This window comes from Plecotus auritus (genome assembly GCF_963455305.1).
Source record: "Plecotus auritus genome assembly, chromosome: 1".
NCBI classification, from domain to species: Eukaryota; Metazoa; Chordata; class Mammalia; order Chiroptera; family Vespertilionidae; genus Plecotus; species Plecotus auritus.
The window spans coordinates 24,881,106-25,025,284 of record NC_137770.1 but is presented as its reverse complement, the minus strand read 5'-3'; the positions used below and the strand labels follow the sequence as shown (position 1 = coordinate 25,025,284).

The 144,179-nt window shown below is 43.2% G+C and overlaps 1 protein-coding gene and 1 pseudogene across 3 annotated transcripts; both read left to right on the top strand.

The window, feature by feature from the left end:
- Nucleotides 1-42,343: 42,343 nt before the first annotated feature.
- GPATCH2L (G-patch domain containing 2 like) lies at nucleotides 42,344-101,226 on the top strand. 2 transcript variants are annotated; one of them, XM_080657568.1, is made up of 13 exons: nucleotides 42,344-42,430; nucleotides 44,607-45,278; nucleotides 58,967-59,031; nucleotides 65,640-65,816; nucleotides 67,853-67,929; nucleotides 71,662-71,729; nucleotides 73,194-73,233; nucleotides 75,869-75,954; nucleotides 87,674-87,768; nucleotides 96,161-96,213; nucleotides 96,606-96,646; nucleotides 100,056-100,133; nucleotides 101,104-101,226. In XM_080657568.1, the coding sequence occupies exons 2-13, from the start codon at nucleotides 44,617-44,619 to the stop codon at nucleotides 101,108-101,110; spliced, it is 1,449 nt and encodes a 482-aa protein (XP_080513694.1). In that variant the 5' UTR covers nucleotides 42,344-42,430; nucleotides 44,607-44,616; the 3' UTR covers nucleotides 101,111-101,226. The 2 variants fall into 2 exon arrangements, with proteins under 2 accessions (XP_080513694.1, XP_080513695.1); XM_080657569.1 differs by lacking the exon at nucleotides 100,056-100,133.
- Nucleotides 93,670-94,135, top strand: LOC308253502 (large ribosomal subunit protein eL21-like; annotated as a pseudogene). Its single transcript has one exon. The product of its transcript is annotated as a large ribosomal subunit protein eL21-like (transcript).
- Nucleotides 101,227-144,179: the final 42,953 nt, after the last annotated feature.

The window sequence follows — 144,179 nt, the reverse complement described above, 5'->3', positions numbered from 1 at the left end:
CCAGTTTCTCCCTGAATAAGTCTGGGTTCCCAGAGTCTCGCCTGGAACTGGAGTTCAGTGCAGTCGGGAGCTTCCGTCTCCCTCCCGCTTGAGAAAGCCAGCCGCGCACTCAGCAGTCAGTCCTCTCTGCGCACGCGTGCCTCCAGACCTCTGCCTTCCGCAGCTCCCCTGAGTCTCAGTGTGCTTTTCTCTTTTCCTGACAGTCCAGATTCTCCCCGAATGAGTCTGGGTTCCCAGAGTCTCGCCCGGAACTGGAGTTCAGCGTAGTCAGGAGCTTCCGTCTCCCTTCCGCTTAAGCAAGCCAGCCACACACTCAGCCGCCAGTCCTCTCTTCTCGTGCGTTTCTCCATACCCTCGGTCTTTTGCAGCTCCTCTGATTCTCAATATGCTTTCCTCTTTCCTTCTAGTTGTAGAATTTCCACTCAGCCAGCCTTCCTGTGGTTCTGGATGGTGTCTGTTTTGTCTTTCAGTTGTAGTTTTGAAATTGTTGTGCAAGGCAGCAGTTTAGGTGTTTACCTATGCCGCCATCTTGGTTTCTCCTCCAACAAGAGCAGTTTTAGCCAAAATTCAACATTTTTAAGCATAAAAATATCTATGATGTTTAACACCTTCAGCAAATTTGACATATGAAGTTTTGAAGCTTGCTGTCAATAAATCGCATATATATCAACATATGTGTAACTTCATCTATTGAAAAAAAAATCTGCATTATTAACCGGTACACCTTGTAGAGTCATATAACTTGAGAGATGGAAGAGATCTTAAAAAACATCTAGCTGCAAAATCTTGACTCCCTCTCACTCCATCCACCCATTTTCCAGATGAGCAGAAGGAGGCCCATGGTATCTAAACAGGCAATTCCATGGCTCTCCTGGGGTCCCAGTGCCCTGCTCTCAGGAAGCGGGCTCACGCAGCCTGCACCAGGGCCGGAGAGAAGGCCTCTGGGCCCCACATCTTTGCTCCATTGTTGTCTGTGCCTGAGGCTTTTATGGGCTCCTGTGGCACTAGGTTAGCTGTGTCTTCAGGCTGCAGGGCTCGGAGCCTACAGGAGACACGAACCCCTGGGGCCCAGAGGTGACGGTCACCGGCCGATGGGGAGGGGCACACTTGGTGAAACTTGGGATGTACCATGCGGCATTAGTGTTATGGTTCACGCAGGTTCAAGTCCTGGTTCTATAACTGGTGCCTTTGGCGAGTTACTTCAACCTGTTGTGCCTGTTTCCTCGCTTTGAAAACAATTGCATTTACCCCATGGGATTGATTACGTGAGGATTAAATGAATCAATACATATAAAGTGCTTGGAGTGGCCTGTGGCACATGGTGTGTGTTGTGTGAATAATGATGATGATGGTGATGATGATGGTGGTGGTGGTGGTGATGATGGTGATTATCAGTCCTGTTGTAGCCAGCTCATTGTTCTAGCCCAGTGGTCGGCAAACTCATTAGTCAACAGCCAAATATCAACAGCACAACGATTGAAATTTCTTTAGAGAGCCAAATTTTTTAAACTTAAACTTCTTCTAACGCCACTTCTTCAAAATAGACTCGCCCAGGCCGTGGTATTTTGTGGAAGAGCCACACTCAAGGGGCCAAAGAGCTGCATGTGGCTCGCAAGCCGCAGTTTGCCGACCACGGTTCTAGCCTTACTGGGTGGAAGCAGAGATTTCTACTGGGGCCTCTCCCCATAGGGGCCTCTTTCCCTGTGGTCTTCACAGGACCATCAGCTGCAAAGCCAAACAGGCCCCAGCTTGAAGGCTATAGCTTGAGATTTCCTGCTGAATTTCCTGCGGAGTCTGTGTCTGGGCTTGGAGGTTGGGAGAAACAGAGATTCAATGCCACAGACAGGGCTGTCTGTCTAGGGATCTGGGTTCTATGAAACATATGGGCAAGCTGGCCATTATGAGTGGTTTGTCAACATGCTTGAATCCTATGGTTGTAACGTGGGGACAAACAAGCAAGCTGCAAAAGAAGAGAAACGATGTGGTGGCCATTTACATAGGAATTTAAAACATGCGAGACAACCGTGCATTGTAAGTCCAAGGAAATGTGCAGGGACGGTAAACACTGAATTCAGGACAGCAGTTCCCCTGGGGGAGGAGGTGCACGCGGAGAGAGGTGCCTGGGGACCTTCCCTTGAATTTGGGAAACAACGCGTGCAATTTCTTAAGCTGAAGGGTGACTGTATAAGAGTTTTACATGCATATTATTCTTGATACCTTTTCCGGTCTTAAGTATTTTACTTAGATAATGTAGGCAAGGCTAATTGAATTGTGTAAAACCCAATAAAATTGTGGAGGCCTTAAAATTTTACCATGGAGCCCCTGGATGGGTCAGCAGGGATGAGTGCATTCCCATGGACAGTGTGCCCTTGCTGTGAGCGGGCATGCACCTGGCACTCTGCTCCCTGCATCCGGCCCACTAGTGGGTGCCCTTGCCCACACACATCTCCTGCCCCCTCTGCCTGTGCCTAGCAGGCCTTCCCCATCTGCTGGCTGTGGTGTTCCTTGCCCAGCCATGTGTCCTCTCTGGGCTGTGGAGCTGGCGGTGGCTCTGGCCCACGTCCCCGGTGAGGCAGAGGGGCTTTGGAACATGTGTTTCTGGGAGGCAGACACCAGCTGGCTGGGGAGACATTTACATATTCATCTGAGCCCCCAGAGCCCATCCAGGATGGTGAGGAGGAGGCTGTGGCAGGGCAGAGGGAGAGGGAAGGCTCTGGTCAGCTAGGGGTCAGGCGGAACAGATTTCAGACTGAAGAGACAGATGGTTAAAGCAGAAAAAGGGGGAGCAAATCCCGACTCCTCCATGAAGGAAGCCATTCAAGAGCCCTGCAGTATCTTATCTCTTCACAGGGCTTTGTGGTTTTCAAACATTCTCTTGTATCTCATTGGATTCCTCACTGTAGTCCTGCAAAGTATATATTAACACCATCCCCATTTTACAGATGAGGAAACTGAGGCTCGGCCAAGTTAGACCCCTTGTTTAAGATTACAGGGCTAGTGCATGGGCGAATATTTGGATTCATGGCCTACTTCTCTTTTCACTGCACCTCAAAGCCAACAAAACTTGCCGTCTCTACTTGCTCTTCTCACATTCTCCTCTCAGCGTGCCCCAGTGAGGTTTCTGAGCCTCTATGCTACTGAAACTGTTCTTTTCTAGGTCACCAGGGACTCCCCACTGCCTTGATGTCAACTCCAATGTCACTTCTCTGTGGTCACCTTACTTGGCCTCTCCAAGCATTCATTCGACACAGGTGACCACTGACCTCTCCCTCCTTCCTGAGTCAGCCTCCCCTTGGTTGCTATGACAACACAGACTTTGGTTTCCCTCCCACCTCCTCGGCTGCTCCTTCTCTGCTGTCTGCAGGCTCTGCTCCATCTCTGAGTGCTGGATGCCTAGGGCTTAGACCTCAGCCCTCTTTCCTTTCTCTTCTCCCTATGCATCCACCTGAGCCACCTGTTCAGTCCTGGCACTTCAAATAGCATCTGTTCTCAGGCTCCCAAACCCACTGCCCTTGCCTCAGGCTGCCTTGCACAATGGTCAGAGCACAGGCTGCCTAAATTTGGATCTCAACGCAGCCAAATCTTTTTAAGACATTGGGCAACCTTTTTATGTCTCATTCTTGCCACCTGTGAAATGGAAATGATAAAGCCCTTACTCTATAGCAGGGGTGGGGAATGTCCCACCCTCGGGCTGTATAAGGCCCTAGAAATCATTTGATCTGGCCCTGCCAAGGCATTAGGGGTGAGTTAATTAAATGTCTCACCAGATATAGCAGGCTAATTTTTAAGTTGATAATTTTGTATGGCCCCCGAATGATGTTGTAAGTATCCAAATGGCCGTTGGCAGAAAAAAGGTTTCCACTCCTAGACTGTTGAACCTCAGAGGGAAGGCAGGGGAGGATGGGTGGGAAGAGTTCAACCAATGAACTTGTATGTATATATGCATGACCCGTGGACACAGACAATGAGGTGGTGAGGGCCTGAGGGTTGGGGGAAGGAGGACGGGAGTGGGCTGGAAGAGGTTAATGGGGGGAAAAAGAGAACCTATGTAATACTTTCAACAATAAAGATTAAAAAAAAAAAAAGGGTTCCCACCCACCCCTGATCTATAGGGTAGTGTGGACTTAAATAAATTGTAAAGGGCTTAGAACATTGGCTGGCACGTAATAAGTGCTTGATATACAGGGATGTGCAAAATAAGTTTACTGTGCCATTGTGACATTCTTTTGAGTTAGTAGCTAGGTTTATAGTTGTTCATATGGAAAAGACATGCAGGTTATGATTATTACAATAGCTCTTTTTATTAAGCGACTATTAGATAATTTAGACTTTTTTGTTGTTAAACTTTGGACAGTAGGGTCTGTGTGCACAGGGTCAGCTGAATCAACAAACATAAGAAATCATACTATTTCAGCTTTTTCTAAAGTGATTAATTCCGATCTTTTTTCCTAGTTGTAGGAACACGTAGTATATAATTGTGTTATGTTCATGGATTTTCCAAGTTTTTCTTTATTATAACGACTCTATTTCACATATAATTTTTCAGCGTCTGACAAGTGATGTGGGTTGGAGAGGCCGTTGATGGGAGCAGAGCAGGATGAGAGGATGCAGACAAGGCGCCTGGTGAGGAATGGTCGAAGCAGCCGGGCCTGTCTGTCCCGCAGAGGAGTTTGCAGTAGGTGTGTTCAAAAGTGTCCTAAGAAAGTCCCATGGATTTAACTTGTGTGACTTTAGGAAGAAAGTTACAATCGATGGTTCAAAGTTCAGTGGAGGCGCATGACAGCGTTGTATAAAGAGGAGCTTTCTGTGACCAATGGGTACTCCAGATTGGAAGGGAAAGTGCTGACAGAGCAGAGTCACCCCCAATGGAGGCATTCCCCCCTACCTCCCCCAACACACACAGCTGGTGTTGTAGAGAAGACTGACCTCATGAGTCAGGTCCCTGGACCCTGGAGGGTCTTTCTAACCATCAAGTTCTTCCATTGGGCAGATGGCAATATAAATGAACAGGATACCCAAATCTAGGGGTGCATTGGATGTCTGCCTATTCCTCTTCCCCAGATCCCGAGGTGAGGGTCTGCAAGCTCCTCTACAAGAACAAAAAGAGAAGGCCTGGTAGGGCTAGCTCCTGCACACGCATGGATCCTGCACACACAGACCCTGCACACACACACAGTCTCTGCACATGCATGGACCCTTTTCACACATGGATCCTGCACACACACACAGACCATGTACATTCATGGACCCTGTGCACATGGATCCTACACACAGAGAGACTACACACGCATGAACCCTGTACACACAGACCTTACACACACAAGGACCCTGTGCACACATATCCTACACACATATAGGCTGCACACGCATGGACCCTGTGCACACAGACCCTGCACACACACACAGACTCTGCACATGCATGAACCCTGTGCACACAGATCCTGCACACACACAGAGACCCTGTATATACATAGACCCTGTGCACATGTATCCTACACACACAGAGACTGCACACACATGAACCCTGTGCACACAGACCCTGCACACACACACAGACTTTGCACATGCATGGACTCTGCACACAGATCCTGCATGCGCACACACAGATCCTGTACATGCATGGACCCTGTGTGCATGGATCCTACACAGACTGCACACATATGAGCCCTGTGCACACAGATCCTGTGCACACAGATCCTGCACACGCAGATTCTACACACACAAGGACCCTGTGCACACAAATCCTACACACATTATAGACTGCACACGCATGGACCCTGTGCACACAGACCCTGCACACACACAGAATCTGCATGTACATGGACCCTCTGTACACAGACTCTGTACATGCATGGACCCTGTGCACACAGGTTTCCTGCTCACATGTCCTGAGCTGGCCCTGCCTCCTATACCATGAATCCCAAACAGAACCCTGAAGGCCAACCATGTCCCAGGAGCTCACCAGTTTCCTGAGAAGTGCTGGTTTGCTGATGAGGCCCAGGCACAGGAAGTGTGAGGCATGGTGGGAAGTGGTGGACTTTGGATCTGACCAATCTTGACTTAAATCTAGGCTCTGGCCCTTTCCATCCCTGAATGTGCCTCCACATCTTCATTTCTAAAATGGAGAGACCAATACCTACCTCAGAGTCTTATGTGAAACACATGGAAATGTTGGAAAGCCCCGAAGGGGAAACTGAGGCTGGGAGGGTGTCAGTAGATGAGAGGCTGAGCCTGGACTCTGATCAGGGCTTCTGGTCCTAGCTAACACCCTTGTGGTGCTCCAGGCTGTTTCCCACACTCGGAGATCAGCCTGTGCTCCAGATTCAGGTCCACCGGTTGCCTTGAGGCTCCTCATGTCCCATGCGGCCTTGCCCACCTTCGCCTGCTTTGGGTTTCGGAAGCAGGGGCCTGGTGGCAGCCAGCTGGGCAGCCGCACTCTCTGCAGGGCATCCATCACTAGGGGTCACTCTTCCTCTGTGAGTGTAGTCTGGAGGCAGAAATACCCTGAGGCTGCTGAGTGGGTGCTGGCTCCCCAGATGTTCCTTACCCCCAAGGGCATTGTCAGGCCTACCTTGCCAGGAGTGAGGGTCCACCCCTTCCCAACACCTCTGGGGCCTAAGAGGGGGTGAACTGTTCCCCTCTTACGAACGGGTATACCCCCCATCTCCAGAGTTTGAGCTTGCCCAGCCAGGGCAACCTGGCTGGCCCGGGGTTCTGCTTCCATTCAGCAGCTCAGGGTTCACTTCTGATTCCCCCTGAGCCAGCTGCAGTGGGGACCAGTCTGGAGGAGGACTTGTATGGCAGGAGGCCCTAATTTCCACCTGCTAGTTCCTGAGCCTTGCTCATCAGAACTTGTGTTGGAGCATACTTTTCTCTCACGGTGACCTCACTCAGCAGTCTCTCTTATCAAACCACACTGGTTACTCCCTCCTGTGCCTGCCAAGCCCTTTCCTGCCACAGGGCCTTTCCATGTCCCTCAGCCTGAGTGCACTGCCTTAGATCTTCACATGCACGTTAGTCTGAGCTCACATGCCACCTCCTCAGAGAGATATTTTCTGATCTTCTCATTTAAATTAGCCACCTCCCAGCTTTAACTGGTTGCCCTTTCGCTTATCCTTCTGGTTATCTCCTTCTTGGCATCACCACATCTTTAACTGCCTCCTTGGTTTACTTGGTTATTGCCCCCCTGCCCCATCGAAGGCTTTGTGAGCCCAGGGACTCTGTCTGTCTTGCCCTCTCTTGTGTCCCCCACTCCTAGAATAGTGCCTGGCACATAGCAGGTGCTCAAATATTTGTTGGAGGAGTGAACTGAAAAGTCCTAGAAAGTAGACTGTTTTACTGTTCTGTTTTCTAGGTAAGGAAGTTAATGAATCCTGGCACGTGTTCTGTCTGCCGGGCTTAGGAAGGTGGGTGAAGTGCTGGTGGAGAGACTGCAGGTGGGTGGGGGCTGATGGAGTCTCCCTGTAGAATGAGAAGAAAGAAATGTGGTTGTCTCTGGGACTGCCGAGAGCATCACAGGGTTGGAGAGTGGGGTTGGACCTATGTAGACCTAATGTAAGACTTCCAAGGGGCACAGGGACCCATCTCATTGGGGAAGGGGGTACTCAACCCAAACCAAGAAATAGAGAATTTGTGGAACCAACCTGTTCTGGCCCTGCCTTGGCCTGAGCCTGACTAGAAGGGCCCTGGACAAAGAGATTGAACACCTGGGCACTAAACTCAGTCCTTCCCTTTGACTAACTGTAGCCTTGAGCTACTCAGTTGCTCTGAAAGGTGAACAAAATAATATAGTATAGTATCATATCATCCCATCTAATAAAAGAGTAATATGCAAATTGATCATACCTCTGCCACACCCAACAGCCAATCAGGAGCGAATATTCAAATTAACCCAACCAAGATGGCTGCGGCCACAGAGAGAGCAGGAGGCTTGGGTTTCCCCGGCAATGGAGGAAGCCAAGCTTTCCGCCTGCCCTGACCTGCCTTGGCCTCCGCTTAAGGCTACAAAGTTTCAATTATAGAAGATAAATAAATCCCAACAAAAATGGCGGCAGGCACAGAGCTGGAGAGAGCAGGAGGCTTGAGTTGCCCCTGGCAATGGAGGAAGCCAAGTTTCTGCAGCCCTGGCCTGCCTTGGCCTCCCCTTAAGGCTACAAAGTTTCAATTATAGAAGATAAATAAATCCTAGATACCAGGGCCTTCCAGGGCCTCCACTTGGGTTGCCGGGGGGCATGGACAGCCTGCAAACCACCACAGGCCCCTCGCCCAGGCTGCCCCATGCCCCAAGGGAACCCCACCCTGATCCGGGACACCCTTCATGGCAAACCAGCTGGCCCCCACCCATGCACCAGGCCTCTATCCTATCTAATCCTATATAATAAAAGAATAATATGCAAATTGACTGTCATTCCAACACACAAGATGGCTGCCCCCATGTTGTCAAAGATGATTGCCCCCATGTGAACACAAGATGGCTACCACAAGATGGCCAGCAGGGGAGTGCAGTTGGGAGGGACCAGGTCTGCAAGGGAGGGCAGTTGTGGGTGACCAGGCAAGCAGGGGAGGGCAGTTGGGAGGGACCAGGCCTGCAAGGGAGGGCAGTTTGGGGCGATCAAGCCTGCAGGGGAGGGCAGTTAGGGGTGACCAGGCCGGCAGAGGAGGGAAGTTGGGGGCAACTGGGCCTGTAGGGGAAGGAAGTTGGGGGGGACCCAGGCCTGCAGAGGAGAGCAGTTGGGGGGGGACCAGGCCTGCATGGAGGGCAGTTAGGGGTGACCAGGCCAGCAGGGGAGGGCAGTTAGTGGCAATTGAGCCGGCAGGAGAGCAGTTTGGCGTTGATCAGGCTGGCAGGGGAGTGGTTAGGGGGTGATCAGGCTGGCAGGCAGAAGTGGTTAGGGGCAATCAGGAAGGCAGGCAGGTGAGCAGTTGGGAGCCAGCAGTCCTGGATTGTGAGAGGGATGTCTGACTGCCCATTTAGGCCCAATCCTACCGGGATCGGGCCTAAACGGGCAGTCGGACATCCCTCAAGGGATCCCAGATTGGAGAGGGTGCAGGCTGGGCTGAGGGACACACCCCGCCGTGCACGATTTCATGCACCGGGCCTCTAGTGTTATATAATACTAGAGGCCTGGTGCACAAAATTTGTACACTGGGGAGGGGTTCCTCAGCCCAGCCTGCCCCCTCTCACAGTCTGGGAGCCTTCAGGGGATGTCCTACTGACAGCTTAGGCCCGCTCCCCACGGGCTGCTGAGTGGGTGCTGGCCTCCTTCTGTGGGAGGCAACCAGCTGATCGGGGAAGGCGCCACCCCCATCACCCTGCTGCTGCTGCCACTGCCAGCCACCGCAGCCACCAAGGTGTTTTCATCAACGTGGACTCCAGTCCCTTCACCATGAAAAAATGACAACTTTCTTTAGGCATTTTCAAGATGTGTCTTTCATATGATAAGACATTTCTTTTTTTTCTTTTTTTATCCTCACCTGAGGATATGTTTCCATTGATTTTTAGAGAGCGTGGAAGAGAGGGAAAGACAGAGAGAAATATCAATGTGAGAGGAACACTTCAATTAGTTGCCTCCTGCATGAGCCCTGACCTGGGCCCCAGCCAGGGATGCAGGCATGTACCTGCAACCTAGGTACATGCCCTTGATCAGAATCAAACCCAGACCCTGCGGTCCGCATGCCAAGGCTCTATCCACTGAACCAAACCAGCTAGGGCAGGATATGACATTTCTTAGCCCCTCCTGTGTGTTGTGTCTCCACTCCGGGGCTGGGGGCGGGCTCCCCTGTGTGTTGTGTCTCCACTCTGGACCCATCTGCATGTGCAGCCTCCTCCTGAGCTGGTTGTGACTGTTATGGCGTCCCGGCTAATTTGCATATTACCTCTTTACACACACACACACACACACACACACACACACACACACACACTGAGTGGCCAGATTTTTATGATCTCTGAATGCATAATAATTGGGCCACTCAGTGTATATCCTATACAATAAAAGGCTAATATGCAAATTGTCCCCTCGACCAGGAGTTCGACCAGCAGGCAGGCCGGCCAACCGCCCATGTCCCTTCCCCCTGGCCAGGCTGGCCGGACCCCACCCATGCACGAATTCATGCACTGGGCCTTATAATATATATATATACATATACACACACACACACACACACACACACACACACTGAATGGCCAGATTATTAGGTGTTCAGAGATCTTAATAATCTGGTCACGCAGTGTAGGTGGTATATGATATGATATAATATTATAATACATATTTATAATAATTCTGCTGCAGCAACCCACTCCTCTCTCTTTCCTGGCACGTGGGAGGGTTATCTTTCCCCAACCCCTTCAAGTTAGGAGGGTTGTATGATTAGTTCTGGCCACTGGGTTGTGGACAGAAGTACTGTGTGTTGCTTTGAAGCTGGAGCATTTATTTGCTGATGTGAGACCCCAGCCCAGCTCCTCCCTGGGAATGGCGATCACAGAAATATGGTGGAGATGGAGTTCTCCCAGCCTGGGTCTCCGACTAACCTCAGTGAACAGAGCCTCCTGCCAACTCGCATTGGGCATACATAGCTTAAACAAGAAATGAATTGTTGTTTTACGACACGGGGTTGGAGGGCTGTTTGTTACGCAGAGGAACCTAGCCTAACCTAACTGATACAGTTTCTCAACTTTGGGGTTCAGTGACCTATAGGGAGCAGCCTTGTTTAACTGCACATTCTCAGGCCCCATCCCAGATACACTGAGTCAGCATGCCCAGGGGCGAGGCCCCACAATCTACCATTTGAATCGCAGTCAGCGTGGATCCCCAGGCTTGGGAGTGTGGGGAGGCCTCTGGAACTGATGCAGGCCTGCCCTGTGGCGAGGCCAGGTTCTCCAGGTGCAGGGCTCAGTGCTGAGAGGTCCCTGCCCTCAGCTCAGGGTGGTAGTGCTCCACCCTCTTCTCGCACCTGGCAGTGCAGGGTCCCCTGGGCCAGGCGCTGGGGGAAGGGCTCACAGAATGGTCTCCGAGTGAGAGCGATAGAAACCTTGCGTGATGGATTGAAGGAGACGAGACCATTCCCAGCTGATGGCTGACGTGCAGCCGCAGTGACAGGTGGCAATGTTTGTGCTCTGAACCTGCAATCTCAGCTAATAGGAAAGATTGAGGGGTCTGGAATGAGAAGCATCGTGGGCTACAGCCCCAGGGGCAGGGATGCTGCTGGTGGAGAGTGGCATGGCTCGTGGCTTCCCTAGGGAGTGGGGGGCACCTTGTTGCCCCAGCTCTTGGGCAGGTGGGAGGATGTCTCTGGCTCATGGGAGCTGGGCTAACCGGGAGGCCCTCGGCTGCCCCTTTGGTGGCCTGTGACTGTCTGAGGGCCAGGCTGGAGCTCCAAGAGGGGGCAGGCAACTCCCACAAGGAGCTGCCCTGCACAAGCACAAGGGGCTGCAATGCCCAAGTGCGGGAATCCCCAGCTGGGGTGGGGGTGGCGTAAGGCTGAGGGCCCAGAGTAGCCCTTGAGTAACTCCCTCCCCGACGACGGGAGTTTCAAGTGTCCTGCTGGGCAGCCTGAGGGAGGAAATGGTTACAAAATAAGCTCAGCCCGGCCAGCATGGCTCAGTGGTTGAGCATCGACCTATGGACCAGGAAGTCACGGTTCAATTCCCGGTCAGGGCACATGCCCAGGTTGTGGGCTCGATCCCCAGTGTGGCGGCGTGCAGGAGGCAGCCAATCCATGATTCTCTCTCATCATTGAGGTTTCTATTTCTCTCTCCTTCCCCCTTCCTTGCTGAAATCAATAAAAATATATTTAAAAATCAAAAGCTCAGAATTCGAGATTCAGTTCCTAAACCTCCCCTCTGCATTTGATGCCATACTACCCTGGGCTCGAATTCCGAAGCTACCATTTCCTACCCACAACCTTGGACAACGAACAACCCATTTCCTGAGAATGCTGTATTAGGACTGAGCGATACAAGCTGCGAAGCGCCCGCCAATCACCCAGGGAGTTTGTTAAAATGCAGGTTCTGACTGAGCAGGTCTGGCCTGAGAGCCTTCATTTCTAATACGCTCCCGGCGATGCTGGTGGATCACAGTTTTAGTAACAGGATGTGGAAGACCAGAGCGGGTGCCTGGTTCACAGCGGGCACTGACACACGACACCTTCGTTATTGGTGCCATCATGGCCAACTCAGAATCGGTGAGGCTGTCCCTTTCCCTACCCCAGCCCACGTCCTCCTTCCAGCATCCTGTTCCTTTCAAGGTTTCCTTTGAAGCCACCTGGACATAAATATTGGAGGGGCCCGAAGTGGGGTTCATCGCAAATCTCGTCTCACGGGCTGTCCTTAGGCCCTGGCTCCACTGTGGGTGCCCAGTGGCCAACCTGTCCATTAGACATCTCTACAAGCAGCCTTTGCTACACCCTCCCTCCCCAACTCCACTCAGCCCAGCCCCCCCTCCCTCCCTCCAGTCATCACAGCTGCCCAAAGGGATGCAGAGACCATTATATCCCTATCCCACTTCTCAAAAGAAGACCGTTGCTGACCTCTTTCCTTATGGGAGGGGTCCCTAGAGGTCTGGGGCAAGCTCCTGCAGCAGCAATGGAAGCAGCTTGGCTCCGTGGTTAAAAGCTTGGAATGTGGGCAACGTGTGGAGTCATTCAGAGCCTTAGTTTCCTCATCTGTCGAATGGGGCTAATACTACTGTCATAGTGTTTTTGGGAGCATGAAATGAGAAAATGAATACAGAACCCTTTCCACCGAATGCACATCATTTTATGATCATTAGTGTCTCCATAATTCTGGACCTGCCCTCTCATCACCTACCCCCAAAAGCTGGCCCTGGAACCATCTGAGCTGTGATGGGAACTATGGGTTTGAACCAGCTCTGCTCTCACTTGGACTGAGGTGGTTCCCATGGTTTGGAGCCAGGCTAAATGTAGAGGAAACACAAAATCAGAGGAAGCCAGCTGTTTACAACTGTGACTCAGGTGAAGAGGGCAAGCCACCTCTGAGTCACTGCGGGGAGGGGTGAAGCAGGGGGAAAGAGGGAGGGGAGTGGAGGGAGGGGTGCTAACTTTGGAGAGGCAGATGCAGTGCTGCACTCAACTGAAGGCTGACCTTCAGGGGGAATCTGGGAAGGGTTGAGGTGTGTGGAGGCTGCAGGGATGCTAGAGACAGATGCTGAGGCCTTGACACCTAGGTCCCCTACTGCCCTCTCTGAGGACACTTCCCACAGGCCTAACTGTTCCAAACCCCTTCATTCCATTTGCACTTGTGGTAAAATGCACATAACATCGTAACCATTTTAACTATTTTTAAGGGTACAGTTTAGCAGTGTTAAGTATATTCATATTGTTGGGCAACCAACCTCCAGAAGCCTTTTCATCTCCCCAAACAGGAACTCTGTAAATTTGGTTATTCTAGGTCCTTCATATGAGTAGGAAGTGCAGGACTTACCCTCTTGTGACTGGCTTGTTTTACTAGCATAATGTCCTCAAGGTTCATCCATGTTGTGCATCTCTGGTTTTTAAATCCAGTGTAGTTACTAGTTGTTCTTGGAAGTGCAGCCCCATGGCCGAGTGAGGCATGGGGCCAGCCCCCTGCTGCAGACCCCCTTCCCCTGTAGGAGGCAGTGTAAGAGCATCCGGCCACTCAGCACCTTGTTCATAAGGAATAACTTCCAGAGCACCAGGCTGCTGAGCTCAGCTGGATGCAGGGCAGGCTCATGCGGTCGAGCTCACACATCCGCTACCTCCAAGGACAATGTTGTGTACTGATGGGAAAAGGGCTCTGGGGCCAGGCGGCCCGGGTGTGAACCCTGTACTGTTACTTACTATCTGCTTGTTCCTTTACAGAGTGAAGACCACAATAGGGTTGATGTGGGGATTAGATGAGATGGCCCAGACCTGGCAGAGGAAGTGCTCAGCGAGGGCTTGAAATGACTGACTTGATTAGCATTTCGTGGCTTGAAAACCTCATCTCCACAGCTTCCGGTATTGTCCAGCTTGGACTGAGATGAGCAAAGTGTGCCTTCAGCGTCTCAAGAGTGTTGGGTGGTTTTCAATTTTTGTATATTTGCAAGCAGTAGAACCCTTCTGGCAAATTCGTTGGTGAAGCCCCAGTATTGGAATGGAAAAGGAAAGTTGCTCTGACTGGGGGGTTGGAAATCCAGTCCTCCCCACACCACAGGCACAGGCACAGGCACATCCACCTACACTTACACATGCATACACACACACAGACACACAGAGACACATGCATATACACACACACCAGACACACAGAGATACACACACACACACATAGAGACATACATATTCACACATGGATACACAGAGACACAGACACACACAGAGACACGTGCACACACACATATGCATGCACATACACACATCAAACACACGCACAGAGACATGTGCATATACACAGACACATGCACACATTCACACACAGACACACGCACTTTCTCTCAGCACCCCCACTGCGTCCTCCTGGGCTTCAAGGATAGAGTTGGAAACCATGCCTTGGGGAAGGGCCCTCCTCCTGGACAGTCCCCGAGGGGTCTCCAGGTCCCCATGGACAAGGAAACACTGTGACTCTGTGGAAGTCATAGGCAGGCTGGGCTGCCAGGGCCCTCAGTCAGTGCCACCAGGGAGAAAGGTTGTACAGTCCCCCAGTGTCCCTCGTCTCACCTTCTCATGGGTCCTCACAGACACCTGTCCCTCACTTCTCAAGAGGAAACTTAACTGAAAAAGCAGTCTTTGATGGTGGGTCTCACGGTCACGTGCATGAGCTAAAGACAGTATTTTGTTTCTGGCCCTGTGACCGAGCCAGCAGAGAGAGGGGTGTGACAGAGGTGAGTGCATGAGTGCATGTCTGTGCACATGTGCATGTATCTGTATGTGGGTATGTGTGCTCCTGTGTGCATGTATGCACCTGTGCATGAATCTCAGAAAGGTCCTCATGCTTTAGCATATTCCCCTGCAAAACTGCTTATTATGTCACGATTTACTCCCTCATCCATTCATACATTCCTTCAACAAACTAAATCATGATTCTTAAAATGATGGATTTAATTTGTTAAATGCCATGGTGCCAGGAGAGCATATGCCCATGATTCTGTGATGTCCTGCGCCCTGGGGTCTCCATAGGGTCCTATGTCTCCGTGACCTCAAACCCTGCCAAGCAGGTCGTTCCTGGCTCCCCTGCAGCTCTGTGTCTGTGCCCTGCCCCTACTTGTGTGCATAACCCACTTTCTCCCTGGACCTATGGCGCTGGGCCATCGCTGAGGGCGTGGCGGTTTCTCTTGCTGCTTTTTGCCACATCAGGCACACATGGGTCCCCGTCAGGGTCTGTGTGTCATCTCCAGGTGTGCCTGCATAGCCTTGGATAGGTGGGTAGACATCCCTTTGGATGTGGAAAGGTGTATTCCTGGGTGTGAGGTCTGGGGGGACACTGGAATCTCCGTGGGGGCATCTCCAACTGGTTGGATGTATTTCTGAGCTTGGCCTGGGCCTGGACCCATTCCCAGCCTGCCCAGAAGCCCCCACTGCGTGGTCCTGCCAGTAATTACAGCGATAAACTGCTTCAGTTGAGGGCTGCTGTCCCGGCTGGCTGCCAGCCGCGCGGCCCCAGGCTGCACCGTGGGAGTCCATTCATTTTAATAAGAGGTACACCCTGTGTTATTAAGAAGAGTGTTTATTACTGTCGCCATGCACTGACAGCAGCTTCCATCATCGTTAAACGGCAGATGGGGGGAGGGTAGGGGGCTGTGCACTGGCCCAGCTGGTGAGGCTGGGGAGGGAGGGTCTCTCTCTCCTCTCTCTTGCTGTTGGACTGCGTGACACCCCCTTTCCGAGCAAGAATGGAGCCCTTCGGCTGACCCCACCTGGGGTGGGGGTCAGGGATGGTGGAGGGATGATGGAGGGAACTCTGTTTAGCATCCAGATGCTGCCACAGAGAGGAAAGGGACCCCGGGTTTGGGTTTGTCCCTAGAGCTAGGCAAGGTGACCCATTGGTCCACCTGCCCGACTCCTGGTTTCACCTGGATGCCCCACCCAGGACTTGGCTTGATTGCTCTTGAGGATCCTGTAGTTTAAGCTCCATCTACAGTGACCCACACCACCCGCTGGCCCCTGGTCCCTCATCATCAGCAGCGGTGGTCTTCACAGCCCTCTGTTCTCCCAGCCCACTGAGGATGCTCATGAAGCAGGGCCATTGAGTGTGCTCACTGCTCTGCCCCCAGCACAGAGAGCAGGCCCTGCATTCGACAGATAAGTATTTAATCACGGAGTGAGTGAAGCCTCACAAACTCCTTACCCTGCCTGTTGTCTTTCAGGACTTTTGAATGTGGACAAGTGTTGGATGCAATAACGAGAAGTGAGTAGAGAAGAAGAAAGAACAGAGGTTCCCAAACTTTTTATGGCACTGTTAGCATCTCAGTAATTTTTTCATGATACCCCTTGGTTGTTTATTCAGGAGTTGGGCCCAAACAACTTAAGTATTTATAGTTTCACATTAGCCATTTGAAAAAATAATACACATAAATTTACATTTAAAATATTTTATTTTATTGTTAACCCCAATTATACACCAATGAATGTGTGTGCTTGTTGGGCACTACATAGCTTCTCACACTTTGTAGCAATTTTTAAAAAATATGTTTTTATTGATTTCAGAGAGAGGAAGGGAGAGGGAAAGAGAGGTAGAAACATCAATGATGAACGAGGATCATCAATTGGTTGCCATCTGCATGCCCCCTAATGGGGACTGAGCCCACAGCCCGGGCATGTGCCCTGACTGGGAATGGAACCATGACCTCCTGGTTCATGGGTCAATGCTCAACCACTGAGGGCGTGGCAGTTTCTTACACTTTGGAATCAGGTTGTACCCCACTGCCCTCATTCCTGGTTCCACATTGATTTTTTTTTTTTTTTTATCACAGCAACTACGGAAAACCCAGCTTCTTAAGGGTATGACACCATTGCAAAGAATGTAATGTGATCTCATGTTGAAACGGTGAGCTCCCTCCAGCTAGTCGTTCACGTGGTGTCTGACAGATGTGGGATGCTGTTTACCTGGACAATTTTAAACTTCCCACACGTGTGCTTCAGTGTCCAGGGTACCTTAGCCCAGAGTTTGGAAACCGTGATGATAGAAGATCTGGTTCAAGCCCAGTTTGTTAGTTGGCTTTTTCATATATTTATTTATTTAACAAACACTTCCATGGCGCTACTCTGTGCCAGACCCTGTTCTAAGGACTTTACAAGTATTATTTAATCATCATAAATAATTGCTGCGAGGATATGATACCCCATTGTTTGGTCAAGCACCATTGTAGGTGTTGCTGTTAAGGTATTATTTAGATATGATTATCATTTAATTCAGTAGACTTTGAATAAAGCAGATTGCCCTCTATACTGTGGGTGGGCCTCATCCAATCAGTCGAAGGCCTGAAGTCTGAGGTTTCCCAAAGACGAAATTCTCAAAACCTTAATCTAGAAATCCCACCCAAGTTTCCACCTTTCTTCTCTGCAAAATTGAGACTGGAGACTGCAGCAGCAATTCTTACCTGGATTTCTAGACTGTTGGCCTGCCCTACAGATTTCGGACCTGCTAGCTCCCTCAATTACATGAGCCAATTCATTAAAATCAGTTGCTCTAAATATCTCTTCCTCTCTCTATATTTGTATTTTTTCCTCTGGAGAAGCTCAGTTCTTGACTAAAACATATTGTTACTCTCATTTATGGATAAAGATACTGTTCAGCTACTAATATCTTCTCATTGGGCCTCTGTTTTATCATAGCCAAATGAAGGAGTTGAGCAAGGTGAATTCAAGGTTACTTCCAGTGCTAACATCTGGGCTGTGAGATGATGGACAAGTAGGACTACAATCTTGCCAAGGATGCTGTGGTCATCCTTGTTCATTGACCACCCCACAGCCAATCCTAACCACTTCTCCCTGTCACCACTTATTTTATAGTATAGACTAGAGGCCCGGTGCATGAAATTTGTGTATGGGGGGGGGGTGTGTCCCTCAGCCCAGCCTGCACCCTCTCCAATCTGGGACCCCTTGAGGGATGTCCAACTGCCCGTTTAGGTCTGATCCAGGTAGGATGGGGCCTAAACGGGCAGTCGGACATCCCTCTCACAATCCAGGACTGCTGGCTCCCAACTGCTTGCCTGCCTGCCTTCCTGATTGCGCCTAACCGCTTCTGCCTGCCAGCCAGATCACCCCCCTAACCAGTCCCCTGCCAGCCTCATTGTTGCCTAACTGCTCCCCTGCCAGCCTTTTTGCCCCTAACTGCCCTCCCCTGCAGGCCTGGTCGCCCCCAACTTCCCTTCTCTGCTGGCCTGGTCACTCCTAACTGCCCTCCCTTGCAGGATTGATCACCCCCAACTGCCCTCCCTTGCAGGCCTAGTTCCTCCCAACTGCCCTCCCCTGCTGGCCTGATTGCCCACAACTGCCCTCCCTTGCAGACCTGGTCCCTCCCAACTGCCCTCCCCTGCTGGCATCTTGTGGTGGCTATATTGTGTCCACATGGGGGCAGCCATCTTGTGTGTTGGAATGATGATCAATTTGCATATTATTCTTTTATTAGATAGGGTAGAGGCCTGGTGCACGGGTGGGGGCCAGCTGGTTTGCCCTGAAGGGTGTCCTGGATCAGGGTGGGGGTTCCCTTGGGGCATGGGACAGCCTGGGTGAGGGGCCTGTGGTGGTTTGCAGGCTGTCCATGCCCCCTGGCAACCCAAGCGGAGGCCCTGGTATCTGGGATTTACTTATCTTCTATAATTGAAACTTTGTAGCCTTGAGCGGAGCCAAGCCTCCTGCTCACTCCGTAGCCGCAGCCATTTTTGTTGGTATTTATTTATCTTCTATAATTGAAACTTTGTAGCCTTAAGCAGAGGCCAAGGCAGGCCAGGGCTGCGGAAACTTGGCTTCCTCTATCACGGGGGGTGGGCAACTCAAACCTCCTGCTCTCTCCAGCTCCATGGCTGCCGCCATTTTTGTTGGGATTTATGTATCTTCTATAATTGAAACTTTGTAGCCTTAAGCAGAAGCCAAGGCAGGCCAGGGCAGGCAGAAAGCTTGGCTTCCTCCATTGCCGGGGAAACCCAAGCCTCCTGCTCTCTCCGTGGCTACAGCCATCTTGGTTGGGTTAATTTGCATAGTCGCTCCTGATTGGCTGGTGGGCGTGGTGTGTGGGTGTAGCAGAGGCACGGTCAATTTGCATATTACTCTTTTATTAGATAGAATGCTCTCATTCCTAGTTTCACTTACAGCTAGATGTAGCATGTGAACTTCTGGCGAACAATATATAAAGGAGAAATGTACTGGGAATGTCTACAAAATATATTTTGCTTCCCCATAGGACAATCTTGGAGAAGAGAATTCACTGGTGCTATCTTTCTCCTTTCTTTGTGCCTCAAAGAAGGCCATGATGCCTGGAGCTGCTGCAGCCATCTTGTGGCTACGAGGCACAAACCAATAGGTAAGGATGATGGAACAAGAACAAAAAAGTCTGGGTCCTTGATATATAGTTAAGCTGCCAAACCTACCACATGTGGCTTCTGGACTTCTTGGTATGCAGTCTGTGCAAATCCTTATAGTTAAGCCACTGTGGCAGAGCATTCTGTTACTTGCAAATCACAGCATTTTCAACTGATAATATGTGTCTTCCTCTATTGCTAGAGGCCATGGCTTAGCTTGGTGAGTGATCAAGGAAAGGGTCCTGACTTTGGGGATTGTCATTTTGGGCCTCAAGGAAATTGACTGCACTCTTCTTGATTAAGTCATAACTTTGACTCCAAGGAGACAGTAATTTCGTATTGTCCCAAGTTTCCAATGGGTGGTGCTACACATTCTTGATCACTGAGATTGATATTCCCCAGATGGTTTTGGAATAGTGTGCTTATTCAAATAGATGGATTTGGAGCTCCTAGAAAGGCATGTGGGTCACAAGGGGCCAGCCTTGCTCATACCAGCCAAACCTCACTTCCCCTGTTTTCTAAGATTGATTAGGGAAGAGCCAAAGTACCACATTCTTGTACATAAAGGTGTTCGATAGAGACTTGGGGCCTGATATAGAAATGTGGGTTGAATAATAGCCCAGTTTTAGTTTACCTCTCTTGACTGATCAAGTCCCAGCTGTTTGTTTAGCAAACACTTTCATAATACTATGTGTCAGGCCCTGTTCTAAGAGCTTTACAATATTAGCTCATTTAATCATCACCACAATCTTATGACATAGCTGCTATTATTATTCACACTAAAGAGATCTGATCATTGGATTGATGTCAGCCTCAATGGAGTAAGTAGTGGCAGGCCATAAGGCCCTGCTCTTAATCCTATTTTCTATTAAGCCTTTTTAAGAATCAGGGACTTGGGCCTTGGCTGCTGTGGCTCAGTTGGTGGGGGTGTTGTCCCGTACACTGAAAGGTGGTGGGTTTGATTCCTGGTCAGGGCACATACCCAGGTTGCAGGTTCAGTCCCTGATAGGAGGCAACTGGTCGCTGTTTCTCACGTCGATGTTTCTCTCTCTCCCTTCCTCTATCAAAAATGAATAATAATAATAAAAAAGAATTAGGAAACACATGTCCATCGTTTAGGACTGCCAGAGCCATCATATGTTAGATAATTTCAATGGACTGCAATCACAGGGTTGAGACTATCCAGCTGAGATTTAATAAGATTACATATAAAACCATGCACCTTTGTTTTTTAAAAAACAATACAAAAAAAAAACACAAAACCAACTCTATTGTATGAACACAGAGGGGAACATGGGTGGCCACATGGCAGTGCATGTGATGGAAGTCCTGGGTATGTTAGTTGCGTGCAGGCTCAGGGTACCAGCCCTGCAGTGTGGTCACTTAATAGCAAACCAGACCCTTTGTGTGTGATGCAAGTGGGGTGTCCAGGAAGGGGTAGGAGAGTCCTGGGACCCACTTTTCACAGTTGATACCACTCTTGAGTTTTCATCTCTTTCACTGACCAGCTGAGTGGTCCAAACCAAGCCAGTTAACCCCTCTGACTCACATTCTCCATCTGCCCAAATGGGGTGGTGCTGTCTGCTGTCTTAGGAATTATTATGAGGCAGTAAAAGCTCTAAAGGGTTTGAGGAAGTTAGTTCACTGTCCAGGGAGAAGGAAGAGGCTGGCAGTAGGTGGTGAGGTGGAGAAGGAGACACCTGCAGGAGGGAGGAGCCAGGCCTGGGTTGCAGAGACTTCCTTGAGGGTCATGCTCTCTCTGGGGAAGAGGCAAGTTATGTAAATGACCAGAACTAGGACCAAGTGAGATGGCAGGTGTCTGTGAAGCATGAATGGGGGTGAGCCTGTCTGAAGAATTGCGAATTCTCATTTGATAAAACTATTGCAGACCAAATAACAGGCACCTGGGGAGCTATATTTGACTTATGGAACCCAATTTGCAGCCCCTCAGTTAGACGAGTAGGTAAAAAAGGACTTGGAACTGGCTCGTGTCTTATGAATGAGTGCATTGCAGAATGATTGACTCATCCTGACTCCAGGTTCACCCATGGAAGTGGTACATGCCTAGGTCCCAGGTCAGGGATTCAGGCCATCAGATTCCATTTCTTCTCATATGCAAGTCACTGAACCTTGGAAAGGCCCTGATGAGTCCTGCACACGACCCATGAAGTTATCCTCTCAGTGCCCTCTGTCCAGGTGAGCTATCACCAGGTGAGAGGCACCACTCCAGGCTCTCTCTAGCAATTGGGGACTGCTCCAGGCTCTCTCTAGCAATTGGGGACTGCTCCAGGCCAGGTGATGCTCTGTCCTGTTCCCTGCCCAGAAGAAGCTCCTGAGAGGCCCACCCAAGGAGGGGTCAGGCCAAGGGTTGCTTGGCTTAAGGCTGATTTTCTTTCCTCCTTCTTCTCCTCCCCTTCCCCCTACCACCCACCCCGCCCCCCGGGGTTGCGATGAGGCAGCCTAGGAGCCAACTGCCCTTGCCCATCCCACCCTCCTCAGGAACATTGGGCTGGATGTGACATTGGGACTTCTGAGGAGCCTGCTGGCTTTGGCAAAGTTGATTGGGACCCACATGTCAGCCTAGGCCACTTCCTCATCACCGTAACTCTGAGCCCAATAACAGGAGCCCGGGAATGTGCTAGCACAGGCCTAGGGAGCGCACTCCATTACTCTTTTATTCACTCGGGAGATTTATGGGGCCTATCTCCCTTCCCTTTGTCCACCTGCGAGGCCCTATAAGTCATGTCCCCAGGCTGACAGGTCACAGGCCTATGCTGCTGCTCTGTCACAGTGAGTGATGCTAGGGGTGATTGAAAGAGAGGAAGGGTGAGAGGTCAGCAGCAGACGGCATGATGGGAGTTTGGGATGTAATTATCACCCCTGTGACATACTGCTGGGCTGCTCTCCCCTTCTGATAATAGGTATACACACTTGGGTGGGTGCAGCTCAGAGAGAGGGCGGGGGATGATGCTCAGAAGTGCTGGAAGGACCTGCTGGACTGGGCTGGGTGTCACAGGCCTCCCGAGTGAGCTTAGAGCACCAAGGGACAGAGGAGTACGGGTGGCTTCCGGGTAGGCAGCACCTCCCTGCAGAGAGAGGGTCCCCCAAGCCCACAGCACAGTGCCTGGAACGGAGGAAGCACTGTTTGCTGTCATTATTGCTACTGGTTTGCAGGAAACTATGAAGGGCAGGCACAGATAGAGCAAACTCAGAGGGTAACTGAAAAGTAAAGTCACCACAATGCCCTGGGCTGAGGCCTCCCTCATTTCCTGGACTGCTTGGCGCTTCCCACTGGCGTCCAATCAGGGGCTCCCAGCTCTAGGGGTGCTCAGGGGATGTCAGGTCCCGACCTGCTCAGAAACCCTCCCTCACCCACTGGCTGCAGTGTCTGGAAGTTTTGCTCCAGAGGACCACTGCATCTGCCGCGAGGAGAGAGGGTCAGGCCCAGGGCGGCTGGGACCTACCAGATCAGCAAGATCAGCCTTCCAGGGGGTCTGAGGATGAGTTTTCATGGGAGTGGAAAAGGTGAGAAAGGGTTATGCTAGAGATGGGTTTTAGAGGTTCCTGAGGAGACCGAGTCTTACCTAGAGTCTGAGTGGCTGTGGGAGGCTCCAGAGAAAATCCCTGGCTGCATAGCATGTCACTCAGGGCTGGCCACCCCCTAAATGCAAGACAGTCACAGTTGGTTGGAGTGTAGTCCCATGCACCAAAAAAGTTTCGGGAAATTCCTGGTCAGGGCACGTAGGTGTGGGTTTGATCCTCAGATCTCTCTCTCTCTCTCTCTCTCTCTCTCTCTCTCTCTCTCTCTCTCTCTCTCCCCCCTTCCTCTCTCTAAAATCAATAAAACATATCCTCGAGTGAGGATTAAAATATTTTAAATATTAACATGGGAAAAATTGATGATCAAAAAGTGTGGCTTTCTTGGTGTAGACCTTGAAATTAGACAGAACCTAATGTATTAGTCTGCTCAGGCTGCCATAACACAAGCCATAGACTGGATGGCTTAAACAACAATCCTTTATTTCTCACAACTAGAGACTTGAAAGTCCAAGATCAAGATACTTACTGATTTGGTCCCTGTGAAAACCCTCTTCTTGGCTTATAGAGAGCCTCCTTCTCACTGTGTCCTCAAGTGGAGGAGAGAGGGAGCTGGTGTCTCTTTTCTTCTTATAAGGACTTCAATCACATCATGAGGGTCCCGCCCTCATGACCCCTCACTTAAACCTAATTACCACCCACTGGCCCCACCTTTAAATACCTCCACTTTGGGATTAGGGCTTTAGCATATGAATTTGTGGGGGAGGAACACAAACACTCAGTCCTTAACACGTGAGTTAGAATCCTAGCCATTTACTCTGTGGCTTTGGCAAATCATTCTTTCAAACTGTTTACTCAGCTGTAAAAATGGGGCTCACATCCCTCACTTCACTGGATTGTGATGTGTCTTCAAAGACCCCATGAGAAATGCCTGGCCTATAAACATAAGTCCCATTTAACTGATGACTTGAACCTTGCTTCCCTACTAGCCCTCCATCAAAGCCCCTCCACCTTCATCTCCCTGCCAACTTCCCTCACCTCAGGCACACGACTTCCTGTTTGTAAGCTTCTGCATTAAGGTTTGTGAAAGGGGAAAACACAACATGTGTGCCGATGTCCTCCACCTAAAGCCAGTAGGAATGAATTTCTAGTTTAAGGAAGTTAAATGATCGATTTGTTGCAATGAGGCAAAAGTGTGCCATGGGGAACTGTAGAATGTCTCAATAAGAGAAAGTTAGAAATGAATTATTATAGGAGTTGGACTCATGATAGATTTGGGGGAGGTTTCAAGGAAGCAGGGCTTTGCTCTGGGTTGGATGCTGTCAGGAAGATGGGGCAATTCTATGACTGGGTATCTTAATGAATCTTATCTAGAAGATAGGAATAGATCTAGGCCAGTGGTCGGCAAACTCATTAGTCAACAGAGCCAAATATCAACAGTACAACGATTGAAATATCTTTTGAGGGCCAAATTTTTTAAACTTAAACTTCTTCTAATGCCACTTCTTCAAAATAGACTCGCCCAGGCCGTGGTATTTTGTGGAAGAGCCACACTCAAGGGGGCAAAGAGCCGCATGTGGCTCACGAGCCGCAGTTTGCCGACCACGGATCTAGACTAAAGCTATAATTGGTGAAGAAAGCAGCAGTCATCCAGTTAGCCTGGACAGGGGGAGAGTTGGTCATTTTGTGCTATGGATATTGTTCTTGTTTTTGTCTGTGTTTAGACATGACCTTGAAGAAGTCTTGTTTTCACCTCGATTCATTGCAGTCATAGAGTAGCTTTGTCTGATGTTGGGTACTGTGAAATTGTTTACAATCACCAGGAAAGCACCACAGTCTACCTTTGAGTGCCAGGCCAACTCTCTGATGTGAAAACAGCTTTTCTCTTTCTCGTGTGTGAACAACTTTGAAGTCAGTCCAAGTATTTGTAGGGTCCTTGGTCATTCTGACTTGGGTTGGAAGAAGAGGATGACATTAGCCTAGTTTCCTTCCCTTTCCTATTCTTCCACCTTTGCCCAGAGAACTCCAAGGGCCTCCCTGCTCTCAAGCAGCCCTGAGGTGACAGGGTCCCCAAAGGCCAGGAATCTGCATTCTAAGCAGCTGCCATGGCAGATAGGCCTGAGATGGAAGTGTGTGCCAGGGGTCAAGGAGATAGAAAATGTTCTCTATTGAGAAGGTGTTAATCCTATTCCCAACCCAGTGTAGAACTACATGAAGGTGGGAGTGAAGAATCTGTGGGGACAGACAGTGGTCAGAGAATCAATGCATGTTAGCGCTGCAGAGACCATTTGGAGCAATAAGAGAAGTATAGACTATTTTTATTTTATTTTTAAATATGTGTTTATTGGTTTTAGAGAGAGAAAAGGAGAGGGACAGAGAGATAGAAACATCAATGAGAGAGGAACATCGATCAGCTGCCTCCTGCACACCCTTACTGGGGATCAACCCTGAAACCTGGGCATGTGCCCTGACTGGGAATTGAACCAGTGGCCTCTTGGTTCATGGGTTGATGCTCAACCCCTGAGCCAAACTGGCCTGGCAGTACAGACTAATTTTAGCTGCAGAGAACTTTTTCTTCAAATGAAATTCTGCACAGGAACCATATAAAACACAAACATAGTGGAGCCACTGCAGTTGAATCAGAAGAGTTTGGTGTTGAGGCCTATCCATCCCCCCTCTTGAGCCCCTTCATCAGTGTTCCCTAAAGCGTCTCTGGGGATCCCTTAGAACTCTGGGCTTGAAGGGATAAAATCTCTCATTTCACTCAACATTTCACTTTCTAGAAACCTAGAAAGGAACTTCACCCTCACCAACCTTCTAGATTCTCCTGAGTCCTCCATGACCTGGGGGACTTCGTTCACATCTCATCCAGGGATTTTTCAACAAGATTATTATTCTCAAAACTTTCTTTTGGGAGACGTTGGTCAAAGGGTACAAAGATGCAGTTATGTAGGATGAAAAAGCCTAGAGATTTAATGTACCAGCATGATAACTACACCTAATGATACTGTGTTGAACACCAGAAATATGCTAACAGAGTAGATTTCAGGTGCTCTCAACTACACACAAAATGATATTGTAGTAATCATTTCACTATCTATATTTATACCAAGCCATCATGTTGTATAGCATAAACATTTTTAATTTTAAAATATATAAATTCAAAAAAGTTACATCTCCCCTCGATGGTGAGGAGGCATGATAGATACTTCTGGGATGCTGGAACTGTACCATATCTTGATCTGAGTACATGAGTTTATTATACATTGTATAGGGGGTTGCCTGATCCAACTCAAGCTGGCTCACAGCAGCTGATAAGAATCAATTGTAGGCATCTCTTCCCAACTCTGTATTCAGTGACATAATGTTGGTGACTTGAAATCGACCATGGTGAGAATATTGGCACCACAGTAATGGGCAAAATAGCAATCAGGGCTTTCCCCCGCCCTGCAGAGCCAGTCAAACACTTAACAGCATGCAGCTGGTGTATACATACGTAAATATCCATTGGACTGTGTTCTAAAATTTGTACACTTTACCGCATGTGTGTTACACCTCAGTAAAAAACATCTGGGGTCTCCAGACCCCTAGTTCCATGATTGCAACCTAAAATTACCTTACTGGTTATCTTTTTCTCCTAAGTTCTGTGAGGGCAAGGACCGCATCTGTCTCGTTCACCACCCAGTAATTAGTGGTTGCATGAATAAAAGAATATCCATGATGCTCATGCAGCTTAGGCTATCCCAAGATGGTGCCTATCCATGTCCTGCCTAGGTTTACGCTGCCAAGGGCTGGAGTGCCAATGGGAGTTCCCACCATTGGTGCCTAAGCAGACTAGAACTATAAGACTGCCATGGTTTCTTATCCCCATTACTCTGCCATATTTGAAATATTTGCTTTTTTTTCCTTCAGTTCTTCCCCCCCCTCCCCCTCCCCCCTCCCCCAGCTAAATAGAATTAACTACTGTTTTCTCTCTGGCTCTTTGTCTCTCTATAGAACACTTACTTAGCCCTGTTGAACAGATATTGGGAGTCATGTCTGCTTCCCCTGCGAGACTAGAGGTTGTTTCAGAAGGACCATATCTTCTTGTCTCTGCATGGATAAGACTGTGAGGCTTAAACCCACAGAGGCCTATAGAATGAATGCAATGTTCTTCAAGAAAAGAAAGAGAGAGTAGGTTTGGAGGGAGAATGAGCTGACCCACTGACAAGGTCACACGTTCCTGAAACGGATGACTCTTCAGAAACTGGAAAGGCTCGCATGGTTTGGGATGTGGCCCAGCCTGGTGGTGGGGGCTGACCAAGTAGCCTTTTGAGATCTTTTCCACTCCTGTACCCCGCTATTCAAAGCAGAGGACATGGCTGTGAATGTGAGCACAAGGTCAGAAGTCACTGCCACTGCGGTTGCCCTGGGTCGTGGGCTTCCTGAGATCTGTTGAGACACTCCCATCCCCGAACACAATCTCTAGACTCTTCTGGGTGCTCCAGGCCCTAGAGATTTTGCTCACATTGAATCCAGGTCTCCTTTCAACAGGGTTTTTATCCCAAATGTCTCCTTGACTGGGAGAGGGTCAACACTTGAGGGAGACAATTCAATGGCTAGGAATGTTCTACAGCTTGATCTGGGTGGTGGCCACAAGTGGTTACATATGTAAAAAGTAATTGCACCTTACACTTAGAATGGTGCATTCTGTGTGAGTTATACCTCAATGGAAAAATAAAGGAAACAAAACCAAACCCCGCCCTCTGTTGAGAAAGGCCCTCTATAAGTGAATAGCCACCCCTCCACCCCTATGCCACCCCCCTCCCCGGCTCCTGCACGGGTTCTGAGCCAGGGACCAGCTGGGACTGAGGGCGGCTAACCTGGGCAGAGAGAAGACGAGAAGGTGCGGAAAGGAAAAGCCCCTCAAGCTTCCCAGGGAAAACGAGGGCTCCGGGGCTGGTCAGGTCACGGCACTGGGCGTGGAGGGAAAACCCTTGGGAATGCGGAGGGCAGAAAGGAGTCAGGAAGAAAGACAGCGCTAGCTGAGGGGCGGTGAGTGGGCGCGGGAGCCAGCGCGCTGACCGCGCCTTGTCTCCGAGGAGGCGCGGGCGCTGGGGAGGAGGAGAGGGGAAAGACGGCGTGACTGCGTCTGATCTACAGTGACGAGTACCAATGTTAACTGTCACCTCTCATCTCCAAACTAAATCACACCTGGAATTGGAGGCGCCGAGGAGCTGATAGAGTCAGCCTCGCAGAGGAGACAAGTCAATCAGTGCGGAGATGCACGCCGAGACACCAGCTCCGCGAGGCCGGGCGCCTTCATTCATTCTGGGATTTACACTTGTCAGGCTGCTGCCTGGGGGTGCGCAGCAGGAGGGGTGCGCAGGAGGCTGGTCTCACTTCAGCTCCACTTACAACGGGATGACTGGCGGCTTCTCCCCGGGGGGGAGGGAGCTCAGCAGGCTGGATCCACTTCCTCTTGCTCCTCTTCCACTTCTTTATGCTGTGGGTCATTCCCCAGGGTCAGTGGACAGTGATCAGGACAGCTGGGTGGTCTCAGGGCCAGGGATATTGGCAGCCCAGCAACCCTTGTCACACTGGGAACACATGAGGACAAAAAGAATTCCGACCTGGGCACCAGGTCAAGTGTTTGGGGGAGCAGTGGGGCCTGTGGGGGAAGGAGGGATAGATCTCAGACGACTACTTTGGAGCAATTCTGTGGTCAGATGAAATGGAAGAGATCTTTACTTTTCCTTCCATTCATTCCTTTACTCATTCAATAAATGGTATTGCATCAGGCTCACTGTGAAGGGCTGAGAATTCAATAGAGCCCCCTCCCTATCCTGCAAGAAAGAGGGCATTAAAGTGTTAAAAGTTCCAAGTTTGCTGTTTCTGTCTTAGAATAAGTGCATTGACCTACAGCCCCCTACCACGACTCCATCTCTGACCATACCCTCATAATCCTCAGCACAGTCATTTATAAAAGTGATTTTTCACACATAAACGTAACTGTGCTAAGTGCCAAGGAAAATGCCTGGAGATATACATTCCAGATGGAGAGAAAACCATCGAGTTTCCATTGCTGTTTAAACATCTATTTTATTTTTGTTACTATGAAAGTAATATAAATGTACTACGGAAAACTTGGAGTAATAGAGAGGGAAACAAAATCACCTAAAGATGAAGTTAGCATTTGACATGCTTCCTTCCAGTCTTTTTTCTTATATCTCTTTAACTTTTTTCCCCCTAAAAAAGCCATTAGTATGTCCTATGTCACTGAATGTGGAGTTAGGATGGATGCATCATTTTCTCCTCTGACCCCCATTCAGAGTGGCCCCTGAGGACAAGGCTTCATTCTGCTTGGTGCTCAGGCACAGACATGGTGATACAGGCATTTGGCAGGCTGATCTCTTAATCCAGATTGGTGTAGTCATTTGAAACTGAAAGCAGCTCCTTTTTATGTCGCCTGCTTCTCGGCATTAACTTCTCTTTGATGTAATTTTTGCTTCCGATGCTCTCTCCCTTCATGGGTTAGATTAGTGTGAAATTGGCCTGGTTCCTCCTGAGACGCAGTGTTAAGCTTCAAATGCTTGGTCCTTATTGGAAATCCTTAACCCACATCAAGAGAGAAAAGTGGCAGTGTTACTTGGGAATGCATGCGGTGGGGGTGAGGATTGAGTGTAGGGTAAGAGGGAGAGAAGTGCATATTGGCAAGAGGAGGATGGGGAAGTTGAGACTCTTCCCTATCAACTGCTACAGATCTGCTCACCTTAATCTTGGTGGCAAAGGGGAGGAATGGATCTTAGGGAACCTGAAACATGATAACCTATCAAGAAATCCTGTTTAGTTGGCGGAGTTCTGGTTGGAGCTGTCCAAAGATCTTGGTGCTGAAAGGAAGAAAGAAGGGTGCCGGTGTTTGGGGAAATAATAGGGCAATGCTACATACCCCTGTTTCTATCCCTGGGTTATGCCTTTTCCTATGGGTGTTGCACTTGGTTCATAGGTGACCTTGAAGTGCATACCAGACACAATTGTGAGGACTGGCAGAGTGGGTCTCTTCACCAGTTCTGCCCAGCTCTCTTGCCTAGTTCCCATGAGGCAGAGAATGGCAACTTGTAATTGGGCCAAGCTGCTGGAGGGAGGTACCTAACTGAGCATTAACCCAGGGAGAGGTCACCCACCCCCATTTTAAAGGCAGAATGAGGGTGGGGGTCCGGCTGTGATTTGGACTGTTCCAGAGGGAAGAGATGCTCCAGGTTTGTGATCACACCTCCAACTTACTCCCCCAATAACAACCTCAGGCCTTCTGTCCTCAAATCAGATTGCTACCTGAGGATATCACTGGAGGACAGAAACTAACAACCTGGTTCACCCTGTCCACACAGGCAGTGAACTGTCTGTCTATCAGGGTGTTCTGAGGGAACTTCAGACTCTCCATTCAAGGACGGTTGAGCTCTAGACACTTCTAGTTTGTTTACAACCTGCATATACTTCCCCCCTGCAGTCCCCATCCAACTTTCTCTGCCAGACTAGCCTTGACCTTTACTTGTACCCAGCTTCTGCCTCAGTTTCTTTTCTTCCCCACAATGCCTCATTCCTGACCCTTGGCCCAGTATGTTCATGATCTTTCTGTCCCTTGGTCTGATCTCTGTTCCTTCCCCTCACCCCTAGTGGGCCCTTTTATCTACCTTCTCACTCACCTGGCTCCTGGGCTTTCTTTGCTCCTCCCCTCATTCCTCCTCTCTCCTCTCCCCTGCATCTCCTGCTTGGCTCACTTGCCCCACTCGGGGCCTCTATATGGTTTCTGTGCAGTGGAAGGGCCTTGGCCCACTTTGGTTTAGCCTTGTGCCTCCTTGTGCATGGAGCCTCCTCTCTCCTTCTTGAGTCCGCAAATCACTCCTTCCATTGTCAGCTGGCAAATTGGTTTATCCTCCCCCCAACCCGGCTTTCATTACCTTGCCGAAATGAAGCGATATCTCCTCGGTGGAGGCTTCCCGTCCCTGCCGCCGCTGGCATAATAAATGAAGACAAAGTGCCGGCGGCATAGACCATCTCTCCCACCGCACCACCAGCCGCTGCCAGCTTCATTATTCGCTTAAGTTGCCGGAGAGAATTACTTAACCCTGACCCGTGTATTAGGGGCCTGTATTAATGCTGCGACAGGCGCCTCTTACGGCAGAGAACAATTTATTAGTGCCGAAACAGGCTGCTTTTCTCTGTCATTTTTCCAATCTGAGCTTTGAACACACATCATTAAACTTGTCTGACTCTCTCCCCTTCTCCATCATTCCTCTTTCATTTTTTTTAAACAGAAAGCACCGTAGAGAATGGGGATGGTTCTGAAAACCTCCAAGAACCTCTCCCTCTCTTTCTTCTCTCTCCCTTTTCTTCTTTTCTTTTTTCCTTGGCCTCTTTTTGGTCTTGGTCTCCTTGCTGGTGTCCCTCCTACATTTAGAGTCAGAATATGATGGGAGGGAACATGTGGTTCCTGGAAGAGAATCCAGGTGTGGGAGTTGGGGGAGAGAGCAATCATAGCTTCCTGTCCCTAAGCCCTGCATCAGTTGTTTCTCCCTCAGAATCCTTTTCCAGAGGCAGACTCTGCCTCCCTTTGTGCCTCCAGCTGGGGGTCCCTTATTTCGGAAACAGACATTGGGATGCACTCTGGGAGCTAAAGGACCTGGTTATGAGGAAGGACTGGTCAGGTTTCCTATTTGTCATGGGGACTTTAGCATGTCCACATTTGGGAGAGAAGGTTGGGAGGGGTTTGGAAGCACCTAGAGATGGCCCTGCAGGGTCTGAGGTACCCTGAGCCCTAGTGTAGTGGCTGGCCACAGCCTGGGGAGTTGGCCGTTGAGCTGTGCTGCCACATGGCTCTTCCTGACCAAGCAGACAGAGTGTCAGTTTCTAGGTGTTCTCTCAGCAACTGAATTCAACCTATAGCTCCCAAGTCCTGTCTGGCTCCTGGTCTTGGCTCTTTTGGCCTCGCACATGCCCTTGTGTCTAACATCACTGCTGCCCAGAGCCACATGGAGCCATTCTCTGAGGCAGCGCTTGCCACTTCTCCCTGGTGACTATCTCCTAGCCTTCATATTGAGGACACATATGGCAACTGGCTTAGTTTTTGTTCCCCTCAAAGCAGAGCTTGAGCAGAATTGGGTACAGATCATCTGAGAGATGACAACAGGAAGCAGGAGTGAGGGTGGAGAAAGCCAGTAAGAGAGTGTGTTATTGAGAGGGCAGTGGGGCTTGATGTCACCAGGCCTCTGAGCCAAGAACAGGATGCTTCCCAGAATGATCTTTCCAGAAAGCCTGGGCTATCTGCCCACAGGCTCCTGTCCCCCATTGGCTGAGGATTGCCCCAGGGGTATAAACTCTCCCATACTTCTCCATCCAGCTTGTGTGTGGGTGATGGATACTGCTGAGCACCATCTTCTTGGAGAAGTCCCTAGGGCAGAAAACAGGAGAGAAATGTGAGTCTCCTCTCAAGGTGGGTTTGGATGGAATGGGTTCACAGAGGCCTGGCCAGCACAGCTCTGGCTGAAATCAGAGGTGGTCTTTGAGGGTGTGAGGTGGCATCCTGCCACCATCCCACCTGCCCACTTCCTCTCACCATCCCTTCACTCTCAGTCTCCTACCCCGGGGCCTCCAGCAGTTCTCAGCCTGACTAGGAGCTACAGACACAGATGATGTCACAGTTCAGGCAGGGACATAAACAAGTGAGGCAGGATGCTGAAAATAAACAGGAACTGGTGGGGGCAGGCAAATTGGATCGTGGAGACAATCTTAAAACACATGCTATTAGACAACCACCTGTATGGGGGGCCAGAATATTAGATCTACAGACTACCAATTTAGCATCAACTTAATGTCTTTAGAGAATAGTCGACTTTTGCAAAGTTTTCACTCTTTTTTTTTTTTGCTTTTTCCCAACTCTAGCTGATGGCTTTGGGGACTGTTTGAAAGTGAGTGCTGGGGAGAGGGGCTGAGGGAAGCAGAAGAGCAGGAAAGCCCATCTACAGGGCCAGTGGCTTCCCCCTCACCCCCAGCCCAGTCCTTCCCAAATTCCCTGAGCCTCCAGATCCCCTCAACCCTCTCTCCCGCTTCGCTCAATAGCTCTTGAAAGTTCTCTAATCACCTCTCTGCTTCCTGCATTAATGAGCCTCTCATCTCACTGATGGCAATCAGAATATTTGCTTATGAAAGGGACACGGTTAATAACACGATTGCTCCCCTCCGCCTTCTTCCTTCCTCGTCTTCCCCCTCCCCTTCCCTCGCCCTCCACACAATTCTCTCAATTAATGATAGGCAGAAATTAATTTTTCCCCTCGATCGAAACAATTGCAGGGAAGCGGATTGCCAGCTTCACTTCTGATAGAGACTGCTCCCAGCAGAGTGGAGAGAAAGGAGGGGAGATGGAGGAGATACTGCGGCCCTATCTGCAGGCACAGGACAGAGTAATACAAATGTTATCCTTAGAAATGTACTTAAAGAGGATATGTTTATAATTCGGAGGGGATTTTCAGGGGCTCTCCTGCCTTCCCTCCCTCTCCAGGGCACGCCATTGGACTCAGTGCTGTATAGCAGAGCCCAGAGTTTGTTGGGAATTTTGCTCCTGTTGCCTCAGTGAGTGGAGTGGGCCTGGAGTGAGAAGGGGAAACCAGGTTAGCCTGGGGGTCACTGTCATGGTCCAGGGGCTCAGGGCTTAGGCCACTACTGATAGTGTTCACTCTGTAGCCATATGCCAAGCACCCGACTTCAGATCTGGGTTGTGTGGCTTTTCAGGCGAGGGCTTGGCTTATTGGCCACCTTTATCATCCCTTCTGTGCAGCCTGGACTTTTGGTGTGGGCTTCCCTCCCAGCCCATTCTTCCATCCGGGTGGAGAGGCCGGGGCCAAGATCATATCCTATCAAAAGAGTTTTAAGAACAGATTTGGAGCCAGATAGCCTGGATTTGAAACCCAGTTCTGTTGCTTAACAGCTCTGTGATCATAGGCAAGGTACTTAACGTCTCTGTGTCACAGTTTCCTCATGCAAAATGGGAATCACACCTACCTCAGAGGGTTGTTGTACTTAGGGTTGTAAGTACTTAGAACAGTATCTGATGGGGAGCAAGTGCTATTTATATATTTGGTTAAAAAAATGAAGAAAAAAAATGCCTATACTCCTGTGGCAGTCAGGGACTTGTTGATGCGTTCATCCACATCTACTGTCCTCTGGTCCTCGAAGATCTAAACATTTCAGATTTTGTGGTCTCTACTCTGGAGTTGTAAACAACCGTAACATGGTCAGAATTCACCATGAGAGTGGTGTGTGAAGTGCTATGGGATTTCAGGAGGAGGAGGGAGGGAAATTCTGGCTGCACAGGACAATCAGGGTTGGCTTCCCAGAGGAGGTGGCATCTGAGCTGAACGTTTAAGAGTAAGTTCAATTTCTATCGGTTGAGTAAGGCTGCTGCAGGGTAGAGGGGACTGAAAGGATGAGAGTATCTAACTGTAATGACACAAGTTAGGAGGGAAAATTGGGGAACTGGGTGGGGGAAGGGGATTATAGTCTTTTCTGTCATCTCCACCCTTCCGTGTTCACCCGCACCCGGTCCCAACTCTCCTCTTTCTCTCAGCATCTAAGAAAGATTAACTTCTCTCGGTGCCAGAGAGAAAGTTATCATTAGCAAAGAATTAAGAGTGATTAATGATGCTACCCCTCCCCCCATCGGCCTTATCTGGTGGCGATGAGCTGGACAATGCGGCGGGTTGGGAGGGGGAAGAGAAGGAGAGGGAGAATGGAAAACAATAAATGTTAAATGCAAGGAAAACGGGGCGCAGCGCTGTTCCCACTTGTTAGATTGAAGGCTCCTCTCCAGAGGGGGGAAGGCTCCAAATTGCTAATTAGCACCTCTGAAAAGGCCTGTCTCTGATATGCGCGTCGCTGAAAGGCCGCCGTTAATGAAGCCACCGCGAGCCCGCTTCCCTTTGACTGGCCTTCATCCCTCCTCCGGAGCCCGGGGCTGCGGGAACAATGAGGCGGGGAGCGCCGGCTCCCCCAGGCCTCGCCGGGACGGCCCGGGCAGCGCGCGCGGGGAGCGGCGTGGCGCCGGCGAAATGTGGAGGGGGAGATAAGGCCGAGCAGAGGGAAGAGGCTCACTCCCAGGGGCCCAGGGAAAATTTGCAGTTATTATGAAGGAGATGAGACAGATTAAAAGCCCTGTGTTCGCCGCTTTGCCCCTTTATTTAGTGGCTTCATCTAGGAGATGAAAGAAGTTGGAAATGACTTTCTCTGCTTTGCACTGCAAGAAGCTTCATGGCACATTTCTTGACTTTATTCCTTCTTTTGTTTCTCTGTTTCTTGCCTTTAACCCCTGAAAGGCCTCATTGTGCAGCCACAGGCACTGGAGATAGGGAAATAGGACTGGCAGGGCCTCCCCCATTGACCACTGGATGCAGACCTTGGAGGGAGGGCTATGGCTGCTGGATGAGCTCTGAGGGCATTGGCTGAGCTAGGGAGAGGTGAGCCTGCAGTCCCTGGCAGGCCCCAACAGGAGGCTGGATGACCCATTATCCAGATGAGTTAGAGGCTTCCATAACGCCCTTGGCCTATTCCCAGAGAGCAGTCCTGCATTGTGCACAGGGACTTCACAGCCAAATCACCTGGGTTCAAACCCATACCCCACCACACATTAGCTGAGACCTCTGGCAAGCACTTCTCTGTGCCTCGGTTTCCTATCTGTGAAATGGGGACAATGATAATAATGCTGATACCTACTTCATCGGTAGGGTAGACTGATTTCATGACTGTCCCTGACCTTTCATGCCTCTCTGTAGTTACACCCTTTGTTAGTGCCTTTCTACATTGACTCTGGGCTTGGCCTTGTCACTAGCTTTGGCCATTGGGTCAATTACACGTTTGATTGGAGCAGAGGCATGAAAAAGTGCTGTGGGTTTCTGTCTTAGAATGTGCACCTCTGTGAGTACCTCTCTGAGAATACTATCACAGTCATGAGAAAGTACCAGGGCTAGCCTCTGGTCGTGAGATGCTTGTGCCAGCCTGATGGAGCCACGTGGCAGACATAGAGGAGAACCAAGTTGTCCCAGACAAATACATACCAGAGCAGCCAGCCTCTAGCTGACTGCAGGTACATGAGCGAGTCCAGCTAAGATCTGCCAGTTCTGGCCCAGATGGGCAGGACTTTCCAGCCAGCGAATGGGCTTGTGAGAAATAGTATGTGGATGTTGTTTTAAGCAAAATGTTGGAGGGGCTTATGTAGCATTATTGTGAAATAGGTAACTGATACACAAATTGGAGTCTAGAAGTTTGATGCTGCCAAATCCACATCAAAACAAAACAAAAACCATCCCTAAGATAGACAGCAATGGCTTTGGGATTGGAAAGCAAGTGGAGGCCAGCATAGATGATAGAAAACTGCTATAGCAGGTTGGGGAAAATAAATTTCTGTTTTTTAAGCTACTTAGTCTGTGGTACTTTGTTATTGCAAACTAATACACTAACCACATCAATAATCATATTAAATGTAAATATTCTAAACAACCAGGTCCCTACCTAACCAGAACAGTGCCTACTTATCCTTTTAATGGATAAATCTCGAGAAAAGCCACATATGAGGAGTTGCATTTGATCCTAACATAGATCAAACCATCCTAGACTCCCATCCTGATGCCATGGTTGAAAGAGACTTTTGGGTATCTGGGATAAGGTGTGAACATTTTGCATGTGGGAGGGACATGAATAAACATGACAAGAGGGAGGACTGTGGTAAGATGATGTCATTAATGTGCCCTACAAAAAGATATGTTAAAGTCCTAACCTCCAGAGCCTATGAATGTTAACTTATTTGGAAATTAGAGTCTTTATGGATGGATTAAGATGAAGATGAAGATTACTGGATTAGGATGGTCTCCAATCCAATGGCTTATGTGCTTACAAGAAGAGAAGAGACAAAGAGACAGCCACACACAGTGGGAAGACAGCCATGTGATGATGGAGGCAGAGATTGGAGTGATGCATCTATAGGCCAAGGAATGCCAAGAACCACCAGAAGCTAGGAGACAAGGATCCTTCCCTAGAGCATTTGGAAGGAGCACAGCACGGCTAACATTTTGATTTTGGGTGTCTAGCCTCCAGAGCTATGAGAGAATACATTTCTGTTATTTAAAGCCACCCAATTTTTGGTACTTTGTTACAGTAGCTGTAGGAAACTAACATACCACCTCATGGCCCCTGCCCTGACTGTTCCCTCTGCCTGGACTGCTTGTCCCCGAGAAGGTTGGATGGCACATTCCCTCCTTTCTTTGTGGTATTTTCTCAGATGAGCCCTTATCAAGGAGACATAGCACAAATAGCAGCAAGTCCCCACACCCAGCACTTCTTTCCCCCTTATCCTTCTTTGTTATTCTTCAAAGCATTTCCACACAGTTTGTATATTGATCCATCAATTGTTTGTCTTCCTTGCCTGGAATGAAAGAACCCTGAAGGCAGGGGCTTTTGTCTATGTTGTTCACAGGTGCATCTTCATATCTAGGACATGGTAGGCACTCACTAATTATATCCTGATTAAGTGAATGGATGTGAGTACAGGCAATAGCTGCCAAATACCTCTGAAAAGGGGAGGAGAAAGTACAGTAAAAAGACATCTGACTTTGGAGTCAGATGCCTAGTTTCAGTCCCAGTTATTTCATACCAGCTTTGTGACCCTGTTTAACCTCTCTGAGCTTCAGTTTCTTCATCTGTATTAGTCAGAACAATAGCACTTACAGGATAATTTTGAGGATTAATTAAATGATTTTGTCAGTAAGTAATGGTGGATATAAATATCTTTATATAATCCACATATGTCTAACAATTAATGTATATCATGTATGTATGTATGTTTTGCTATGTGTATTCAATGTGGTAAACACATTCATTTTAGAAGCATTATAATTTAGTGGTTAAGTTCATGGCTCCTAGAGTCATTCTGCCTGGTTATGTACTTATCAGTTGTGCAGCCTTGAGCAAGCTACTTAACCTCTCTGTGCCTTAGTTTTACCATCTGTAAAATGGAGATAATAGTACTTACTTCAAAGGATTTCTGTGAGGATTATTGAGTTAATCCATGTTAATATTTAGGATAGTGTCTGGCGCCTGCTGAATGCTCAATAGATGTTAACTACTACAGTCATGTTCTGCATAATGACATTATGGTCAACCAGTATTTGGACTCATCTATAATAATAAAAGCATAATATGCTACTTAGACCGGATGTCCTTCCAGACGAAGCCACAACGGCTGGGGCTGAGGTGGTTAGAGGCGATCAGGCAGGCAGGCAAGTGGTTAGGGGCAATCAGGCAGGCAGGCGAGTGGTTAGGGGCGATGAGACAGGTAGTCAGGTGAGTGGTTAGGAGCCAGAGGTCCCGGATTGTGAGAGGCAGTTGGACATCCCTCAAGGAGTCCCGGATTTGCAAGAGGGTGCAGGCCGGGCTGAGAGACCTCTCCCCCGCTGCAGGAATTTTGTGCACCAGACCTCTAGTAAGATTATAATGGAACTAAACTTTCTGTAAGAAATAAAAGGATATGTGATTTAGGAGGAATTTTTTTCTCTGACGGGATCAGTATCAATGGGGCTGCACCTGTTTTCAGTGCACAGATGACATCCCAATCAGTAGCCACTGACCTGTTTCAACACAGAGGAGCCTGATCCCCCAGGGCTACACGTTCAGCCTTCCCAGATCTAACCTGATGGTCTTCAGAGTACCTTGCTGTAAATTGTTGAGGACCTACGATCCTGTACAAGGACACAGGTCTACAGGAGCAACCATAGAAAGTACAAAGTGCCACTGCCATATTTGTAAAAGCTTTCTGTGGTATTGTGGAGCCAGCCTGCCCTGTACTTTGGATATATTTTCAGATTGTAATGATGTAAAACATAGATAAGTTTTATTTCTTCCATCAATTCAATGCCACAGAGAACCTTTTGTGCTAGATAGAGCCAATGGAGCCAAAATCAAAGTCAAAATATTGAGTCCTCAGTTCTTCACCCTCTCCAAGTTAGACCCTCATTTTTTAATGAATGCCACAAATTCCTTTAATATGACCACTGCTCCAACATGCATTAGTCAAAACCATATGGCCACGATAATTTCCTATATTGATCTCTCCATCTTGATTTCTCATTTCTACTGATCCTCAAGCCACCTTTAACTCCCTCTTGACAGTCACTATTATGGTGATCTACATCTTACCCAGCCAATTTCTCTTCGATATTTCCAATCAATCCAACCCACATCCCTGTTCATGGAGCAGCCTTGATAACTTCAATGTTCTATTTCTGACCCTGTCAAAAGGAAGAAAGGGGAGGGCATGTGGGGCAGTATTTATAAAGTGTACAGTATTGTACAGTAATATCCTAGGCTTTCACATTCACTCAGTCATTCACCCAGAGCAACATCCAGTCTTGCAAGCACTATTCATGGTAAGTTCTCTATACAGGTGCACCATTTAAAAAATCTCTTGTGCTGCATCTTTACTGTAGCTCTTTCATGCTTAGATATGTTTAGATACACAAATACCATTGTGTTACACTTGCTTATAGTATTCAGTACGGTAACATACTGTATAGGTATAACCTAGGAGCAATAGGCTATATTATATACCTTGGTGTGTAGTAGGCTACACCATCTAGGTTTGTGTAAGTGCACTCTAGGACATTTGCATAATGATGAAACCCCCTAACAACATATTTCTCAGAATGTATCTCCATCATTATACAATATATAACTGTATTATCATCTAACTTAATCTTCTATGCATTTCGGGGACAGTTCCTGACATATTGGTGCTCCATAAATTCTAATTTCCTTTTCTGGACCCTTCACAAAGTCAGTGTGAGCTGCCCTTTTATTACACTTCCCCATGCTCCCCAACAAATTGCAGCTTTAACAGTCTTGGCTTAGCTACACCATCTGGAAGAGTGGTTGCCTACCCAGACAAGGCCAATGGCAGAGAGCAAGCAAGAGGGAGGGTGGGTGCGAGAATACTGTAGAAGTAGAATCCATGAGGATTGGCATTTCATTAGATAAAAAGGTATAAGGAAGAAGCAGGAACTGAAAATTGCCTTGAAGCTTTTCACCGGGGTGACTTCATAATGGTGGTGAAATTTCCCAAACGGGGAACAATGGAGAAGGGGCAGATTTCATAGGGACTCTGGAATAAATTCAACTTTGTTTCGCCATCTTAACTTGGAGATGCTGGTGGAGTAAACAAGTGGTGATATCTAGCAGAAAGATGAAAATAAAAGCTGGATATCAAGAAAAGTGGGTGCTTTCAGTGCTGCTAGAGGCAACTGACATCTTGGAAGCTGATATGATTTGTGGGGGAGAACTTCACTTACGCAGAAAAGAGGGCTGGTGGCTGTGGACACCTTTTGAATATTTCCATCTTTCTGTCCTGCGGAAGTCACAGATTCAGCATGTCCAAAGTAGAATCAACCATCTTCCCACAAAACTGTACTTTATCTAGATCTCTTCTTTTCTCCTCTGGCTGTGCAAATGCCACTCTTTTAGTCATTCTGGCTCGAAAGCTCAGTCATCTATGTCTCCTCTCTTAATTCTTTTCATAATAAATTTACCCTATAAACAATTCTGAACATCCATACAAACAACAGGTCATAAATATAGTCATTTATAATGGAACTATTTTGGATGGTTTGTAGTGTATCATTCTGGTCATATTCCTATTCAAATACAGATTTAATTTCCTTTATACATGATTAGAGTCATACTCTATATTTTTAGAGTAACTGTTTTATTAAAGTATAACATTCATATAGAAATGTATACAATAAAAAAGAAATGTACACAATCATAATTTGACAACTTTTCATGTCATTAAAATATTCTCCCACAACAATTTTCAAAAGCTCAAAGGTATTCCATCCCATAGATGTATCATAGTTTAGATAACTAACCACTGTTATAGGGTTTCTGGCTTTTTTCCCTAATCTTCTCACCTCTCCTTCCACAATGCTGCAAAGATGAATTTACCTGTATTTAACCTGTATTTTGTGCCCTTTCCCAATTTTTCCTTAGAATAAAATTCCTAGAGACTGAATTTCTGGGCCAACAGGCATGTGCATTTTAAAAAATAAAGTTTAATTTTAGAGCTGTTTTAGGTTTACAGAAAATTACGAAGGCACTGCACACTGTTCCTATATACCTCATACCCAGTTTCCCCTATTATTAATATCTCTAGCTGTGCAAATTAGTATAGCACATTTGTCACACTTAATGAACCAATATTGAGATATTGTTAACTAAAGCCCGTACTTTATCCAGATTTCTTTACTTTTTACATAATGTCCTTTTTGCTGTTCTGCTATCCCACTGAGGATACCACATTACATTAAGTTGTCACGTTGCCCTAGGGCTCCTCTTGGCTGTGACAGTTTCTCAGACTGTCCTTGTCCTCGATGACCTTGGCAGTTTTGAGGAATACTGGTCAGGCATTCTGTAGAATGTTCCTCAACTGGGGTTTGTCTGATTTTCTTTGATCAGACGGGGGTTATGGGTTTGGAAGGAGATAAAATACCGCTCTCATCATATCTAGACCACAGACTGTCAACATGATTTATCACTGCTGATGTGAACCTTGATCACCGGGCTGAGGAAGTGTTTTCTCTACCATAAAGTTACTCATTTCCCTCCTGACTGTACTCTTTGGAAGTCACTAGGCACATCCCACATTTAAGGAGTTGAGAGTTATGCTTCAGGGTGGAGTATCTACATAAATTATTTGGAATTCTTCCTCACTAGCGTTAACTATTCTTTCCATTTATTAATTTATTCATATCAGTATTCAGGTAATTACCTTGTATCGGTAGAAACTCATAGATATTTCTTTTATTCTTGAGTTTTAATCCAGTAGTACTTTACTTGTTTTGTTGCTGAAGGCATGTGTATTTTTTAATACCCTGAGTAACCACTGCTAAGCTACCCTGCCAAAGGTTGTACCAACTCAAATGGTTAAAAGGAGGATCCATTTGCCCTTCAACTTCACACACCCTTTATAAAAGTAGGTCAGCAAGCAGGGTGAGGCCTAGGCCCTCTCTAGCGCCCAGTTTCCTGACGAAGATGAGGCCAGCACGGAGACGTCCTTCCCCAGACGGACACCTCACCCCTAGTCTTGCCCCCGCCCTAACCGCGGCCTCTCCTTGCCCCAGTAGGGTCTCCAGGCTTCCACACGGCCCCGCCCTACTTGGGGCGGAAGTAGGTGAGGCCGCGGGCCGGAAGTGCTGGGCGGGGCGAGCCCTCCCGCGCAGATAGCTCCTCCCACTCTGTCGTCGCCCCACCCCCTCCGGTCCATACCGGAAATGAAGTCAGAGAGGGAAACCCTAGCGGGGAGACTCGGCCCCCACAGCGGCGGCCGCTGGAGGTGCCTGCGGCATCTGGTGAGGGGTCGATGCGGGTCGAGAGGGTCGGGGTCCGGGGGGTGGCGCCAGCGGGGCTCCGGGCTCTGCGCCGTGGCTGAGCGGCCGGAGGCTTTGTGGGGCCGCGGCGGCCGGCGGGAGGAGCGAGGGTGACGGGGCCTTGCTTTTCAGGGCCTATCGCCTCCGTCCGGGGGCGGGGGGGTGGGTTTGAGGGTCGGGCCGTCTCCTGGGCGACGGTCATCACCTCTTCATTCTGGCCGGCGATAGCGTGAGGGCTTGGTGTCCAGGGCCGTGGTCGCCCTAGTCCTCGGGGGCGGGCCGGGGCGGAGAGCCCTTTGAAACACGCGTTTTTTCCCCTCACATATGTGGCCATGTTGTGACCCATGATCACGGAGAGAGATTAGTTACCGGGACTTGCTTTTTCGCAGTTTCTCTCCCGGAGGAGACTGACCCCTGGCCCCTGGTGAGCAAGCCTGAGAAGTTGCCTCTTGCCTTTTCCGCCTCCTCCGCCCCCAACCTTCGACCCTGCCCCTGCCTCGCTTCTTGCTCCTACCAGTTTCCCTTTATTCCTTTGCGTAAATCAGATAGCCTTTCCTTTTCCCGAGGCCTGGCCTGGACCCGAGGGTCCTCTTGGACCGGAGGTGCGGGAATCTCAGGCTTCTTCTGTCACCTGCTTTTCGAATTGCAGTTTTGGAGGCAGGAAAGGATTCTGCACAGGCATTAGACTCCTAGTTGTTTGGTAACTTAGTTCCACGTTAAAGTTTGTCAGTTCTGCCCGAGTTTTTAAAGCAGTAGTTCTTTATTTGGGAAGTAGATTTAGGCATGCTGTTCCCACTTGTTTACCTATTTTGGTCCTAGGGACAGTTGTTTCCCAAACCCCAGTCAGGGTGTTTCAAACTACTTTTTTCTAAAGGGAAGTGGTCATTTGTTTGTGTGTGGCTTTTGACACTTTGAGAAGTTTTGTTTGGTTGGTAGTTTTGGAACTAGATGTCTCCATTGCCCCCACCGAGGTGGCAGATAAGCCAGCCGACTGTTTTCCTGCCTTTGAGTTCGTTGGCATTGGGACCACATGAAAATAGGTTTTAGAAAAGTCCTTTGGAGAATGTAAACTGCATGAACGGAAATATGGCCTGAGAGTGGCGTCGCACAGAGATTTAAGCTCTAATTATGGTCTTGAAATACTTTGGTCTTAACAAGGGATAGGGAAAAAGTGCCAATTTAATATGTATTTAATAGATGTTATTCAAATTATATTAGACATTTTCATTTAAAAGGGCATTTTGAAGATTGGTCTTACTACTTTCATTCCTTGAAAGGTTTGCCTCTGAAGTGACCCCTGAAATATGATGTATGATGGTTTGATATGAATGAGTAGAAAAGTAGGAAATTTTGGAAAGCAGTCAGCTACAAATCTTAGAGACTCCACCCATCCCTGTCATTTCAGCCCCACTTATATCCCGTTTTTGTGTGATGGTCTAGCATGAAAGCACATAATTAAGATGATCACTTATTTTCTGAAGGATGGGGGAAGAGTTTAAAAGTTGCTAATAATTTAAAATTATATGATATACTCTTATAAGATTCTTTGCCTGGTAGCTTCCAGGTGGTAGTTGGTACCAGAATGGGTATAAACTTAGTCTCTTTTTTCCATTTAGAGTACAAACCTGGTCCACTACAGATTCTTGGATCGCTAAAACTGCAAGCAGTTTTCCTTAAAGTGTGTCACTAAGGTTGTCTATTCTCTTCCACAAGCATTCTTATCAGTGACCTCATACTACACAATAGTCCTTCATCTATGCTTTTGAAGTTGCGTGTTTTTCTGCTCTTGTCTGATGAGACATTCTTTTATCTTTTTGGATCTTATCATTAGATAATTTAGTGACATGTTTAATTAGGGAAAAGGGGAAAAGATTTATTCCCCTGAGTTTGCTAATATTCCCGTTGTCATTTGGTAAATGAGTTTTTGTGCTTAAAAACATGTTGACTTCAGGCATTTAACAAGGGCCAAACACCTATTTTCAGTGGCCAAGGCGGGCATGGATGGTAGGATTCTAAGAGTAGCCAGATGAAAGGTGACTATTTTCTATGGAAAGGGTGGACTCTGCAGTGACAAGATTTGTTTTGTAAAATTTTTCTAAAACAACAGCTGCTATTCAGGCTCTCTTTTTCTTTTCTTTTTTTAACTTTCTTTTGGCAGATGTGGCCTCATGGATGAGCTGGTACATGACTTAGCCTCAGCCTTGGAGCAGACATCTGAACAGAATAAGCTTGGTGAGCTGTGGGAAGAGATGGCCTTGAGCCCTCGGCAGCAGAGGCGGCAGCTTCGCAAACGGAGAGGCAGGAAGCGCCGTTCAGACTTCACCCACCTGGCAGAGCATACCTGCTGCTACAGTGAGGCCTCTGAGTCCAGTCTGGATGAGGCCGTTAAGGACTGTCGAGAAATGGCCCCAGTCACCAATTTTAGTGACTCTGATGACACAATGGTAGTCAAACGGCATCCAGCTCTCAACACCATTGTTAAGAGTAAGCAACATTCTTGGCATGAATCTGACTCCTTTACTGAAAATGCACCTTGTCGACCGCTCAGGCGCAGGCGGAAGGTGAAGCGAGTGACTTCAGAGGTGGCTGCCAGCCTTCAGCAGAAGCTCAAGGTGTCAGATTGGAGCTATGAGAGAGGGTGTAGGTTCAAGTCTGCTAAGAAGCAGCGTCTGTCACGCTGGAAGGAGAATACTCCTTGGACATCATCAGGCCATGGATTGTGTGAATCAGCAGAAACTAGGACTTTTCTCAACAAAACAGGAAGGAAAGAAAGGATGGAGTGTGAAGCAGATGAACAGAAACAGGGCTCTGATGAGAACATGTCAGAATGGTGAGATCTCTTACTTAGTGAAAGATTTTTCCTTATTAATTTGACCCAAAGTACAAATGCACAGTCTTGATGAATTTAACTTTCTTTCAAACCAGCTTCTATAATATTGACTTTGTAGCTCTCCTTTAACCAATCAGCTAGTGTTTATCTCTAGTTTTTATTTATTTTTATTGATTTTAGAGGGACTAAGGGAGAGAGAGAGAGAAACCATAATGTGAGAGAGAAACATTGATTGGTTGTCTCTTGCACATGCCCCGACCAGGGATCGAACCTGCAGCCTGGTATGTGCCCTGACTGGGAGTTGAACCCATCACCTTCTGATGTACAGGACTATATTCCAGCCAACTGAGCCACACGGGCCAGGGCTATCTCTTGTTTTGTTTTTAATCCTCACCGGAGGATTTTTTCCCCCTTTTATCTCTAGAGAGGGAGAGTGGAAGGGAGGGAGAAGGATAGAAAGAGAGAGAGATAGAGGACAGAGAGAGAGAGAAGCAACTAAGGTATTGAACCTACAACCAACAGAAGCATGTGACCTTGACTGGGAATCCAACTGGCGACCCTTCAGTCTGCAGGGCGACACTCTAACTACTGAGCAAAATCAGCCAGTTAAAGAACATTCATGATTCTATTTCCCTCTGTCAAGAGGCTATACTGTAATGGAAACACATTTGTTTCTAAAAATGGTTTAAAATGTGTGCCTCAAATGCATAACCAGAATTTTATTTTAAAGACAGTTTGCTGCTGTTTATGCCATGTAGTTCATACATCGGTATTCTTTAGAATCAGGGTCTCAGCAGAGGTTGGGGTGTGTGTGTGTGTGTGTGTGTGTGTGTGTGTTATAAATGCTGGTGCCACGCACATGGAGTTTATAAATATTCCTGGTACTGCCTTTACCCATTAAGAATTAAGGCTTTAGATACGTCTGGGCTATAATTCTGTTCTCTGCTGCTTACAGTTTGACTATATTGAGTTTATTTTTTATGACTCATATTCAAGTTGTCCGAACACATGGTAGGCTTTGAAAATAACACTACTAAGTCCCATTAGTCTTACGTCATATGTCATTGAGCCAGAAAAATTTGTATGTATTGGGTGCATATTTATAATGTAAGTATAGTTTTTATTTTTTACCTTTCAGTTAGATAGTCCTAGGAACAATGAAACTACCCAGCTTGATGCTTTAATATTGTCATTATTAATAATAATGTGTGATATCTGTTTTTCAGTGGGGGAGATGCTGTTGGTGTTTTGGATGGGGCAGTTCTTTGTGGTGAGGGATTGTCCCATGCCTTGCAGGATATTTGGCATTTTTGCTTTGTTTCCATCCACCTGCCCATTTCATATTATCAAACCAAATGCTTCTGTGGGTGTTCCCTAGGTGGGTTGAATAGTCTCAATTGAGAACCATTGTATTCTGTTTTGATATTAGTTAGCATTTATGAAGCACTAACTGTGTGCGCACTGTACTATTGTGCATAACATATATTCTTACTTAATGCTCACAACTCCACTATTTGTATTTTATAGAAGAGGAATGGAGGTTAAGCATGGTTAGATAATTTGCCCAAAGGTGGCAAAACTGGAAGTCAAACCTGATTCCTAAGTTCATACTTAACCACCATGTTCCCTACCTTTTGACTTTGCCTTTTCCATGGCTCTTTTTTCTCTCATCTTAACTTCTATAACCTAAGGATGTATGGCCTTTCTTAGGACTTCGCTTCTTTTGAAATTTGTCTGAAAAACAAAGACATAAATCTTGGGACCTCTGAGGTAAGGCTGTGTGAGTAACAGGAAAAGCTTTGTAGGTCTGTATGCCTGTACCTTTCCTGGGTGGTTTTTAATCCAGCTGCACAACTAGGTAGGCGTATGATTTGGCTTTTAAGATTTTCCTCTAATGTATATTCCAAGGTCTATTTACCCAATTTAAATATAAATTTTGGGTTATAAAGATCCCCCTCCCCATCATGCTATTTTTAATTAAACAAGAAATACTTAGTCAACTTGTAGCTTTTCACAATGTTGAAAATCTCAATTGAGGTGGTCAAGTTTGTTTCAATATTGAGCATACATACCAAATAGTAATCTTACTGTTGAGAATGGTGATTTTAAAAATAGCCCTTTGGGATGATAGCTTATGTATATTTCTTCCCCAGAATTTCTTATTAAACTATGACATAATTGTGTATGTGAGGGAGACTGTTAACTCTGTCTACTCTAAGATAGCCCACGTATGATTCTAAATGTAGAGCCTATAATCTAGCAGTGAGGTACTTTGGTCTTTCTGGTTCCTTCTTACCCCATCTATTGCACATACAGTCAGGTGGTGAGAATATACATTCTAGTTATCCGAGAGCCTGGATAAATTAAAATCGGCAGCAAGTCTTATGGAATTTTTTACTCTTTTCAAATTGAGGAGACCTTGTTTCCCCCTTTGGTCTATCTCCCTGGTTCATGACTTTAGAGTTTTTTCAATGATGTGGATGCCAAAGTCTTTGCAGCTAGCTAACTATGAGGGGGGAATAATGGGTGGAATAGTAGCAGAAATAAAAAAAAAATTCTTTAGAATCTGATTATTTAGAACCCTAAATTTGCCTTGATTATGTTGATTTATCTATAGTTATAAACAGAAGTGTTTGTATTTATTCCCCCTAAATCTACTCTGTGGGGAAAGGGGAAATTCTTACTCTCACTGCATATTATGTTCAGCCTCTCAATAGTAAAGTGGAACTAAAAATCTTCTGCCCTCAATTATTAAGCACACCTTATAAACAGGAATAACATTAGAGTGTGTTTAAGTAGATAATAGTGTATGATTTGGATATTGTACCGTCTTGTTGAGTTGATTCTCAAAATGTTCTTAGTTTTTCTGCATTAAAAGAGATACTTCCAAGAATCCTCTTGATTATTCTTTTCATAAATTTATTTGGATGTGCTAATTTATTCACAGATCAAAGTGTAGAACTTTACTTTTTATCAGTTGTATTGAGGTTTGTCGGATTGTATATGATCCAACTTGTAAAATTATTAGGATGAATTGATCATTTAGCTTAGCCTAGTCTCAGTGGGTAGGAAGAGTTCTTATAAAAGTCATGCATTAGGTGTTTTAGGATCAAAACTGTATGTCTCAATCAGAGAGCTTTATTTCTAATTTCCTTAAATTCACGGGTAACTAAACTTGGAGTCCTTTTAAGTGTAACCAAGAATTCTTTTTGCTTTTTCTCTTTCTGTTCTTCAGTTCTACACCAGCCAGTCCCTTGAGTTCTGAAGAACTAAAGTGGTTGTGATGTAATAGCTTTCTTATGCCTGCAAAAAGATCAGTTATTTTAATATTTTTCTGTGCATGTGTGTTCCATTCTAAAATGGAACAATTCTTTTGTAAAGTTACTTTCTACTGATCTTTATTCAAATTGCCTATAAAGCAGTTATTAATTAGGTGATTTATACCCTAATTTTGCTCTATTCTCTCCTAACACATCATTCATCTGTTCTCTTTGAATATAGCTTAACTTCTTTTCTTTCATAAATGAGTTGGTTTGGTGATGGCCTGGGGTTGCAGTTAGGAGCCTTCCTCTGATGATATATTAGAGGCTGATCTCACAGGAAAGAAAACATTCCTTTCTCTTGGAAGGCAAGTGACAGAGATAGAGTGCTAAACCTTCCCCCCCTTCTCCAGCCCGAGCTGACCTTCTGCGGCCCCTTGGTGCCTCTTGTTTTCTTATTTTTATAGAAAATCAATATCCCTTCTGACACAAACAATAGCTCAGAAGCAAGAATAAATGGCAGAAAGCTGAGATCTCTGTCTATCACCTCTCACTTTAACTCTCCCAAACTCTTTAATTATGAGCGGGCTTTGCTCCAGGTGTTTGCGACAGTGAAATTGCTAAATGAGGACCATTTTAACCAAAGATTGGGTGATCAATAACACTCTATAGCAGTAGCTTGTTGGATCAATAGCATTCATTATTTCATGGTTAAGGTAAGTAGCCTCCTTTGCGAGTGGAGGTCATTAATCAGGGGTTTCTGGAGCTGTAGAAAAGAATATATGAGGTAGGTTGAGGATGTTCTGTTTTCTATTCTGTAAATAGGGATGCTGACCAACAGTATATTACCATTGTTGTAAATGATACTTTTGCATTTGAGAGTATTGAATAGCTAGCATAGTGTTCTTATGTAGATTTAGCCAAAGTTCTGTTAGTATATCCTTAGGAACAACTAAAAAAGACAACTTGGGAGGTGGATCTGATACTATTGTATTTGAGGATCTGTCTCTTGAAAGAAATGTCTACCTCTTGAAAGAAATGCTAGAATTATTCTGTGTGGTTCCAGAGGAAGGAACTTGGATTTAGATAGAAAGTATAGAGAGTTAAGTGGTGCCTCAGTATAGATATAACATTCTGAAAATTAGAACTTTGTAAAAATGAAGTGAATTGTTTCACTAGGTAATGAGTTCTGGATCACTGGAGGGATTCAAGCCTGGGGTTGGTGACCACCTCCTGTGTTATTGTGAAGTTGGAGAGTTTGAACTGAATGACCTCTAAAGTCCCTGCAAAACTGAGAGTCTATAATTCTTTTCAGTCACAACCTCCTTCCATCACTGTAGCTTCATTTTTAAATAAAGCACCTGATAAGCAGCCTCCACTGCCCACTAAGATACTTACGAAGGCATAAAACATTGCACACACACGTCACCAGAAACGAGGACTGACAGTTGGCCTTTTGCCAAGATTTCCCCAAACTACAAGGTTGATAGAGCTATACTGGGGAGGCAGTTGGAAGCCCTCCTCAGCAGTGCTGAGCCTTCCCTGAAGGTGGACTGCGAGGCCCTGCATCCTTTCTCTGTAGTTAGCTCTTGGTTTAGAAAGCAAGGCTTATTTTGATCAGAAAATTGAGCAGCTGCTGTTTGAGCCAGCATGTTGTTCCATCCTTTACTTTCTGATCACTATCTTTCATTTTCTCTTTGGAGGCTGTAACTCCCAGAATATACTTGGATAGGGAATCTTAGTGTTTTCTGTTTATGTATCTGTGTTTGAGGGTAAGGAGGAAGCAGTCACAGCATGTTGAGTCCCAGGAAATAGAGTCTCCAAAAATAAAGTTTACTGTTGGCATCGGCAGAGACGGAAAAAGCACTTATAATAGAGCATGCTGGAAATTGTAGTGTTTTCTATGACTTCATTTATTGCAGACTCCTAAAATGGGGTCAGAATCAGGCAGGGAGTATTAGAAGATCCTGTCTCAGTCCAGCATTAGCTATCTGAGATAAAAGCCCAGCAGTGACACTGGGAATTAGGCTAGGGGCTCTGCACATCCTCTTGGCCAATTGTAGAGGTGAGAAGAGCATGTTACTACCCATAACCAAAGGAGTACAGAATGGGAAGATAATTTACAAACCCTTTCTGTTGGCAAATACCAGATTCTAGGTAAACCAGCCTGAACAAGAGGTCTTTGAACAAGTTCTGCAGAATAAAGAAAAGAAGTCATCCTTAAATTTCAGAGGAAGAACACATCTTTGAAAATGATTGCCAGTGGAAAGCAGGAGAGCATTTTTGAAAATCTTCATTAGGATGCAAAGAGGTATAATCACTTTGGAAAAGGAGTAGTAAGTCATAAGGACAAAAAATGGCTATTTGAAAACCACTGTTATGGGAGGGAAAATTGTAGAGAAATTTGAAATGTTAAAATGAAAGATAGTTCATCTTGTTGAACACTGCATTGATGATGTGGAAAACTTCGGAAGCCCTCCCAAAATGCAGAAAGGAGCTAAAAATGAGAGAGAAGATGATAGATATGGAGGACAGAGAATTGAAGCCCAGTCTGTGAATATGTAAATATTCCCAAGGAACAATCCAATGCATTGGAATAGAAGAATGATTTAAAAAATAGATTTTAAGAGAAAAATAATTAAATATAATTAAATAAAATAATTAAGTATAATTATTAAAAGGGAAAACTAATGAAAAGAGACTTGTACTTAGATATATCCTGGCATATTTTTGCATTCTATAGTGGTAGTAGGGATAGAGCAAGTATTGTATAAAGAAAAATCTTAAAAGGGATGAGAAAAATAAGGCTGGTATTCATTCCTATAGTACTAAATGTGAGGGGCTACATTTGTTTAGAGAGTTTTGAGTGGGGAAAAGATTACTCTCCTACTCCTCGTCCCTGAATTTTATATACAACTAAGATAGATTTCACATAGAAAGGAGCACAAAGACATTCTTAGATATGCATGTCTTAGACTGTATGCCCTTTAAAAATTTACTGTCAAAAGACATTTTATCTAACCAAAGATGAATCACTATTAGCTCTAAGAAAAGGTAAGTCTTAAAAGGATGGGTGGACTTCTCTAAGGCACAGCCCCCAGCTCAGTAGCAGAGTCCTGAGCAAAATCATGATCCCTGCAAAGTCTGTCATTGCAGTGGCAGTGGTAATGAACCTGTGAAACTGGAGAGGTTGCTGCTTACGTGGTGCCAACTGAATGAAACTGAAACACTCCATTATACACTCTCATGATTTATTATGGGAATAACTTTACAGTTGATGTGAGATATTTCTCTGAAAAACCTCAGTCATGTTTGCTTTCATTCTCAGAAGTCTGATTACGTATGGTTACAAATGTACCATCTCGACCCAGAAAAAAGATGGGGAAAAATTGAGCAAAGATATCTTTGGGCAGTGGATCTAGGAGTGACATTTTTTTTCTTCCTGTTTTTCTGAATTCTAAGACATTTTAAAATTATTATTAAGTACACCGTTATGTATTTAATTAAAATGAAAACTAATCTTTTAGCATGATGATGTAAGCCATAAACTCTATCCTGCTAATTTCTTTTAAAAGTAGATAAATGAGGCACCTCTTATTGAGCTAATCCTATATAATAAAAGGCTAATATGCAACTCAACCAAATGGTGAATGACTGGTCACTATGACGTGCACTGACCACCAGGGGGCAGACGCTTAAGGCAGGAGCTTCCCCCTGGTGGTCATTGTGCTCCCACAGGGGGAGCGCTGCTCAGCCAGAAGCTGGGCTCACAGCTGGCGAGCGCAGCTGCGGTGGTGGGAGCCTCTCCAGCTTCTGTGGCAGTCGTGCATCCCCCGAGGGCTTCCGGACTGCGAGAGGGCGCAGGGCGGGCTGAGAGATCCTCCCACCCCCGAGTGCTCGAATTTTGTGCACCGGGCCTCTAGTTGGTTAATAATCTTAAATGAGTAAGAAACCCAAGTGGTAACGTATTGATACTGAATTTTGATTATAGGTGATAAACTTGTTCTGTACATCCTTAATGTAACTGAGACAGGTGTAAACTATTCTCATTCAGTTTTAAGTTACAGTCCTTGTGGTTAGGAATATGAAAGAACTAGCAAGTTCTCAGGTCAGAGGACAAGCGGTGTGTTTTTCCTCCCAGTTGTGGGAATTTAGAGAGGTTTGTCTTAATGAAAATAGAAGCTGCTCAATGAGGGCCAGAAGGTAGGGAGTTATTTTCAAAAAAGAATTCATAAAGATGCTGTATTTATTGCTGCAGAAAAATTGCCCTAAAGCATAGCAGCTTTAAATCACAAACATGTAAGTCTTAGTTCCTGAAGTCAGGTATTGGGAAGCAGCTTAGCTGGGTGGTTCTGGTTCAGAATCTCATACTGTTGCGTTAAAATTTAGCTCTCAAATGCTGGGGCTGCAGTTGTCTCAAGCCTTGACTAGGGCTGAAGGCTCTATTTCAAGCTTAGTCACAGGGCTGTTGGCAGATCTCATTTCCTTATGGGCTGTTGGACCAAGAGTCTTGGTGTCTTTTCACTTCTAAGCTCACTTATGGGGGGAGGAGAGGGGAGGAATCTCCAGAGTACCCAAGATGGAAGCCACAGTCTTATTAAATTTATTATCAGAAATGACATACCATTACTTCTGCCTGTGCTATTGGTTACACAGACCAACTGGGGTGTGAAATACCAGGAAGTGAGTCATCTGTGAGTTTGGATACTACAGATGGCTACTGGTCTTTTGAATTTATTTCCTAACTTAGTGAGAAGCTAAATTCAGGAATAGTTCAGACTACTATTTCCCCAGAACTTATTAGGAGAAGGTTTTTACTTTGATTTCAAAGGAAGGATTATTCAGCAAGCACATGGGGCTTAGGAGATATACCCCCCTGGCTCTGATGGTTATTCACTGTGTAATGTTGGGCAAGTGCTTAACCTCTCTGAGTCATTCCTTTATCTGTAGTGTGAGGTTGACATAGTTACCTCATAGAGTTTTGGGGTAGAAGAAATGTAATAATGAATATATGGCACTTAATACTTTGCCTGGCCTGCAGTAAAACTCAGGACATGATATTACTTGTATCAGTAATTAATCGTAGCCTTCTATGTCAATAATTTCCTTAATAAACTCAATTCAATACCAAACCCTTTTTTGAGATATTTAAAGTTTAGAGGATCTGTTGAGAGCAGTCTCTCTCTCCTCCCCTTTCCCCCACCCCCCATGCAGGAAAAATATTAGATTTCATAGACTACATTTTATTTTTCCATTTAAAATGAAAATAGATTCAAGACCCATAGAATTTTTTAAATTGAAATGTAATTGAGAGCCCCATAGATTTTAGATGACTATTTTAATAAGAATGTCAGTGAGGGAATTACTACTATTAGCTTCTAAAATAATATTTTGGCACATACAAGAATTAGCACCCTAGAAGGAGCTTTCTAATCTTTCATCCTTTGCAGTGCTCTAGTGTTCACAAAGTAGGTTCATATCATCACATCCTCAGAACAACCCACCCACATTTTATGTGCAGAGAAGTAGGATTAGTGAGGTAAAGTGACACACCACAAAGGCCATGCAAGGAGAAGCAACAGAGCTGATTTAAAGGAGTTCATTTCATTTGCGTAACATTTACTGGATGCCTGTCATGTGCCATGTGCTATGCTAGGCATTGGGAACATTGAGATGAGCAATCTATTTCCTTTCCAGCATGGATCTCTCTCTTCCGGGACTATAGGATCTCCTTTCTGCCTGTGCTAGGCAGAGGAGGATCTATACAACGCTTGAGTAATTTCAGTTCTACCAGTTTGCCTGAAGATCCAGCTGCCTTCTCATGATTCCTGGGATCTGGAGGCCTGAGACTGAGGTCCTGGCCCACCCCTGGCAAGGGAGTGACGCCTTTGTCCCTGAAGGCTGGCTCTACCCTGCAAAATGCACAGGCTCCTCTCCTCTGAAGTAGTTTCTCTTAACATGGCACCACTCCATCTCTCCACTTTGTTCATCACTCTAGATGAGGATTCTTAAATTTTCAGTACTGATGTTTTGGGTCAGATAATTCTCTGTTGTAAGGGCTGTCCTGTGCATTGTAGGGTGTTTAGCAGCATCCTTGGCTTCTACCCAGTAGATGCCAGAAGGCCATCAACTCCCCTTTCCTCCCTTTAAGTCCAAACAAACAAAAATGGTTCCAGACATTGCCAGATGGCCCCCAGGGTCTTTGAGGGCCAAAACTGCCTCCAGTTGAGAACTGCTGCTCTAGATGTTTCTGGTACTGAGATTGGCTTTTTATTTCAGTGACTCTGCTTTTTCCAACAAGCATGAGTTTCAAATTTAGAGAACTGTTTTGTTTAGTTTTTTAATTTATTGATTTGAGGCGGGGGGCGGAGGGAGAGAGACAGCGATTTGTTGTTCCACTTATGCATTAACTTGTTGCTTGTTGTATGTGCTCTGACTGGGGATTGAACCCTCAACCTTGGCATATCGTAATGACACTAACCAACGGAACTACCCAGCCATGGCAAATTTAGAGAACTTTGTAAGACCAAAACATTGATCTATTCTATAGAATAAAAATAATGTAGTTTAAAAACTAAGCGTTTTTGCCAATTTAAAAACAATACCTTCTAATTGCTCCTCAAAAGGGCAAACAGTTCATTTCACAACTTGGAAATAGAAGCAGTTCGGATGAGAGCATTTTAAAATAGTGCCAAAGTTTACAATGTTTAGCTAACAGTGTTTGTCCTGGGATTAATTAAGTGGACAAGAAGTATTAATAGTGTTTTATTAGGCTTGATTCCTATGATAATCTACTTCTTTGAAAGTGGGTGCCATGCCCAGACATCTGGTTATTGCAGTTGGATGTGGTTCAGTTGCTTTGGTCCCATAGAATCCCACCCAGTAAGTTTCATTTTCTGGCACCATGCATAGTTATTACAATATTATTGACTATATTTCCTATGCTGTACATTACATACCTATAACTGTTTTGTAACTACCAACCTGTACTTCTTAATCCCTTCACCTTTTTCACCCAGTCTCCTATTCCCCTCTTCTCTGGCAACCATTAGTCTGTTCTTTGTATCTATGAATCTGTTTCTGTTTTGTTTGTTCATTTATATAGTTCTTCAGATTCCACATATAAGTGAAATCATATGGTATTTGTTTTTCTCTGACTGGCTTATTTCACTGAGCATAATACCCTCTAGGTCATCCATGCTGTCCCAAATGCTAAGATTTCATGCTTTTTTATGTCCTAGTAATATTCCATTGTATATATGTACTACAGCTTTAAAAATATATATATTTTTATTTCAGAGAGGAAGAAAAAGGGAGAGAGAGACAGAAATGTCAACGATGAGAGAGAACCACCGATCGGCTGCCTCCTGCACTGCCCCCACTGGGGATTGAGCCTGCAACCCAGGCATGCACCCCCAACTGGAATCTAACCCAGGATCCTTCAGTCTGCATGCCCAATGCTCTATCCACTGAGCCAGACTAGCCAGGGCTGTACTACTGCTTTTTTATCTACTAATCTGTTAATGGACAGCTTGGCTGTTGTAAGAATACTGCGATGAGCATAGGGATGCATATATTCTTTCGAATTTGAGTTTCTCCAGATATATACCCAGAAGTGGAATTGCTGAGTCATAAAGCACTTCCATTTTTAATTTTTTGAGGAACTTCCATGTTGTTTTCCACAGGGGCTGTACCAGTCTTTATTCCTAGTGCATCAGGGTTCCCTTTTCTTCATATCCTTACCAACACTTGTTTGTTGATTTATTGATGATAGTCATTCTGATAGTCTATTGGCTATCTGTATGTACTCTTTGGAGATGATTTTATTTTAAAATCATAATCTCTGAGCCATAAATGAAGGAAGGCTGCAGGACTGGACAACTGTGGCCTATGACTTGGAAATATTTGGTCCTACTTTATAGCTAGCACTATATTTTGCGTGCTGTATTCTAGTGTTTATATACAAATATGCCATGAACTTCCTGGTATTTTTGTTTTTGATAAATTATGCTACCAATTTCTTATATATCATTAGATTTCTACAATACAAGTTCTTCTGAAGGGATAGATTTAGCAGATGCTATCAAATGAAATAGTCCTTTTTAGATACTGGTGGAATGATGATACTTCTATGTAATAAGTGTTCTGTAAGACATAAGTCATTTTCTTGGTGAAGAAAATATCTCCTTTGATCATAATCTTAAAATCCTGGTGATAGTCCTATATGACATCATTACCATTACTCTAATTAACTGCATATAGAAACTTATAGAAATTAGTGCAAGCTAATTTTTCAAGAAGAGTCTCCTTAAATGCTGTTGACAAAAGTAGAAAATATACAGTGACAGGAAGGTTTTAGGTTACCAACACCTTTCTTGACCCAGCATCTTTCTTTGAGCTTATCTCCTTTATTTAGAATATGAGGAGAGAATGAAATCCATGGAAAAAAAGGACTAAGGAAGCACTGTATCTTGTACTTACCAGTGGTTGGGCAAGAATAGAGAAAAGAATTGATAGATTTTGTAATAAAGCAACAGTTTTATTTTTTCAATTGGAAATATTTAAGCAGAGGGGACCATAGACATTGCAGAGTTGAACTTGTAATACATGTACAGCAGGGATCAGCAAGCTTCCTCTGTAAAGAGCCAGATAGTAAATAGTTTAGGACTTTGTGGGCAGTATGTTCTCCGTTGCAACTACTCAACTTTGTATATGTGGTGTGAAAGAAGACATAGACCATATATAAATGAATGAGTGTGGCTGTGTATTCCAATAAAACTATATTTATGAACACTGAAATTTGGATTTCATATATTTCCACATCTCACCAAATGTTGTTTTGACACCCCCCCGCTCCCCTCCCATAGGGATATAAAACTAAAAACCAAACATAAGTAAGTAACTGGCTGTTGTTTGCTAACCCCTAAGTCTCAGTTGGTGCTACTGCTAGCCAATAAAGAATATAACACGATGGTAGAACAGAATATCTGTCCCATGGCCCACTCTCCTTCATATCAAGAGGAGTTAACAATATGAAATTTGCTTTATTTTCGAGGTTAAATAAGAACAATAAAGTAGTAATATGAGAGGATGTGTATGTAGTTAAGACTCAGTGGAGTTAGGCTAGTAATATTTTTAGGAATTTGCTAAACATACAAAAACAAAACCATTTAGTTCAGCAGGCACAGTTCTTTGAACTGAGAAGTAGGAAGAATGCAGTAGTCTGTGAGGATGTCTTCTGGATTGAACTGCAGAGATCTTTGAAGATTCTAAATCCATCAGAATCCAGTGGTATGGTTTTGTAAGACATTTCTTACAGTGACACCTGAGAATGTTCCCACTTGTTCCCACAATAAAATAAAATGAAAGGACCTTTAAAGAAACTGGATATGTTTTATTGGCTCTTGCTGCAACAAATCTCTTAGGTCTATTATTCAGAGACAAGCTTAAGTGAGGAGAGCATTGCTACTTAATTTACTCAACATTCTTAGGATTTAGTATTGCCAAAATATTTGGAAGTATTACAAAGTACAAAATATTTTCAGATTTTTGGTCCAGAAATGTAGGTTGGGATTTTCTCAAGCCTTATGCAGCATGGTGAAAATGTTTCTTCTTGCTTTGTTTTCTTCCATCTTCTAGAGCAGGTGAAAAAAATTAACTGCCTTGGAAGGAAATACTCCCAGTTAAGGAAACAGCTAATATAAAGAATAGAGAAATTTTTCTTGAACCAGATAAATATAATTTAATTAGTTGAAAGAAATACAGCCTCAGAAGAGGCAGAATTAATTGTTAGCAATAGCTCAGGAAAAGAAACTTATTGGATGGAATTCTATGCAGCAAAAGTTTTATTTCAATGAGTTCAAATGGAGTTTGTTTTTATATTTTTATATCTTTTTGAAAATGAGTTTTATTGTATATGCTTGATATGAAGGAAGACATTAAATTTAGAAAATAATAACTTTTGTCATACTGATTTCCCCACTCCTCACCCTCATTTATGGATTTTTGTTTGCTGCTTTGTAAATGGAAGAAAAAGCTTGAGAGATGCTAGATGTCTTAAAGTTAGATAGCTTCATTTAAAACTGATAGTTGGTAATACTGAAAAAATAAAATTATTTGATAAATTTGTAAATTTAAGTTGTTTAATATACCAAAACAGGTTGAGGTTATTTCTATGAGCCTTAATAAATAGCTTTCTAATGCTAAACTAACAAAGTGGCTTTAGATATTTTTAAAGTACTTTGATAAATAAAAGTTTTAGAATTTTTTAAAATAAACTTTTCCCAATGACTTAACCATGAAATTTACATTTCTGATTGGCTAATGAAATTAGGGAAACTTTTGATTTGAAAACCAGAAGAACATTAGACAGTACTTTGTCTTTGACTGGAGCTGATGTCTTTTCTTTGTTTTACTCTTTTTTTTCAGTGAAACCAGCAGTGTATGTAGCAGCAGTGACACAGGGCTCTTTACCAACGATGAAGGACGGCAAGGTAATCTTGATCCCAGCTTTAGGAAGATTCTAATGATTATAGGAGTGAGTCACTGATAATATGGTGATTGTCTATAGCAGTGGTTCTCAAACTTTAGGGCATGTAAGAGCCACCTGGGGAACTGTTAAAACTGCAAAATTTTCAAACTCCTAGAAATCGAATAGTTCTAGAGTTGTCCCTTGGAATCTGCATTTTCCATAAGCACCTGGGGTGATTTTTATGCAGGTAGTTCAGACTTAGAGAATCACTGGTCCAGGGGGATTATGGTGTCCAAGGATGGGACTTTGGGAAGTTGCATTTTATAAGATATTAAATTATTCTTATTTTCATATAGGAATAATTTATTTTTATAACCTTATTTATAAACCCGAGGCCCGATGCACGAAATTTGTGCAAGGGGCTCAGCCCTCGCAGCCCCAGCTTCATCCAGAAGGTCGTTCGGCTGTCTGGTCTAATTAGCATATTACGCTTTTTTTATTATAGATGACCACAGTGTTCTGAATGAATATATTATAGAAAACATCTTTCTAAAGTTTAGCATAGAACACTGAATAAGGTTAATATATGTTAATTATCGATTCTTTATTTTTACTACCTAAGCAGTAATTTGTAACTTTGTTCTTATTCTGTACACTTCCTTAAGGCCATACAAATTGTGTACCAATAAGAATTTCATATAGCTCCCTTGGACTAGTTTTCTTACTCTAAATCAGGAATTTGTAGATCTCTAAAGTCCCTTCTAGATCTGAAACCCAATGATTTTTCTCCAAGGGTTAAATGATTGTAGGACAGAGACACAGTGGCTACATGTCTTGGTTGATACAGATAGGCTCTCTAGTAATTGAAGGAATCCTGGGACTGTGATACTCAGGATCCAAGTCCTGATTTGGAGAGAGAAACCGTGGAGGAGGTGGTTTCTCACCCATGCCTCAGAGTAGTTATGGGCATGGATGGACTTGTTAAGCTTCCTACTATATGAAAGTTGTGAGTACATTTCTGTTCCATTCTAATGCTGAGGGAGCTAGGTGTCATTTGAGATTGTGTGTGTGTATATTCCCTAGTAGGTTCTGCCAGGGCCTTTATTCTTTTATCTCATACCAGGAAAGTGTGGTTGTCTGTCCATGAGTGACCTGGTGCATACTGTTCAGAATTACTAATATTTGCTCTTTTTCTTTGCTTTTACTGCAATGCTATGAAGTATCATAATGCATCTCTTACAGGCTATGTTGTGCAATTATACAGAGGTGGAAGAGGGTGTGGACCTATTGCAATAGGTTAGGTTTTGGGCCTTTGGAAAACCTTTCCACTGATAAGAAGTCCTTGGTTTATCATGGAAGATTGTGGTCTCAGCTTTCTTCTTTGTCTCTCCCTCAACTTTACATATTCTGGTGATGTTTTAGATGCTTAAGAGTTCTCAGCACCTAGTTATGTTATTTCCTGCTTCCATGTCTGTTTATGTTGGTCTCTGCCTGAAATCTCATCCTTACTTTTCCTTGAATGGCTGCTCATCCACCAAGACACAGTTCTCCTTTTGCCTCTCTGGGACATATTTGTAGACTACATCAGTGGGTTTTCCTGCCTTCATGGGTTTGGCCAAGAGGTGGCATTAGCAGAAGAATGGAGGGAGAGAGGGAGGTGAGTGAGATTGTGTGTAATAGTCAAGTTTTTATTATGATGATACTAACAACCCCAGAATTTCAGTTTTTTTTTTCACATTTATTTTTTACATTGGGACTGGGGATTAGTTGAGGTTCAATTGATCTGGCTCAGCTGGTCTCCAGGCTTCACATTAGGTTTGTATCTATTCAGTGTATCTTATTCTGGGTACCAGGCTAAAGAAGCAATGGCTCTATGACTCGTGGATTTCTCATGGCAGAGAACATGAATGCCAAGTGACCAAGCCAGGCCATGCATGAATATTTAAAGCTTTTGCTTGAATCACATTTGATAATATTCTACCTAAAGCAAGTCATATGACCATGCCCAGTGCCTGTGGGATGAGGAAGTGTGCTCTGCCTTAAGGGGAAGGCTCTGTAGAATCCCATGGCAAAAGGCATGGGTGTATTATTTATTCTATTAAAGGGAGGTAGAAGCAATAATGCTGTCTGCTCCGTTGGAGTATAGCTCTTCCTGGCTCCCTTTCTGTTGCACTGCTGGTTGGCTGTGGTTATGTTCCTTTGCAGAAGGCCACCACTCCTGTTGCGCAGCCTTCTCCTATAACCACAGTTTTCTCTGGGCTCTGATAGCCATCCTTTCCCCTTGCTCCTTTAGCTCTAGTAATGTAAAGACTTCTCACTAATCTGGCCCCAGGGTGCTTCACCATCCCTTACTGGTTTCTTTTAATACTGACTACACCTTTGTAAATAGGTGCTTTATTAAAGTCTCAGTTACTCCATTTAAATGTGCACGTGTATTCTGACTGATACTCTCAGTGTAGGCACCATCTCCTAGAACTCTTACTCTTTTCTTTTCCTGTACTTGTTGCTTTCTCACCACTTATTATCACATTATTGTTTATAGATAGATCCGTGTCTTTTCCATTGAAGTTTTTCAAAGACAGGATTAAATAAAAATTACTTGCAACTACAATAGGTAACACATTGCCTGACATACAGTGAGCTCTTAATAAATAATTATTGGGAAGCGTGTTGACAGGGAAAATTCTCCTCCCCCCCCCCCAACAGAATCCTATATAATAAAAACCTAATATGCAAATTGACCAAAACGGCTAAGCCACTGGCCGAACAACCAGTTGCTATGCCACGCACTGACCACCAGGGGGCAGACACTCAACGCAGGAGCTTCTCCCTGGTGGTTAGTGCTCTCCCACAAGGGGATTGCCGCTCAGCCAGAAGCTGGGCTCATAGCTGGCAAGCGCAGTGGCGGTGGCAGAACCTCTCCTGCTTCTGCTGCAGGCGGGCGGTAAGGAGCGAGGGATCCCAGACTACGAGAGCCCCAGACTGCGAGAGGGATGTCTGACTGCCGGAGATCAGGCCTAAGCCGGCAGGCGGACATCCCCCGAGGGGTCCTGTACTGCAAGAGGGCGCAGGCCGGGCTGAGGGGAACCCCCAACTCCCAGTGCACGAATTTCATGCATCGGGCCTCTAGTTATACATAGAACCTCAAATTGTAAAACAGCTACACTTATTTTGGTTAAAGCAGGGTCCTAAAGGAGCAGAGTGTCAGGAGCCTGATCAACTCAGCCTCTTCCTTATTCTCTGGCAGCACTCTTTTTGAGGAGCTACTGCATCAGGCATCCTAGTGAACGCAGGTTGAAGACTACTGGTCTAGATGATCTTGCAAGGTTGCTTCCAGTTCAGTGAGTCTCTTTTCATATTATCAAAAATCTTGAGTGAATGCTTGAGAACCAAAAAACATTCTATGATAGTTTGCCATTTGTTATCAGAAAACATGATCTAGCTGAGTACACTGTTTTACTAAATGGCCTAAGAAATGCTTATGAATAAGAAAGGAATTGATATGGTGAAATGCAGAGAAACTATTATTAACTAGAGGCCTTGTGCACAAAAATTGGTGCACTCAGGGGCGGGGAAGGGTTCCTCAGCCCGGCCTGCGCCCTGTAGCTGTCCGGGAGCCCTCAGGGTATATACGACTAACAGCTTAGGCCCTGGAGAGCGAGCCTAAGCCACAGTCTGGCCTCCTTCTGTGGGAGGCAGCCAGCGGGACTGGGCTGGCGAGTGGCCAGCCCTGCCCCCCATTGCCCTGCCACTGCTGCCACTGGTGGCCTTCCTCTGCAGGAGGCAACTGGGTGGGCCAATCAGGGGACGGTGCTGACCGATGAGTGGCCAGCCCCGCACCCCCCCACCCGACCCTGATCTCCCCTCCACCACCGCTGATTGCCGCCCCCCCCCCCCCTCCATTGCTGTCCCACCCTCTGCCTGCTGGCACATGCCTTGGCTGGCCTGGCACCACCTGCTCACCAGCCCTGACCCTCCGCCATCCATTCGTTCCGCTGTTCGGTCAGTTTGCATATTATGCTTTTATTATATAGGAGGATTCTAATGTCTATCTTTAATTCATCTATGTACATTATTTGATGAGATGCTATAGTGGTTCTCAAATTGTGGTCCCTAGACAAGCTTAGTATCACTAGGGAACTTGTTAGAAATGCAGTTTTGGTCCTGCCCAGAGCTGAATCAGAAACTATGGGAATAGGACCCAGAAGTCTGTGTTTCAACAATCCCTACTTGCCCTCTGATGCACATTAAAGGTTGAGAACCACTGCTTAAGAGAAACAGCTGTTGGTGTGTTTTTTTAAGAGAACACTTTGAGTAACTTCTTTAGTGGCATTATCTGCTGCTATTCACAACTATGCAGCTTTCATTTCCCCTTTTAGTGATCTCCACAGTGATTTAAGAGTTATCATTATCCTCTGTGTTAGTAGCTACTTCATGTGATGGGCATGTCCCGAGAAGTTTCCCTGGGATCCAGTATACATTAGAGAATGAATGTATTATGAACTCCTTAAATATTCTTGCAATAATTTCCTTCATCCTTGCTATTTTGAAGGGTGGGGAGCAGACATAAAGTTATCTATCTTAATCTTTGTTGGCAGGAATAAACTATTGGAAACTGAGAGGCTATTATTGTAGCCAATAGAAAGATGTTTGAGCCAAAAACCTGGATATATGGATTTAGTCTTGACTTTGTCATTATTGAAGAGCCTTGGGCAAATGAAATAACTTCTTGACATAAACCTTGGGGGACTATATTATTTGTCTCTGGTTAGTTTTTTTTTCCTGATAGCTTGGATTGCTAGTGACGAGATGATTTTCTGTCCCATTAATGAGATACCAAGGAAAAAAAACAAGGTATGGATATACATTCTTTATTTGCCTATTATGAGAAATTCAACTCTAGCAAGAGATCCCTCAGAAACAGCTATAACAATTATATTTTACATAATATATATATTTTAAACATAATAATGTTACATGCAGTAAACATTATATTTCAAAAAAAGGTTTAAAATATAATATTTTCAAAACTGTACTAACAGTATAATATCACAAAAGTTGTAGGAGATATTAAAAATCTGAAGTAACAGGATTACTTCTACTATATTCTAAAATGTTTTATTTCTCTGGCTCTATTTTTGTTCATCAGTTAATGTTGTTCATTATATTCCACAAATGAGTGAGATCATGTGATATTTATCTTTCTCTGATTGGCTTATTTTGCTTAGCATAATGCTCTGCAGGTCCATCCATGCTGTTGCAAATGGTAAGAGTGCCTTCTTTTTTACATCACAGCAGCATAGTATTTTCCATTGTGTAGATGTACCACAGTTTTTTAATCCACTCATCTGCTGATGGGCACTTAGGCAGTTTCCAAATCTTAGCTATTGTAAATTATGCTGCTAAGAACATAGGGGTGCATGTATCCTTTCTGATTGGTGTTTCTGATTTCTTGGGATATATTTCTAGAAGTGGGATTACTGGGTCAAATGGGAGTTCCATTTTTAATTTTTTGAGGAAACTCCATACTGTCTTCCACAGTGGCTGCACTGGTCTGCATTCCCACCAGCAGTGCAAGAGGGTTCCTTTTTCTCCGCATCCTCGCCAGCACTTGTCATTTGTTGATTTGTTGATGATAGCCATTCTGACAGGTGTGAGATGGTACCTCATTGTCGTTTTGCATCTTTTGGACGATTAGTGACTTTGAACATGTTTTCATATATCTCTTGGCCTTCTGTATGTCCTCTTTTGAAAAGTATCTATTTAGGTTCTTTGCCCATTTTTTGATTGGATTGTTTATCTTCCTTTTGTTAAGTTGTATGAGTTTCCTGTAAATTTTGGAGATTAAACTCTTATCGGAAATAACATTGGCAAATATGTTCTCTCATGCAGTGGGTTTTCTTGAGAAACAGCTGATTTTTTAAAAAAAATATATTTTATTGATATTTTACAGAGAGGAAGGGAGAGGGATAGAGAGCTAGAAACATTGATGAGAGAGAAACATCGATCAGCTGCCTCCTGCACACCTCCCACTGGGGATGTGCCCGCAACCAAGGTACATGCCCTTGACCGGAATCGAACCCGGGACCCTTTAGTCCGCAGGCTGACGCTCTATCCACTGAGCCAACCCAGTTTTGGCGAGAAACAGCTGATTTTGAGTTGAGAAACATTTGTGGGCTTTGAATCCCCAAGTTCATTTATACCCCTGAGAATGGTAGGAGGCAGTTTATTTTTGTGGTAAAGGCTTTGGAGTTAGTCAGGCTTTGAGTTCAAATCCTGGCTTCCTCATATACCACCTGACCTAGACTTCTTTGGACTTTAGTTGCTTCATTTGTAAGTTGGAGTTAGTGTAAGGTTTGGAAGAAATAACATATTTATAGATTTTTAGCATGGGTCGTGGTAGGTGTAAAGGCTCAGTAAGAGGCAGCTTTATTTTTGTACTATTAAAAGCATACTAGTTTGGTATCCCAGTTTTCATCATAATATGGATCAAGAAGAAGGATCAGAACAGTTTTTTGTACTTTGACTTTATTTAAAAGTATTCTTAAACCTATATCACTGATTCTCTCATTTGGTTTTTGATAGAGCATGTTAATATTTCAGCTTATGAAAATGATCTCTTTACTTTAGGGGATGATGAGCAGAGTGATTGGTTCTATGAAGGAGAGTGTGTCCCAGGATTCACTGTCCCTAATCTTCTGCCCAAGTGGGCTCCTGATCATTGCTCTGAAGTAGAAAGAATGGATTCTGGACTGGATAAACTTTCAGACTCCACATTCCTTTTACCTTCTCGGCCAGCTCAAAGAGGTGAGTTCTGAGGAGACCAAAATATACTTCACGCGTTTATGGTTCTCTTTGGGGAGAATCATCCCATGCTATGCATACTCCTTCCTTTAAGCATGTATTAACTATCTGAATTTTGGAGCTAGTCCAGAGATTTTTCTAGAGGATTCAAACGTGAGTCTTGAAGCTTGAGATTCTTTTTATTCTTACCTAAGTCAATCCTTCATTCTTTTTTTAAAAAAATATATTTTATTGATTTTTTTACAGAGAGGAAGGGAGAGGGATAGAGAATTAGAAACATCGATGAGAGAGAAACATCGATTCAGTTGCCTCCTGCACACCCCCTACTGGGGATGTGCCTGCAATCAAGGTACATGCCCTTGACCGGAATCGAACCCGGGACCCTTGAGTCCGCAGGCTGATGCTCTATCCACTGAGCCAGTTTGGCTAGGGCAATCCTTTATTCTTATCTAAATCAATGTCCTGAAAGAAAGCAGGGCATTCCTTCAGCTTGCTGTTGCCATTTGTGCCAGTTTTAGGAAGCGTGTCATGGCTGTTTATCCTGCTGTGACTGATGGGCTACTGAGTGCTCACTGGAAGCCTGAAGCACTGGGTCTTAGAAGAGAACAGATTTCAGTGAGAACATTCACATACAAGTTAAAGTGGCTTTTTAAAAAAATATATATTTTTATTGATTTCAGGAGAGGAGTGGAGGGGGAGAGAGAGATAGAAACATCAGTGATGAGAATGAATCATTGATCGGCCGCCTCCTACATGCCCCCTACAGGGGATCGAACTCGCAACCGGGCATGTGTCCTTGACTGGAATCGAATCCGGGACCTTATAGTCCGCAGGCTGACGCTCTATCCACTGAGCCAAACTGGCTAGGGCACAGTGGCACTTTTTGAATGGATGATTTAAAAATATTCTTTAAATTTAGAAATTCTCTTATTGTGGGCTTTAGCACAAATACACATTCCTTCCCTTTGCTTTTCCTTCAATGATGATGTAGCAAAGTAGAGTGGAAGGAGCCGGACAGGGAGAAGGAAATGTGATAATACTGTCTGGGAGTGTCTATCTAGTTCTGTGACTGACAGTCACCTCATTTCCTTGGGGTCTCAGGGTCATTTAAGATATTGATTAGTGATTCTCAACGTTGAACAAAACTGTTTGAGAGGTTTCTTTTAGCTCTGTAAATTTATGATTGTAGAATTCTCAGTAATTAAGAATCAATTAGTCAGTCAGTTATCAAGTATTTGTTGAGCATCTGTTGGTGATCAGAATTTCACTAAGAGCTGTAAACTCCTGTAGCATTTCATTATGATGAATGTGGGTGGTTGAAAGGCCTTCTCAAAGAAATTGGTTCTTGATAAAGGGTACTCTCTGCCTGAGGAACATTGTTTGCTACCTTAATAATGTTTATCAAACATTTCCATGACCATGTCTAAAAGTTCTTTATGGACTAGTTGAAATACACACAAATAAGCAAGAATCAAAAGAAGAAGGAACTTAAAAATGGCCTATAATCCCATATTCAGAGACAGTGTCATTGATAACATTTTGGTGTGGTTCTTCCAGTTGTCTTTTCTATGTGTAAAACACAGCAGTCAGAAAAATGGGATTGGATTATACATGCTATTTTTACCATTATTTCATGAATTAGAATGGCTTTAAGTAATAACTAGCATTTAACTTATAGTTATAAATTGTTGATAATGCCTCATATATTTGTCTAGTTTTTTTTTTAGTTTATTACTACCTTCTATGTGCTATTTCATTTGGTTTCAAACATCACTATAAGATAGGACTGAGCAAGCAGATAGCCCTCTTTTACAGATGAGGATGCCTAGGTCAAAGGTAAATGACATGCCTGAGATCATACTACTGGTGACAAAGACATGGAGATGGTAAATCCTTGACAGATAGCCTGGTGATACTAGTTTAAGGGTCAGTCTAGTAGATCCTAGGTGAGAAGGACTCTGGTCTACTAGAAGCATGTCATCATTGCTAATGAATCTTCTACATTCAGTTACTGAGGATTGCCCTTTTTTTTGTCTTAGGGTACCATTCTCGCTTGAATCGTCTGCCTGGAGCTGCTCGATGTCTCAGAAAAGGGCGAAGGAGGCTTGTTGGGAAGGTGATGGCTCTAACTGTTTACAGGCTCAGTGGGAGGATAATATTCCTTTGGGGATTTGTGTACCTTCTTGATTATCACCTTTGATTATCACCCTGGAATTAATTAAGCCAACTGGAATATTTTGCAAGTTCATAAGAGTGAACATTATGTAGGATATGGATGGATAAACACATAAAGGATGAAGTTTAATTCATATAGAACTTCTGACAAAGCAAATACTGTCGTTATGACAGTATCTGTTACCTATAAATCTACAGGCCTGATCTTTCTCTATTCTGTTTTTTATTAATCTTATATGATTATCATGTAAGTTAAAACACTCCTGATTTTTTTATGACTCCTCCTGAATTCATGGGTGCTTCTTCGGTCCTGTCTTTGGTCTTTTACTCTAAAACTCATTAAAAAGAAAACACTTGGAAAAAAAATTTCAAATTTCAAAACCACTTCACTGGCCATGAGGGAGGAATATCTGCTTACTCAGGTCTGCCTTTTCCAGTGATTGTGCCCGGTACTAACTTCATTTAATCCTCCCAACAACCTTGAAAAAAGGTGCTATTCCCCTTTAGCAGGTGAAAAAAACTTGGGTTCAAAGACGTTCAGTAATGTCTGACGTTATCCAGGTAGAAGTGGCAGAGTAGAGAGTTGAACCCAGGTCTACTTCTCTTTTTTATTTAAATTAAAAAAATTATTTTTCACTTTAGCTTTGAGATTGAATATAGGTTAAGATTGGGGCTCATACTCAGTCAGAGAAGATGGTGGTGGGCAAAGAGTAAGAAAGAGAGAGGCATTTTAGAGCATTAATTAGTTGGTTTACTCAGTAAGCATTTAGAATGCCTATGTGGCAGGCTCTGTGCCAGCTTGGTTATATATAGTAGTCAGAGCCACAGTCTGGCTTACCTCAGAGAGTTGTTATCTTATAATTTAATCAGGGAATTTTTTTTTGAAGTTTTACTGGTAGTCATACAAAATAAATGAGGCTATTTTATTATATCTATTCATCTATGAGAATCCAGATGAACTTAGATTCTTTTTATCTTTAAATTCAATTTCAAATGTTTAATTAGAAAGACATTTGATTATTGGAAGAATGATGCCTTCTTTTGGGTCACTCATTTTCCCGACAATAAAAAGCTGCCTGTTATTCTGAGTGCTTATTCTTGACAGCTAGAAGGGTATAAGTGAGTACATGGGGGTGGAAGGAAGCAGGAGGTTGGCAGTGGGAAACAGATGGTTTGATTTTTTTTCTCTTTATTGGTTAAGCTTGACAACAGTTTTTCCCTACCACCTACCTTACTTTGTTTCAGTTCCTATAAAAATAAGAGCCTTTCACTTCCATGGAAGTAAATCAGTTCAACTTGAAGGCTTCCTTTAGTTTGCCTGGAAGAAAACTAGGGCCTTTTGGATGTCTCTAAGGATTGCAAATGAATAGAATAATATTTACTTGTTTAATTCATCTTCATCACCTTAAAGGGATATTTGTCATTTCTAGCAGAGGTCACTGTTCTGCCTCCCTTTCCTCCCCCCTCCCCATGCCTCTAATTTTTTTCTAAATTGTAATCATAAATAATGAGTTTCATTCACAGCTCCCTGCTAGCGAGCTGCTAATTACACAAAGTACTGCTTGTAATTTACACAGTAATAAACTGTAAATTTAAACATTACGGCACTTTAAGTTAATAATTTTTTTGCTGTAACAAATAGCTCATTTTTCACTTATCTTTTCCCTTGGCCCCACTACCATGGCTGTGTCTGTGACCAGGAAGCACAGGTATAGGGATGAAGCGTATGAAGAATACAGTATGTGAAACCTTTTCATTTATCTCCACTCCTGCCCAAAATCTGACCTCAAATTGATTTTATATTAGTCAGTTCTGCTAAAATGTGTATCCTAATATTTAAGCTAATTATGCACATAGACGAATACAGATAATATTTGTCCAGAAACAAATCCATTTGAGTAGCAGGCTTGACATTCTTGACATGCATGCCTTATGACGTACACGTTCTCATCTTAACACTCATATGTGTATAACTCTTATTTATACACTGTTGGTGTGCTTCCCCAGGTCCTGTGATAGATACTCATTGTAAACTAGAGGCCTGTTGCATGAAGATTCGTGCAGTAGGCCTTCCTTCCCCTGGCTGCCGGCACCGGTTTTCCTCCGGCACCCGGGACCCAGGCCTTCACTCTGGCCGCAGTGGAGAAGCCAAGCCTCGAGGCTAGGCTTCTCTGCTCCGGCTGCAGCGAGGCTTGGCTTCTCCGCTCCAGCCGCAGCGGAAAAGCCAAGCCTCAAAGCTTCTCCTCTCTGGATGCAGCGGAGAAGCCAAGCCTCTTCAGTCTTCAATCTTCGCTTGGGCCGGAGCCTTCAGTCTTTGCTTCGTGCCTGCATATGCAAATTAACTTGCCATCTTTGTTGGGTTAATTTGCATAATCCTGATTGGTTGGTGGGCATCGCGGATGTATGGTCAATTTGCATATTTCTCTATTATTAGTGTAGATGTGCTCACGTTAAATGAAGGGTGAGTGCCTTCTGCCATTTTCCAGTTTTTTGGAGATGATGAGGTTTTGAATTGCTTGTAGTGTTAGGGTAATATTTCATGTTGCAAACTCGAAAACCCCAAATTTAGAAAACAATTTATGCAAACTTCTATTTCTTGTTTTAAGAGATGACATTTAACAGACAAAATACAGGTGACAGTTTCTGTAAGTTGCAAAAATCCTTTGCTATGTATTTACATTTACTCAGTAGATATTTAAGTGTTACAAGTGAGGACTCTGTAAATGGATGTGCTGCTGGTCTGTTAAAAATGAGCTGCTGTTGGATTTTTTGAAAAAGTGTTTTTATTTCTATATACTTGAATAACTCCAGGAGGTATTACTATTACAAAATACTATATATAGTAAACAATGTTTATAACAACTGTGCCGCACCAGCATGGCCAACGGTGAACCTGAGGAGGGGCGGTGAAGGCTTGAAGAAAAGACAAAAGAATACAGCTGGGGCTTGGTGGATCTCCTGTGCCTGGATGAGGACACAAAAGACCCAGCCTGCAAGCCGATGCTTTATTTTATAGTCTGATTAAAACAAGGGTAGATTAACATGTATACAAATGTTCTTGTTTTGGCAACACTCGCTGCACCTCCCAAAGTCCATTAGCTACTTAGGAAGGAATTAGGGAAGGCTACAAGGTCAGGCTTAATTATGCTAGGAGAGCTCTGCTTTCGAGGCTGGGACTTGTTTGTGGCCCTGCCACAGGTCAGTCTGAGGCTTGACCCTAGAGCCGCTCCCTACAAACAACTTTTTTGAAAGACTAAAGAAAAGTAAGTCTAGGGTAACATGAAATACTTTTTTTAAAAATTGATTTTTAGAGAGAGAGGAAGGGAGATGGAGAAAGAGAGAGAGATTGGTTGCCTCTGCACACACCCCAACTGGGCTGGGGATCGAACCAGGGACCCCGGTAAATGCCCTGACTGGGAATTGAACTGCGATCTTCCAGTGCATGGGATACTCCAACCAACTGAGCCACACTGGCCAGGGCAACATGAAATACTTTTAAGTTAGATTCTCATAAAAAGAAATATACTTGCTGTTGGATTTTAAGATTGACATTTGACATGTGCCTTTGAAGTTGCTGGCACATTTATGGGAAAGTGTGAGCTTGATGACAGGTTGTGCTTTATATATTTGTTTCCGTGGTTAGATGACACTCTTGTCTTCCTTGTCTTTTCAGGAGACCAGCATAAGTACTTTGGGTACTGAGAGGATAGGCCACATCATTAGTGACTCCCGGCAAAAAGAGTAAGTGCTTATGTATTTACTGGATATTCTAATTTGTTCCTTGGAGAAGGAAGAAGTGGAAAGTTTTATAAAGGAACCTAGAAATCTGACTTCAGAGCTGAAAGAGGAGATTTTTTTTTTTTACTATATTTTTATTTATTTCAGAGAGGAATGGAGAGGGGGAGAAACATCAATGATGAGAGAGAATCATTGATTGGCTGCCTCCTGCACGCCCCCTATTGGGGATTGAGCCCACAACCCAGGACTGTGCCTTTGACCGAATCCAACCCAGGACCCTTCAGTTCACAGGCCAAAGCTCTATCCACTGAGCCAAACTAGCTAGGGCCAGAAAGAGGATATCTTAATAGTCAACATGGGTAATGCCCTAAACCAGTGGTCGGCAAACTGCAGCTCGCGAGCCACATGCAGCTCACGAGCCCCGCGGTTTGCCGCTCTGTTGACTAATGAATTTGCCGACCACTGTCCTAAACCTATGAAAGTTACTCTTTTTTTCCTTTCTAGACGAGTTTTTATTTCTTTGCTTTTTTATATCTATAGGTGCTACATTTTAAAAGTAGCCTCCAATGAAGATGCTGCAATTTAAACTAATTTTTCTGTCTCTTAAAATTGTTTTTGTTCAAAATGGGTGATTGCCTCTACATTTGCTTATATTCCCTTCTCATTTTTAGACCTCTATGTAGAGAAATTTTTTTTTGTCCTAACTATTGTGATAAATACAACTAAAAAGCCCGTGTGTAGCTATGGGAAAGTTATTCCATCCCTTCTTGTGACAGCCTGGCCCCCTAACATGATTGGCTCTTTGATGTCTCCTGAACACGTCATAGTCGGTACCCAGTTATGATCTATACCTATCTAGCCTGGGTGAACTTTTAATGTACAAAATAGACAAGATGTGCATGTAGTTTATGCCCTAGTTGAATTGGAGACCCTGTTGTCACTGCACAGCTGAGAGCATTGTTTTCACAGTATAATCAGAGGTTTATTTGTAGAGTGTCCAGTCTTTTACAGTCCATTACAAGGCTTTTTCCTTTGAAGAGTTATTTTCTGCAGAAAGTTCAGAAACATTAACATCTCTTTTCTTCTTCTTTTTTTTAAATATATTTTATTAATTTTTTATGACAGAGAGGAAGGGAGAGGGATAGAGAGTTAGAAACATCACTGAGAGAGAGAAACATGATCAGCTGCCTCCTGCACACTCCCCACTGGGAATGTGCCCGCAACCAAGGTACATGCCCTTGACCGGAATCGAACCTGGGACCCTTGAGTCTGAAGGCCGATGCTCTTTCCACTGAGCCAAACTGGTTAGGGCACATCTCTTTTCTTTTCTCCTCTAATTCCATCTTTTCCCATTTCTGTCTTTGTCTTCTCTTCATTATGCCAACATCTTTTTATCGGCTCTCTCTCTGTAATCTTCCTACCACTTCTTTTATGTTTTCTTCACTGTTATTCTCTCCCTCTCTCTAGTGTCTGGTTACCATCAGCTGGGAAAAGGGAACGAAATCAGGTAAGGTCTTTTCTTTGTTGTCTCTATTTTAGACTTGATTTTCTTTTCTTTAGAAAGAATAAAGTGTTGGCTTCTGATTTTCCTTCCCTTTCTGCTTGTGCACATGAGGTAAGGTTGCTGTTCCCTATGTTGTTCTCATTTTCTTGGAGGGCTTTCTTTATGTTGCCCAAGAATAGGTACTCACTGATAAGACCTGTAGCTACTTGTTAAGTTCAGCTGTAATCTTTAGTTTATTACTTGTAACACATATTTCATAGGAATCCCATTTTTATTTTAGTTCAAAACTTTGCAGTAAGAAGTCAGAATGAACCTCATCTGCTTATTGTTTAGTTAAGCAGTAGATTCTTGTGCTGAGAATTACACTGTTGAAGCCTACACTTACTAAACAGAAGAAGGTAGAGCTGCTTTGGGTGAAATGGGGTTGAGGGCTTAGAGCCTTGCCCTCTTAGTCTTGTCCCTAGCTACCCACTGAGGGAGCCTTTGGCACATCTAGCCCTTTGTTGTAGGGGTCATAATTTAAAAACTATCGATAGTTCCTTTATGTTTGAAGCTTTTGATTTTGGCAGAGAGGTTGCTTTATCTTGGTGATTAGTTATAAAATAGATGTAATCATCTTATCAAACTTGTTATTTCATAGAAATAGAGTAAAGACAATGCTGAATAATAATAATTGATATAAAAATATTAAGCAAATAATGCAGGTGGTGGCCAAATATGGAAAAAGTCATTAAGGTCATTTGTGAAAGACTTTAGTTTGGAGAACTCTAAGCTAGAGTGCTCATTGTGGTTGCATCAGAGGATCTAAAGGCAGAGGGGATCTTTGGGGATGTACTATTTATAGATGAGGTTTAATCTGTTTGTCCCAAGTCATAGAGCTCATAGAACCGTGCCTGGAACCTCTGACACACAGAACAGTTCCATAGTTTGTATTCTCTTAAGTTCTTTTGTAATGACCATTTGGAGTTCTTTCAGTCTTTAGTTCTGAAATTTTGGGGAGGTTTATTTATTGTGGAAAACGTCCAAAGAAAGTAGCAAAGGTAAAGTGAGGTACTTTTGTGTATAGTGTCCCATTTGATCTTTGCAACCACCTTTTGAGGTCCATAGATGTTTTATAGATGATAAACTGAAATCCTATGTAATAAAAGCCTAATATGCAAATCGACTGAACAGTGGAATGACCGGTCGCTATGATGTGCACTGACCTCAGTGCAGGAGCTGCCCCCAGCCACAGGCCCCAACCAGCAGCAGCAGCAGGGGGCCGGGCTGGTGAGTGGGTGGCGCCAGGCCAGCCAAGGCAGGTGTCAGCGTGGGCTCCCTGATTGCCCTGCTGGTCACCCCGCAGATCGGCCCTGATCGCCGGCCAGGCCTAGGGACCCTACCTGTGTACGAATTTCGTGCACTGGGCCCTCTAGTCTATATAATAAAAGCCTAAGCAACCATTACGATGAAACGACCAGAACGACCGGTCGCTATGATGTGCACTGACCAGCAGGGGGCAGATACTCAACACAGGAGCTGCATCCTGGTGGTCAGTGCGCTCCCACAAGGGGAGCACTGCTCAGCCAGAAGCCGGGCTCAGGGCTGGCAAGTGCAGTGGCAGTAGTGGGAGCCTCTCCTGCCTCCGTGGCAGCTAAGGAGCAGCAAGCCGAGCGGTAAGGAGCAGCAAGCAGGCGGGCAGTATGGAGTGAGGAGTCCCGAACTATGAGAGGGCACAGACCAGGCTGAGGGACTCCCCCTCCCCAGTGCATGAATTTCATGCACTGGGCCTCTAGTTACTTTATAAACTGTGAAAGCAATGTTTCATTCAGCCCTCATAAAAGTCCTTTAAAATAGGTAAGACAGAAAGCAGTACATTCATTTCCCAGGTGAGGATAGTAAAGCTTAAAGTGATTATGTAGTTTTTAATAGATGACAGCTCAGTTGGTAGACTGGAACTAAACATTCGTTATTCTAATTCTTAATGTAGTTCTGTTTTCACTACACTGTGCTGCTGGTATGTGCTAACCAGTTATTCACTGGAAACATTTGCCAGGATAAGGAAATGAAAAGGTAATTTTATGCTAGTCTTCTTAGGCCCAAGAGGTGATAATCAACAGGTGTAAGTTTCCATTATGTCAGTTATAAAGTACAGTTGACCCTTGAACAACATGCATTTGAACTGTACAGGTCTGCTTATACACAAATTAAAAAAATATACTGAAATGTATTTTCTCTTTGATTTTCTGAGTAACATTTTATTTTTCTTAGCCTTCTTATAGGAATACAGTGTATAATACACAGCATATAAACTATGTGTTAACAGACTGTTATCGCAAGGCTTCTGGTCAACAGTAGGCTGTTAGTAGTTGAAGTTTTTGGGAAGTCAGAAGTTATACATGAATATACTGTACTGTCCTCTGCCATTTAAGTAATTATTGTTTATCAGAAGTTTTTGAAAAAGAATAGTTTTTTGGGTTGGTAGATGAGGTGTGCTAGGGTACACTGTTGGATGTGCAAAACCTTACTGAAGGGTGTCTGTGGGACAGCAAAGGAGTTGAATGGTAAAAGCGAAAAAGTAATCAAGTAGCAGGTTACTCTTTCCAATCATGTCTATTTCATATACGCTTTACTAAAATAACCTTATTTATTATTGCAGTTTAATCCCCTCTCTCCGCTTTACTCCCTGGATGTTCTTGCTGATGCTTCTCACCGACGGTGTTCACCTGCACACTGCTCTGCCAGGTAATTGTCTTCTTGCGGCTATTTCTTCCAGACAATGCCATTTTTCTTTTTACAACAACTTTTAAATTATAAAGTGTGTTTGTGTATAGTGTCAGTTTGATCTTTATAACAACCTTTTGAGGTCAATGGATGTTTTCAGATGCAGAAACTGAGGCAGAGTAGCAAGGTATCTTCTCTATGGTGATGTGACTAGTATGTGATTTAAGTTTAAACTTTGACCTAGTTTTCTGGCTCATATTTCATGTTTCTTCAACAAGCCCCATCTTTAGAGAACATTATTAATGATCCTTGCCATGACCTGCAAAATTCTGCGTAATCTGACTTCTGCCTGTATGTCCAAACTTCTTTCTCCTCACTGGGGGAGGGATCCACCTGAACCAGGGAGTTCCATTTTGTTCTTCAAAAGTACCAACCCTTTCCTGTCTCTGAACCTTCACACGTGCTCCCTTTACTTGGACTACGGTCTTATAGCAGTTCCCAGGATTGGCTTTTTCTCATCTCAACCTCCTCAGGGAGGACCTCTCAGACCATCCTATTGAAAGGGGCCACCTCTACCACTCTGCTTATTATCTGTTTCTTTTTTTTAGACCTTTAACATCGTCTATTTATTGGGCTCCCCCCCACCGCCACTAGAATATAAACTTTAAAGTGCAGGGACCTTGTCTTGTTTCCTGATACATCCCCAGCATCTAACGCAGTGTCTAGCACTTACTAGGCATTTAGTATACATTTGTCAGAATGAATCCTGAGCCCACATAGCAGAATGAATTTAGCGCCTTTCAATATAAATTCTCTTAAGTTAGGTGACTTGGAAAGTAAATACGGTTTTTATTGTAGCATCTCCTAGCAGGACTATTGTGTACAAAAGAATGGACTGAACTAAAGGACTTTTACTGTTTATAGTAGTACAGTGAATTTTTTTTTAAGGTTCTGATGATTTTCCCCCCTAATAGGTTCTTAAATGGATGTGTTCATAACATTTGGGGTACAGGGTGCACAAAGAAGTTATTCTTTCATGGATATAAGTAGAACTTCCACTATGGACTATAACAATAAACTCTATCATAAACTGCTGCCAGACCTTCTAGGAGAAGTAGTATTTAAATGGGGAAAGTCTTTTGAAAAGAGAGACCATCACAAATGGTGTTACTAGGAAAGTGGAAAATTGTGGGATGTTGATAAACTACTATACGGCCTTTTCTTCAGTAGATTGCAATTTATTCATCATTCATTCATTCAACATTTGCTGACACCCTACTTCGTGGCAGGGTCTTTGTTTAGGTAATACCTTAAGGAGCTCCTATTGTCATGGGAAAGTCAGGTGTGGAAATTGACAATTGAAATATGGAGTGATAAGTGCATAAAGGTGTGCACGACATTGATATGAAGCACAGAGGAGGGGTTTCTAACTAAGAGGCTCAGGGAGGTTTCCTTAGAGGAGATGTGTGCAAGCTATCTTGGAAGACACAAAATTTCAGTCCCGCCCTAACCGGTTTGGCTCAGTGGCAAGAGCGTCGGCCTGGGGACTGAGGGGTCCCGGGTTCGATTCCGGTCAAGGGCATGTACCTTGGTTGCAGACACATCCCCAGTGGGGGGTGTGCAGGAGGCAGCTGATCGATGTCTCTCTCTCATCGATGTTTCTAACTCTCTATCCCTCTCCCTTCCTCTCTGTGAAAAATCAATAAAATATATATAAAAAAAAAAATTTCAGTCCCTATGTAAGCAGTCCTCAAGCTTTTGTCTTAATACCAAATGAAATAATGGCCATGTATACTTTTTGGTAAGACTATAAGAAGCACTGTATCATGTCAGATGCTGAAAGTGGATTATTAGCCTTCTTTCCTTTACCTCTGCTACTTAGAGCTGTGCTGTGCTCAGTATCCATGCTTTTATCAGGCTTGCTGTTGCCTTTAAAACCTCATCCCCCCAGAGTGAGTGTCAACTTCTTGTTTCTTTATGTTTCTCATTATCCATATTATTATTTTCATTCTCTTGCTGGCAGTGCTTGTAGCTAGACTTGGAAATATAACAAAGTCTAGGTTTTGCTTTTGGTGCACTCAGCTCTTATTGCTCTCCACCATGGCTAAAAGCAAGGGAAAGAATGTGGACAATTACAGCTCATAGCTTGTCCTTCTAGACGCAATTTCTAGGGTAGTGGACACAAAGTGAGTTCTTTGGGAGAAGGGGAAGGTAAAGTGTTTAAACTTACATTTATTTATTTCCTTATCCTTAATTCTTTTTATTAAATTGTTCATATGTAGTCTAGCAGCACATAATTGTCCTCTTGCAGCTATTTCTTCCATACAGTGCCATATATTACATATATATGGTGTATTCGTTTAAACGTTTTAGTCATGAGGGTGCACTAAAGTTTGGTGACCACTAATCTATGGGAATGGTCAGCACAAGTGATCTCTATGCAATTTTTAGAAAATGTGGGTGATGAGACACTGAGCTCCTGGGGCTCCCTCTCCTTCCTTTGAAATAGTGGGGTTCCTGCCTGGCAAGGGCTTAGTAGAGAAGAAGCAGTCTAGTTTCAGTGTGACTGAAGGATGAGATTGGGTTCAGGACTGGATGGTGGGATTTGTGAAAAGTGGACGACTTAACAAAGCTTGTCACCTAGAAAGGGGAATGTTAAAAGAGTGGTGGTAGGGAAGAGGCAGGTGAATGGCTGGATAGAAAACTGTTTCTAATGGAAATTTTATCTTTTTCTTGTTCCATTTTATCTGTAGTAGGAAAAATTTCTTTCAAAGCATCTGGGCAGCACTGGGAATTTCACACCCATCATTAGAACGATTTGTGTGTGTGTGGTGACTATGTTATCATTAGTGGTATAATTTTATTTGGCGGAGAGAGAAGTGTTTCCTGTTTTATCACAGCTTTCCCTGAGGAGGGCTGGTGTATTAATTTGCTGTATTGCCTCCTGGCTGTTCCCAGGCTGTTTTTCCTCTTCATCATGGAATTTTTAATGGCCCTAGTGCCTCTTGGGAAGCATGTGAGGAAGAGTTCCTCAGGGAGTGCTTTTCTTTTTTCACATGCCTATAATTACTCTCCTTTAAGAGCACAAAGAGTTTGATAATCATGCCTGAACTGTGAAGATTTCCTCCATCGGGTTACTGAGCTGAGGCTGCTTCCTGCCTGGACATGGCCAGTTCCACAGTCCCCCACACTCAACTGCACGAGAGTGAGGAGCCTTTACCCACCTCTTCACTGTCGCATCATAATACAGCTCTGGTTTTCAGCAGGAGGCCTGGAGGCTGCTTGGGGGCCATGAGTGACTTTCTTGTTTAGTATTTCATTGCTATAAACAAAGAAATAATGAGACCGAGATTTTAAGAGGTCATTTTATTGATGTTTCATTTTAATACAGCCCAGATGCAGGCGCAATGGATGGGAGAGGGAGTCTTTGTGGTGGTTGTGCCACCTTATAGATTTGTGGGATAAGAGGTTTTCAGAAATACCACTCTAGCAATACTTAATTTGGTGGTTTTCAAACCTGGCTGCACTTTCGAATCACCTGAGAAGCTTTAAAAAAAAATATCCATGCTGGATCCCACTTCCCATGATTATGATTTAATTGGCTTGGGATGAGGCCCAGGCATTGGCATTATTTTAAAGCTCCCTGTGACTCTGATATGCTGCCAGGGTTAAGAACTATTGCCCTAAATGCATATGGTTTTATGAGTGGTGCTTTGTAATTTGCTTAACAGGAAATCTCATCATAATTGGCATGAGCTCTTTGCTTTGATATTGTGAGCATGATTTTTTGTGGGAGGTAGAACACAGGACATCTCTTAGCTTTGGAGAACTGCTGTAGGTGAGAAGAGAGTGTTAGTTAGGGGTTAGCTCAGTGCTTTGTGTAGTGATTAACATGTGGGAGGAGTTGCTGGGTGGGTGTATGGATGAACCAGCTGTTTAGGTTTGGCTGTTTAGGTTGCTAGTATTGGGTTGTTACTATTGAAATAGTATATACTTGGTGTTGGTGTTAAGAATTGCTGCTGCTCCAGCAGATGGTGTGATTGGTGTTCTGGTAGAGGCAGTGGTATTGCTGTCAGGAACTCAGTCAGAGAATGGTAATAAGGAGCTAGTGCTATAGGCAGCTTTTCCCAAAATGAGAGTTATTGATTATCCAGGATAGCTTTTCTTACCATTATTGCCTTAGAAAACCCAAACTGGAACTTAGCTGCTGTATCTCTCTGCATGATGCACAGGTCACCAGTTACAGTTTTTGAATGTCACATGGCAGCTGTGGGTTTTTTTCAATTTTCATTGCTTTTGGGTATTGATTTGGTAATGCATCACCATTTCCATTTATCTCTTGTGAAGTTCTCAGTCTCGTATTAGTGGATACTAGACCCAGGTAAGACTCTTGGCTTTACCTGGGCAAATGACTTGACCTTCCCATACCTCAATTTCCTCATCTGTAAAATAGAATATCAATATTTATTGGGCTAGTGATGATCAAAATGAAATGTATATTTGAATATTTCATATACTAGTAGCTAATATTATTTTTGTTATATAGTTACTACCCTACCTTGTCCTTAGGATAATTATAGTTTTACAAACTGAGTTGGCTGCCAGAGCTGTTCACTAATGAGATGTGTACAGATTCTTGAGGTGCTTAAATGGCCTCAAATGGACTATAAGAGGAGGCATTTGGACAGTATGTGGGTATAAAAGAGAGACCTTCCTGCCCATTAGAGATTTGAAATACGATAGGCTGTGCTCATTGTAATTCATTTTATCTGTTCACAAACGTTATGATCTGCATATCAGAGTTGTGTGCCCAGCTGGCTGTGCCATTTGACAAGGAGTTTCAAAGAGCAAGAAGAAGACTCAATTCATGCTATTATTTCTGACCTTTGGAGCCGTAGTAAACAGCCCCAGGTTTTACCTCAGGGCTTGGGGGAAAGAACCATTTGTTAGTCCTCTGTTGGGGATGCTGTGATGCCCAGCAGCTCTTGCTCACCTCTTTAGTGCCTTAGTTTTGGCCATGTGAGAAGAAATGTTTCTGCTGTAAAATTATCCATAATGCTGCCAGTTCTACTGGAATTTCCCATTATATAGTACACAGTTCTGGAGTCTTTGTCCTCTGTTGGAGGGTCTTGTTTATAGCAGCTCTCAGCCAGCTGGCATCTTCTTGCCTAACTGGAGTGATGAAAGCATTTTTCTCTCTGTTTTGCCATTGTACTAAACCCATCTTTCCAACTGATGTGAATCTGTTCTGCTCCTGTGGGTGGCATGAAACAGCTTCACGATGTGTCAGCCTTGGCCCAGCCAAGGGAAGTAGGTTACGGAGAGTTTTCAGGTGTTAGTGAGCAGTTGTCACAGACCACTGAGGGTTAATTTTGAGTGAACACACTAGTGCAGTGGTCGGCAAACTGGCTCCAGCGAGGTTTGCTGCTCTGTTGACTAATGAGTTTGCCGACCACTGCCTTAGGGAAAAACACTTAAAAAACATTTTAATAATGTACTAATGTCTTTAACCTAAGTCAAAACTTCTGGGTAAGGGTAATGCCTTATGCAGTGGTCGGCAAACTCTTTAGTCAACAGAGCGGCAAACCACGGCTCGTGAGCTGCATGTGGCTCGCGAGCTGCAGTTTGCCGACCACTGCTAGTGGAATTGCTAGGATCTCTTCCTGTTGAATGAACCTCCACTGTGTCCTGTAATTGTGAAGTGGTTTTCTCTCCTTAGTTGCTTCAAGTGTCAGAGGCCTGGATCCTTTGCTATGTGTAAGTCTGTGAAAATATTTCCCCTACTGGGTGTTTAATAAAAGCCAGTTAACTCTGAAGATAAAACACAGGCAAGGAAAGGGGTGTCTCTTTTTCCCTAGATTTAATTCGTTTGCCCCCAATTTACCTTGACACTTTGCTTGTTCCTTAATTACATCGCAGAGTCTGTGTCTGTTAGTTCTTTATGCATCGGCCTCCCTCACTATGTTGTGAGCTCCCGGTGGGAGGGCACTGGGCTCAGTCATTCTGTGTATACACTCTCCACACCCAGCATAGTGCTTTACATAGGGTAGGCATTCATACATTTTTGTTAACAGTAATTGAGGTGAATAGATTAGTAATTAAGGAGAATAATTGGAATATATGATATACATGAACTTTGGTCCTTAGAAATATTAATATTTTTTTCTTGACATTACTAATTTGTAAATGTTTAAGGAATAGTATAGCAAATAAATAGCTTTTCACAATAAATCTTATTTTATGCAAAATAATGAATTTTCCATTGGGTTTTAAAAATGAATGATTTTTGAAGGTGAACTATTCCTTAAATTAGTTCGACATTGGCAGATAAAGACTGTTTTCTCTCCTTAGGAGTGACTCTAAACATCTTTGTTCTAAATCTAAAGCAGTCACTTCAGTTATTTTTTGCCAACATTGGCTCTATTAAACATGCATGTTTTTCTCAAAGTAATTTTTCCCCCTAAAAGTACATTCCTGCCCCAGGGACATAGTGATCTGCCCAGTTTCCTAAGTAACACTGCAGTTTTAAAAACTCACCTGATCTTTTGGTTACCTACAGTAAAAAAAATAAAATAGAAATGTGTTTATGCAAGGATATGCAGAATACTCTTTCAATTAATTGTTCATCTTTAGCATTCACCTTCACACTTATCTATGATATGAATGTAGTGACTTTTCCTAAAGTAAGAATTTTTAAAAATATATATTTTTATTGATTTTAGAGAGAGGAAGGGAGAGGGATTGAGAGATAGAAACATCAAAATGAGAGAGAAACACCGATGGACTGCCTCCTGCACACCCCCCACTGGGGAACGAGCCTGAAACACGGGCCAGGTTGAAGTAAGAAATTTTTAAAGACTGTATTTGTTGCTTTTAATGCTCATTTCCCCCATACATTCTTTTGGGTGGATGCTGCTGAACATGATGCTTTTAGGGGAAGTACTGACCTGGCTTCATGCTGTGAAGAAGTAGGACTGAGGAATACTGAGGCTCCATCAGATGAAACAGAACAAGCCTAGCCTGTCTTTTCTGTAGGTTAATTGCTTATATATTGAGGAACAGTATTTTTGTCTAAATTTACATTAATTTTAATCATCTTGTTATTCTTTAAGTTAAATATTTAGATCTCTTTTATTGATTAGCTTTGGAAATTTGGTATATTTTTTAACTCAGTAATTTCCACAGTGGGTAGAAACTTATTGGTATTACTAGTACTTGAGAAGAAATTTGCAAATAAACATATTACTGATTCTTCTCCCACCCCAGCATGGTGGGGGTTGTGTATTTTTTAAAATCTTCTTACATCATTCTGATAAACATTTGCTGCTTCAGTTGAGAAGGAAGTTTTAATAATTTGGTAGACATTTTAGCTTAATTTATATCTAGCTTTTTTTGCCCCCTACATAATTGAAAGGTCCCCTCCCCTCACATATAGTACCTCGTTTTGCAACACACAAACAACTGTACACTGCTCTTGAAAAAGAGTTTTTAAAAATCTAGTTAAATCACCTGCCCTTTCTACCTATAGGGAGGGGGCTCTGTGTGTTTAGAAGGGGAAGCTCAGGTTCTTTTTCTGTGTCCTTTGTGATATCTCACTTGTTCATTGCCCTTTTCAGTTTATATCTTGTGAGTAGACAGTGATACTGTCAGAGTAAAATAACACAAATTAAAGAAACAACACATCCTAATATATAAAAACCCTGGGTCCATCACATCCACAATGACTGGAGGCTCGATCTAATGCCCAGTCTGCGTGCACTGCAGGCTCTGGTGGGTGGGGACTTGTGGCAGCAGGGATGGGGATGGGAGAGGCGGGCCAGCACTCACACTCACTCACAACCTCACACACGCACAGACACACACAGCGCCCACCAGCTCACAGCCTTTTCTCCCTTTTCCTCCCTCCCAGCTTGCTCTTGGAGCCTCTCTCAGAATGAGGAAACAAAACAGACTGGGCCTGAAGAGGCCTGGATAGAAGGGAGGGCGGGCAGAGTGTGGAGCGGCCGCCACTGGCCCCGCCCCCTCTCAGCCAGGAAAGAGGAAGAGGGAGACAGGGAGGCCTGGAGGACTGCTGAGAAAAACAGAGAGACAGAGACTGGACGAGATCACGCAGCAGGGGAGGGGAGTTGGGGGCAACCAGGCCAGCAGTGGGGGGTAGTTAGGGGTGATCAGGCAGGCAGTGGAGGGCAGTTGGGGGTGAGATCAGGCCGGCAGGGGAGGGCAGTTAGGGGCGATCAGGCAGGCAGGCAGGCAGGCAGACAGGTGAGCAGTTAGGAGCCAGCGGTCCCAGATTGCGAGAGGGATGTCCGATTGGAGAGAGTGCAGGCTGGGCTGAGGGAACCCCCTTCCCCCCCTCCCGTGCACGAATTTCATGCACCGGGCCACTAGTTAAAAATAAAAGAAGCCAAGGTGGTTAAATAATGAAATGGGTAGATCAATGTATTTTTTCCTTCTCATTCTTGATTCTTTGTCTGCAATTGACTGATATGCAATTATTTTGGGATAAACAAAAAATGGAAATTACCTCTTGAATAGGAAGCTGAGGCTACAGCAGTTACCTGCCCCATGCTCAGGTTCCAGCCTCACATAGATTATTTATTATTCCTGACCAGGGCTGTCCTGTGTTCTGAATGTGCTCTGCAGCTTGGCAGGTTCCATGTCCTGTCTCCTTTAAATCCTCTTGCTGCAAGCACCCAGCTTCCTCCTTGCTTTCCCCAGGCTTGCTCTAGGTTTTCTTCCATGTTAGTCCTCTAAGGTTTTTCCCAAGCAGATAGAGCCGTCACAGGGAAAAGTAGATTTTCCCATTACTAGTGTCCACTTAAAACCCAAAACAAGGACAGTGTCTTACTGTCCTTCTATGACTGTTTCTCTTCCTCCCTCCCAGAACTTAACTAGGAATGAGGTGGTAGAAGTAGAACATTTACTGCAGAGAAAAGTAACAGGCTGGAGACTTAGCAGTTGGGGGGCATTTAATGTAGGACAATTAACCCTGAAGTCCGTACCATCAATGAGCAGGGAAGAATGGGAATCCAAGAACTGTGGCCCAGAGGGGCAGGGCATCATAAGAAATACCTGAGCCTTTCTGTTCACAGCAGTCCCCTAAAGACATTGCAGAACATAGTGCAGTTTAATAACCTATGTGCATAGTTGCAGGTAAGTAATACTTATTTTCATTTTACTTAAATAAGTATCTTTTAAAACCACAGTATTTCTTTTTAAAATGGTCAAAAATTTAAACATTGGTACATAAATAGTTTTATCTTTTTACTCCAAAATGTGTCATTCCTTGAAAAAGTGAGATAAATGATACTGACCAAGGCCATAAGGAGTGGTGATATGCTAGATAATAGGTGCCCTTAACCATCTTACTGACATATATCAAACATGCAAAGCTGTGAAAATGATGAATAGTGTGTAAATAAAAGGCAGTATTTATTTAGTTCAGCCCAAGTTGATACTCTGAAAATTAATATCTTAAAGTCCTTTTAAGTACCTTTCTTTAGGATTTGCATTTTGCATCTATTTCCTAAAACCCAGCATTTTATAAACATTGATCTTGAAGAAGCAATGTTTTTTAATTAATTGAAGGACAATGTACATATAGAGAAGTTTATAGAGAAATATATACTTGATGAATTTTCAGCATCCAGAAACAGAACATTACCAGAAAGAACCCCAGAAGCTCCTAGCCACTGACCCTCTTCCCCACACCCCGCATCTCAAAAGTACCACTGTCCTGATGTCTAATAACAGTATTTAGTTTGAAGAAATGGTGTTACATTTAATCTAAGAAGTTTTGGAGAGTCCTTGAATGAGCTTTCGGTAAAGAAGAAAGTGCAGGAATATGAACTGTTACCCTTTGACTTGTTTCTCTTTCTGAAGTACATTAGGAGAAGCAGGCTTGAATTAGAACAAAGTGCCTGGACAGTTTGTTTGGGTCTGAATTTACTAAACTTCCTTGTTTGTAGAAAAGATGGAAACTATTCTGTAATTTCTGTTTTAAGGAGAAACAAATTTTATAGCGTCAATTTCTTTTCTGCCTTTGTCTGGCTTCAAAAGGAATTACCATACCATCTCTACATTTAGACTGAAGGCCTGTCTACTTTTGGCATTCTGTCATCTGTCTTTCTTATTAAATCAGCATGCTGATTGAGACTTATTCCCGGGACTTATGTAAGGTATGAAAGATGAGTTGTTTTCCCTTCTTTACACACTTACATTCACACATTTCACGTTGGAATTTTGGAATTAACTACTCATGGAATACTTAACAAAGTTAACTTTTTCCCATATAGACGAGAGTGATCAATAAAAAGTGATTTGGATGGACCCAAACCACAGGCTTTCTAGTGTGAATCTGCCTATTTTGGTGTTCCTTGCATTCTAAAAAATTTTTTATTATTTCAGTCAAATTTTTATCTTTTCTTGCTTATAAATTGGATGGTCTTAAGCTTTTGCTATTTGGAGAAACGAGCATGCGAGAAAGAGAAAGGGAGAGAAGAAGGGAGGGAGGGAGGAAGCGAGAGCACATACATTTATGTACTTTTAAACTGTGTCAGTTGCCAGATCGGCACCCTTCCTCCCACCAGGAAAATTTGTCCATTCAGTTGTCTTGTTACCTTGCTAACTCAGAGATTTGACTGAGATTTCAGTTTCAAGTCTACCAAGCCATGAGACTTGATCCCCAGCTAGGACTACCAATTAGGAGTTCATCTGGTATAATTTTACTGGATTTCTTTTTATATGTTACATATTCTGGTTATTTTTAAAAAATTGTGATAAAATATGCATAACAAAATTTACCATTTTAAATGTACAATTGGCTATTGGTTTTTAGAACTTTTATTCATATCAGTTCTAGTCAACAAATATTTAATGGGGATCAGTTGTGTGCCTTCTGCTGAGGTTGGTAGAACATCGGAAAATTATGTAAGAAATACAAATATGGTCCCTGTTCTCAAGAAGATTAAGCCTCATTAGGGAAACAAGATATATGTACAGCAGTTAAATAATAACTCATGGTAGGTAAGGCCTTGAATGCTCAAGGAAAGCTTTGTGTAAAGATGAGACTCAGCTTGGTCTGAATCACATCATATCCATTTAGTTTGAGAGGAAGGAGGAAGTGGGGAACTAAAATAGCCCATTGTCTTTCAGAGAATCTTTTGCTTTTCTAATGTTGAAGCTCTCACTGTTTTGTTTTTAAAATAAGCTGAACATTTGGAAAGGGGACATATTATTAGCACATAATTTATATTTTTAAAAATCACAGAAACTGCTATGCAGACATTATTAAAAATGCGGATGTATAGTGATAGAAGGGTTAAACTTCTTATTATAATTCTATGCAAATATCTGTGTTCATGCAGCATTAAACTTTTCAATATGTTACCGCTTGGGAGTAGGTATTTCATTAGCGAGTTTAGAACAATTGAGGTTTATAGTTTTTATGAAAAATGTACAAAAATCAGCATGTAATGAAACACATATTTACTGAAATTAATCTTGAATGTCTGCTATTTTGCTAATCAGGTAAAAAGTTCAGAATGGGTGTATTTTGTGAGTAAAGAGTGAATTATGATTAATTGTGAATGATCTTATACTGACACTTGATGGCAAAGATGATGCTGATTTTGTTAGTATATCTATATTGGGTCAAGGATTTTATCTGGGCTGAACATAGTGTCTTAAAAAATGAGAATTATAAAGTTGAAACAGTATGTTTTCTTTGTTACCTCTGCAGACAGGCAAGCCTACACTTGGGACCCCCATGCTCACGTGACATCAAGAGGAAACGGAAGCCTGTGGCCACAGCATCTCTGTCTAGCCCAAATGCAGGTAATTATACCCTAGTTATTATATGTTGAGCACCTGACACTGAATTAATGTGTTTTATATACCCTTCCACCTAACTTTTATGATAAGGTAGGTCATTTTATTCCCATTTTATGTGGGAAAACAGAAAATGTAAGAAGTAATTTCCCAAGGTTACACATATTTTAAGAATTTAAACCTAGTTCTGTCTGACCCTGAAGTCTGTTTTTTCACTGTGTCACACGGGTTTCTTGAGTTTGAATCCCTATATTTCACTAAAAATAATCTTCAGTCATCTGTGCTTTTTTCTGTTACAGATAAGAAATTAGATCTTTGTTAATGAAAATCTCAGTAGGGTGGCAGTTTAGTCAGTAGGCAAGGAGCCAGCCACATGGGTTTATTTACTTTTTAATTTAGTATACAGTACAGTACATTCTCACTGTTTTTATGTATAGTAGAGTGCTAATGTTTTACCTATCATGAAATTCCTAGTTAAAAACAGCTTTTCAAGTTAAAAACTTATAGTTTTCTGAGCAAAACTAGTTGGTAGAAACGAAAATAGTGGTTATCACTGGTGACCAGGAGAGGACATAAAAAATCTCTTGGATGCTGGAAATGTTCTGTATTATGAACTAGATGGGGATTACATGAGTATATTCATATGTAAAGATTCCCTGAACGACATACATTTATGATTTATGCACTAACTACATCTATGTTATTCTTAAATGAAAACAAAGGGGGATAGTTATTTATATCAGCAAGAATATTGGATGTCTATAGATCTTTTTCTTTGGAGTTAAGAGAAAATAGTTAAATGTAATTAGTAATCATAGACAGTCCTTTAGGTTATTTCAATACAGTTTAGGATGAATTACTCTGAATAAAAAGATCATATCTGATTGTAGGACCGATCAGAAATACCTACACTTCTTTTGTTTTTCTTTCTGTCTTTTTATTATGTAAGTTTCAGGTATACAACATTATAATTCAACATCTATATACAATATAAAGTGTCCACCCCCAAAAAGTCTAGTTATTATCTATCACCATACAGTTGGCTTCCTCTCCTCTTTCACCTATCCCCAGTCCCCTTCTCTACAGTTCTCTTCTTCTACAGTTCTTTTCTTGATGATAATGAATTTGTTTTGTGGAAATTGAGTATATCATAAATTATTTTATTTTCTTCAGAAAGGACTAAATATTATAATAAAATATGTATTTATGTATTTTATACATAGAGCAGAGCAATTAATAGTTGAATAGAGAGTAGAGACCTTCGACAGATGGGGAAGTCTTTCCCCTACCTTTACTTAGTAAATTTCAGCATGCTCTGAAATTGACCTCTTCAAGCTTCTGTTTGATGTTTTTGTTTTGTTTTGTTTTGTTTTGTTGTTAATCCTCACCCGAGGATATTTTTCCATTGATCTTTTAGAGAGAGTGGAAGAGAGGGAAAGACAGAAACTTGGATGTGAGAGAAACACATCAATTGGTTGCCTCTTGCCCAAGGCCTGACCAGGGCCCGGGCTGGGGAGGAGCCTGTAACCAAGGTTCATGCCCTTGACTAGAATCGAACCTGGGACCCTTCGGTCCACAGGCTGAGGCTTTATCCACTGAGCCAAACCGGCAGCTTCTGTTTGAGAAGACTACTTGATAATGGTTAAGACTAAGATTGTGATGATAATGGATAATCTTAATCACAGGTCTAATGACTATAGTAAATTTTTAAGTGATTTCCACATAGCCATGTCCTAAGCCAGTGGTCGGCAAACTGCAGCTCGCGAGCCGCAGTTTGTCGACCACTTTCCTAAGCTAAACCCTTTGCATACATTATCTCACTTAATGTTTGCAACAACTGTATAAGGTGGATGCTGTTTTTATTCCCAGTACACATGAGATATTTGAGCCCTAGAGAGGTTAATCAGTTCCCAAGGTCACATGGTTGGTACATTGCAGAGCCAAGGTCAGACCGGTTTCCCTATGACTCTAGAGCTGCATTCTTAGGTCTTCTATAGGATAGGATTGGTTCCAAATTATGACTCTGCTCAAAACCCAGGTCCTCATCCAGTCTGTGGTATTGGTAGCACAGTCTCCCCTCTTACCTTTTTGTTCTTTTTTTCTCTTTAATGTCCAGCTTCTGTTTTTTGCTTTTAATTGTTTATAAAAGAACTGTTGAGAAGAGTTTAAAATCCTTATTCTATATTCAAATCGGAAATTTTCTGGGAAGTATTAAACAAGATTTGAGCATTAAACATTTCCCTCACTGATCCAAACTCCTCCCCTCACTTGTTGACTAAGCCTTGCTTCACTGAACGTTTTCTTTTTTTTTCTATCCACAACCTGAGTGCCCCATGGAGGTGAAGGACATAGCCCGAGCCCGCACCATCAGTCAGTAGAACAAATGGGCTTGCTCTGCCTAACATTGGGCCATCTCGGATTCCACCTCTTTTATAGAAATGACTGATGAAGAGAGGTGCGTTCCGCTTTGCCGCTGTATTAATACACATCAGGGGCCAGCTCCTGGCACTAAATCACGCTGCTGCATACATCTGTTATCGGATTCTTCACCAGTGTGATGAACAAGACTGCAGATAGAGGCTTCCTTGTGTCATTCTTTATAGGATTTTCCTAAAAGAATAAATAGCTCAGATCTCTGCCAACACTCTCCCCTGTCACTGTGATGAATTCAGCTTCTTTCTTAAACATGCAGCCACAAATCTTTCCCCCTTTCTCCTCCCCCACTGGTGGAAAGTTTTGAGTTGAAATTGACTGAATTTAAAGATATTAATAAGGCTAGAGAGGTGCAGAGCAGAAAGGACTAGCGTGCCTTGCCTTTTTGTACTAGTATTAACAAAAGGCCAAGGAGAAGGACCTTTTCATAGGATCATTGAGTAGATCCTTCTTGAAAGTGTAGCACTTTTATTTTCTTCTTTTAATGTCCATTCCCTTTCTCTTGATGACTTTATAACAACAGGTGCGTGGTGCACAGAGCCACCGTGGATCTGAGTGAGTGACCATATGAACATGCTTGTAACACCCAGAACACCAGAACAGGAAATGCCCAACATGTCATTACCTCATGCCAAAGTGAATTTGCTGTATATTCTCTTAAAGAATGTAACTGAGCCCTAGCCAGTTTGGCTCAGCAGATAGAAAGTTGGCCTGCAGACTGAAGGATCCCAGGTTCGATTCCAGTCAAGGGCATGTACCTCTGTTGCAGGCTCAATCCCCGACTCTGGTCAGGGCACCTGTGGGAGGCAACCAGTTGATTTGCATCTCTTACATTGATGTTTCTCTCTCTGTGTCTCTCCCCCTACCTTCCACTTTCTCTAAAAAAAAAATCAATGGAAAAATATCCTCGGGTAAGGATTAACAAAAAAAGAGAGAATATAACTGGAAAAGAAAAAAATGGGTTATTTTCTCTAAAACTTGAGATTAAGTAGCTATCTATATTAATAAAAGCGTAATATGCTAATTAGACTGGACAGCTGAACAACCTTCCAGACGTCCTTCCGGACTAAGCCGTGGTGGCAGGGGCTGAGGCAAAGGCTGTTAGGGGCAATCAGGCAGGCAGGCAGAGTGGTTAGGGGTGATCAGGCAGGCAGGTTAGGAGCCAGCGGTCCCGGATTGCAAGAGGGTGGGTGCAGGCTGGGCTGAGGGACACTCCTCTCCACCACCACCCCCATTCCACTCCCCCCCCTCCATGCATGAATTTTGTGCACTGGGCCTCTAGTAAAAAACAAAGAACTCGGGTAAAAACCAGACTTCATTTCCTCGAGATGATTTTCTTCATCAGAATGGCAGAGCAGAGCCTTTGGTGTACAAATCCCATTCCTTCACAAAGTAAGCACGTGGCTCTAGGTAAAGAACAGGATGACAAGATGTTGTATTCAGAGCCCTGACTATTTTGCCATCCCAAAGCCTGTTCTGACTTTTGTCTCTCTAGGATAGGATGAGTGTCCTTGGAGCATTAGTCAGAAGGGTAATCAACAGTTAACCTGTTAATTACATCAGATTCCGAATATTGGGCCAGCGATGCAGGAGATGCAGGTGCAAGGGCAGGCATTTTTATCTGTTTTGCTGCTGCTGTAGCCCCAGCCACTAAAATAATACTCAGCACATGGAACAATCTCACTAGATATTTGTTGTATGAATATGTGAACAGACTCTATTAGTCAAAATAGTTATTCGCAATATTATGCTAATCCAGTGATTGGATTCAGTAGTTTTGTTTTAGGTTCACTCTTGTCTTGGGAGCCATAGGGCAGATTCTTATTGCCCACTATGCGTTTTTAAAGTTTAAATGGTTTTTAAAGTTAAAATTTTTTTTAGTAAATATTGAATGGCTATAAAAGAGCATTTATAGAAGATATATAAGGAGTAAAGAAAAATGATATAGCGAATATCCACGTACCCACCATCGACTTTAAGAAGAAGAACATAACCTTTAAAATCTTTTTTCTACTCTCCTCAGAGGTAACCATTATCCTGATACTTATTTTTTGTTAATCACTTAATCATTCTTTGATTTGTAAAATAGTTTTAAGACATATGTATCCCTAAATAGTATATTATCTAGTTTTGAGTGTTTTTAAATCTTTTTTAAATAGAATGTCATATAAGTTACAAGTTTTACCCAATTATGTTCTTGAGATTCATTCATGTTTCATCCTGCCATATATGTGGTGTTCTGTTATATGAATATGATGAATATACTGCAATTAAACATTCTTGATGGACATTTGGATTGTATCCATTTTATGCTATTGTGAAAAACACTGTTGCTCTGTGAGAGAACACGTGCAAGAGTTTTTTCTGGGCCACTTCATATTCCTTAGGATGGCTATATAAAAAAACAAACAGGAACAGCAAGTGTTGGGAAGAATATGGAGAGATTGGAACCTTTGGGATTACTGATGGGAATGTAAAATAGTGCAGCTGCCAGGGAAAACAATATGGTGGTTCCTCAAAAATCTAAACATAACTTTTTTGGCCAGAACTACCATCTATATACACTGAGTGGCCAGATTATCATGGTCTCAACGCATAATAATCTGGCCAATCAGTGTATAACCTATATAATAAAAGGCTAATATGCAAATTGTCCCCTTGATCAGGAGTTTGACCAGTAGGCAGGCTGGCCAACCGCTCATGTCCCCTCACCCTGGCCAGGATGGCCGGACCCCACCCATGCACGAATTCATGCACCGGGCCTCTAATACACACACACCCCGAGTGGCCAGATTATTATGCGTTCAGAGATCATAATAATCTGGCCACTCAGTGCATATAAAAGGCTAAGTGTCCAACTGGTCGCTATGACTTGCACTGACCACCGGGGGGTAGACACTCAATGCAGGAGCTGCTGAGCTGCAGTGACTTGGCAGCTGCGGTTCTTGGGTGATGCACCCTGAAACCAGAGAAGAGGGAGCCCAAATCCTCGAATCCTCATGGGGTCGTGCAATTCCACCGTTGGCCGTGGGTTATGTTGTTGCTGGGGCACTGTCAGCCTGAATCTGGTTTACTGCACACTTGCGTTTGCGTTCCACACCCTGTACGACAGCAACTTTGTAGAGTGCCCTCTCGCACTCCAGGGCCCCTCGGGGGATGTCAGAGAGCCGGTTTCATCCTGATTCCTGCAGGCCAGGCCGAGGGACCCCACCTGCCAGAGGGACCCTGCTCACTCTGCAGATGCTGGGGAGGGACCGTGGGAGGTTGGCTTCAGGGCATGTCTGGCCCTTCTCGCCCAGTCCCGCTCTGCGAGCCACCTTCTAATTAATTGCCTTTCAGTGTGCGCTAATCCGTGCACCGGGTTACTAGTCTTCCAATAATTCATTAAAATGACTAACACACAAAAAAAGGAGATATATGTACTAATATATATAATATTTTAAACAATAAAAAAAATATTTTAAAAAAATTAACACAAAGGGGAAGAGGAGAGGCACCCCCTATATGTTCTCTTAGGCCTTTTAGAAAACATGGAGTTGTTCCTCTGGCCTCATACATGTGAATCTACAAGAAAGGTGATACTGCAGACATCAAAGGAATGGGCACTATTCAAAAAGGAATGCCCCACAAATGTTACCATGGCAAACCTGGAGAAGTCTACAGTTACCCTGCCTGCGGTGAGCATTGTTGTAAACAAACAAGAGCAAGATTCTTGCCCAGAGGATTAATGTACATATTGAGCATATAAAACACTCGAAGAGCTGAGATAGCTTCCTGAAACGTGTGAAGGAAAATGATCAGAAAAAGAAGGAAGCCAAAGTGAAAGGTTCCTGGGTTCAGCTGAAGTGCCAGCCTGCTCCACCCAGAGAAGCACTTTGTCAGAACCAGTAGAAAGGAGCCTGAGCTGCTGGGACCCATCCCCTATGAATTCATGGCATGACAAGTGCAAAAAAATAAAAGACCTCTGTACTGTTAAAAAAAAAATCTAAACATAAAACTATACAATCTAGCAATTCTGCTTCTGTGTATATACCTGAAAGAATTGAAAGTATTCAAACAGCTATTTCTACACTCGTGTTCTAGCAGCATCACTCACAATAACCAAAAGGTAGAAACAACTCAGGTGTTCATTGCTGGATGAATACATAAGCAAATGTGGTATATTCTGTATACAATGGAATACTATTCAGCCTGAGTGCCTTCGTGATTCAGAATGAAATTCTGATACATGCTACAGCATGGATGAAGACATTATGCTAAGTGAAATAAGCCAGACACAAAAGGACAAATAAAATTCCAGTTATGTGAGGTACCTAGAATAGTCAGTTTATGGGAACAGGAAGTAGAATGGTAGTTGTCAGAGGCTGGGGAGGGGAGAATGGAGAGTTTTCATTTAGGATGATGAAAAAGTTCTGAAGATGGATGGTGGTGATGGTTGTGAAATAAGGTAAATGTACTTAATGCCACTGAACTGTATGCTTAAAAATTATTAAAATGATAAATTTTATGTATATTTTGCCATAATAAAAACCATATAGCAAAGAATAAGTTTTTCTAGGGTAAGGTTTTGCACTGTGGTTAATGACCATAGAGTAATGGTAAATATAGCTTTGTAAAATTTCAGTTAAATGAGTGAGTGAGTGTGTGTGAACATGAGAGAGAGAAAGAGAGATTGGATTGATTTGTGTTGTGATGTCAAATGTATTTCTTGCTGATGTGATCTGAGGTTCTAAAACATTTGAAAACCACTGCCCTCAAGAAACCCTTGTACATGTGCCATAGAGTAATAGCTTGCATGATTATTTTTACAGTAACTCCCTGTAAGAAATTCATGTTTGAGTATATATGTGGGCATATATCTATCTATCTATATATATAAAAATAATAAAAGCATAATATGCTAATTAGATCAGACAACTGAATGACCTTCTGGACGAAACCGGGCCTGCGAGGGCCAAGCCCCTTGCACAAATTTTGTGCATCGGGCCTCTAGTATGTATATAAATCCTTGGGTACAATCTGATATTTTTTATTCCTTTTCATTAAGAAGAAAAATTACTGGTCATGACCCACTAAATTGATCTTGTGACCACAATTTGAAAATTACTGTTCTAGGTTACATTCCAGGAGTGGAGTTACTGAGTGGTAGGGTAAAAATGGAGCTTTCTACATTTTGCTTTTTGTTAGTGTATATTCACCATTGGCACAGTGACTGTGAGGGTGGTTTAACTACTCTGCTTGGGGGCATTTGGAAATGTGAAGACAGTGTTTACGTGTCCCAGTGACCAGGGAGGGAGTACTTTTGGCATTCAGTGGATGGGGTCAGAATGGTAAGTGTCCTAAAATATACAGGACAGCCCTGCATAAGCAATTATTATTCTGTCTAGAATGTGTTTTGTGTTCTTGTTGAAAAACTGGGCCTGATTGTGTGATTTTCTACCATTTTCTTTATTATCACACTGTTTATTGGTGACATTGTCATGGAGTGTGACAGAAGGAACATAGGTCTTGGAGTCCACTATCTGAGTTTGAATCTTACTACTTAACCAGCTCTGTTTTGTCCCTGAAAAATATATCTGTTCTCTGTATGGCTCATTTTTTGATCCAGAAAACGGAGATGACAATACCTACTTCTAAGAGTTTGCAAGAAATAAGATTATGAATGCAGTGTTTACATAATACAGTGCCTAGCACGTAAGTGCTTAAGAAGTGATAGTTACTACATTATGAATTTGTATTACTGAATTTGCTTACTTGTTCATTTAAACCCATTTTCTCAGGTAGAGAAATTCTTACCTTCGTTATATCTGGCCTTTATTTCTTTGTAAAGAAGAAAGAAAAACCTTATGTGGCCACTTGGGTTAGTAGGGCATAAGATATAAGGATTAAGAATATTTTGGGTTGAAGTATCCGCTCATTCTAATTTGTCTCCCCTGGATTTTTCCCCTTTTTCCTTTTATTGTAGCAATCTCACCAGTTCCTGTGGATGTGATGGAGCCAATCATACCAGCGCCACAGGTCCCGAAATCTCCCAATACTGAGTGGCTGGTCAGGACCTCTGCCCCAGAGAAAGCCGCCGATTCAGCTACAGCCACATTTTTTAAGATGCCACAAGAAAAGAGTCCTGGATGCAGTTAGATAGCAGTAGTTCGCCCACCAGGAGCCAGCGGGTGTTGTGAAACAAATATTAGATTTTGTGTTATATAGTCTTGCATATCTCAATTGATATTCCCAGTCTGTTTATCACTAGGACTGGCTCCTTCCTCTTCAAACAAAGCAGTGGACTCTTTCTCTTAGAAAATCATATTGTGGAAATCTGTGTCTTTTTTAAAAAGTAAAGTATTGGGGCAGCAATTTTTTTTTAAAGTCATCCTATGCTATATTTGTTATTGCTATTGCTGTCTCAACAGTTACCTACAGCTCCGGTTACAGAACGGTTGCTTTTTTGCAGGTGTGTCTTTTTTTTTTTTTTTTTAAACTCGTAACTGCTTTGCATACTTCTTGTGTAGAGCTTTTAATATCACTTGAGGAAGTTCCAAATTTGCAGTCAGTTCCAGACAAATTTAAACACTGAGTTAAGACCTGTGTGTGGAATTGTGCTTGCAGGAGGCAAGGCTTGCCTTTCAGCCTGGCCTTGCTTTACTCACAGTGCCAATCAGATAAATCCACCATTGTCTCAGTTTGGAGCCTCAGAAGCGACACCAGCAGCATGGACTTGGGGACTCCTTCCAGTCTTCTAGATGCCCATGGGATCGCCAGCAGCTGCTTTGTACTTTGCCTCATCTCCAAAGTTGGTGTTCTGTGGAAAGAGGACATTTACACACACACACACACACACACACACACACACACACACACACACAGACACACACACAGAGAGAGAGAGAGAGAGAGAGAGAGAGAGAGAGAGAGGTAATGAAGATGGTTTAACTGTACAGCAAACTTAGAATAGTCAGTGGATTGTGTCTTAATACTTCATGTTGCAGTGTAAGCCTTTACATATTAAACAGGATTTTATTGTTAGTTTACAGGTCAATAACCTGCAGCAGATATTCATACTCTATTATAATAATGGCTTCTTGGGGTTATACTTTGGGGAGGAAAAATGTCTTTTGACATGCCTTTATATTTGCCATGTGTATGACAGCTGAGCTGCGTGTAGAGTTATGTACACATCCATGCCTGAAGTTGATGCTCTTTTGTCAAGATGAGGAATAAGGGACTTCCTAGAGCTGCTGGAGGAAGCCACTCTTTCTAGAGAAAAGATTACCCAGAGTGTCTTGCATTCAGGGGCCTGGTTGATAGAAGGGTTCTTGTTTTGTACAAATTTAGTACATTTACTCTGAAATATGCAGACACTGGTCTCCTAAGTGTCCACTGCTCTGGCACCTGAACTTTTCTATGCTTCAGTAGGTGCTGAGTGGGACAGAGCTTCCTGTCCCTGAGGGGCAGGTGTCTCTTTCCCTCACACTGAATATGATGGCAGGCTGCTTTACCGTGTCCCTGAAAAATTTTAGCCCTTGGCAGTGGTGGTTCCGGGATTCCCTCGTCTGAGGGGTTGGCCTGAGTCTAGTTGGAAAGGGGACTTAAGCTAAGTTTGTGTGGCACTTTATGTAAGACTGAGACCATGTCAGTTGTCCCTAACAAGGAATAGGGTGGAGGGAGGGTACATGGAGATTGTGGGGTGAGGGGCAGTACTGAAGCCAACGCAGCATCCCTGCTCTCATGTGGTGGGAAGTGTACTGCCCCCTGCAGGCTGCACCCCAGCCATGGAGAAGGTGAAATGTCTGTTGAATATAGTATGGCACTACTGAATAGTTTAGTGGTGAAAGTGGGTCTTATTGTCATAGGTGCATTCTTACCTAGTCCCCATAGTGTCCCGAGGCACACACTTCTAACATACTTTTTTTGGATTTGAGGGGGAAATCCTTGGACATAATTTCATTTTCTTTGCACTAAGCTCTGTGACTCAGGCAGAGATTGGTCCTGTGATCATAGCTTAGTAAGACCTCCATAGTTCAGGTAGAATCTTTTCTTCATGGCATGTTGCCTGACAGTTCTTTCTACTTGTAACTAAAAGTAACATATACAACTTTACATTTTAAACATCTCTATGATGTAAAAGGCAGATGACTGCTGCCATTTTACAGAGACAAGAGCAATCACAGTTTAGTGACTTGCTCAAAATCACATAATCAAGCCAGTATTAATATCCCAGACTTTCAGACTTCTCTGCCCTGGGTTTTAATCTCTTGTTTGTCGTTGATAGATCTGAATAGCTCTGAGACCCATGTTTTTGAAACAGTATGTGATGGGGTAGCCCACTTGGGCTCCCCTACCTGCTGTCCCCCTGTGGCATGCAGTTCTTTTATCCCTCAATAAATTCTGTTTCCTTGAGAGAGAGAGAGAGAGAGAGAGAGAGAGAGAGAGAAGAAACAGTATGCCATGAATGTTTATCATCTTTCTTGGGCATGCTTTTCTACATATTTCAAATACCTTCAACAAGGATCACCAAAAAATGTCTTATCTACCTATAATAATTGGGGAAGAAAATTAATTGCCCAAGAAAATAGCAATTAAGCACATTAGTACTTTGGAACACAAGTTTTTAAATTGTTCTCTTGTAAGCTGCTGCATGAGCCTGCTTACAGAATTATTAACTAATTCTGCTGGTTTTCTGTATGAGTCAATTCCAAAGGAACCTTAGAACCGAGTGTATTTTGAACCTTAAATTTTAAATCTTTTTTATATAGCAAACTATAGAATGTCATAAATTAAAAAAAGTCTTATCTTTTAACAAAAGATAAAATTTCAAAATCAGGTTTTGAAATATGTTAAAAAATAATTCCTTTGAGTTTAATCCTTGAGCTTACATGTATTTTATCTGCTCAAAAGTAATAACAGGCTGAGTTCCATGTTCTTACTTATTTCAGGGTTCTGGATTATCCCAACTGGCTACACATCTGCCTGTCTGAATCCTAATCCTGTGTATTTTCCAAATAGGCAAAAGTCAAGACATCATCTACTACTGTTATTCATAAAAGTTAGTTTTGTTTGTGAGTTTAAGGGAATTTAAGATTATTTTTCAGATGCAGTATTTTAAAGGGAACAACTTCATTTGCATCACAACTCGTGTTGCTTTTTGATAAGAACTGTTCAGAAGAGGAAATTAGTAGCAGTTTAAATGGTGCCAAATTTGGGGACAGATTATGGTCTTTGATGGTGTGTGCTTTTAAACTTGAATGCTTTAGAAATCAAATGCATTGTTTTGCTGGGTTGTGAAACAGGCTGCAAACAAGGGCAGTTAAGCAGCAGAATGACCAAAAGCTTAAATAAATCTAACCTGTGCTGCTTATGGCATCTTTGGTAAGTAAAACTCCACACCTAGAACAGGGAATGAAATTCTTTATGAGTCCCAAGTAGATTAATCTGATTATTTCTTTGCATTTTAGAATCAGAAACACAATTGAGACCACAGCAGTGGGAGTCTGATGCTGCAAAGTAAAGGGGCAGTTATCACAGAAGTCGCTCAGAGAAGGGAGCTAGGCTAGCACTGGCCCTGTTGATGTGCTTCTGAGCCATGTGTGTTTTGTTCCCTGGGCTTTGTAAAAACAGCATTAGGGGCCATAGTCAGTATTCTGTGTCTGGTGAGCCCTATCTGGGCTGGGATGAGAGCAGAGTGACTTACTCGGGCAGCTATGGAGGTAGTCTAGTTAGGGGCATGGCTTGTAGGACGTGTCATGGTTCAGGGATGGCAGGAGAGATGATAGAAGCGGTTTTTACTTGCTGTCAGCTACTTACTTTGCTAATGCTCGAGCTGTCCATTTTACTTGTCAGTATTTCCTTATCTCCTACTCCAGTTTTGACAGTGGAGTTACTGATGGTGGTAGCAATCAAGAGGGGATCCTACCAATCAGACACTGGTACAGAGGAAAGAGGTGAGGAAAGTGGTGGGTTCCTCTATTAGCACCAACACAAAGTGGCCCAGAGATGCTTTCGCCTACGTTAAGATCACAGCGGATGAATGCGATCTGATCTGGGAACAGCAGCATTGAACAGTACCAAGGAAAATGAGTGATATTGCTCAAAAGTGTGGATTATAAGGTTTTTAACAAACCCAGCAAAACAAACGTGACTAAGAAGAAAATTTCCTGCTGCTGCTGATAGACATAGGCACTTGGTAAAATTTTCAAATTTGGGGATAAAAAAAAAGCACCGTATTGAAGAATGGGGCATGTCCTGAGGATGTTCACCATGGAGCATACTTGGCAAGGTCTGAAGTGAGAAGGCGAGGGGAAGGAGGGTAGATGCTTACGGTAGTGGTGCTAGCCTGCCTGGACCAATGGTATCAGCTCGCTCAGTCCCACCCACTAAATCTGAAACAGGGTGGGAACAGCAACCTTTTACATGCTCTCCAGGGGACTCTGGTGCAGGTTGATGTTTGAGAACCACATGATTTGCCAATTAAAAACTTAATATGCTGGTAACCCTCTGAGCTCTGAGGTATTCTTATATTACTCTCCATAAGAAGAGAGATGTTGCCCTGGCCGGGTGGTTCAGTTTTTTTGTGGAGTGTTGTACCACCAAAAGGTGGGTTTGATTCCGGGTCAGGGCATCAAAACTTTAGAAATCAATTCTATTTCTAAGAATTGGTTAGCCCTGGGAGGAGCAGTCTCTCCCCAGCCAGAAAGGTTTCTTAAGATGTCAAACATCATACCCAGGTTGAGGGTTCGATCCCTGGTTGGGGCATGTACAGGAGGCAACCAATTAATGTTTCTTTCTCCCTCTCTAAAATCAGTAACAAAAACAGATCCTCAGGTGAGGATTTAAAAAGTAATGAGATATTTTGTGTGTGATATTTTGCAGCCACTGTTAATGTCTTTTTTTTCCCATACCCTTTCCCTCAAGCTCCTGAAAAATCACCTGGAAATATTGAGAAAGGATAATGTGGAGAAAAATGCCATCAAGGCCAAATTTAGATGGATGGAAACAATGTTTTAAAATATAAGTGGATTAAAATATAACCATGAATTTTTAGTCTGTGAGTGAGAGTCATTTTTCACAGTCAACAGTAAAACATTTGTGTAAGACACTACCGTTCATGACTGTATGATTCTCGTTCATTGTCTCTTAGTTTCATGGGGAAATGTTATGTGTTTTCCAGCATCACAATGCTGAAGCCTTTAAAGCATGACTCACAAATGTGAAACAAACAAAAAAGAAGTTGGAAGAAAAACCATCCTGAGGACATAGCTTTTGTAGTAAATACCTGTTGAGTTGTTAGTAATCTTTTGCTAGGACTTAATCCCAGTATTCACAGCACATAAAAATCAATTTTCAGTTATCCCACATAATCACATCCTATTGTCTTACATTTCAAGTAGTACGTCTGTAAGGGTTGAGGACCAACAACCACAGCATGTTACATATAGATTGACTCATGGGTTCAGTGTTTCAGAATACGGTACTGTAATCTTAAAGTTTTGAAACAAAATGACCATTTTTTTCCTTTAGATTTTATTTGTATGAATTGGGCTGGGCCCTAATTGGCTACTAAAGCTTACGAACCCAAGTTCTCTTGGGGAATATGTGTAGCTAAGGAGGAGGAGGAGTCTAGTCTCATTGCCTTGGATGCTCATGTGGTTCTGTGCCCGGCTCTTAATTTATAAAGGTGACTGCCCGGCTGGCATGCTCAGTGGTTGAGCATCGACCTATGAACCAGAAGGTCACGGATCGATTCCTGGTTGGGGTACATGCCTGGGTTGTGGGCTTGATCCCCAGTGTGGGGTGTGCATGAGGCAGCTGATTAATGATTCTCATCATTGATGTTTCTATCTCTCCCTCTCCTTTCCTCTCTGAAATAATTTTTTTAAAGTTTATAAAGGTGACTGAGTGAGAACATGGAGAGGTCAATGCCATTGAAAGAAAGGTTTAATGTTATAGTTTCCCTAGAAACTGCACAACTTGCCATGCAGGGCCACAGGACGAACATCAGATTTGGAACAGGAAGCAGAAGATCTGGAGCAAATGATAGGTGTAGGCCAGAAAGGCAAGGCAGAGAGGGCGGACAGTTTAGGAATGGCTAGTTGGGGTAATTGGGGTCCTTTGGACTATAGAGTGGTCTCTAGTTGCCTCATAGCTCCCCTGGGTTGTTTGCTTCCTGGGGCGTACGGGTCCGATGGAGGAGGCATGGCTCCATCATCCCTGGTAAGTTTGTACATCAAAAGTGTCTGCTGGCTGAATCCTTTGCTCTTTCTAAGAATTGGCTAGCCCTGGGAGGAGCAGCCAGAAAGGTTTCTTAAGGTGTCAAGCCATCTTAATTCACAGAATATTAAAAACCATGATCAATATACACTTGTAGGCTGTTTACCTCTCAATTTTTATAGTCTTTTAAAGCACCCTATAATTTGCCTTTTCTATCTTGAAAACCACTTAAAAGTACCTGAAGCCAAAAATGTTTTTACTAGATATTATCAAGATGTGGGAATATAAAAAAATTTAAGATATAAATTATGAAAATTAATGTGTTTTTTCTCTAGAAGTGAGTTCTGACCCTTGCAGATCTCTCATTCAGATGTTTTTAATTGAAAAAAGGAAAGAAAATATCAGAGAACTTAGGAATGGCCTGGTGGCTTTGACTTAATCCATTTCACTGTGAGTAGATTCTATAGCTTGCTCTTTCCAGTGGGCCATGTATTTCTCCATGAAAAATGGTCATGACTGTGCAAGCTTCTACCACACCAAAATCTTGCTTACATTTTGAATGGCTCTCAGTATTTAGCTCACTCAGCCCCTGACCTGTTATCAGCCGCTATTGCAAACTGTGGCCATTTAAAAAATTTCTCCCCTCCTCTCAACCTCAGCAGCTCATCTATCCCTCCCCTTAGAGCATTAGGAAGGAGTCCTCACGTACACACCCTCACATACACCCTCGCCTGCCCTGATCAAGACGAATCCCTTCTGCAGTGCCCTAGGTCCCTCCTCTATTGCTCCATCTAGCTACAGTGCTCACTCCTGGCACATACAGTTTTGCATTCAGACATGGTCAGACTCCATCTTCAAACAAAAATACCCTTCCTTAACTCTTTGAATCCCTTGACCATCACTAAAGTACTGCCCTCACTTGCACTTTCTGTCCCTTACTTCTCAATTCACTGAAGCAGTAGTTTTTAACCCTGGCTGCACATTAGTATGGCCTGGGGAGATTTTTTAAAAATCCTAATCCCCCCAACTGAATCAGCCCAGTTACGTGGGGATGGGGACAGGCTCCAGGCTTTTTAAAGCAATGTGCTGATGGGCAAGCCTGGCCACTCCCCTCATCACCACTAAACTTGTTGTTGCTGGGTTCGCCAGTGACTTCTAATTGCCAAATTTTAGTCCTTAGGTTGATCTTCACAGCTTGATACTGATAACCATTTCCTTTTTGGAATTCTTTCTTTTCTGACCCTGCTCTCCTGATTTTTCTCCTCTTCCTTTGCTCTTTGTCAGTCTCCAGAAGTGGGCAGGTTAGTTGATAGGTCCCAGATGTTTGTCCTCACCTCCAAAAAAGTTCAATTAACACCTATGTGCTAATGAGTTCCTTTACCAAACCACCTTAATGCACTGACTTAAAGCACAGGCTTAGAGTAAAACATTGACCTTCATTAATAATTACTGTAAATTTCTAGGAACGAGTACTCAAGGTCTGCTCCTTCCCTCACTTCTCTTTGCTCCTCTTCCAAGCCCACTGATGTAGGGAGAATGGCTAATCAGATTAGATTGTAAGGACCACCCTATTTACTAGTGGGTGGAGTTGCCCTTCATGAAGTCTGCCTTGAACTGTGGTCCCTCTTCTGCTTTCTCCTTTCCAGGGTCTTGGACTGGTCAGGAGGCCGGGGCCACTTCTGCATGTGAAGAGGCTACCCCCATCTAGTGCCCTCTCCAGCTATTTACTTTCTGCTGCTGGTAAGATTTTAGTTTGAGTTTAGGGGCTGAGACAGACCCATTTCCTCATCACTTTTTGACCTTGAGTACCATGTTGGATCTTTGTCAGAGAACTTAAAAAAAAAAAATATATATATATATGTATTGATTTCAGAGAGAGAGAGATAGAAACATCAATGATGAAAGAGAATCATTGATCGGCTGCCTCCTGCTTGCTCCACACTGGGGATTGAGCCCACAACCCGGGCTTGTGCACCCTCCAGGAATCAAACCGTGACCTCCTGGTTCATAGGTTGATGCTCGACCACTGAGCCATGCCAGCCAACTATCAGAGAACTTTTTATTGGGGTTTCAGGTACTACTAATTAGCTCTACTACTAATAAAGGGAACTTGATTTTCTGCCTCACTACCATCACAGCATGCTGCCTCTGGAACTGCATGTAGGGGTCCCACCCTCACCTGAAGGGACCCCGTGTGTTCCTGGCTCCTTTGAATCACTAGTTTCTGATTTAAAATCAGGGATAGGTCGATCTAATTAGCAGTTATGTGCATATGCCCTAGCTATAGGAAGTGAGAACGAGGTTATCTGAAATGTTTCACTGGAATGGATGAAACGTAAGAGGGCAGTTCAGATGCTGGACAGCTAAGAATAACAAAGGTCCACTAGAGCCATTGCCCTATTCACTGACTCAAAAAACATTTATTAAGAGCTCACTAAGCCAGTCTTCCTCAGAGAGCTCTTGGGGAAGGGTGGCTGCCCCAAAGCAGAATATTCTGAGGTTCCTCAGATATATTCTACACACTCCTGAAACCAGTAGAACCCTTTTCAGAGCCAATAACAGCAACAAGTATTTACCGAGGGATTATTATATGCCTTAATATAATTTCACTTAAATAATCTCACTTAATTCTCAACAACTCTAAGGTAAATATTTTTATCTCTTTTAAAGCAGTGAAGTATGCTTACAGTTAGGTTAACTTGCTCAGAGTCACATAGCTAATCATTGTATGCTAGGATGCAAACTGTTTGATGCTAGAGTTTCCATTACCAGCCAATGCCCTATGCTGCTCCTTTTCACAATAGAAATGAACTGTTGGTGGTCGTATATATCTGAAATAAACTGTGTACCTAGGCCCAGGGCTGGATGTCTAGTGACACCCTTTTATTCCATTTACCTGTTGCTGCTGATGGGCTATTTCTCTGTCAAAGAACATGAATGGGCTCATCTCTTCTCTGTGCCTCCAGCATTGAAAGAAGATAGGCAAGTCCTGTGGCATCCTCTTAAAGCAATCTCGTCTTGTTTTTTAAAGTGACTAGAGCAACAGCCAATAAAATCTTTCAAATCTATGGAAATAAAAATGTATTTTCCTTTGTGTGCCAAGGCAAAATTGATCCGTAAGCCAGGAAGACATGTGCTTTGAGTTGTTAATGGCAGTGATGGACTGTCCTGAACAACCCATAGAACTGCTGGCAAAATAGCTGTTTTAATAGTCTTGGCCTTCATTCAGTAGATGCGTATGGAACACATTTTATGCCACGCACTCTGCTAGCTGCTGAGTTGACAAAGAGGAAAGGCATTCCCAATGTCATGAAGTTCAGGGTCTTCTGGGGAAGAGACAAGGAAAGCAAATAGTACAATGTGAAGTGGTAAGTTTTGAGGTAAGAATATCAGGGTATTTTGGCAAGAAGGAAGTCACTCTATTTCAAACTGAGCAGAAGGAGGATTAAAACAATACTGAACCTGAAGGAAAAGCAGGAGTTAAGTGAAGAAGAGAGGAGGAGACCATCCAGTGTAAAGAACATGGTTTGTTCAAGCGTTTGGAAAGGCTGATATATACAGCATATAAGGGAGCAGGGAGAGGTGGGCAGGAGACAAAGTGAAGGGGTCTGTGTGACCAGCTTGCTTGTTGGTTTGGAGCTGTTACAGTGTTCCTCTGCTGTGCAGTCATGGAAACCCTACTACAAGTGGCCCACTGTGCAAGCAGAGCTGGACTGAGATGTGAACAGGTCTGCATCTCCTTGATCATCTGTCCGAGATAGAGAACCAGGTCCACCTATTTGCAGGAGCTACTGTCATGCTTAGGAGTAGATTAAACTGAATTGGAAATATCAGTTCATACCATAGCTGACTGATTCCCTTATGGGTTCTATGATGAGGCCAGCCTGAAGTTATTCCCCTTGAACCACTTTATCTTGGTAGAATTTAATGCACAATGTGATAGTCCTAATTGCTAGTACTGTTCTTCAGTGACAAAGTTGTCACTGTCAGTGGCCAGTTATACATTTTGGGTTTTGTTTCTCAGTAGTGACAGTAAATTTGTGTCGATCCTTTTGCACCTTTTAGGATGGGGATTTTTGTAATCTTTGCTATTTTAAGGCTGCAGAAAATGTTCATAGGATGAGTCCAATGCAGCTTAGCCTACACTAAGCTCTGATCCCATGATTTTGGTCTCATTAATACCATGCTCTAAGTCACTAAAGTTAGCTAAACCCTTTGAAACTGTGTGAAATGGAACCAATTAAGTGTTTTGGGCCAACAGTGGTGACTAATGGCCCTTTTTCCAGTGCTCCACATTAGTGTGACTCAGAACCTCCTCTCTAAATTCTTTGGAGTTCTTGATTAAAAACACTTAAAAAAACTTTTACTTTGAAATAATTTTAGGCTTATAGGAAAGTTGCAAAAATAATACAGAGATTTGCCCTATGTTCCTTTCTAATCTTAACAGCTTACATAGCTATGGTACAATGATCGAACCCCTGAAAAGAACACTGACACAATCCTATTAACTTAAGTACATACTTTATTTGAATTCCACCAGTTTTCCCAGTAACATCCTTTTTCTGGTTAAGGATTCAATCCAGGATCCATATGTACATGGGACTATGGCCAGGCTTTCCATTCAATTGCACTGGTCGGTTTGGTTACTTGTGCACAGTACCACACTGTTTTAATGATAGAAACTTTATAGTGTTTTCAAATTGGTGTTTTCCTGGCTAGTTTTTTGTGTTTGTTTTTTCATATAAACTTTAATATCAATTTGTCGAACTCCATTAAAAATGTATTGATATTTTAATTGAGATTGCATTACATTTATTTTGTTAATCCTCATCCGAGGATATTTTTTCCCCCATTGATTTTTAGAGAGAGTGGAAGGAAGAGGGAGAGACACATAGAGAGAAACATTGATGTGAGAGAGACACATTGAATGGCTGCTTCCTGCATGCACCCCAACTGGGGCCAGGGATTGAGCCTGCAACTGAGGTACATGCCCTTGACTGGAATCAAATCCACGACCCTTCAGTCTATGGGCCAATGTTCCAACCACTGAGCCAAACCAACTAGGGCTGTATTACATTTCTTAGCTAAAGGAGAACTGACATCTTTACAATGTTGAATCATCCAAGAACAGGGGATGTATTTCCACTTGTTCGGGTCTATTTTTGTGCCTTTTTAGGACTATTTAAAAATGTTTCTTATATAGGTTTTGCACATTTAAGTTTATACCTAAGTATTTAATCTTCTTTGTTGCTAGTAAATGGGGTTTTCTCTGCCATTATGTCTTCTACTGGGTTATTGTTCTTACATATGAAGGTTATTGATATCTGTATGCTAATTTTATATTCTGCTACCTTATTGAATTCTTTCACTTTTGGGGTTAGTTTTGTCATTGATCCTCGAGGGTAAAAAAAACAACTTTCTAAGTGTACAAAGCAGTGGCAAAAAAAATGAAAGAATCTATACAGGTCAAAAGTGATAGAAAATCTCAAACCTTGGGAGGCAAGTAAGGTAGAAAGATCTTTCACCATGAAAGTATCTGCTGAGACTTGGTCCTTTGAGCCCATGTCATGATGACTGTGCTGGGTAGGCGGTAAAGCAGAGAGTTTAATCTGAGATCTCCCGAAAAGCAAGGACCCTCCAAGTGCTATACTTATGGCAAAAGTGTAAATACTAAATAAAACCACCAAGCAAAATAATAGTAAGGAAACGAGACTATGTTGACCTTGGCTCTCGGTGGAGGAAAAGGTTTTTTTTTTCCATCTAAAGGTGTTTAACAAGTTGTCCTTATCTGTATAAGATAAGGCTCAAGTTTATTCTACTTGTGTGGTCTAAAATACTGCAAATGGGAATTTAACTTACTGACCTGGGTCAATAGTAACCTCAGATGATTAGCAGAAACAAACAGGTTTTTACAATCTAGATATCAAAGAACTCGCACAGATAAAATATAAAGAATATGAGTGTTCACAATTAACCATAGACCAAAGAAGAAAATAATTATTAACTTTATAATTAATACAGAAACAACATATAGGAGAATCAGACTCATGAACACTTTACTGTACTATTAGTACAGAATATAAACTAAATATTTAAATATATTTTAAGAAATAAAAGAGAGACTTCAAAACACCAGGCAACAAAAACATATAATTTTGAACAGAGGTGATGAGAGTTAAAGTGTCCTATTGCCCATTTATTATTCTAGAAGAAGGTAATGAGTCTTATTAATTTGGGACTTTAGGAAGGTTAACATGTTAAAATATTTGGAGTAGCCACTAAAAGAATGAATATAGACGTAGAAAATAACATTTAAATTAATATGTGTGAAAAAGGAATGATAAAAAAATAAATAAGAAAGGTGAGAAGTATAAAAAGCATAAAATAAAATAATTAAAACATATTGGTAATAAAGCATAAATGAATTAAATTTGCCAGTTGAAAGTAAAGCCTTAATACTGGATTTTAAAAACCCAGCTATATGCTATTTATAAAAGACACATCTAAAACTTAAAGTGACAGATTAAAGGTAAAAGGACGGAAAAACTATAAGAGACAGATCAGAGAAAGTAAAGATAAGATAAGATAACCTCTACAAAATAATAAATGTTGTTTCAATTATTGATAAATGGTTCCATTTGCCAGGGAGATGTCCTAATTCTCAACAAGGCTTAATAATATAGCTTCAATATACATTTAGCAAAAATTGATAGAACTAAATTTCAAGTATCTTTCAGTCATTGATATGACAAGTGGACAAGAATTGTTATGAATATAGAATATTTAAATGGCACAATGAATAAGGTTGGTGTAAAGGACATGAAATCATTCCCCAAAATTTGAAGTTACACATTATTCTGAAGCACAGATTGAACATTGACAAAAGGTGACACTTAGGCCTTCAAACAAACCGCAGTACTTTTGAAAGATTATAGTCACATAAACCACTTTCTTTTATCATGATTAATTAATTAAAAAGTTAATAATTTTTAAAAAAGGATTTTCTAATGCATTTGGAAACAATAACATGTGTAAACAAATGAATCACTGAAAAAATATTAATGAATATTAGAAATATAGACTATTAGAAATGAATATCAAAACCTTATCCCTTAACACTCTTGGAATGCAGCTAAAAGGAGAGTTAGAGGAAAATTCATGATCTGAAATGTTTAAATCAGAGAGGCAGAAAGGACTGAAATTTTATGAGCAAAGCATTCTACTTATATAGTTAGTAAAAGAACAACAGAATAAACCCAGAGAAGGCAAAAGTAACAAAATAATTGTGGTAAGGTCAGAATTTTTTTTAATATGTTTTTATTGATTTTATTTTTTTAATTTAATAAATCTTTATTGTTCAGATTATTACAATTGTTCCTCTTTTTCCCCCCCATAGCTCCCCTCCACCCTGTTCCCACCCCACCCTTTGCCCTTACCTCCCCCGCACTGTCCTCATCCATAGGTGTACGACCTTTGTCCAGTCTCTTCCTGCACCCCCCATACCCCTTTCCCCCCGAGAATTGTCAGTCCACTCCCTTTCTATGCCCCTGATTCTATTATATTCACCAGTTTATTCTATTCATCAGATTTTTTATTCACTTGATTTTTAGATTCACTTGTTGATAGATATGTATTTGTTGTTCATAATTTTTATCTTTACCTTTTTCTTCTTCTTCCTCTTCTTAAAGAGTACCTTTCAGCATTTCATATAATACTGGTTTGGTGTTGATGAACTCCTTTGGCTTTTTCTTATCTGTGAAGCCCTTCAATTCTGAATGATAGCTTTGCTGGGTAAAGTAATCTTGGTTGTAGGTTCTTGCTATCATCACATTGAATATTTCTTGCCACTCCTGTCTGGCCTGCAGTTTCTGTTGAGAAATCAGCTGATAGTCATATGGGTGCTCCCTTGTAGGTAATTAACTGTTTTTCTCTTGCTGCTTTTAATGTTCTCCTTTGTCTTTTGCTCTTGGCATTTTAATTATGATGTGTCTTGGTGTGGTCCTCTTTGGATTTCTTTTGTTTGGGGTTCTATGCGCTTCCTGGACTTGTAAGTCTATTTCTTTCACCAGGTGGGGTAAGTTTTCGGTCATTATTTCTTCAAATAGGTTTTCAGTATCTTGCTCTCTCTCTTCTTCTGGCACCCCCATAATTCTGATGTTGGTATGCTTGAAGTTGTCCCAGAGGCTCCTTACACTATCTTCAACTTTTTGGATTCTTTTTTATTTTTGCTTTTCCAGTTGAGTGTTTTTTGCTTCTTTGTATTTCAAATCTTTGACTTGATTCTTGCGTTCCTCTAGTCTGCTGTTAGGTCTCTGCATAATATTTTTTATTTCAGTCAGTGTATGTTTAATTTCTAGTTGGTCCTTTTTCATATCCTCGAGGGTCTCACTAAATTTATGGCCTTTTCTAGGAAATTCTTGAAAAACCTTATAACCGTGGTTTTAAACTCTATATCCAGTCATTTGCTTTCCTCCATTTCTTTCATTTGTGATCTGTTTCTTTGTCTCCACATTTTTGCTGCTTCCCTGAGTTGGTAGAGTAGCTTTGTGTGTTAGGTGTCCTGTATGGCCCAGTGGCTCAGCCTCCCCAGTTACCTGAGGTGGACACTCTTGGTGCATCCCTTTGCGGACTGTGTGTACAGCCTTGTTGTAGTTAAGTCTTGATTGTTGTTGGTATCACTGGGAGGAATTAACCTCCAGGCCAATTGGCTGTGGGGATCAGCTGTGTCTACGCTGTGAGAACTTCTGTGCTGGAGACAGCCTTATGAGACAAGACTTGCAAAATTGCAAAGCCTCTGTGCTCAGCTTGGATGGGGCGGAATCTCAGAGCGGAGCAGACAGCCTTGGCTTCCCATCAGCCCTGCCCTTATAGGCCCCTGTGTCTCAGTGTCCCGTGGTAATCGCTGCAAGCACCTCTGAAAGAAAGCCGTCCTCGATCACCCGCTGCCAGACAGTCCAGTTTCTCCCCCAATGAATCTGGATTCCCAGATTCTCGCCCGGAACTGGAGTTCAGCACAGTTGGGGGCTTCCGTCTTCCTCCCGCTAGAGAAAGCCAGCGGCACACTCAGCAGTCAGTCCTCTCGGTGTGCATTCGCGCGCGCCTCCAGACCTCTGCCTTTCGTGACTCCCCTGAGTTTCCATGTGCTCCTCTCTTTTTCCTGACAGTCCAGACTTTCCCTGTATGAGTCTGGGACCCCAGGGTCTTGCCCGGAACTGGGGTTCAGTGCATTCGGAACTGGGGTTCGTGCAGTCGGGAGCTTCCATCTCTCTCCCACTAGAGAAAGCTAGCCAGGCACTCAGCCGCCCGTCCTCTCCACGCGTGTGTCTCCGTACTTCAGCCTTTTGCAGCTCCTCTGAGTCTCCGTGTGCCCCTCTCTTCTAGTTGTAGAATTTCCACTCAGCCAGCTTTCCTGTGGTTCTGGATGATGTCCATTCTGTCTTTTAGCTGTAGTTTTGAAATTGTTGTGTGAGGCAGCAGTTTAGGTGTTCACCTATGCCGCCATCTTGGTTTCTCCTGATGACATTCTTAATAGGTAAGATCAGAATTTAATGAAATAGGAAATAAACATATAATTGAGAGACCAACAAAGTAAAACATTAAGACAAATAAAATAGGCAAAACTCTAAGATTATTAATTAAGAAAAAGAGAAGGTACAAATAAAAAATATTGAGACTAAAAGTGGGTATATAATTATAGACATGGCAGAGATTTAAAAGTTAATAAGGTAATATTATGAACAACTTTAGCCATTAAATTTGAAAGCTTAGACAAAATGGACAAATTTCTAGAAAGATATAATTTACCAAATGTAATCAGGAGAAGTAGCTTGATTACTCTTGTAGTATTGAACAAATCTAGTCAGTAGTTTAAAATCTAGGACTATATTTTCTTCGTAGAAAGATTTTGTGTGATCCACCCAAAACACGGGAAATTCCTAGCTCTTTCTGGAGTTAGACACATTGATTGTAAAGTTCATTTGGAAGAACAAATGAGCAAGACCAGCCCAAGAAACCCCTGGTAAAAAGCTCTTGGAAGAAGGAGGGTCTTACAACATAAAGCCTCTAAAACCAAAAGTGTGGTACTGGCACATGAATAGACAGAATGACTAATGGAACACAGTAGGGAATTCAGAAATAAACCCAATTGCATATGAAAATTCAGTATACAATACAGGTGGTATCTTAAGTCAATGAGGGGAAAAGATGGATTATAGAATGAACGGTGTTGGGATAACTGGAGCCATATGGAAAAAGAAAATTGGATCTGTCCCTTACACTACATACCAGAATAATTTTCATATTGCTCAGAGATTATACAATAGTAAACTATAAAATTACTAGAAAAAAACAAGATGCATCCCTCAGTGTACTGGCCTGGAGGCCCAATCTGGCCTGAGGCCTATTTTTGGGCTGATGGGGACTAAGTAAGAATGTTCTTTTCACTTTTAAAGGGTTCAATAAACAAGAAGGAAGAGGAAAAGGCCATGAACTTATCTGGTGGCAAACCCTAAAATACTTACTTAAATATTTTAAATATTTTTTAAAAAGAAAAAAGATTGGCAACCCCTGCTCTGTAAGCTGAGCGTGAGCAGAGCTTTGCTGGTGGCACTGGTTAGTTATAATGATGCCACTAAGCTCAGGTGGGCAGCTCTGCTCATGTCTTTCCGTCCCTTGGACCAATAGGAAGTATTCTCCACCCATTTGCTGGAAAAGATTGTAAACTGACATGACAAAGGTAGGGATACAGTGAAAGGTAAACAATTAGGACCAATAATGTAATCTTTCAGACTAAATATGACTTAAAAATCCAGACATAACAGAGATATATTTAACTACACTGAAAAACAAGCCAACACAAAATAACTCTCACCTGCAAAATATTCCATAAGCAAAGTAAAATACAAGTGCTAACTGGGAAAACATTTATATTTTAGTTCACAGATTAAGGGTTAATATCCCTAATTTATACAGAGTTTCTAAAACTGAAGAAGATCCTATAGAAAAATAGGGAAGAGATGTGAACAGACAGTTCACAGAAAAAAATGCTTATGAAACATATGAAAAGATGCTCAACTCTCCATGGTTATTGGATTTTCACGACAACCAAATGAAGTAGATATTCTTATCATTCTCATTTTACAGATAAGAAAACTGAGTCAAAAAGAGGTAAAGTATTCTGCCTGAATGCAAATTACTAATAAGTAATGGTGCTAGGATTTGAACCCAGTCAGGCTGGCTCCAGGTAAAAGAGTAATTCACCATGACTAAGTGAAGCTTATTTCAGAAACACGAGGATCATTTAATATAGACTAGCTGGGTGTTTCCTTAATATGATAAAATATATTTATCTCAATCCAAAGCCAGCATTGTGCTTAATTGAGAGTTAGAGAAATGATTTCATTAAAGTCAGAAACAACACAAAGATATTCACTAATCATCACCAATACTTGAAAGTATTCTGCAAGTCTTGGACAAAACAATTAGACAAGAGAAAGAAAGTATGGAAATAGAAAGGAAGAGAGGATAAAATTATAATTTGCCAATGATATGATTAAAACATTCACCTAGAAACTAAAGAGGACTACCAAAAACATACAAACAAAAGAAGAATTTCATAAATTAGATGACTACAAAATTAATTTTCAGGAATCAATAGAGTTTGTGTACATAATGTCCAATTACATGCATAAGGAAAGAAAGGACCCATTTTATAAAAGCAGAAAATAGAAAATATTAAATACTTAGGAATAAACTTAAGAAATATTACTTTGAAATAAAATAAAGAAGACCTGAATAAATGGGAAGATTTACTGTCCTCACAAATTGAAAGGCTCAAATGTTGGTTCTTTCCCATTCAAAATCACAATGGATTCTTTTTTGGAAATTAACAAGCTAATTCTAAAATTTATATGAAAACTAGAGCCCTGGTGCACAGATTCGTGCACTGGTGGGTCCCTTAGCCTGGCCTGCGCCCTCTTGCTATCCGGGACCCCTTGGGGGATGTAGTTCTGCACGAAGTGGCAGGTGGCTGGGGAGGAGGCAAGGCTCTGTGCAGCTCCCGCTCATCCCAGCCCCACTGTGCCTGCTGCTGCTGCCACAGAGGCGGGAGAGGCTCAAGCCGCCGCAGCTGCACTTGCCAGCAGTGAACCTGGAGTCTGGCGCATCAGCTGAGCGGTGCTCCTGCTGTGGGAGCGCACTGACCACCAGGGGGCAGCTCCTACATTGAGCATCTGCCCCCTAGTGGTTAGTGTGCATCATAGTGACCGGTCAAACAGTTGACTGGTCCATCGGTCGCTTAGGGTTTTATATATATAGATGTTAAAGACCAAGAATAGAGAAGACAGTGTTGAAAAAAAAACCCACAAATACCAAAGCTGGAAGACTGCTTATAAAGCTGTAAAACTGTGGTATCGATGCACAGATAGACAAATGAGCCAGTGGCAGAATAGAGACCAGGAGCAGAGCACACATATTGTAGTTTGATGTCTGAGAGCCCAGGGCAGGGTATGTGTGGACCCCACCTCCCCTTCGATCTCAGGACCTGAACAGAGGCCCTCCTTCCTGGACTGCCTGAGGGGTCCTGCCACCCTGCTGTGTTCTGGCCAGCATCTATCTGATGAGGATGATTGCCCTCCCTGGTGTGAGAGTAAGCAGCTGCCCATAGATGTCTTTAGCATCCCTACCCCCAACCTCAGAGTGCCTGAGCCCCTGTCTGGCCAGTGTGGCATAGAGAAAAGAGCTTAGGAGGCAGGGAAGTCAAAGGGACAGTGCCAGAGGCCTGGGGAGAAGGACTCGGGGGCAGAAGTGACTGTGACCAGCTGATGGGGGTAGTCCATGGCATGAAGATCCCCTGGGGAGAGATGAATCCAGGAAGGTGTACAGAGGCAGCCTCAAGACCATGCTGGGATGTTCAAGTTCCACAGCCTCACTGCAGGTCATTGTGAATCAACATAAATCGGGTTCCTGCTGGGACACATGCTTGTATACTAAGATATTTTAAAAGTAGCTCATGTTTTAACACAGATACAATCCTATACGTCTAGAAATACGTTGGAAAGAGTACTGCTTATGAGTCCAGTGGAACTGGCATCCACATTGTGTGGGTATGTAAAACCGGAGTTGCTCAATACAAGCAGAAACCAGTCTTCTAGGCCCAGCCACTCCAGTCTGCACCATAGGAACTCTACAGAATGTGAGAGTTGCAAAGTCCATGTCACCTGGTCCAGCCTCTCCCAGGCAGAGGGCTGGTCCACGACTCCTAGCCCCAAGGAGCAAGGTAAGCGGAGAAAAAAATCTTTATTTCTCCTGGGGCAACTCCTACAAGAAGGGGGAGATAGCAGTGGATAATAGACAATCCTGGAGCTTTCCAGAAGCTACACTACTTTGTGGGTTCAAGTGGCTGTAACACTGAGGAGGTTAAATGCTAATGAAAAGCCTTGTCTGGAACCAAAAGGGTACTATAGCTCCAGGTATCAGGATATTACTGGTTTGTACATCCACTTAAAAGACAATAAAGTAGCATTGCTTTCTCTTCACCCCGAAACCCAAGAGGGAACAAAAATTCCCCTTTCTGTTAGATCCAAGATTCGCAGCGTTTTGTTTCAAATGTTGGGTTCCTTTTGGGGGAGAGAGGAACATAAACACGTTTGGTGTTTGATGTGTGTGTGTGTGTGTGTGTGTGTGTGTGTGTGTGTGTGTGTGTGTGTGTATACACACAGAGAAAGGTTGCTTCTTCCCTCTCACCTCCCTGCATTACAAGTCTTTGCCTGTTTCTCTGAACTTGTAACTTTCAGCATTGTGCCAGGGGCATGCAGTTTCTAGGTTGTCGGTTTTCCAAGGTCATCCTTTGAGATGAGCAGACTGCTGGGTGCATCTGTAATAAGTCAGACAAGGGTTTCTTTGGATGACTTGGTAGTCTCTTCCCTTCTGATCTGAACTTGCTGAGGAAGTTTCTGTGCGTCCTGTAGCCTGTTTAAGAGTCTGTAAATTCCCCAAAGAAAAGGAAAGCGGAGTTTAATAATTCCTGGTGCCTGCTCCTTCTTCCCTCCCTCCCTGTCCTTTGGCGTGAAAGGACACAACAGTGTCTGGAGGAGTTGATGGAGACAGAAACAGGGGCCTGTGGGTTGGGGCTCAGAGAAAGAGGTTATCCTAGGATGAAATACAAACTATATCACATTGATTTTCCCTTTGGGGGACCCAGATATCACATCCTGCCATTTCCCTCTAGTCCCTGCCTGTGATCGACAGGGAAGCATTAACAGGGAATAATCAATGGTGCTCTGTCCTGAAAATAAAAGGCTTGTCATGTCTCTCCATTTGGTGGAATGGATGTGGGACCAGGGGTCATGTGGCCAGCTTCCATCTGTCTCCTGACACACGCCCTGACTCAGACATGCCTTCCATCCAGAGGGCGACAGCTACCACCAAGTGATTGCAAACTCTCCGTGGGCAGCAAGAAAAACAAGACTTCAATTTCTTTGAACTCTTATGTCAGGAGCTTGGCTAACTATCAGACATGGCAGCTTAGGAGTGGCTTTCCTGAACTTTAATTTCTGGGTTATGTAATGGATTGATGTTCCCTAATATGGATTGATGCTGTGCTTGCAGTCAAAACAAGGTTATACATTCACTGTTTCATGATAGAATCGCAGAAAGTCAGAATTGAAAGGGACTTATATCTGTGGTCCAGCCCTATTGCCCATCTGATGTGCAAATTTGCTACATTTTTTTCTGGTAAACCCAGTGGTTGCCTGGACACTACTGCCTCCTAATATTGCTCATCCATTGTCAGAAAGCTCAACTCTTAGAAAGTATTTTCTCAAACTAACCAAAACCTGTTTTCTGGTGCTCAGGGCCTTCACTTTAGCATCCTCTCCACATGCTCCCACCTCTCTCACATACTAGTAGATCCAGTTCTCACTTGGTTCCCAACTCCAAACTCCTGATTTCTTCCATTCACAATCCTGCTAAATCCCTTTAAACCCTTAGATTTGGTTATTCACTGAAGGCTGTGGCTTGGAATCATGGGGCTTTACCACTTAGTATTTATTCTCTCATTTGATCCTTCCATATTTGTTGCAAAAAATAAACAAGAATTTGTGTAAAAAATGCTTAATAAAATGTCATTCATTCTATCTAGGCTGCAGTGTGTTATAAAAGCTCCTACCCTCATCTTCTAGGATCTTCTGTTATCCTGGTTGCCTCCAAGATTCCTGACAATACTTTAGCAATCCCATTTGCAAGGGTTATCAGCCTCCTGGGAAGCGATTCATCGAGGTGAGCAACTTTAATTCATTAGAGAAGCAGGAGAACAGGTGCATTTTTTATAATCTCTCCACTTGGGCTTTAATTCTCTCTTATCGACATTTATGCTACCCAGGTCTTGGTAAAAGATTTTATTTGACAGAAAAGATGGAAGCAAATTAGGGGTGTTCAAGTTCCGCCTTCTTTCTGATAAAAATCACTTCCTAAGCAGTGGCCTGTGTCATCTTTTTCTTTTTTCGACTTGCCATGGCTCTTTTTGTAACTCAAACTCATTGTTGGCTTCAACCTTCTGATATTCTTTAACCAAGACCCATCTTGTTTATTAAAGTTTTTATTCACAGTCCACTCTGTCAAGATTTTGAAGAATAGAACCTGATGAGAATAGAAGTGTTTTTTGGGGGAAAATGTTTTGAGCACTGTATCAATTCCAGACCTTTTTTTTTTTTTTGGTCTTGTGAACTGCGACATTAGTTGTAAGTTTGGGGGTTCCCAAAGTCACCTTGAGTTTTGATAATCACTAGAAGGACTCACAGAACTCATGGGTAGGTATTATACTTATGGGTGTGATTTGTTACAATTACAAATCAGCCAAGGGAAGACAGGCACGGGGCAGAGGTCAGGAAAATTCCAGACATGGAACTCCCAACTGTCCTCTTCTTATGGAGTCACACTGCCCATGTGGCTGATCTTACGTCTCCAGCCCCTCCAGACATAGAGTGGATGCCACATGGCCAAAGCCCCCATCATAAATCACAGTGTTGGACTGTCCAGTAGCCAAGGCCACCAGGTAAACAAAGACATTCTTATCAGCAAGACATTCCAAGAGCCTAGGGATCCCCTCCCAATAGCTGAGGGCAAAGGCCGTCTGCCTTTTGGGTAAGATGAGTTCTCTATTACTCATCCTGTAACAAATATCTTTGTGCCTAAGCTCTGTTCATTTTGAGGGCTATTTTTTTAAAGGTAAATTCTCAGAAGTGGAATTACTGTATCAAAGAATATGAATATTTTCAAAACTCTTGGTACATATCAAAATTCTTTCCAAAGAGTGTACTAATTTATACTCTACCCCTCCCCATCCCCACCAGCAATGTATCAAGTATCTGTTTTATCACACCCTTATTGGCAATTTGATAGACACAAAGTAGGACCACATATTTTCATTTGTATTTCTATGGTTAATAACATATATTTATTGTTAAAGCTCTTATTATGCAGGATTTTGCATACCCACAGAAGTTGACAGAAGAGCTTAATGAAATCCCACATGCCTATCCTACCAGCGTCACAACCACCTTCTCTCATTCTCATAGCTTTTTGAAGAAAATCTCCTAACAGATCATTTTGTCTTTAATATTTCAGTATGAATTTCTAAAAGCTGAGGACTCTATTAGAAATCCACAAATACAATGATCTTTCTTTCAAAATTAACAGTAATTTCTTAATGTCATCAGATATCCAGTTGATGTTCAAATTTCTAATCCTATCCAATAAAGGGTAATATGCAAATTAACCATCACTCTGTCACAAAGATGGTGGCACCCATAGCCACAAGATGGCGGCACCCAGTCCTCTCAGCCCCGCCGGAGTCCCCCAGTCCAGGGGGGCGACCACTGAGAGCAGGCAGCGTGAGCAGCCTGGCAGAATGCTTGCTTCATCGCTGCACTCAGCTCGGGCCAGCCCCCTGGAGCCGGAGCGGACATGGACAGGGACAGGGGGGCCGGTCCGCATCCTCCACGGCCGAGGGCAGACCGAGAGAGGAGACAGTGGGCCTGCCTCCTGCGGAAGCAGTGTGGGTCCCTCCCACCTCCTATGGAATCGGCGCGGGTCCCTCCCGGCTCTCGTGGAAGCAGTGCGGCTCCCAGCGGCATGCTGTGGTTCCTGCCAGCTCCCATGGAAGCAGCGGGTGGCCTATTGCACGCGATATCAGGCGATGGGCTACTAGTTGTTTCATAATTATCAAGAGTTTCTTTTACATTAAAAAGTAAGTCAGATCCAAATGAGGTCTAGATATTGAGATTTGTAGATATAGCTTTTAATCTAACATATGTCCTGTGGTTTATAGACCCTCTCCCCTCTCTCACTCTTGCTCTTCTTCTTGCCCTCACTGTTGATGGCCTTGAAGATGTGGCTCCGTGGCGAGGAGCTGTGGGCAGTCTCTAGGAGCTGAGGGTAGATTCCAGCAAAAAGCTGAAACCCTCAGTCTGGCAACTACAAGGAGATGAAGGCTGCCAACAACCTGAGGGATTCTGGAAGCAGGTCTTTTTCTCTGCTGAGCCTCTGATGGGACCTCACCCCCAGTCAGCACCTGGATTGCAGCCTGGTGAGACCCTTAAGCAGAGAACTCTGCCACCCTGTATACAGACTTCGGACCTACAGAAAACATAGGTGGCAAATGTGTGTTGCTTAAAGCTGCTAAGTTTGTGGCAATTAAGTGGCAAAGAAAATGAATACAGTGGGTGTTCGCTAAGCCGATGTTGAAGTGATTGAATGAATCCGTAAGGCCAGGTAAGAGCTGGGCAGACACTGCTTTCAGTGGAGTGAGTCTTCCAGCCATTGAGCAGACGTTCAAACTCCACCACCACTACTGCTGCCTGGGAGGTGGCTTTGTGGCAGGCACATCAATGCTGATGAGTTGGTTGGCCGGCTATGGCACACCCCAACACTGCCTCACCCATACCCGCCCCTTCCCCGTGATCTCCTCTCCGCCTGCCTGCACTGACCTTGGGATGTGTTTCTGGAGCAGTGAGCACCCTCCTGAGAACCTTCCTAAAGGATGTGTACCCTCTCAGTACACATGGTGGCTTCCTCTCTAATGTAGACAACACAGAGCATATGGCCTTTGGGTGTCCACCTGCACTTTCTCCATCCTGTGACTATTTCTGCCTTTGATATAACTTACCTTCTCCTCTCTACACAGCTTCCCCAACAGGATTTCTGAATGGTTATAAATTGCTTCTGACAAAAATAAGCAGGTAGCCTTGAGCTGACCCTGTGGTCACCATGCAGACGGGCCACCCAGGGGAACGTCCTCATCCGACCCCTCTGCAGGGTAGGTCTCCTCTTTGTCCGCACAGCCCCAGGCTCCACACACCCTCTATTCTCTTAGTGTTCTCTCTACCACCCCCCATATCCCATTCAGCCTGGGTGTTTAAAAACAATCATTGTCAGAAGATGTCATTTAATCTGTTTTCATTTTTTATTTTACAAAGAGGAGGCGAGGACTAGCAGTAAGATTGCGATGAATAATGAAAGAACTCCTCACAGCTGTTCAGGGATATATATTTTTCCTGCAGTGGAGCGAGACGGGTCCCCAGCAAAGCTCGGGACTTGCTCCAGAAAGCCCCTCATCTGTCACGCTGGGGGCAGGGGAAGGTGGAGAAGTGTCATTATGGATGTACCTGGGCTCAGAAGTGACTGGTCAAGGTTGACGCTGCATCCTGATGGGGCTGTTTATGGAAATGTTCCGGGAGGCACTGCTGGAGGGTAGAGTGGGCAGCTCCAAACAGCCCCTGTTCTGTGGCTGATTCCTGATTCCTTTCCAATCAGCCTGCCTGAGGCTGAAATAAGTCCTTCCAAGGAAAAGACCCTTGACATGTTCCAAATTAGATGGGAAATCCAAACTGTGTTCATTCTCTCAGTTTTAGGCTGGAACCAGATGCCCCTAATTGTCTATACTTCCTTGTCCTGAAGCCACTGGCCTGTCTCCCTGGGGACTGAGCAGAGTGGAATCAGGATGGTCTACGCCTGCAGCTGGTGCGTGACACCCAAAGGGAGAAATGTTTGGGATCTGGGGGCCTGCATCAGCTTTGCCAATCCTGTGTGCATGCTGATTGAGTCTTAAGTGAGAAGACTGAGGACAGAAATAGGTCCATCTCATAAGATGGAGAAGCTAGACCTCAGTTTCCACTTCTACCCACTTTTTTTTAACCCCCTGAAACAACTTCCACAAAGAGCTTTTCTGCTATTAACAGCTGTTCTTTCCTGCTCTTTGCTCTTGCTGGCCACCATGGCTGGAGGACCAGAAGGCCCCAAGGACCCTGTCACACTCTGCCTCTCCTCCCAGGTTTTCAGTTTGCTTAGGGGAACAATCTCCCCTCCTCCCCACTTTAAATTTATTTTCTTATTGCCAGTTTCAGTCCTAAAAGGATTTGAAATGTCTTGACAAAAATATGGATGATGTGGCAAGGTAGATGGTTAGGGAAGAACATCAGGCTGAGGAAATAAAGGCAGGAAAAATTAGACAGCCACATGAGGCTCTCACACCAAAGGCTGATTGATGTTCTTGCTAATTTGGTTCTGAGTTTTCCGGAGGAAGGAAACATAATCAATGATTCCTTCATCGTGCCTACAAGATAAAAGCAACCTAGTTATTTGGGAGAAAGTTCTGAGCTACCAGACACTCTGGCAGGATGTTTCTTCCTTTAAAAATGTGAACAACACTCTCAAAAATGCTGTGTTTTATGTGACATAAACTAATTTAAAACTAGAGGCCCGGTGCATGAAATTTGTGCATGGGTGTGGTCCCTAGGCCTGGCCAGCAATCGAAGTGCGAGCATCTAGCGTGGAAGGGCAGGTCCTGACTAGCTGACTTCTGGGCCCTGGGTAGCACCTGGGCCTCTGGGCCCCCATGAGCCCCCCTCCATCTGAGTCATGGCGTCTGAGTTCCCACACAGAGATGTGATGAGTGTGGCCGGATGCCATGGGCCGGGGCACAGCGTGGGCCTCTGGGTCACCCAGTGGTGCTGCACGGAAGCCAGGCAGGCAGTGTGCTCTCTCCTGGCCGGCCTCACAGACTGGCTCCTGTGCGAACCCACAGGGAGCCTGCTGGCCCCTGCAGTCCTGGCGGCTGTGGCAGGCTCACCCGGAAGAGGTCACATGGGTGTGGGGTAGGCTCTTTGTGGGCGCCCAGCACGAGAGCCCTGGTGTCCCAGGGGAGGGTAGCAGGGGGAGTGAGAGCGAGCTCAGTGGACATCCCACATTCTCACCGCACCTCCATCCCTGTCACCCCTGCCCCTAGGTAGCTAGTGAGAGGTCACAGCCCCCCACCCAGGTGCCAAGGGAGGTTGGTCACCACCACCCACCCCCAGTTCCCTGTCCCAGCCTGGGACCTGGCCCGATCTGGTGATCAGGGCCTGCAGGCCATGGGGCGGGGCCAACCACTACCACGGCAGGTGGGCAGCAAGCCAATCGGGGCCTGCCAGCTGGGGCGAGGGACCCAGGAGGTTGGTCACCAGCCCTGAGGAGGGAGCTGTCCCTTGGCTCCCCTGGAAAAGGGGCCACGTCCGCCGCCACCCACCCCCGGTTCCTCGTCCCAGCCCGGGACCCGGCCCCGATTGGGCCTGTTGGCTGGGGGAGGGACCGGAAGGTTTGCCGGCAGGCCCCATCCAGTGATCAGAGCCTGCGGGCTGAGGGCAGCTCCTGCATTGAGTATCTGCCCCCTGGTGGTCAGTGCACGTCATAGCGACCAGTCGTTCCGTCATAATGGTCGCTTAGGCTTTTATATACATAGATGTTTAACTTTCTTATTAAGGCTGTTGTGAAGATCACTGGTATTTGAATTCTGTGGTGGTCTTTAGAAAGAATTGATGTCTATGAAATCAAGTTTGAAAATACATGACTTTTTTTCTCCTCCTCCTTCCCCACCTCCTCTGCATTCTTCTTCTTCTTGAAAGAACACTAGGCATTTTCCACCCTCTGGAATCAGGGAACCTGGGCTCTGTCGCTGACTCTGTAGCTGTTATCTGTGTCTCTGCACTGTGTGTGTCCTGGTCTCTGTGCATGTTCCTGCGATTGCGTGTTCGTGCAAAACAAGAATAAATGGGTATCCAGCCCAGTTACTTCACCAAGTTATTATTAAATTAAATGCAGTGAGTTGGGGGTGGGAAATTTCTAAAGCAGTGGCTCTCAAACTTAAGCATCTATTGGAATCTTCTAAAAGGCTTGTTAAAACACAGATTGCTGGGCCCTCCTCCAGAGTGTCTGACTCAGTAAGTCTGGGTCGGGTCCTGGAATTTGCATTCTAACAGGTGTCTAAGTGGTGCTGTTACTGTTTGGTGTTCACACTTTGAGAACCAATGTTCTAAAGGAGCTTCCTTCTCTTTCCCCTGGACCATCCTAAGTTGGGCAACCAGTTGTGTTCCATCTGAGAGTTCCCATCTTATTTTTTCATCCTGGGACAGCCCAAAATAGACTTTGTTTTTTTTTTTTTTTGGCTCTATTCTGAACCCCCAACTAGAACTCTGGCTGGACAAGGTTTAGAGCAGCTCATAGTGGAGTCACAAGGAAGCAAAAATTTACACTTTGTGAGCATGCACATTCTATGCTATACTATACTCTACTTCACTATACTCTACTTCACTATACTATACTTTACTATACTGTACTTTATTATATAATACTATACTATGCTATATTGTACTATACTATGCTGTATTGTACTATGCTATACTGTACATACTATACTTCACTGTATTTCACTATACTTCACTATACTATACTATACTATACTATACTATACTATACTATACTATGCTTTTGGGGTTTCTACAGTTCTCATTTGGGCAAAACACCATGTGGTGCCTCTCAGATTTTTGAGACTCTGTTGGAAATTGGAGAGATAAATGTCATTCATATGTGTTGCAAATATAAGTATGTCAATGCAGACAGCAGTCTAAAAGATCGAATTTGCTGAGTAAAGATTAAGGCTCCTTTCCCAACACTGTCATTCGAAACTAAAAGCACTTGCTAGTCAGAATCCATTTTGGCCAGAGTCTGGCCACTGTCACCAACCAAAGAGTAAGGATTAGGGAAGACAAGGAACAAACAGGGATAAGACTTCTTAGCCACGTAGCCCCTTGCATTCCTAGGACTGCTCGGCTGCCTTTGCTGGTACATCCTCTGTGGTTCTGCTACTGGTACCAGTTAAGTCAAGAGCATGAAATCAGGACCACATGAGGTGGTTTTAAAGTATGTTCACACATTCTTTGATACTTCTCCCTTCAGGAGGCAGGGTTTAATTTTCCACCCTGGAGTACAGGCTCTACTTAGTGACTCTCTTATTCTAATAGAATAGGTCAGAAGTCATATTTTCCTGAAACTTGATCACTTCTGAAGGTAGGTCACGGAAGGCATTGCAGCTCCCTTCGTCCTTCCACACTCCTGGGACCCCCGGACCAGGGGGAGCTGGCTGTGTGTGTCCTGGTCTCTGTGCATGTTCCTGCGATTGCGTGTTTGTGCAAAACAAGAATAAATGGGTATCCAGCCCAGCTACTTCACCAAGTTATTATTAAATTAAATGCAGTGAGTTGGGGGTGGGGACAGCTACGCAGCCTTGTGGAGGGGCCAACGTGGCAAGGACTGAAGCCTTTGCCAACAGCCGGTGAGTGAGCCACCTTGGAAGTAGCCCCTCCAGCCCATCAAACCTTCGCATGACTGCAACCCCAGAAAACATCTTCACTGCAACTGTATGAGAGACCATGAGACAAGCCACCCCAGTAAGCTGCTGCCAAATTCTTGAGCCACAGAAACTGTGAGATCATAAAAGTTTGTTGTTTTGAGGCACTAAGTTTGGGGATACTTTGTTGTACAGTAATAGAAAAGGAATAGATTACAATATGACAGCCCTTATACTACCACTGCTGAAACTAACTCAGTCACATTCCTTCTAGGAAACTTTCAGTGACTTTGTTACCTCAAATTAAGTGCTCATTGCTCAGTTAGGTGATCAAGACCCTCCTGACTCATTTCCCACACCTTCCCTAAACAGACCCAATTGAACTATTTGCCGTGCCCCAAACACCCCTCAGATTTTAGACCTTTGCCCACCAGGCTGAATTTATTTCACAGCTCTCATCTCTGTAAAAATTCTTGCATCCTTTAGGTCCTATCTCCAAAGTTGCCTTCTTCATGGAATTAATTTTGAGTCGCTCAACCAGATGTGCCCCTCTTCATCCAAACCACCTTATGCTTTGTGTTCCTGTTTGTTGCCTACCAGTAGCCTTTTCCTTTGTTCCTGCTGACAGAGCCCTGGTGAGGTTTGGGTGGTCATTCCTCATTTTGACCAGGGCCAAATCCAAATTAGTTGAAGCCATCCACAGTGGCCTTAAACCCCTTGGCAGTGATTGGTGCAGGAGTGGTCATGTGGTATAGTTTTGGCCAATGAATTATGAGGAAATGTCTGCATTCTGGGAAAGGCTTCTTTTCAAAAGATATTATGGAAGGAACAGTTCTGCTGAACATGATCTGTGTAGGTATGATGCAAGGGAAGCTAGCCCAAGGATAAATGAGCCAAAGATGGGTAGAACCAGCGTCCTTTTTGAATTTTTTCAGATCATGAATTAACCAATCTTGTTATTGCCCTACCTCTGGACTTCATGGTATGTGAAGTCCTTTTTTAGATATTCTAGATTAAGCCAGTTAAGTTGGTTTTCTTGTTACTTACAACTGAAGATGTCTTAATTAATACAAAAACCTGGTGACACTTAAGACATATTAAAAGTATCCCTGTGGGAGAGGGAATAATGGCGGCGGAATAGACAGACGTGTTCCGAGCCTTGTCCCGGAGCAGAAAGAAAAAACAGCTGAGGGTCGCACAAGGAGTGTTTGTTGGCTGGTTGGGAGACAGCTGAATTCCAGAAGGAGGTGGGGGACTGCTGAACGGGGTTCCCCTGACCTGGCAGCACCAACTGTGGCTGGGTCCCCTCCCGGAGCTGCGGGGTTGGACGCGGAGTCTGCGCCATCTTGATCCGGAAAGTGGAGCTTATCTGAAGCCTGAGAATCCACAACGGCGGCACCCCAGGAACAGCTGCGAGCCCCAGAACAACGCTCCCCAACTGGCGCAAGCACACGGGTTCAGAGGAGCTCTACACTCCACCACAGAAAGGTCAGATTTCGCCTGGGATAAGGTGAGGTCTCTGGTCCTGGCGGGAGAGAGGAACGCGCGTTTTGCGGGAGCTGGAGGACCAGGGAAGTCTGTGCCTAGAAAAATCCGTGGCTGTAGGGGCTGGCGTGATCTGTGATTGTGGAAAGGGGTCCTCAGAGCTGCTAAGAGAAGGGAACTCTAAAAAGCAACCCATTTTGATCTGAAGTGCAGGGACACCCTAAGAATTTCAGGCAGTCCAGACTTACGCGCAGCCCCTGCGTTCCCTGGGTGCCTGGGCTTACGCGGAGTCCCGGAGTACGCACAACTGGGCTTTTTCCTCTTGAAATTCTTGCTTCTGATTACTAAGCCCAATACATAGGATCACCCAGTTGGGGACACCCTGGGAGACTGCAGGGGAAGGTTGTTTTTCTGGAACCTGGGGATCGGAGCGGGGAGTGACCATCAGAGAGTCAGCTCTGAGGCAGACCACTCCCACAGGCCGGTGACGAGTGCCACAGAGAAAGAAGGCTCTAACACTGCCTAGAGAGGCCATAGATAGACCCGGAAGTTAATCCAGAAACACTGCCACCCAGGGGCTGAATCACAAATCGACTCTTGTGTAATCAAAAATAAAGGAATACGAGAAATTAAGACACACCGCCTGCTTAAAATCAGGACTGGCTTACAACACCGAAGAGCAGTGGATTGCAGGGAACTGCAATACTGTCTGGACTGAGAAACAGGCGTGCCAAACAGAAAAACAGAGGAAGTGAATGACCTTCACTACTTCGCATTTTATTTTTACCTTTTATTTTTTTATTTTTTTTTATTTTCATTTTTTGCATCTTTTAATCAAGAAACTTTTTTTTTCTTTTTTCATCACTTGATTTTACCTTTTTAATGATTACATTTTTATTTTCAATCCGTATTATTACTACTGCTATTTTATCTTTTTTTTTTTTTTTTTTTAAAGTGTCATTTTATTTTCTCTTCATTTTATTTTGGGATTAGGGTTCTACATTCTATTTTTATCTTTCCTTTAGCATCGTTTTACTCTATCTCAACTCTACCTTTAGGCCATCACTCTCTTCCTAACCTCCCCCTTTTCAGTGTCCTGTTTATATTACCCTTTTACTGCTTTAGATTTTCCCTATTCTTTCTGTTTACCCCTTGTTAAAATTTCACCCTACTTACATATCTAATCTCCAATCCTCTGCTCCAAGTCCACATACACCTCTCCCTTCGCTGTCTGAGCTATCCATAAACTTGTCCTTCTCTCTGTCCTTTTGTTGTTGTTTGCTTGAATGTAGATTATATCCAATTTTTATGCTTTTTTGTGAGATTGTTTTGCTTATTCTTCTTTTGTTTATTTTTTTGTTTGTTTTGTGCTTCAGCTTTCCCTTGCCTCACTCCATATTAGTTGGTGTGGTAGTTTGTACTAATCCCCAGGCACTTGTTGCTGGCATTTTCTGGGATTAGTGATTGTTCTATTGGAGTTTTATCCCCAATATATATAGTCTGTTCCCCTTTCTCTCTTAGTCACTTTCTTGTCTCTCTTACTTTTTTTTTTCTCTTTACTTTCCCTTTTCCCAATTTCATTTTCACACTCCTTTTTTTCTTTTTTTTTTTCTTTCTTTCTTTCTTTCTTTCCTTTTTCCTCTTCTTCTTTCTCTCCTATCACCTAATTTGCCTTTCTCTGGTGGTCACCTTTATTGGAGGTTATTAATATCGTGAATACATTCCTGTTCAGTGCCTTGTGAGTTGTACCTGGTAGTGCTGTATTTTGTGCCTTTAAATCAAACCAGGAGAGAGAGAACTACATAACCAGACACCCAGAGAAGAGAGACCATGGGGAGACAAAGAAGCAGCCCGCATATGAAAGAAAAGCAGGCATCACCAGAAAAGGAAGTAAACGAAATGGAGGCAAGCAACCTTCCAGAAAAAGAATTCAGAGAAATGGTCATAAGGTGGCTGAAAAGAATGGAAGACAAATTCGACAATATGAGCAAGAACCAAGAGGAAATGAAGAAGAACCAAGAAGAAATGAAAAATGACATCGCTGCCGTAAAGAACTCAATAGAAAGCATCAAGAGTAGACTAGAAGAAGCAGAGGACCGCATCAGTGAGCTAGAAGACAAGATGGAAAAAAATACCCAAGAAAAGCAACTTCTAGAAAAAAAAATTAAAAGGCAGGAGGAGAGTCTAAGGGAACTTTGGGACAACACGAAACAAAACAACATCCGCATAATAGGGGTTCCAGAAGGAAAGGAAGCTGAGCAAGGAATAGAAAACCTCTTTGAAGAAATAATGACAGAAAATTTCCCAGATATAGGGAAGAAAAAACACACACAAATCCAAGAAGCTCACAGAGTCCCAAGCAAAATGAACCCCAAAAGACCGACACCAAGGCACATTATAATTAAATTGGCAAACACCAATGACAAAGTAAGAATCTTAAAAGCAGCAAGAGAGAGACAGAAAGTTACATACAAAGGAACCCCCATCAGACTAGCAACTGATTTCTCAACAGAAACTCATCAGGCCAGAAGGGAATGGAATGAAATATACAAAGTCATGCAAAGGAAGGGTCTGAATCCAAGAATACTGTACCCAGCAAGGCTGTCAATCAAAATTGAAGGTGAAATCAGGAGCTTCACAGACAAAAAAGGACTAAGGGAATTTATTACCACCAAACCAGCAATGCAAGAAATGCTAAAGGGTCTGCTGTAAAAAAAAAAAAAAAAAGAAAGAAAGAAAGAAACAGGAAGCGAAGAAGTAACACAGGGGTAAAGAATAGGAATGGCGACAAATAAGTACCTATCAATAATAACTTTAAATGTAAATGGATTAAATGCCCCAATCAAAAGACATAGGGTAACGGACTGGATAAGAAAACACGACCCATATATCTGCTGTCTACAAGAAACCCACCTCAGAAAAAAAGACGCACACAGACTGAGGGTGAAGGGATGGAAAAAGGTTTTCCAGGCAAATGGAACTGAAAAAAAAGCTGGGGTAGCAATACTTATTTCTGACAAATTAGATCTCAAACTGAAGGACATAACAAGAGATAAGGAAGGCCATTTCATAATACTAAAGGGAGCAATCCAACAAGAAGAAATAACTCTGGTAAACATATATGCACCCAATACAGGAGCACCCAAATACATAAAAAAACTCCTGGAGGATATCAAGGGAGAGATTGACAGCAATACAATCATAGTAGGGGACTTTAATACCCCACTATCACCACTGGACAAATCCTCTAAACAAAACATCAGCAAAGAAACATCAATCCTAAATGACTCACTAGACCAGATGGAATTAATTGACATCTTCAGAACATTTCACCCCAAAGCCACAGAATATACATTCTTCTCAAGTGCACATGGGTCATTTTCAAAGATAGACCATATGTTGGGACATAGGCAAAGTCTCTTCAAATTCAAGAAGATAGAAATCATATCAAGCATCTTCTCAGACCACAGTGGCATAAAACTGGAAATCAACTACACTAAAAACAACCCAAAGAAATCAAACACATGGAGACTAAACAGCATGCTATTAAACCATGACTGGGTTACCAGAGAGATCAAAGAAGAAATAAAAAACATCATGACAACAAATGACAATGAAAACACTACAATCCAAAATCTATGGGACACAGCGAAAGCAGTCCTGAGAGGGAAGTTCATAGCTCTACAAGCCTACTGCAAAAAACAAGAAACAGGGGTAATAAATTACCTAACCCAACAACTCAAAGAGTTAGAAAAAGAGCAACAAGAAAAGCCCAGTGTAAGCAGAAGGAAGGAAATAATAAAGATCAGAGCACAGATAAACGACATAGAGACCAAAGAAACAATACAAAAGATCAACAAAACCAAGAGCTGGTTCTTTGAAAGGATAAACAAGATTGATGAACCTCTAGCCAGGCTCACCAAGAAGCAAAGAGAGAGGACCCAAATAAACAAGATCAGAAATGAAAGAGGTGAAATAACAACAGATCCCGCCGAAATACAAAGGATTGTTAAAAAATACTATGAACAACTATATTCCAACAAACTGGACAACCTGGAGGAAATGGACATATTCCTAGAAAAATATAACCTTCCAAAACTCAATCAGGAAGAATCTAAACATCTCAACATGCCAGTAACTATGGAAGAAATTGAAGCAGTCATCAAAGAGCTTCCAGCAAACAAAAGCCCGGGGCCAGACGGCTTCACAGGAGAGTTCTACCAAACATTCAAGGAAGAACTAAAACCTATCCTCCTCAGACTATTCCAAAAAATTCAAGAGGAAGGAACACTTCCAAGCTCCTTCTTTGAAGCCAGCATCACCCTAATACCAAAACCAGATAAAGACAACACAATGAAGGAGAATTACAGGCCAATATCCCTCATGAATGTAGATGCCAAAATCCTCAATAAAATTCTAGCAAATAGGATCCAGCAGTACATCAGAAAGATCATACACCATGACCAAGTAGGATTTATCCCAGGAATGCAAGGATGGTTCAATATCCGCAAATCAATAAATGTGATACATCACATAAACAAATTGAGAGATAAAAATCACATAGTCATATCAATTGATGCAGAAAAAGCATTTGACAAAATCCAACACCCTTTCTTGATAAAAACTCTCAACAAGGTGGGAATAGAAGGATCATACCTCAACATAATAAAAGCTATATATGATAAACCCACAGCTAACATCATACTCAATGGGCAAAAACTAAAACCATTTCCCCTAAGAACAGGAACAAGACAGGGATGCCCACTCTCACCACTCCTGTTTGACATAGTACTGGAAGTATTAGCCACTGCAATTAGACAAGAAGAAGAAATAAAAGGCATCCAAATTGGAAAAGAAGAAGTAAAGCTGTCCTTATTTGCAGATGACATGATATTGTACATAAAAAACCCGAAAAACTCCATCAAAAAACTAACAGACTTAATAAATGAATTCGGCAATGTAGCAGAATACAAAATTAACACCAAGAAATCTATGGCATTTCTATACACCAACAATGAACTTACAGAAAGAGAGACTAAAAAAGCAATCCCATTTTCCATCGCACCAAAAAAATTAAGATACTTAGGAATAAACCTAACCAAGGAGGTAAAAGACCTATATGCGGAAAACTACAGGACACTGAAAAAAGAGATAGAGGAAGATGTAAACAGATGGAAGAACATACCATGTTCATGGATTGGTAGAATCAACATCATTAAAATGTCCATACTACCCAAAGCAATCTATAGATTCAATGCACTCCCCATTAAAATACCAACGGCGTATTTCACAGACCTAGAAAGAACTCTCCAAAAATTCATCTGGAATAAAAAAAGACCCCGAATAGCCACAGCAATCCTGAGAAAGAAGAATAAAGTAGGAGGGATCTCAATACCAGATTTCAAGCTGTATTACAAAGCCACTGTCCTCAAAACAGCCTGGTACTGGCACAAGAACAGACATATAGATCAATGGAACAGAATAGAGAATCCAGATATCGACCCAAACCAATATGCGCATTTAATATTTGACAAAGGAGGCATGAGCATACAATGGAGTCAAGACAGTCTCTTTAATAAATGGTGTTGGGAAAATTGGACAGATACATGCAAAAAAATGAAACTAGATCACCAACTTACACCATACACAAAAATAAACTCAAAATGGGTACAGGACTTAAATATAAGACGGGAAACCATAAAAATACTAGAGGAATCCACAGGCAGCAAAATCTCAGACATATGCCAAAAGAACTTTTTCAGTGATACTGCCCCTAGGGCAATGGAAGCCAAACAGAAAATAAACAAATGGGACTACATCAAAATAAAAAGCTTTTGCACAGCAAAAGAAACCATCAACAAAACAACAAGAAACCCCACTGTATGGGAGAACTTATTTGCAAATGGTATCACTGATAAAGGTTTAATTTCCAACATCTACAGGCAGCTTATACAACTTAATAAAAGGAAGATAAAGGATCCAATAAAAAAATGGGCAACGGACCTAAATAGAATCTTTTCGAAAGAAGACAGAAGGAAGGCCAAGAGACACATGAAAACATGCTCAAAGTCACTAATTATCCGAGAGATGCAAATCAAAACGACAATGCGATACCATCTCACACCTGTCAGAATGGCTATCATCAACAAATCAACAAACGACAAGTGTTGGCGAGGATGCGGAGAAAAAGGAACCCTCGTGCACTGCTGGTGGGAATGCAGACTGGTGCAGCCACTGTGGAGAACAGTATGGAGTTTCCTCAAAAAACTGAAAATGGAACTCCCATTTGACCCAGTAATCCCACTCCTAGGAATATATCCTAAGAAACCAGAAACACCAATCAGAAAGGATATATGCACCCCTATGTTCATAGCAGCACAATTTACAATAGCTAAGATTTGGAAACAGCCTAGGTGCCCATCAGCAGATGACTGGATCAGAAAACTATGGTACATCTACACAATGGAATACTATGCTGCCGTAAAAAAGAAGGAATTACTACCATTTGTAGGCACTTGGATGGAATTAGAGAACATTATGCTAAGTGAAATAAGCCAGTCAATGAAAGAAAAATACCACATGATCCCACTCATTTGGGGATAATGAAAAACATTATAAACTGATGAACAAAAAGCTAGTTACAGAGGCAGTAAAGCATCAAACAGACTGTCAAATTACAGGGGTAAGGTTAGGGAGAGGTGGGGGAAATAAGAGATCAACTGAAGGACTTATATGCATGTATATAAGAGTAACCAACGGATGCAAAACATTGGGGGGTGAGGGCATGTATGGGAGTGGGGTGGGGGTGGGGGGCAATGGTAAGATATGTACACATATAATACCTTAATAAAAATTTGAAAAGAGAAAAAAAAAATAAAAAAAAATAAAAGTATCCCTGTGCTCATTTTTCTCTTGTATCCTGTTATAATCTGGAAGTCAGAGATTATATGCTTATGAAAGTAAGACATACATACAGAAAAATACCTAAAAAGTTCACTTTTAACCACAAAAATATCTATTGAAGTTACACAAAAGAAAAAGGAATCAAAACCTATCAATATAAAACCAACCAACAAATAAAACAACATGTCCTTGTTTTGAAAGGGAGACAGCAAGAGAGAAAAAGAGGAGAAAATAACTATAAGATAAACAGAAGTAATTTTGAAAAAGGCAACAGTAAATCCTTCCCTACCAATAATTACTTTAAATGTAAGTGGACTAAACTCACCAATTAAAAGATACAGAATGGCTACTTGAATAAAAATCCAATTTTATACTGCTTATAAGAAACTCATCTTAGATTCAAAGACACATAGGCTGAAAGTGAAGGAATAGAAAAAGATAGTCCATGCAAATGGTAACCAAAAGAAAGCATAAGTGGCTATACATATAACAGACAAAGTGGACTAAGTAAAACTGTCTATAAAGACAAAGAAGGTCATTCCATAATGATTAAAGGATCAGTTCGACAGGAAGGTATAACAATTGTACGTGATGTACACCAACAACAGAGCGCCTGTGTGTATATACAAATGGTGACAAATCTGAAAGGAGAAGTTAACGACAATGCAATAATAGCACAAGACTTCAACACCCTACTTTCAATAATGGATAGAGTATCCACACAGAAAATCAAGAAAGAAACAATAGATTTGGACAATACTATAGATCAAATGAACCTAAGAAACAGATACAGAACTTTTCACCCAATAGCAGAAGGCTATACATTCTTCTCAAATGCATACAGAGCAAACTCCAGGGTAGATCACATATGTCACAAAACAAATCTAAGAAGATTGCAGTCATACCAAGTATATTTTCTGGCCACAATGAATGAAACAAGAAATCAGTAAGAGCAAGAAAGTAGGAAAATTCTCAAATACATGGAAACTACATCACACACTCATGAACAACCACTGGGTAAAGAGGCAATCAAAAGAGAATTTAAAAAATATCTTGAGACAAACAAAAACACAACTTATCAAATCTTATGGTATGCAGCAAAAGCAGTACTAAAAGGGAAGTTTATAGTGGGAAACACCTACATTAAAAGAGAAAAAATATTTCAAATAACCAAACTTCACACTTCAAGGAACTAGAAAAAGAAGAACAAACTAAACCCAAAGTAAGCAGAAGGAAGGAAATAATAAAAATTAAAGCAGAAATAAATCAAGCAGAGACTAGAAAATAGAAACAAGTCAACAAAACTGAGAGAGGTTATTTTTGAAAAAATAAACTAGACAAATCCTAGCTAGACTAAAAAGAGAGAGCAAGTGAGAGAGAGACAGAGAGAAAGAGTACTCAAAATTAAAAACTAAAGACAAGACATTACAATGGATGCCTCAGAAATAGAGGGGATCATCAGGGATGGGAACTATATAAACAATTATATACCAACTAATTGGATAACTAGAAGAAATAAACGCCTGGAAAAAACAATGTATCACGATGGAATCAAGAAGAAATAAAAATCATGAACAGACCAATAATAAATAAGAAGTTTGAAGTAGTAATCAAAAACCTTCAAAGAAAAGCCAGATGGCTTCATGAGTGAATTCTACCAAACATTCAAAGAAAAATTAATATCAATCCTTTTTAAACCCTGCTAAAAATAGGAATGGAGGGAATACTTTTAAACTCATTTTATGAAGCCAACATCACTCTGATATGAAAGGCAGACAAAAATACCAGAAGAAAACTATGGATCAATATCTCTAATGAACCTATGATTCAAAAATCCTCAATAAAATATGATCGAACCAAATTTAACAACACCTCGAAAAGATTATACACCATGACCAAGTGGGATTTAACATATACATAGTTGGTTTAAAATATGCAAATTAAACAATGTGATATACCACATTAACAGAATGAAAGATAAAAATCACATGGTCATCTCAATAGATATGTATCAGTAGTTTATTCATTCTCATTGTGAGATAACATAAATAGACCACAATTTATTCATTTTACTGTTGATGAACATCTAGGTTTTTGCTAGTTTGGAGCTATTACAAAGAGGGTTGCTATGAACATTCTTATACATTCTTTTGGTAAATATATATGCATATACCTAGAGCCTAGATGGATGGGTCATAGAATAAATATGTGTGCTTAGTTTATATTTATTCATCATTGTATTACTGTTTACGTACATTCTTTACCCTCTTGTCTTTCTCCTGTCAAAGAATCTACTTTGTATATAATGGGTACTTAAATAATCCTATATAATAAAAGGCTAATGCAAATTGTCCCCTTGGGAGTTTGACCACTTGCTATGATGTGCGCTGACCACCAGGGGGCAGAGTGGAATGAAGGAAGGCCCTGGCTGGCAGCCAGGGAAGGGAGGCCCCAATCAGCCCTGATTGCCGGCCAGGCCTAGGGACCCTACCTGTGCACAAATTTTGTGCACCAGGCCTCTAGTCATTATGTAATTCTCTCTCTCTCTCTCTACACACACACGTACATATATATCTCCAATCTATAAATATATAAGCCTAAGTCACTATTCAACCGTTCGACCAGTAGCTATGACACACACTGACCACAAGGGGCAGACACTCTAACCAGTAGGTTAGCTTGCTGCTGGGATCTGGCCGATCAGGACTGGGTGATACAGGCTGGACATGCCCTGGAGCCCTCCCGTCGTCCCTCCCCAGCCCCAATTGTGCACTGGTGGGGTCCCTCAGCCTGGCCTGTGCCCTCTCATAATCCGTTACCCCTCGGGGGATGTTAGAGAGCTGATTTCGGCCCAATCCCCACAGGCCAGGCCGAGGGACCCCCCCAGTGCACAAATTCGTGCACTGGGCCTCAACTTTGTATATAATAAAATTGAATATAGCCTCAACCCTAACAAATTAACAGTAGACATGTTTTGCTAGGATTACAAAAGGTGTGGTCAGTCAGAGATGGCTGGGACCCCCATTCCCATCTGAAATTTGGGTTAGCAATGGACTCATCCATAGGTATATTTCAATTGCTCTTGGTCTGAATTCTGGAAGTTACTACAACTTCTCTCTCAGAGTAGCTGACAAAATGGAAGGGGTAAGGAAGGGGTATTAATGAAGAAAGGGGTTGTCTTTCTTTCTTGGTGGAATGGGGGAAGAATGACCCTGTTAGGTTGCTTGGAGAAGAGGGACAAGGTTTTCCGTGTGCGAGCAGTCTGGTAAAATGCTGCCAGGCCACGGTTCTTAGATGCGGTATTGATTTTCTTAGAATTATTTTTGTTTTCAACAAACCACCTTTTCCTGAATGCTTTTTCATTCAACCTTTAGAAAGGACTTGGTTTGCAAACTAATGTTAACACAGCTCTCTGTGAACTATCTCCTAAAACTGGGAATGACTCTCAGATTTTCTATAAATGGAAACATTACAGTGTTGGGGATTTTTTTTTTTAACCACAGGAGAACTCTAAAATATGTATTGCTATTTGCTTAAATCTTGATTGGTCTCATGAAAAAAATTTAATGTCACTAAGAAAAATATAATTTCCCACTGACGTTAAATCTCTATATTAAACTGTGACTACCCAGGAACTCTGTACTCATGGAAAGGGTTCGTGATTTTGGCTAACCACCTATCTGTCCTCAGTTTCTGATGAAAAAAAGAACTCAGTGACTGCAACAAAACTGTGTGTGTGGAGGGGAAGTTCATCAATATATCTTTTACCATAAGGAGTATGGATGATTCACATTTAAATGGCAAAAATACAGGTGCTTAATTCAAGGAATTAGAAAAACGACAGACTCCAAGTAGACCTACACATATACATCAGGAAATACTACAGGATTCATAGCAAACCAAGTTGGTATTTTTGAAGCAAACTTGTAACTAATAAATTCAATGAAAGAATGACAAGTTTTGAAAATCCTGACTGACTCAAGACAACACTGGCGACCGATGGCACACTGACAATAAATGGTCATATTTAAAGCTGTGGTACCCTGCCTCGGTGCGAGAATGCTCAGGAGCTGCTCTGCGGTGCGGCCAAGGGCTGCACAGATGCCAGATGGCTTAGCGGACCCAGGATTTGAAGTGGGAATATGCTAATGTAAGCTTATGAATATGAAACTTTAGCAATCTTCAATAACCTTCTTAGGAGGTTACTAGTGAGAACCCCTTAGTCATGTGAAAGAAAAAAGGTCTTTGTGTTCAGCTGGTGTGGCTCAGTGGTTGAGCATCAACCCATGAACCAGGAGGTTACATCAACAGTTCTCGGTCAGGGCTCATGCCCAGCTGCGGGCTTGATCCCCAGTTGGGGGCTCTTATGATTGATGATTCTCTTTCATCATGGACATTTTTATCTTTCTCTTTCCCTTCCTCTCTCTGAAATAGATGAAAACATATATATATATATTAAAAAGTCTTTGTACTTGCCCTGAAGAACCAAGAGAGGATTTATGCAAGTTCTTGGCCCAACAGGGGACCCCACACAGCACAGCAGTGGGACAGACCTACCGAGAGTCACAATCCTACTTACACCACTAGAGTCTATAGGAATGGAGCCCTAATCCTTTTCTTGCAGGTGTTTAAATCTTTCTGCAGGACATGGATGATGTGGGATGAGTAAAACGCATGCTCTGAAGGAGCAACCGTGTGCAGTACCAGCCTTGGCTCTGCAGGACCCGGAGTGTCGGTTGTCAGGTGAGTCTGGCTGAGGCTGGAGTGTGAGACTATCAGTTACCATGTATGTGAGGGTGGGGATGAGTGTGGGTGTTGGAGGTGGCCTTGGTCAGGAGAAGCCAGGTTCGTACATTGTTTGGTTGTTCCTAGTCTTCTCTACTATAGGAAGATTTTTCAGTTGCCTCTTATGGCTTATATATACACTTAATTGTCAGATAATTTCCTTAAAAAGCAATCAGTATCCCAGGAATTGATTTATAGCTGAAGTCAGTTTCTGTGTGTTGCTTGGTTCCATATATATATATATATATATATATATATATATATATATATATATATTTCAAAGCTCTATGTGATATACAGAACCATACAGAGATCAGAAAATAGACAAAGTTCAGATCTTGTCATTTTTGAGTCTGGTGAATTATACCATTTGAACAACCACTTGAAGGTTCGTTGTCCTACAAGTCTTAAGTATTTCTCAGAATAAAGGAAGCCTTCAGATACCCAGGTGCCCAATTGCCTCTCCTTTTTAGCTACCTAATATATTTTGCATTAATCTCTACTTTGCCTTTCATAGTCCTCAATAGCACTGCATTATTCTAACCCAAGTCCCAATTGATTATTTTTTAAACGAGTGTGCTTGTGATGGTTGCTTATAAAGATGGTTGCACATCCTGAGCTCCTGCAGGACATCAAAAGACAGAATTAGACATCAGCTTCCCCCTCTGTGCTCACCATGAAAATATTAAATAGGATAGAGGCATGAGGAAGGCACAAGAACACACATCTTTGTAGTTATGTTTTTCCACTGGAACCTGTGGTTTTTCTCTTTATTTGTGGAATATTTTTACAAGTGTGTTTATTGATTGAGTTTTAGAAAGGTAGGTGTACCTGTGGTTTATCCTGTGTGAGCAACCAATAGGTTTACCATTTCCTGTCTAATGTGTTAACCAGGTGCCATGAATCTGTCACACCTAAAGAGCAACAGAAGGCCACAGGAACCTGAGGGAATGCCTAGTGCTTGGGAAGCTCTGTGACTGACTTGTCGTTATACTTAGTTTGGTCTTGAACAAACATAGACAGATTTAGAAAGTCTGCTTTATTTCTGTGGTTGGTATATCTTTATTTTTCACTCTAACCTGCTAAAGTATGTCCTCCCAAACTCTGGATTTTAGTATTCCAGTTGTAACTGCATTAGAAATTGCCAAATACTTCACAACTATTCTTTCTGTCCCTATGAATGGAACTTGTAAATAGAGTCACTTTCTGTACTGTCAGGGAGAAATGTGAACTTTGCTATAATTACTTTACCCTTTCTTCTACCCTTCCAAATGTTTGGGGCCACCCAAAGCTTGATGCACTTGGTGAGGTGTGTGAGTCTATTGGGAATGGCAAGTGGGAGTGAGAGTGTTTGGAGCTGGAGAAAGAAGACAGAGAATTGAGCAGAGGATAGCAATGTCTGGATAATGGAGTCAAGTCCTCGCAAAACTGGAGAAAGACTGTAATTCAGAACACCAGCACCAATGTACCGACACACCTCGAGGCAGAGAGGATTCTGGGACTAAGAGCCCTTCCCCTTTCTGTGTGTGCACATTTCACATACCCAATGGCTAGGGTGTCTTTGCAGTTGAGGGAATGGATTGCTCATCAGTTAAGCAATAAGAGCCACCGCCTCCTCCTCCAAAAGGACTTTTCTGGGTGAAGACAGCTGGCCCACTTGATTTGTGCTTGGGGCTCACTGCTCAGAGTTGGTTACCATTGGTGAAAGGGAAAGAGGAAGAGAGGAAGTCACCATTTCCATATTTATTTCAAATGTCCTAAAACTGTCTCTTTTCCTACCATCTGAGTGATGCCGTTTGTTTTGTGAAGTGCTTCTTGAGAGTGTTCTATTTGTTTCTAACCACACTGTAGTAGCAAAGAATCCAAGAAATATGATGAATTAATTAGTGTTATTGACCTCCTAAAAGGGTGAGCCGTTTATCTTACAAAGTCAGTAATTTTCTAAAGTGAGAGGAAAGGGTTTGTACACACAGAGTTGTGCATATAGAATGAACTTTCAAATGTATAGAATGTAATGCACACTGCGGCCATTCTTTTTTTAAAATGTGTTTTTATTGATTTTAGAGAGAGAGGAAGGGAGAGAGAGAGAGAGAGAGAGAGAGAGAAACATTGATCTGCCACCTCCTACATGCTCCCCACTGGGGACTGAGCCCACAGTCTGGGCATGTGCCCTGACCAGGAATTGAACCAGCCACCTCTTGGTGCACGGGATGACTTTCAACCAGCTGAGCCACACTGGCCAGGGCTGGGGCCATTCTTAGAAAATTAAACAGACTCAATTTAGCTTTGTTCTATATCCAATCAAGCCTGAAAAATGGCTGGTGAGACTGGTCAGTTAAGCAAGCACTAGTCCCAGTTCTGGAGCCAGTGTTTCGATGGGCTTCTACTGTATATGAGCCAAACACACAAACAGGTCAACAGCACATTGTTTTAGCTAATAGACTGAGCAGTTTCTCTTCTTCTCCCTCCAACCTCCCTACCCTGGGCAATGTCTCTCAGCTCTTTAATTTAAGACACTAATAAGAACATTAACACAGTTTGGCCTCATTTCCTTTCTTTTTCTATCCATATTTAAAAATCCTTAATGTTGAGATTATTACAGATGTTCCTCTTTTTCCCCCTCGTTGCCCCCCCGCCACCTGGTTCCCACCCTACTCCAGGCCTTTGCCACCCTATTGCCTGTGTCTATAGGTAGTGCATATATGCATATAAGATCTTTGTTTAATCCCTTTCCTCTGAGACTTGTCAGTCTGTTCCATTTTCATGCCTCTGATTCTATTTTATTCACCAGTTTGCTATGTTCATTAGATTTCTTATTTGTTTCTTTTGATTTTTAGATTCAGCAGTTGGAAGGTATGTATTTGTTGCCATTTTGTTGTTCATATTTTTTTTTCTTTTTCTTCTTCTTCCTCTTCTTAAAGAATACCCTTGTCCTAGCTGGTTTGGCTCAGTGGATAGAGTGTTGGCTAAAGGGTCCCGGGTTTGACATGCCCAGGGTTGTGGGCTCAATCCCTAGTAGGGGGCATGTAGGAGGCAGCCAATCAATGATTCTCATCATTGATGTTTCTATCTCTCTCTCCCTCTCCCTTCCTCTCTGAAATCAATAAAAATATATATATATATATATTTTAAAAAAGAATACCCTTCAATATTTCATATAATACTGGTTTGGTGGTGATGAACTCCTTTAGCTTTTTCTTATCTGTGAAGCTCTTTATCTGACCTTCAATTCTAAAAGATAGCTTTGCTGGGTAGAGTAATCTTGGTTGTAGGTTCTTACAATTCATCACTTTGAATATTTCTTGCCAATCCCTTCTGGCCTGCATAGTTTCTGTTGAGAAATCAGTTGACAGTTGTATGGACATTCCCTTGTAGGTAACTAACTGCTTTCCTCTTGCTGCTTTTAAGATTCTCTTTTTGTCTTTATCCCTTGGCATTTTAATTATGATGTGTCTTGGTGTGGTCCTCTTTGGGTTCATCTTGTTTAGGAATCTCTGTGCTTCCTGAATTTGTAAGTCTATTTCTTTCACCAGGTAGGGGAAGTTTTCTATCATTATTTCTTCAAATAGGTTTTCAATATCTTGCTCTCTCTCTTCTTCTGGCACCCCCAAAATGTGACTGTTGGTACACTTGAAGTTGTCCCAGAGGCTCCTTACACTATCTCCATATTTTTGGATTATTTTTGCTCTTCTGGTTGGGCGTTTTTTGCTTCCTCATATTTCAAACCATTGATTTGATTTTCAAATCCTCTATTCTACTGTTGAATCCCTGTATATTATTCTTTATTTCAGTCAGTGTATGCTTAATTTCTGACTGGTCCTTTTCCATTTTTTTTTTTGAGGTTTCTAGAAGTTTCTTGAGTAACCTTATAACCATGGTTTTGAACTCTATATCCAGTAGTTTTCTTTCTCTCATTTCTTTTATTTGTGACATGTTTCTTTGTATCCACATTTTGGCTGCTTCCCTGTGTTTGTTTCTATGTATTTGGTAGAGCTGCTATGTCTCCTTGAGTTGGTAGAGTGGCCTTGTGTAGTAGGTGTTCCATAGGGCCCAGTGGCTCAACCTCCCCAGTCACCTGAGCTGGGAACTCTAGGTACACCCCTTGTGGGATATGAGCAAAGTCTTGTAGTTGAGACTTGATTGCTGTTGGTGTCACTGGAAGGAATTGGTCTCCAACCCAATTGGCTGTGAGGACCAGCTGCAACTACAGTGGGAGAGCTGCTGTGCAGGAGGCACCCTATGGAGCAGGACTTGCTTCAGTGGTGCTTTGGTGCTCACTGAGTCTGCCCCTTGAGTGTGTTACTTATGGATGTGTAGAGTTGTAATCTGGTATGGTCTGACACTGACCACTGGGTATACTGGCTCTTGGGTCTCCAGGGAGGTGCAAAGTCAGCCACTGCCTCGGGCCACCCAGCAGGAACTGCAGAGAGATCTGCAGAGTCCTCTTCTTTGTATTGGATTTGGAAGTGCCCAGATGAGGCCCAGCTATGAAGCAAGGCAGGCTGGTTCTGGTACTGGGTCTTGGGCCTTTTTTTGATAGGTTTGGGGCTCTCTGACCCAGCTGAAGCTTGAGAGATTTTAACCTGAGCAAGGACAGGCCATTCATATGCAAAAGCCACTGCACACATCTTGGGTGGGGTTATAAATTGGAGGAGGTGGAGTCTTAGGGACTGACCAGGGCAGAGCAAATGGAAATGGCTGCCAGTCAGCCCTGGGACTAGGGAGGTCCCAGCATAGAAGCAATGATCCCTGTGAGCACCTCTGTCTGGGAGAAAGCTGCCCCTGAATTCCTGTCCCGATGCCAGACAATCCAGTTCCTCCTCATATGTGTCTGTGTTCCCCAGAGCCTCGCCCTGGTGCTGGAGCTCAGAGGAAGGGGGACCTTGTAAGTTCAGTTCATAGTGCAGGCCTTTTAAGAGGAACAGTTGGGTCTCCAGGAGTCACTGTGTCACTGAGCCCCAATCTGCACTGGTTTTTATAGCCTGTAGCTCTTACTGCCCGTAGGGACTTCTTTTCTCAACCCTGGGATCCTGGGCTTGGGGTCTGGTGTGGGGCTTGGACCCCTTGCTCCTCCAGGTGGCCTCCACAGAGACAATCTCCCTCCCAATTAAAAAAGTGGCACATGTGGGTGCAAGACCATCCCGTTCAGTACCTTCACTTCAGCACCTCCTACCAGTCTCAGTGTTATTTCTTCTTTACTTCTCTAGTTGTCAGACTTCCATTCAGCCAGCTTTCCAGTGGTTCTGGATGAAGGTTGTTCTGTATTTGAGTTGTAATTTTGATGTGGTGGTGGGAGGCGGTGAGTACAGGCATTTACCTATGCAACATCTTCAAATCCTCTCTCTATCCATTCTTAAATGGATATTCTGGGGAGTAAGGGAACAGTCAAAAACACAATATCATGGCGGATTTTCAGAGAGGAAGAGATCCTTGGAAATCTATAAGCAGAGTAGAGGTGCCTTTCATTTTGGGATTTGTTGTATGTACTTAGGAAATATGGGGCCAATTCCTTACCTCGCTCCCTCTCTGTTCCCCTCGAAACCCAATTCTGCTCTCCCTGACTCCATCCCTAGACTTATTCACTGTTGCTCATCTTATAGTGGATAAGACGAGTGGGGCGGGAGAACCCACTGCACCCATAACTAGTTTTGACCTTGTTTGCTCACTGTGTATGTGGGGGTGTGTGCGGGCCTGCACATGCATATTTTTTTATTCTCTTTGCATGTCCCTCTAATTGATCTTGAAAAGGAGGGACAGTTAAAGAAGACGTTAAGGTGAAATGAAGCCATAACTGCAGCTGGAGACTTTTATTAAGTGTGGCAAAGTTCCCTGGGCTGCGCTGAAATTGTTTATTGATTTTGGTATGGTTGGGTGCTCGGGGGTAATCACCCAGAATGCCGTAGAGGGAGCAGCTTGTTAGCTCACGCTCAGCATCTCCTGAGCAGTGTTC

What these genes read in the sequence shown, in the direction of transcription:
- GPATCH2L (XM_080657568.1), top strand. Translation starts at nt 44,617, where the DNA reads ATGGATGAGCTGGTACATGACTTAGCCTCAGCCTTGGAGCAGACATCT. An exon ending in AGTGACTCCCGGCAAAAAGA is followed by an intron (nt 71,730 to 73,193) that starts GTAAGTGCTTAT and finishes CCCTCTCTCTAG; the next exon opens with TGTCTGGTTACCATCAGCTG. An exon ending in TCTGTCTAGCCCAAATGCAG is followed by an intron (nt 87,769 to 96,160) that starts GTAATTATACCC and finishes CTTTTATTGTAG; the next exon opens with CAATCTCACCAGTTCCTGTG.